General features: G+C 37.5%; 2 protein-coding genes across 3 annotated transcripts; one reads left to right on the top strand and one right to left on the bottom strand.

The window, feature by feature from the left end:
- Positions 1–4,984: 4,984 nt before the first annotated feature.
- Positions 4,985–65,709, bottom strand: LOC127803759 (protein trichome birefringence-like 14). Of its 2 annotated transcripts, none has more exons than XM_052340222.1 (5): positions 65,324–65,709; positions 50,401–50,696; positions 36,822–37,001; positions 30,299–30,494; positions 4,985–6,301 (listed from the first exon to the last, which is right to left on the bottom strand). In XM_052340222.1, exons 2-5 carry the CDS (start codon positions 50,585–50,587, stop codon positions 5,470–5,472), a joined length of 1,395 nt encoding a protein of 464 aa, XP_052196182.1. In that variant the 5' UTR covers positions 50,588–50,696; positions 65,324–65,709; the 3' UTR covers positions 4,985–5,469. The 2 variants fall into 2 exon arrangements, with proteins under 2 accessions (XP_052196182.1, XP_052196183.1); XM_052340223.1 differs by having other exon boundaries at positions 36,822–36,986.
- Positions 65,710–83,916: 18,207 nt separating this feature from the next.
- Positions 83,917–114,899, top strand: LOC127804038 (probable methyltransferase PMT26). Its single transcript, XM_052340746.1, has 9 exons — positions 83,917–84,214; positions 85,887–87,076; positions 87,151–87,300; positions 111,799–112,069; positions 112,372–112,482; positions 112,578–112,752; positions 113,106–113,378; positions 113,720–113,914; positions 114,009–114,899. The coding sequence occupies exons 2-9, from the start codon at positions 85,922–85,924 to the stop codon at positions 114,235–114,237; spliced, it is 2,559 nt and encodes an 852-aa protein (XP_052196706.1). The 5' UTR covers positions 83,917–84,214; positions 85,887–85,921; the 3' UTR covers positions 114,238–114,899.
- Positions 114,900–121,896: the final 6,997 nt, after the last annotated feature.

Below are 121,896 nucleotides of genomic sequence, written 5' to 3'. Positions count from 1 at the left end.
ATTGAATACATATTCAACCCCATGTCTAGCATCATCCCAATTAACATCTTCAATCCCATATCCAGCATCATCCCGATTAACATCTTTAACACCATCTCTAGCATCCCAATCAACATTTTTATAACCATTTCCAACCACAGCATCATCGCAATTAACCTCATATTTCGATGATATTGGACTATCGCTGCCCACCCGTGTCATCGGATAATTCCTGCAAGCTTTATTCTCTGCAACCTCTTCCTTATTTCTAACACCAAAATTAGGTTGTGTCTGTGGTTGTAATTTTTCCACAAAATCAACACACAATGTGCTTCTGGACTCTACTCGAGAGCATTCAACTAGAAAGCACTCAACATCTATATCATCATGAATCTCCAATGAAAGTGTGGATAGATCCAACTAGTTAAACTTGTACTTCAACACAACTGACTTCTCAGTTGGACTAACATTGAACTTGCTATATAGGGAACTTACCAGTTGGTTAAATGTGCAATCTAGCTCCACACATATTATTGACCCACATTTATCCGTCACTTATTTATATTCTTTCAAATCAGCATCATATTGCCACTGACCTCCATACATCATAGGTACAAGATAAGTCTTGAAGCTGCCATTCCTATAATATAAATTGAAACGAGTTATAAATTAAATAAAAATATATTGATTTTGTAAGTATAAAAATATATCAGTTGTTTAAGGTATGTTGGTTTCTTAATGTTGATTGTGTAAGGTCATATCGGTTAATATATATTGGTTTACATAAGACCTCAACTGATTACATGTTACCGATATATCAGTTGAGAAATGATGTCAGTACATACACATCATTTCGAAACCTATATATCGGTTGATATATATCCTTACATGATCGATATAGAAACTGATATAATCATTTTTCATTATATTTCTGTGTTTGAACCTATACCGGTTGAAATATATCATGACGTAAATTGTCGATATCTCAATAGATATATGTCTAAACTAGCAAAATGCATACTTTTCACTTAATCGAGCTTTTGAATGAAGAACGAGAGCCGACTTCATTTACAAACCCATTACTTTTTCATTCAAAAAATAGTAGAAAAGAGGATAAACTATCCTGAACTCACCCAAACTATTTAGATTCGTTGAGAAAATTTCTTCAAAGGTAGGAAAATAAATAAATACCTAGATGGTGAGAAGACGATTGATGTGCGAAAGCAACAACACTTAGGGAAGAACAATAATGGGTTTGAAAAAGACAATTTATGAAGAAGCAACAACACTTTGGCGAGTGAGAATGTTCGTAAAAGAAGAAGAAAAGAAGACATGATCCTATTACTAATTTAAAGCGAGGCCATTTTTGTCCAATCAATTTTTCAAAGTCCTAGTTTTGCAAAGATTTTCAAAGTGTCCTATTTTTCCAAAGTTTAGTACCGAGAGTCCTATTTTTCCAAATAACCCTTTGTATATTATAAGAATTATTTGTGTTTACTTATACACTCCTTCATATACCATAACATTAATTAAATTTTAATTAAATAAAATTTAATTAATTAAACATCAAAATCTATCGTGGACTATCGGTTGTAATGATAATGACTACTTCTTTTCTCTTCTCTCTCATCTCTTTTTTTCTCTCTCCCCTTCTAGATCTCACCTCATATCTAAAACTTAACTTGTAGCAATAATGGATGCAAGAGAAATATGAAAAATAAAGAAAAAAATAAAGAATAAGTAGAAAAAGTAGCAACTTCAAAGAAGAAAAAATGGACAAATCCATAATTTAATTCCTATACCTTAACTTTTTTTTTTTTTCGTGTGTAACAAGTTAAACTTTTTGTTGTTTCAATTACCCCTAAACTATTAATTTTTTAGTCCTTCCATCCTTTGCAACTCATTTCCAAGAAATCCTCATTGTTGACCACCACCTCCACCACAACTTCTTCCTTTAGTGGGTGGCGATGATTGGGATGTAAAGGATAAAAAAGAAAATGAGTTAGGATGAAAGGGGTTTGCAGGGGGTGAACTATTGGCAGAGATAGTGGTTGGTAACGAGGTTGGGTAGGTGGTGTTGTAGGACAAGAAATAGCATGTGATGAGGCACAGGAAATGGTCGACAACAAGTACAGAGGATGGAGGAGAATGTGTGTTTGTTGCCAGCCACCTCCCTTGCCTCGTCACATATTGCTTCTTGTCCTATCATACTACCCACCCATCCTCATTACCAACCACCATCTTTGTCAATATATCTCTTACCCCTTGCAAACCCTTTTCGTCTTAACATATTTTCTTCTCCATCATCTATATCCCAATCATTGCTGGCCATTAAATGAAGAAGTTGCGGCCACGATGGTGGTTGACAACGAGGGTTTCTTGGAGATGGGTTGCAGAGGATGGAGGGATAATTTGGGCATTTCATTGTGCATCTATTGCACGCTCTAAATCAATTCTAGTGAGATGTGCTAACTTGAAAATGCATGATCTAATAGTGTAATTGAAATAACGAATAGTTTGGGTTGCCATACAAAAAAAGGTCAAAGTACAAGAGTTAAATTATGGATTTGATCAAGAAGAAATCATAGATGCTTGCTAGAGCCCATCACTGATTATGGGAGTTTTTTTATTTCTTTATTTTTTTTATTTTGGTTAATTTAACTAAATTAATATTTAGTTAGTTTAATTTTACTTAATTATGACTAGATAATGCCATTTATTAAGAGTGTCCAACCAAAAAAAAAAAACTATGAGGATAATTAGAGACATTATTAAACCACAAAATGATAAATCACAAAGGGATATAGGTTTATTGTATTCTTATTTTTATTTTCTAATAGAAAAGGTTAGACTAAATGTCCAGATATACATGTGCACAAAGAAGTGTGCTTGCAGCTCTAAAATTTGTCTCATCAGTGATGTTAGGCTTGAACAAAGCTATCAACAAAGAAACAAATTAACAGTCATACCACATGCATCTAGATGTCTTACAAGAAACTCTATAACATCTGATGTATCTTTGTATATTTTTTATAAAGGTAAAGTTTTTCATCATTCATTGACTCTCTAATTTGTTATATGAATAAGTCTCTGAATTTCCTATTTAAGAGTCTTATTTATAAGATGTTAAGAAAATGTGACAAGATTATCTAATAACATGATTTTTTAAATGTTCTTAATCCTTAGATTAGTTGGATTGGGCTCTAATTAATCCATCATGAACTAGCACAATTACTATCTTGATTAGTATGAGATATTAATGGTTAATGGTGGTGAGTCATATACCATATAACATGTGATATTTATAATAAACTAGTGAGTGGTTGTTAGGAAACAATGCATTGAATGTGACATCGACGACTGATCACATGGTATTATGGATAATGATTTTGTCATCAAGTTATAATTGTATAACTGATTCTTTAACTTGAACTGACATAGTTATCTTATGTATTGGTGTGTGACATTTGCTAATATGTCGAACCATCCACTTACGAGGTGAAAATATTCATTTATGTGGTCTCATATTACTAGTGTATACACTTTCGTGTTCCTTTTCTCAAGGCTATGGAGTTATTCTGCATGAGGGCTAGTCATCACATGAAACACAATCATTAGCATTAAAAGCAATTATATTCAAAGTATTTTTAGTACAAGCTCAAGTTAAACTCTTGGGTTTATTTTGGTACTTGTAAAGGCTGCATTCTTCTTGAATATTGTTTTAGCTACATCTTTAAAAAAGCTTCTGGAAGTTAGGTTTTCAAGTCTGTACTTGGTTCAAGGTTCTACAAGGCTAGAATGGTCTTAGTTTCGTTAAAACCAACACATGTGATGTGTTTATTAGTATGGTTTTTTTTTTTTTGAAGATTGGCTTGATTTTAATTTCAGGAGAGAGATGTAAGGGATGAGATGAAAAAAGAAAAATAAAAAAAATCACAAATTTCTAGTATCGCATGTAATTTTTTTGAATACCACAATACTAATATTTCAGAACAGTGAAAAAATAAAAATTTCTAATATTGTTTAGACTACTTTTTAATACTATAGGACCATCTTTCATTTTTTTACTTTCACACCTTTTTGTTTAGGTACCACAACACCTATTTTCTAGAATCGCGAAAAAATATTGTTGTGAAATTGTTTTAAAAATCATTATAAAATTTTAAAATCAATATGAGACCATAAAATATAAATTCTAAAAGTGAATATGAGATCAAACAATATTTAAAAATCAACCAATTTATAATATTAAATTAATGATAAAATTTATTATAAATTGTTTAATGTTATTACTTCCCTAATTATAATATTATGAACTATAATAATATTGTTATAATATATGCTATTAAAAATAATATCTTATACATTATCGCGTAATGCTTAAATGTTAAAAAATTATGATGTTATAACATGTAATGATGTTTTAAAAAAAAATTAGTTGTAGCGTATTAAATGTAAAACAAAAATATAATTACTGCAAAATTCTTTGGGTCATAGTGCAATTTTAAAAAAGTTAAAAGGGCATTGTATGCAATAAAAAAAACATAACTAGGCTGTTGCAGCAACCAGCTAGCGAAGCGCTGCCTGCCGCCTGTTACACCCCTACAAGTGGAAGCTTTCTATTGCTTCGAAGAAGCTTCACAAATTGCAGTATAGTGGGCTATTATGACAAGTAAATATTTAAATTTGATATTTTACACTGATATTTTATATCTTTATATTGGTATGATATATGGTACACAATACCAATATAAAATTTTACCATAAAAATCAAATTTGAATATCCAAATAACATTTCTAATTATTATATATACTAAATCAAAATAGTCAAAAATGGTGCCTCATGTTCAAAACTCAGCAACACGGATTCGTTGCACTCTCCAGGCTTTTATGCACTCGTGAAATCTACAACGTCAGTACAACTTTAGCCGAGAGAAGTAAAGACAATAGCTAAACAATGAAAAGCAAGAAAATGTTGGAGAGAGCAAAGTTGTACAATTCAGTGTGAGATAAATTGAATTCTTCTTATTGAGCTCAGGAAAAAGGTATATGAATCACTTACAAGAGATAATGTTAGGACACTCAAAAGTACATTTTAAGCCTGCGTTGGCTCCCTGTACCTTATGCTGAAATTTGTGGCCACGCTACGCACCAGTAAAATGACCCAACTTTGCATTGACATTAGCCATTCCCGAGTTGCATGCAGCCGGCCCCATTTACCAGGAGGCTCTGAGGAACTGCGGCATGGGTTCCGCTTCTGTATTGATTCAACAATAGTACAAAAAACTATTGTTGGCACCAAATGCAGCTTCTACTCATCAAAGAAGGAGTGGTCTAGTTACGTGAAAAATTATCACAATCAGTAGGCCAACTTCGACAATAAAGAATTGTGGTTTTTTTCGTTTGCTAAGCGTCGGCAACTTCTTGTTGAATGACATGATGGATCCTATACTTTGCGCAAAAAGGAGTCCGTCAGCAAGTTGCCGGACCCTATACTTGCGCACAAAGAAGCTCGTTCCATGTGTCGGGAATGCCGGGTAAGCACCAATGCAAGCAATCCTGGGCACCGGCTGCTGCTGTCTTGCTATAGCGGGATATGTGACCCTCATCCCTCAGTTGAGAAATGGCAGTTATATCCAAAAGCTTAACTTTAGTACCCTTGACAGCAGATTCAATAACAGGGTCGCTTGATTCATCTTGTGTGACTTCTTTACTCGCTCTTGCAAATGGAACGGTAATGTCACAGCTACCTCCAGTGTTCCACTCCCCATTAAAGAAATGCCTTGGAGAGATTGTCCTGAAGAAAGCTTTAAGTCGTGGATGCAAATTCATTTGTGAATCAATCCATCTGGCAATACTATGAACTGTAAAATTCTTTGCATTACCAATTTGTATCAGCTTTCTATCTACAACCGGCTTTCCATTAACATGCATCACCCACCGGTTTCCAGTGACCTTCCCTCTGTTCCAATGGTGTCCTGTATTAAGAACTAAAACATCAAACTGAGGCAGGAATCGACTCAAAAATTCAGGTGGGCGGTCCAAATGCATGGCAAAATCAGTGGTTGGAACTGTAATGTTTATAGGCTTTATGTCACAAAGGCTCGCTGACCAGTAATATAAAATAGTTGTATTGGTTTGGGGAAACCAGAAAGCCCAGCCATCAGGCCGTAAAGCTCCATGAGGTATTACAAGCCCATATTTCCATCCAATACTCTTAACTTCTGGTCGCTCTTCACCGCCAGTGACCATACACATGAGAGACTGGAACTGCTGCCTGCCCAAGGAATCTCCTACAAAAGCTATTGTTTTATCCTGCATTCTGAATTATAGAGAAATTTAGGGCAGTAAAGAAAAGCAAACTCAGCAAATCTAAGGAAAAAAACTATACTTTTCGCACAGATCATATTGATGAATTAATAAATTGATATCCGCAAATAAACAAGAACTCACTGAATAATATCAGTTAGCACGAATAACAACAAATTTAAAGTTTGAAGAAACCATACTAGTTTGCTGAAGCTATACTATGATGGAAAATTAGTGGATGGAAGAAGAATTAAAGAGCATAAGCCAATGGTTGCATAAAAATGGATGTAGGCAGACTTTCAAGAAATAAAATAATACAGAGAGAGAGAGAGAGAGAGAGAGTTCTTGCACTATTCTTTAATCAAGAAAGACCTTTTTCACACTCAAAACTTAAAAGACAGCATGCAGACACTACAAAACCCAAAAGAGACGAGATACCTTCTATATATAATACATCCACAGGATCCAGAAACCATAAAATATCAAAGATCCTTAAATTATGTAATTTTAGGACTTATAAATGGCTGAAGGAAATCGAAACCAGCTTGAAAAGTATACTTGAAATAGCACAGGCACAGAAAATCTTAAAACCAACAATTTATCAAAATAAGTTCCTAGAAACCAACTTCCTAAACTCCTACCAATTAACAACAAAAATATACCAAATGCTCAAAATGCTTGTTTTCCAACATATAAAAAAATTTGAATTGCTGAGATCATCAAGTTGACTACTGAACTTCTTGTCAGAGATGATAAAGAGTGATTGCAGATTTTAAGGGGCTGTCAAACAGGTTATTTTTTCTGAATTATTTCCTAATGCATAATTAGAAGGTTAGGTGTACAGATTTGGTAGGTTCTGTAAATCAATTAGAGATCGTCTCCATTAGAGGAAATTCCTAAATTGAGAATTTCCTATGATAGATTAGCTAAGTTTCTGTATATATTCAATTCTGGACAGAATGGATAAAATAATTAAGCCTTCTCTCTAATTCCTAACACTTGTACAGAAAAATGAAGTTCTTTTTGGTGGAAGATTTTCTGTTTTTTTCAAAAAGTATGTTTCAAAGGAAAATTTTCAGGTTTCAATTGCTACAATTGCAGGTAATACACCTGTAGAAATCACCAAATTGGTTCTGTTACCATATATAAAATCAAAAAAATTGTGGTTTCATTCCACAACCATCCAAATGAAATATCCATAACAACCAACATAGAGAAAATATTCATAACAAGCACCACAAAGATTGAAGTGAAGTTACCATTAGAAAATAAAACACCAATGAGTTCATGCAAATTTAAATAACAAAGTTTGTGATGGTTAAACTAACAAGGATGGTTCCAAATAGTTCAACCATCGTAAGTCACACCCTTGTGCATCAACAATTCAGAAAATTACCGATGCTTTTGTCAAAGACGATTGTATTTCCTTTCAATCATTTTATTCCATATCTCTCACACACAACAACAAACATTGCATCATCAATCTCTTGCCAATATGCAAGCGTAAAACTGGGTGCACCATTCGGGTCATTTAACTCATATAGAATTTCTAAAAAAGCATTTTTCATTTTTCTCCACCATCAAATTCGAACACCATTTCTTCCCATCTAAATATCAGTTATTGAAAAAGCAAAAAGAATATGTCATGACCCCAAGGGCATTAGTTGTAATTGTTTCTTGTATGTATTTTCCCTTGGGCTGTGTAGTGTGTACTTGAGTTGTTAGTTCGGTAATAACTGCACGGATGTAAACAGTCTATAAATAAGCTGTTGAATAAAGATTAAGTAGCGAATGATTGAATGAATAACAATTCTGTTTTCTCCCACAATTCTTATCTCCCTCTCTGTTCGGCTGAACCCTCCCCCTTTTTTCTGAATTTCTCCTTCTTTCTGTTCTGTTTCCCCCTCCATTCTGTTCTTCTTTCCTCAATTTCCTTCAAAATTCCATTCTAAACCCTAGGAAAACCTAGGGTTGTGACAGAATATAATAGCATACCAAAACTGTATCCCACCACATGCAGTTGGCTACATGATTTCTAGCTTCTCATTCATTTCTATCAATAATCTTATTTTTTTACAAAGCCTATATAATTAATACCAAACCTCAATGTCTTCCACCAACTCTTTCTTGGTCGTCCTTTACTTGCACTAAATACTTGTTCCATTCCACCCACTTTCCTAACAAGAGCCTCTATGCAGCGAAAGATTGAATGAATAACAATTATGTTTTCTCCCTCAATTCTTATCTCCCTCTCTGTTCGTCTGAACCCTCCCCCTTTCTTCTTAATTTCTCCCTCTTTCTGTTCTGTTTCCCCCTCCATTCTGATCTTCCTTCCTCAATTTCCTTCAAAATTCCATTCTAAACCCTAGGAAAACCTAGAGCTTTGACAGAATATAATAGCATACCAAGACTGTATTCCACCACATGCAGTTGGCTACATGATTTCTAGCTTCCCATTCATTTCTATCAATAATCTTATTTTTTATAAGGCCCATATAATTAATATCAAACCTCAGTATCTCCCACCAACTCTTTCTTGGTCTTCTTTTACTTGTGCTAAATACCTGTTCCGTTCCATCCACTTTCCTAACAAGAGCCTCTATTAATTTTCTCATATGACTAAATCATCTTAATCATATGTCACACATTTTATCTTCAATAGGAGCCTCTCTTAAGTCCAACCTAATTACAAATAACCTCATTTCTAATTTAATCCTTTTTTGTATGGCCAAACATCCATATAGTATCCTTGTCCTGGTTACACTCATATTTTTGCATATGTTGGTGCTTTATGGACTAGTATTCTATGCCATACAACAAAGCTAATCTTATAGCAATCAAGATTTTCTTTTAACTTTAATGTGATCTTACTATTACAATAAAGCACTCGATGCAGTTTTCCATTTTAACCATTTTTCCTTAATTCTATTGTCAAGACCTAGTCTTGAACCTAGGGTTTTTAGGATAGAAATGAGAGAGAAGAATGGAAGAAAGAAACAGAGAGAAATGAGAAACTAGATTCAGTACTTGATTGATTGATTCCCCAAACAGATTGGTTAGCCATAATAGCTAATCAATCAACAGTTATAATTCAGTTACAGGTTGTAACTAATCCTTTACATAAATAATCTGTTACAACTGATATACAAAATAAACTACTACACCCTACTGAAACCCTACGAACTCGACATTTTCATGTCCTTGAAAATTTTCTTGTCCTAAAGAAAAACAAAAAACCTAAGCAGCACGGGAGAATTGATTGAGCAAATCTGGCAAATATTTCTAAGTATTATTGTCCAGGTGTAGATGAGACCATTGAACCAATACTTGTGTAAGAGCTAGATTGCTCTTGTAAATCACTCTTATCCAAAATGACAGAAGGTTCCACCTTGAATTTCCAGCTGTAAGTAAGCAATGCATTTCTCTGACCACCTTCTATTGGTGAGTGTGAAAAAAAATATCACTCACTCTCCACTCCTCATCCCTTTGTTATGACCCTGGGGGTTATTTTGTAATTTCTCCCTCTAATAGACTGTTGGAGGAGTTAATAGGTTAGAGGGCGAGAGAGACTGTTGTAACAACAGGAGAAGACAATTAGGAGGTTAGAAGAATCATTGTATAGCTAGAGGTCTTATTAATAAGAAGATCAACGGCACCTAGGGGTTTTTATTGATTGATTGAATGAATAAACCTCTCTCTCTCTCTTGATCTTTCTGTTCTCTCTCTTCTTTTCTCATTCTTTCCCTCTCGTTCTACTATCGGCATTACGGAATTGCCAGCCCTAATTCAAGGGCTTGACAAATGTGGTATCAGAGCAGTACGATTAGGCTGAGAGGTTCGGAATTCAGGGCGCAATGGATGAAGGCACACGTCTGAAGTAGTGGGAGATCAAGTTAGAATCATTGGAGTTGGGCACAACCCATACCTAGGAGACCCTACATCAAACGCGAGAAGAATTGACTGAATGGAGGGAAACCATGCAAGCAGCTATGGAGAAGCAGCAAGAAGCAACAAATCGATGCCAAGAATGGATAGAGTTGCAAGGGTGGAGGATTGACAGCTTCCTAAGCATGCTGTCTTCGCTACCCCAATTCCGATTACCACTGGAATATCCACCCAGACAGACTTCTGAATCGATCTTGCCACACTAGGGCATTCTTGATGAAGTAGATCAAGGTGCGATGCAAGAAGTTATGGGAAGGAATCACCAACAAGGGACTCAGAACCATGTTCCCATGCCAAGATTGGAGATTCCAATGTTCGAGGGGAAGAAACCATAGTGGTGGGTGAGAAGGTGTTGACGATTCTTTTAATTTTACCGAATTTCAGAGGAGCAAAAGATAAATTTGGCGGCGGCTTATTTGAATGAAGAAGCAGATTCTTGGCATCAAGGATGGATTCAAGATGAAGGAATGCAGGGAAGTTGGGCTGAATTTGCTGAAGGGTTATGTGAACATTTCGGGGAGAAAAACATGACCGGTGTAGTAGAAGAATTCAACAAGTTAAAACAAGAAGGGGCAGTGATTGAATACCAAGCCCAATTTGAAGAATTGAGATCTATGGTGAGTACAGTACAGCCCGGACTTACAAAGCAGTACTTGGTATCGGTCTTCATTAGCGGATTAAGGGAAGAATTGCGACCAATGGCAAAGATGATGACTCCAACATCCGTCAAACAGGCAGCAGAAAAAGAAAGACTTAAGAGTTGGCCTTGGAAGCCATCTTCAAGAAACATAAGGTTCCCTATAAACTCAGTATTTTAGCAGGTTAGTATGGAGGGGGAAACGCAAGGCCACTGCTAACATGGCATAATCAACATAATTCTAAGGCACCAATAAATAATAATGGAAGTAAGGGAAATTTGATAGAGTAGCGAAGGCAGCTTGGGTTGTGCTTCAAATGCGGAGAAAAATATGGTTCGGGTCATCAGTGCAAAAGGCAGTTGATGAATATGGAAGGAGTTGATGGAGAACAGATGGAAGAAGAAACAGAAGAAGAGGAAAGAGATGACGAAGAAGTGCTGGGGCAAGAAGAAGGGGAAAGGCTAAGAGAGGAAGGAGGGGAGACTTCGTTCCATGCACTGAAAGGAAGCCCTATGGGGCAGATTATAAAAGTAAAAGGATAGGCGAGAAAACGAAGACTAATGGTGCTTATTGATAGTGGAAGCACTCGCAACTTCCTTAGTAAAGCCACAGGGACGAGCCACTAGTGTCCCATGACAGCCACAACCCCTTTGTCGGTAACGGTAGCCAATGGAAATAGAATGTACAATCATTATAAATGTCTAGGATTTACATGGATCATGCAAGGGCAAGACTTTGTGGCCGATTTGAGAATTTTAGAATTGGGTAGATGTGATATAGTCCTTGGCGTAGACTAGATGAGGACTATAAGTCCACCGACTTTTGACTTCAACAAGCTAGAAGTCACTGTGGTAATCGATGGAAAGAAGTCGACCTTGTTGGGCAACTTGGAGCAGGGAGAGTGCAAGCTGATTGAAGGAAAACGGCTGCAAAAAAATGATGTTGAAGAAGGGAGGGCAGATAGCCCGACTCTATTCTATACAAGCAAAAGAAATGGAAAGTGACAGTCAAGTGAAGGCAAAATTTCAGCTCACCAATACTAGCATCGATTCCCAACTCGCAAATAATGTATGCTTTTCAAAGAATTTGCATTCACTCTTGGTAGAATTTAAGGATCCATTTGCGGAACCCACCTCTTTACCACCCCAAAGACCATTGGACCACCCAATTCCTTAAACCAAACTCAAAACCTGTCAATGCTCGAGCCTATCCATACCCTCCTGTGCAGAAAATTGAAATTGAGAAGCAAGTTAAAAACAATGCTAGACTTGGCCATTATTCAGCCCAGCCAAAGTCCCTATGCTTCCCCAGTCCTCTTTGTTAAAAAAATGGGGATGAACTTAGAGGTTTTGCATAGATTATAGAGAGCTTAATTCCAACACTATCAAAAATAAGTTTCCTATACCTTTGATAAGTTTTCTATACCTTTGATTGATGACCTATTGGATGAGTTATATGGTACAAAAATCTTTTCTAAACTAGACCTTAGGTCTGGTTACCATCAAGGCATCAAATTAGGATGACACCATTTGACATTCATAAAACAACATTTAGAACCCACCAAGGGCTATATGAATTCATTGTTATGCCTTTTGGTTTGACTAATACCCCTGCCACATTCCAAGCTTTGATGAACCAGATTTTCCTACCCTATTTGAGAAAGTTCATCCTTGTTTTCTTTGACGATATTGTTGTTTACAACCCCACTATTGAACACCACCTCATGCATCTCTGCACTACATTTGAGATCCTTAAATCTCATCAATTGTATGTTAAGCTCTCGAAATGTACCTTTGCTGCGAATGAGGTGGAATATTTGGGACATATTATTTGTGGAGAAGGGGTATGAACGGATCCAAAGAAAGTGGAAGTAATGTTGGAGTGGCCTAGACCTAAAGATGTAAAGGATCTGAGGAGTTTCTTGAGATTGACCGGGTATTACAAAAAATTTGTGCAGCACTATGGTATTATCAGGATACCTCTCACTAAGTTGCTGAAGAAGGAGGAGTTTTAGTGGAATCCGAAGGCAGAAGCAGCATTCTTAGTCCTTAAGAAATCCATGTCTACAACCCCAGTATTAGCTCTTTTAGATTTTTCTAAGCCATTTACAATTGAGAAGGATGCGTGTGACACTGGTGTGGGAGTTGTATTGGTACAGGAAGGGCGACCATTGGCTTTTATAAGTCAAGCTTTGTCTCCAAGACACTTGAGATTAAGTGTGTATGACAAGGAGTTGTTGGTAGTGCTCGAAGCAGTTGACAAATGGCGACATTATTTGGAGAGCCAACCATTTGTGATCCGTACAGACCATGAGAGTTTACAGTTTCTATGCTATCAAGTCTTGAATCTGAGACTTAGGCAATTCTGGAAGAGCTGGGGATTTTAAGAAAAGAGAAAGGGAGGGAGAATTTGAATTAGAGAGAGAGAAGAGAGGGAAAGATCCGAATGTGTTCATTGATAGATCCCATCCTCATTTACACTGCCTTTTATAGGCTAACCCTCCTAGTTGTTATTGTAATTGATTGCCTACAAGTGGCATAGGCGGCACCGCCAATCACATGCTTTCTGTTATTACAGCTATAGTTATGCATCTATAGGTTTATTACACTTATGCCATTAGGCTTGTGACAATCTCTGCCCCTTAAAATCTTCCTTGTCCCCAAGGAAGGTGAGTAATTGAGCAGCTCGCGAGAATTGATTCAACAGTTGGGGTAGGTATTCCCAAGTGGCATTCTCAGGGTGCCGATTGGACCACTGGGCCAACACTTGGATGAGGGGCAAGTTGATGGACTACCTGTCTGTCGATGATAGCTAGTGGTTCCATTGCTCCGTCGGCCTCTTCAGCGGCAGGAGGCGGATCTGAGCTTACAGTAGCATTAGGCTCGATGTACTTCTTCAGGAGAGACATAAAATACGGGATGACATTCCACATTGGGAGGTAACTGCAGCTTGTAGGCGACTTGACCCACCCGTTCCAAGATTCGAAATGGTCCGAAGTATTTAGGATTGAGCTTGGTGGGGGTGGTAGCAGAGAAGGAGGGTTGTAGGAAGTGTCTGACCTTTAGAAAGACCTGATCGCCTACTTCAAAATTTCGATCACTTCGTTTGCGGTCCACGACCTGCTTCATCCTATTGTTAGCGGTAGCCAACTCTTGTTTGAGTAGTGAAATCATCTCCTGTCTGTCTTGCAAATACTTTGTTGTGTTAGATCGCGCCCTGTTGATACTAATCATGGCAAGCATTGTAGGTGTCTGGTATCCGAATAGAGCTTCCAAAGGAGTCTTCTTGTTGGTGTTGTGGTAAGTTGTATTGTACCACCACTGAGCTAAGGATAGCCACTTACCCCAACTCTTAGGCCGAGCAAAACACATACATCACAAGTAAGATTCCAAACACTGGTTGACTCTTTCGGTTTGCCCATCTGACTCAGGATGGTATGCTGATGACATATGTAGACTCATCCCTAGGTTCTTGAACAATTCTTGCCAGAAGTGACTGGTAAATATTTTGTCTCGATCCGAGACAATGGATTTAGGTAATCCATGCAGTTTAGCCACTGTATCAATGAAAACTCGGGCAATTTCTTGGGTTGTGAATGGATGTGTGAGGCCAATGAAGTGAGCAAATTTGCTCAGCCTATGAACCACCACTAGGATTGCATTTCGGCCTTCTGACTTGTGTAGGCCCTTGATAAAATCCATAGATATCTCATCCCACGCTTGATCCGGTATAGCCAGTGGCTGTAACAATCCTGGATAAGCCACTTGTTCATGTTTGCAGCGTTGGCATGTCATGCAAGCTGCCACAAACTCCATAACTTCTTTTTTGAGGCCTAGCCAAAAGAACATTTGTCGAACCCAGTAGTAAGTAGCTCGAACCCCTGAGTGCCCACCTAATGGAGAACTATGTAGTGCCTCTAAGATTTTGGATTTAAGTTCCTTGTCATCCCCCACGACTAATCTGCCCTTAAACCTGATTAGGCCATTAGACATAGAATACCCTTGTTCATTGGTATGTCGGACTGCCAACTGAGTTTGGAGGGACTTAATCCATTCGGACTTTTCATAGCTTTCAGTAACTTCCTTGACCCAATCAGGCACCACTACAGTAATGGCCTTACATTCCCCTTCTTCCGTTCTTCGTGACGAAGCATCTGCCACAATGTTCTCCTTCCCCTTTTTATACTGTATCACATAATTCAGGCCCAACAATTTTGATATTCCCTTCTGTTGCAAGTGTGTATGCAACTTCTGTTGTAGAAGGTGTCTTAAGCTGTCATGGTCGATCTGTATTATGAAGGGGGCTCCTTCCAGATAATGTCTCCATTTGTCGATAGCTATGATCATGGCTAGCAATTCTTTTTCATACACACTCAGCCCCCGGTGCCGAGCAGCCAGTGCTTGGTTGATGTAGGCTAAGGGTCTTCCTTCTTGTGTCAGCACTACCCCTACCCCAATGTCGCATGCATCGGTCTCCACCACAAAGGCCTTAGAGAAATCTGGTAATGCCAAAACCGAGGCTTGTGTCATTGCCTTCTTAAGGGTGTTGAAAGCATCTTCAACCTAAGAATTCCATCCAAAATTGTCCTTCTTGAGTAACTCAATCAATGGCTTACTGATCACTCCATAATTCTGTATAAACCTTCTATAATACCCTGTTAACCCAAGAAATCCCCTTAGGTCCCTTATAGACGAAGGCTTAGGCCATTCCAACATTGCCGCAACTTTACTGGGGTATATACAGACTCCTTGGCCGAAATGATATGCCCTAGATAATCCACCTCATTCTTTGCAAAGGAACACTTGGAGAGTTTAACAAACAGTTGGTTAAATTTCAGGATTTCAAATGTGGTTTTAAGGTGGGATAGGTGTTGTTTGAGGTTAGAGCTGTAAACTAAAATGTCATCAAAGAATACTAGGATAAATTTCCGCAAATATGGGACAAATAAGTGGTTCATAAGGGCCTGAAAAGTGGTTGGGGCATTGGTGAGTCCAAATGGCATCACCTGAAATTCATAGAGGCCTTGGTGTGTTCTAAAGGCTATTTTATGGATGTCGGCAAGGTTCATCCTGATTTGATAATACCCTGCCCTCAAATCTAATTTAGTAAAGATGGCAGCCCCATTTAATTCATCGAGTAGATCTTCAATCAAGGGAATGGGAAATTTGTTTTTCACAGTAAGGTCATTTAGCTGTCTAGTCTATGCAAAAGCACCAGGTACCGTCTTTCTTTTTGAGGAGAAGTACAGGAGATGCGAAAGGGCTTTGACTAGGTTGGATAATGGAAGCATGGAGCATGCTTCTGACCTGTTTTTCAATTTCAGCCTTCTAATAAGGGGGGTAACGGTAGGCTCGGGAGTTTACGGGCTCGGAGTTGGGTTTCAAAGGTATAGTAAACAGGCGGTTTGGGGGCAGGGTGTGTGGTTCCACAAATAATTCCTTGAATTCCATAAGCAATGGGCATAATACAATAGGAAAGGTTACCTTTGCAAAGAGGTAAGTGGCGGTAGGGCCCTCCTAATCATCCTTTTCCTTGGCTTGAATGGAGAACAACTGGGATATCTGCCCTTTCCCTTTCATTAACAGCTTCGATAACTTTTTTCCTGTAATCACCTTGCATTCCCTTGCCTCGAGGTACCCTTTCAAAGCCAGCTTCCTTCCCTTCAAATCCAGTGTGACTTCCAATTTGTTGAAGTCCAAAATCAGCGGGTTGACTGTCCTCATCCAATCCACCCCAAGGACGATGTCATAGCCTCCTAACTCCAAAATTCTCAGATCCGTAGAGAACTCTTCCCCTTGCATCAGCCATTTAAACCCCACACTCCTATAGTTGATGTACATTTTACTGCCGTTGGCTACAGTTACAGATAAGGGAGCAGTATTCACGAGTGTGCAACCTAATTCAATGGCAGTTGCTTCATTGAGGAAGCTGTGGGTGTTGCCAGTATCAATCAACACCATTATCCTTCTCTTGCCCACTCTTCCTTCAACCATAATGATTTGCCCCGCATGTCCCCCTTTAAGTGCGTGAAACGAAATTTCATCAGCAGGATCACATTGGGGGGTCTCCTCCTCTGTTTCCTCAAGGTCTGCTTGCTCTCTCTCTAGTATTTTCTCCTCACCTCCTTCCATATTCAGTAGTTGCCTTCTACATTGGTGGCCAGGACTATAAGGGTCTCCACATTTGAAACATAGTCGCATCTGCCTCCTCTGCTCCATAATGGGGTTTCTGATAACCAAGGCTTGCTAATTTCCTCTCGGTGGACCTGTACTCCTTGTGGCTCCTATATCCCTAGTGTGTCCACTAGGAGGTAAACTGATTAGTGGACTCGTACCAGAGGAGGCCCTATTCCTTTTGTAAATTGCTTCTAGCATCAATTCTTGTAATCTAGCTTTTTCTATCGCCTGTCTAACTGTGATTGGCATTATCATCTTCACCATTGATCTCAACTCATCCTTAAGCCTACTAATAAAGCTGGATACAAAATATTGCTCAGTAAGTGTCTGCTGAGCGTTCCACATTAAGGCTCCTAGCTCTTCGAACTTTTCCAGATACTTTGTTACAGCCCCCTCTTGTCGAAGTTTATTGAATTCTTCTATTACATTTGCCATATTCTTTTCTCCAAATCGCCTACACAATTCTTTAGCAAATTCGATCCATCTCACCCCAAGTCCTTTGTACCTGGACCATCCTTGAAACTAGGAATCAGCCGTATCATTAAGATAGGCTGTGGCCAGTGTAATTCGCTATGGCTCAATCACATTATAGTATTGGAAAAAACGTTCACACCGGTGGATCCACCACCTTGGCCTTGTTCCATCAAACAATGGTATCTCCAACCTTGGCATTGGCTTGTGAGTTCCAGATTGTAAATGAAAATCTCTTACCCGAGGATCCATCTCAATTCCTTGCACTCCTTCCGACTCCGCTTCTCCTGGAGGTCTCAGAAGTATTTCAGATCCAATCGAATTTGGTCTAGCTCCCGATCATGGAGGAAATTCCGATGGCAAACGGAATTGTGGTAAGGACGATAGCATATTAAACATGCTATTGATCCTTTGACCGAACTGATCCATCATTTCTCTATGCCTCTCCAACTCTCGTTGCATATCCTCGCGAGAAGTCGCCAATTCCTCTCGCACTCCTTCTCGCATTGCAGCCACATCTTCCCTACTCTGGGTGATAGCTTCGTGTGTCTGCCACATTCCGAACTCCAGCGCTTCCATTCTCATTTCCAATTGTTTGAGTCTCGTTCCTTCCGCCATCTTCTGCTTCGCAATTCCTTCCACAAACACTGTTGAGGCCGCTAGCTCTGATACCAATTGTCAAGTCTCGAATCTGAGACTTGGGCAATTCTGGAAGAGCCGAGGATTTTAAGAAAAAAGAAAGGGAGGAGAATTTGAATTAGAGAAAAAGAGAAGAGAGGGAAAGAAATTAGAGACGGAAATATCCGAATGTATTCATTGATAGATCCCATCCTCATTTACACTGTCTTTTATAGGCTAACCCTCCCGGTTGTTATTGTAACTGATTGCCTACAAGTGGCATAGGCAGCACCACCAATCACATGCTTTCTGTTATTATAGCTATAGCTATGCATCTATAGGTTTATTACACTTATGCCATTAGGCTTCTGACATAGGCCACCAAAAGGTTGCATACCCAGCTGCAGAGGAAAGAGGTTTCTAAACTCATGGGGTTGGACTACACTATTCAATACCGTAGAGGAAAAGAAAGCATAGTGGCTGATGCACTATCTCGACGTAGTGAAACTGTAGCCTGCCAAGCTATCGCAGTGGTGGTACCTGAGTGGATGGGGGAGTTAGAAGCTAGCTACGGTCAGTCGGAATGGCTTTAGGGTATCCTAGCACAGCTGGCAATCCAACCTATTGCAATGGCAAATTATACATGGTCCAATGGCCTGATCAAGTATAAGGGTAAGTTGGTAGTAGGTGATGACAGTGCATTAAAGAATAGAATAATGCGAGCCCTTCATTGTTCGCCAGTGGGGGGTCATTCAAGGATAAGAGCTACTTACCAAAAGGTCAAACAATTATTCTTTTGACCTAAACAAAATGCAGATGTAGTGAAATTTGTGATGTCCTGTGTAGTGTGCCAGCAATGTAAACATGAACATGTGGCGTACCCAGGGTTATTGCAGCCTTTGGCAATACCTCAGCAAGCATGGGAAGGGCTTTCTATGGACTTTGTGGAGGGTCTACCTTGATCGAAAGGCAAGGATGTAATTATGGTGATGGTGGATCGTTTGACAAAATTTGGCCATTTCATTAGTCCATCTCATCCATTTACTGCACAAGAGGTGGCAAGAACATTCTAGGATAGGGTAGCCAGCATCCACGGGGTTCCTAAGACTATTGTCTCGGATCGAGACAAGGTATTTACAAGTTCATTCTGGTAGGAATTGTTCCGGAAGTGGGGAGTAGGCTCATGTTTGTCCTCTGCATACCACCCTCAAACTGATGGCCAAACGGAAAAGGTCAATTAGTGCTTGGAGGCATATCTAAGTTGTATGTGCTTCACTAATCCTAAGAGCTGGAATCGGTGGCTATCATTGGCACAATGGTGGTATAATACCAGCTATCACAGTGCCATTCGGAGGAGTCCTTTCGAAGCCATGTTTGGGCATAAACCCACGTTGTTGCACAAATGAGCCACTGCCCAAGAAATTCAAGATGCCCCAAGTCACACCCTATGCCGACAAGGATGATCCTTCTGATCACATTTAAAACTACGAGCCATTGATCCTATGGGAAGTGGCACGTGTAAGTGGATTTCACTAACCTCAACAAGGCATGTCCCAAAGATTCTTACCCACTGCCTCAGATTGATCGGTTAGTGGATAAAACATCAGGATATCAACCACTAAGGTTGCATTCTCTTTATTGTTTTCAAGTCATTTTTAATTTTCAATTTTCTAAAATAATGAAAATGCGTTCTCTTTTCTGTTTTTAAAAATGTATTTTTGAAAACAAAAAAAAAATTGTAAACAAAACTCAAAACAACAAAAAGTTGTTTTGAGTGTTTTCATCCAAAACAAACTCAAAACTCAAAATATATTTATTTATTTATTTATTCATATTTTATTATTGTAATGAAAAAAAATATTATAAAATTCATTAACTTTAAAATGTATATATTTTTTTAATAATATATTAACATTAAATATTTATAATTTACTTAATAATCAAATTTATTGAATAAAATATCATTAAAAAAATATTTTCAAAATTTCAAAGGGAACACATTTTCTAATTTTTTATTTTGAAAAATAGTTTTTCAAAATGACAAAGAGAACGCGTTTTCAATTTTCTAAAAACAGAGTACCAAAACATAAAACTAAAAATGAATTCAAAACTCAAAACTGAAAATTAAAAAGCAAAGAGAACGCACCCTAAGCTTCTTGGACGCATTCTCATGATATCATCAGATAATGATGCACCTGCCAGATTAGGAAAAAAACATCGTTTATTATAGAGAAGGGAACATATTACTACAAGCTTATGCCCATCGGGCTCAAGAACGTCGGGGCTACTTATCAGCGCATGGTGAATAGTCTTTAAAAAGTCGTTGGGTAACACTATAGAAGCGTATATTGATGACATGATTATGAAAAGTCAGGACAAGGAATCGCATGTGAAAATTAATGTAGGTGCTCGAAGTTTTCAGGCAAAACAGAATGCGATTGAACCCAACGGAGAGTGCCTTTTGGATACAATCTAGTAAATTCTTGGGGGATATGATCACACAAATGGGCATCGAAGCAAACCTCGAAAAAATTCAAACGATACTGGATATGGAGCCCCAGACATCAGTTAAGGAGGTATAGCGGTTAACAGGCTGGGTGGCAGCTCTAAATCGGTTCTTCTGCAACTCAGCAGACAGGAGCCTCCCGTTTTTCCAGACACTTAGGGCTGGAAAAAAATTTGAATGGACAGAACAATGTCAAAAGTCGTTTGAGGCACTAAAGGAGTATCTGAAAGAGGTTCCCCTATTGACATGTCCGAAAACTGGGGACACATTATATCTGTACTTAGGCGTAAATGACAGGGTAGTAAGTGCGATATTGATCAGAAAAGTGGGACAGGTGGACCGGCCAGTATACTATGTCAGCAAGGTTTTACAAGATGCAGAGGCACGTTACCCCTTTTCACTAAAAAGGTGGCGCTAGCCCTTCAGAATGCTTTTAAAAAGTTGAGGCCGTACTTTCAGGCTCATTCTGTCATTGTATTGACAAATCAACTATTGCGAACATCTTACAGAAGCTTAAATGTTCCGGTCGTCTCACCAAATGGTCCATTGAACTGAGCGAGTACAATATACAGTTTCAACCACGACAAGCCATAAAGGGATAAGCATTGGCAGACTTTATTGTAGAGTGTACACCCTCTAGTGAGATGGAAGGAGATAAGAAGGCGGAATGGCTCCTGTTCGTGGACGAGGCATTTAGTTCACAAGGAAATGGGGTTGGGATAGTACTCATGTCGCCCAAGGGAGAAACACTAGAATACTCTCTACGATTTGCTTTCCCAAGCTCCAACAATATGGCAGAATATGAGGCATTGATCCCTAGGTTGAGATTAGCGCGAGGATTGGAAGTAACACAATTCATAGCCCACAATGATTCACAGTTAATTGTTCAGTAGTTTCATGGGCAATACAAGACAAGAGAGCCGGTAATAGCACAATACTTGCCAAAAGTAAAGGACATGGCTTAGATATTTCAAAATTTTCAATTGATACAAATAAATCGATCACTCAATGGGCAATTGATGTTTTGTCTAAGCTAGCATCGACTAGAGAGACTATCGGTCGAATAGTATTTGTTGAGATGCTTCAATGACCCAATATTTAAGAAAATGAAATGACATGTGTCGATACAGGAGGTGATTAGCAAACACCCCTCTATCAATATCTAACTAGCGGTGAACTACCCAATAATCCAGTAGAAGTGAGAAGACTAAGGATACGGGCTGCAAGGTTTACCATTATTGGTGGGGTATTGTACAAGCGGGCCTTCACTATGCTTCTTCTCAAATGTTTAGGCCCTTAGGAAGCCGAATATACTCCAGTAGAAATCCATAGTGGGGTTTGTGGTGAGCATCTGGGAGCAAGAGCTCTGGCAACTAAGGTTTTATAGACAGATTTCTTTTGGCCCACGTTACGGCTAGATGCGTTAAAGAAAGTTAAATCATGTGACAAGTGTCAGCGACACGCTCTAATCCAATTCGCACCGATATCCAGTTACAGCTTGTATTCCAACCCATACCATTTGCTCAGTGGGGTTTAAACATTTTGGGCCCATTCCCTCAAGCGTCGGGACAAAGGAAATTCTTATTAGTGGCAACTAATTATTTCACCAAGTGGATTGAGGCCGAGGCATTGGCCACCATTACATCCAGAAAAGTTGAAGCAATGATATGGAAAGATATTGTGTGTCAATTCGAAGTTCCAAGAGTTATCGTCACAGACCATGGGAAGCAGTTCGATTGTGACTCATTCAGGAATTTTTGTAACAGCTTGGAGATTCAACTACAATTCGCTTCAGTGGCATATCCTCGGGCCAATGGACAAGTGAATGTCAGCAACCGTACTATATTACATAGCCTAAAAACCCGTCTTGAAGGAGCCAAAGGAACATGGACTGATGAGTTACCATCGATTTTGTGAGCTTACCAAACAACCGGTCGAATCGCTCGGATCGCTACCAGTGAAATTTCGCTACTAGTGAAAGTCCGTTCAATAAACTACCAAACAACTGGTCGGATCGCTCGGATCGCTACCGGTGAAATTTCGCTACTAGTGAAAGTCCGTTCAATAAACTAGATTAACGGTAACTCATCAGTCCATGTTCCTTTGGCTCCTTCAAGACAGGTTTTTAGGCTATGTAATATACTATGGTTGCTAACATTTGCCTGTCCATTGGCCTGAGGATATGCCACTTAAGCGAATAGTAGTTGAATCCCCAAGCTGTTACAAAAATTCCTGAATGAGTCACAATCGAACTGCTTCCCATGGTCTGTGACGATAACTCTTGGAACTCCGAATTGACACATGATATATTTCTATACCATTGCTTCAACTTTCCTGGCTGTAATGGTGGTCAATGCCTCTGCCTCAAACCACTTGGTGAAATAATCAGTTGCTACTAATAAGAATTTCTTTCGTCCCGACGCTTGAGGGAATGGGCCCAAAATGTCTAAACCCCACTAAGCAAATGGTATGGGCTGGAATACAAGATGTAATTGGATATCGGTGTCAATTGGATTGGAGCGTGCCGCTGACACTTGTCACGTCATTTAACTTTCTTTAACGCATCCAGCCGTAACGTGGGCCAAAAGAAATCTGCCTGTAAAACCTTAGTTGCTAGGGCTCTTGCTCCTAGATGCTCACCACAAACCCCACTATGGATTTCTACTAGAGTATATTTGGCTTCCTGAGGGCCTAAACATTTGAGAAGAAACATAGTGAAGGCCCGCTTGTACAATACCCCACCAATAATGGTAAACCTTGCAGCCCGCATCCTTAGTCTTCTCGCTTCTACTAAATCATTGGGTAGTTCACCGCTAATCAGGTATTGATAGAGGGGCATTCGCCAATCACCTCCTGTATCGACACATGTCACTTCATTTTCTTCAATGCTAGGTCGTTGAAGCACCTTAACAAATACTGTCTAACCGGTAGTCTCTCTAGTCGATGATAGCTTAGACAAACCATCAACATGTCCATTGAGTGATCGGTTTATTTGTACAAACTAAAAATTTTGAAAAATCTGAGCCATGTCCTTTACTTTTCGCAAGTGTTGTGCCATTACCGGCTTTCTACTCTTGTACTGCCCATGAAACTACTAAACAATCATCTAGGAATCACTGTGGGCTATGAATTGTGTTATTTCAAGTCCCCGCGCCAATCTCATCCCAGGGATCAATGCCTCATATTCCGCCACATTGTTGGAGCTTGGGAAAGCAAATCGTAGAGAGTATTCTAGTATTTCTCCCTCAGGCGACATAAGTACTATCCCAGCCCCATTTCCCTGTGAACTAAATGCCCTATCCACGAACAGAAGCCATTTCGCCTGCTTATCTCCTTCCATCTCACTAGAGGGTGTACACTCTATAATAAAGTTTGTCAATGCTTGTCCCTTTATGGGTTGTCGTGGTTGAAACTGTATATCGTACTCGCTCAGTTCAATGGACCATTTGGTGAGGCGACCGAAACATTCGAGCTTCTGTAAGACTCTTTGCAATAGTTGATTCGTCAATACAATGACAAAATGAGCCTGAAAGTACGGCCTCAACTTTCTAGAAGCATTTTGTAGGGCCAGCACCACATTTTCAGTGAAGGGGTAACGTGCCTCTGGACCTTGTAAAACCTTGCTGACATAGTATACTGGCCGGTCCACCTATCCCACTTTTCTGATCAATACCGCACTTACTACCCTGTCGTTTATGCCTAGGTACAGATATAGTGTCCCCAATTTTCGGACGTGTCAATAGGGGAACCTCTTTTAGATACTCTTTTAGTGCCTCAAACAACTTTTGACATTGTTCTATCCATTCAATTTTTTTTCTGGCCCTAAGTGGAAAAACGAGAGGCTCCTCTCAGTTGACTTGGAGAGGAGCCGATTTAGAGCTACCACCCAACCTGTTAACCGTTGTACCCCCTTAACTGATGTCGGGGGCTCCATATCCAATATCGCTTGAATTTTTTCAAAGTTCACTTCAATGCTCCTTTGTGTGATCATATACCCCAAGAATTTATCAAACTGTACCCCAAAGGCACACCTCGTTAGGTTCAACCGCATTCTGTATCGCCTAAAAACTTCGAGCACATGCTTAGTTTTTTCATATGCGATTCGTTGTCCTGACTTTTCACAATCATGTCATCAACATACGCTTCCACCATCTTACCCAGCAACTCCTTAAAAGACTTTATTCACCATGTGCTGATAAGTAGCCCTAGCATTCTTGAGCCCGAAGGGTATAACCTTGTAGTAATATGTTCCCTTCTCTGTAATAAACGATATTTTTTCCTGATTTGGCAGGTGCATCATTATCTGATGATATCCTGATAATGCATCCAAGATGCTCAGTAGTTGATATCCCAATTTTTCATCCATTAGCCGATCAATCCAAGGCAGTGGGTAAGAATCTTTGGGACACACCTTGTTGAGATTAGTGAAATCCACACACGCCACTTCCCACTAGGCTTCTTGACCATGACAACATTTGCTAGCCATTTAGGATACAACACTTCTCGAATGAATCCCGCCTTTAGCAATTTATCGATTTCCTCTTTTAGTATTGTCAGCCTATCTAGGGTAATATTCCGCTTTTTCTGCCGAACAGGCTTAAACTGGGGATCTACATTCAAATGGTGACATATCACGTTCAGGCTAATCCCGAGCATGTCATCTGGTGTCCAAGCAAAGATATCCAAGTTTTCTCGAAGACACCTTACAATCTCTTTCCTTTATCGATCCTGGAAGCTGTGAGCCGACATATGCCAACTTCTCGAGATCGATCTCACTCAAGTGTATTGTTTCTAACTTTTCAACAGGCTGAGGTTTATGGGCAGTCGCTTCTGCCAAAGATTTATGTATGGCATGTTAAGCGATAGATAAAGTCTCCTTAGTTCTTTTTCCCTTTGTAGATGACACATAGCAGGTGCATACCTTTTTTTAATCTCCTCGAACCTGTCCTACTCCTTCGAGCGTGAGGAACTTCATCAATAAGTAACAAGAGGACACAACAGCCCTCATATCATTGAGCAAGGGTCAGCCAAAGATTATGTTGTATGCTGCTGAAAGGGCTCTGACCACCATAAAGTTCGTCTGCCGAGTTACGCTTTGGGGATCCAATCCCAACGTGATTGGTAACTAAATAGATACTGCTACTGGGATAGCTTCCCTGGTGAGGCTGTACAGGGGAGAGGACACTTTCTTTAACCGATCGTGGGATATATGCATTTGCTCAAAGCAATTCCCGTAGCTGAGGTTAAAAAAGCTGCCGCTATCCACCAAGATTCTACCGATAGGGTGTTTTGCAATAACCGCAAGGATTACCATCGGATCGTCATGTGGAAGTATTATATCTCCTCTATTAGCAGGAGTGAATGTAATTGGCTCCTTATCATCTCTAACCTCCATCAGTGAATTAACCTGATAAGTCTGACAGGCATATGCCTTCCACGAGGCTAAAGTGTCTCCAACCAGAGTTTCACTACCCGAAATAACAAGGATGGCTTGGTGGGTTGGTTCATTATCTAGAAGGGGGTCTTGTATGTGATCCCTTCCCCTCTCTTGTTGTCTTTGGTTTTGTCTTTCTTGCCCCTCACACCTATCCTCCCTTCATCGGGGCTCCCTACCTTCTCCTCCATTCCATACATATCTTTGCATATGCCCTTTCCAGATGAGCATTTCAATCTGATTTTTCAATTCTTTGCACTAATCCGTAAAATGCCCACGGGTCCTATGGTACCTGCAATATTCTTCTTGATTTCTTCCCCTGGGTCTATCAACTCTACGAGGTAGCTTGAGGAGACTTGCCCCCTCTATTGCAACAAGCATGGCTAACCGGGGCTACAGAAGCCTGGCGTAGTGATTAAACTGAGGTCTAGATGCATCTACTCTCCTAGCCCTCTCCTGTCGCCAAATAAGTCTTCTTCCCCTTCGCGTTCCTTTCTCTTTCGCTCCTTGTCATCATTTCCCCTCATGATCTCAGTGTGGAGGATGTGCCTGTTTGCTCAAACGAACAAGTCAACCAGGGATATTAGGGGATCTAGAGATAGCGACTCCTGAAGTGAGGTCAGTCGTGTCCCCTGGAGCATGGCAAACACTGCTGCCTCGACCGAAAAATCGTGAACTTCGATGGTGGCATTCCGAAATCTGTCCACATACTGACGCAGAGTTTCTTTATTTCCCTGCCAAATACTGAGTGAGTATGTAGCGTCATTCTTCCTCCGACTGTTAATTACAAAGGCCTTAATGAATTCTATTCTAAGCTATCCAAATGAAGAGATAGAGACCTCAGGTAAACTGTTGAACCATGTTCGGACCTTGCTTTTGAGTCTCGTGCGTTTTACTCTTGGTGCTTTGCTTCCCAAGTGAGTGTTGGGACAAGAGGTGGCCGAGTAGGTGTGAGTGGGAGACACCCACTCAATTATTAAGGGGAGTCTTGACCTTCATGTCTTCCTTCTTCATGCCTTGATTCCTAGATAGGTTAGAAGAGAAAAGAGGAGAAGGGTCCGCCCTTACTCACTCGGTGAGTCATATGACCAAGTGAGTCATACCCCTTCGGGGAGAAGGGTTCCCCTCACTCAGTCATATGACCGAGTGGGTCTTCACCCACTTGGTCTTGAGTGGTTCCTTTGCTTTTTCACCTTGGTTCAAACATATCTGCCCCAATGCTTGGATCTGCTCTTTAACCGAAAACAGATGCAATTTTCAGGGCATATCACTAGCAATAGTAGCCAGTTTAGATTTGGAATTACATCAAATGAATGTAAAAACGACATTTTTAAATGGCGAACTGGAAGAGGAAATTTATATGGAACAATCCATAGGTTTCATGGAAAAGGGTCAAGAGCACAAAGTGTGCATACTCATGAGACCCATTTGTGGGGTAAAACAATCTTCCAAATAGTGGTACTTAAGGTTTCATCAATCAATTATCTCATGTGATTTTCAAATGATTGATAAAGACCACTGTGTGTATGTCAAAAGATCTAACGATAAGTTCGTGATCTTATCTCTTTATGTTGATGACATACATTTGGCTGAGAATGATAAAGAGTATCTTTTGAGTATCAAAGAGTGGTTGTCCTCCAATTTTGAGATGGACTTAGACAAAGCAGCATATATTCTTGGTGTTAAGATCAAGAGAGATCGTTCAAAAAAATTGCTAGCTCTTTCTAAAGAGCCATATATTTGAAAGATTCTTGAGCGATTTCATATGTAAGACTGCAAGCCTGTAAATACTCCAATTGCTAAGGGCAAATACTTAACAAGAAGGATTTGTCCTAAAACTCCACAAGAAAGGGAACATATGGCTAGAGTTCCTTATTCTAATGTCGTGGGTAGTCTTATGTATGCTATAACGTGCACAAGACCGGATATCTACTATGCAGTTGACATGGTGAGTAGATATCAGTCAAACCCAGGCCAACCCCATTAGAAAGTCGTAAAAAGGATAATGAGGTACCTAAAAGGTACAACGGATTATTCCCTCGACACTACCCTCACAAGCATGTGCGCGAACACACATAGACAACTATATTTGCACCCCCGCTCACTTGAGCACTTTATACTAAGCTCACGACACCTCAATGCACTCACACAACACTTAAACACTCTACAACACAACTTACAGCGAGCAAGCAAGCGCACACACTTTGGATGCCAAAACCAAAAGTCACTAGCCAAGAGTTCCCCTTGTATAGACATCAAAGGGAAGCACAAAAAAAATGATTAATGTGTTGAAACCTCTGACTTTCCAGCCCCTTACATCGTTATTTTCCTCTAGGAACCCGAGACCTCCTGCTGTGTTTCTTCAGCCTTTTCAAGAAGTGCTCAGTGTGTTGGAGCATATCACCAACATTTCAGTGTTTTCCAGCCTCTTTATCAGACCCTTCTAGCACTTGTCTCCTCCTTAGGCATGCCACAGGCATGCACACACTTAGCACACTCCTTAATCCAACTAGAATTAGGCAGCTCAACCGCCCACCAACTGGACTGGTTAGGTGTTCATACTTTTGCTGAGTTTGATGCCCTTGTTCATGCATTCTCACTGCATGCTTGGTAGGCCATGCTTGACTCTTTGATAGGGAATACATCCCTTTTTAAATTCTGCCAATGGCCTTGTATTTTAGGTCAAATTCCAACCCTAGCAAGTCTCTAGGCATGTTTTTAAAAAAGACAGGGGGGCCCTAAGTATCCAAAATGCCAAGAAGACCTTTAGGACAGTTTTTTAGGAAATGTTATTTATATTGATATAGAATTTGTAGATAATACTGTCGGATAAGATTGCACAAGGACCAGGTGAGTGGATACTCTGTGATATATTGAAAAATTATTACCGTGCATTTATTGTGAAATCTTTTAACATGATACTATATGTTCAATTTTTATTTGATATATATGACAAGATAAATTATGCAAACAAATTGAACAGAGAGATTAAAAAGTTGTTATATTGAGAAACATAAAAGATATTTATTTTATGGTGTTAGCATGTGGTTATTTGATATGATGGGACCATTGTTGGAAGGCAAGGGGATAGCTAGGGGCACTGTGTGAGCTAGTGATGACTCGACCCAGCTAGAATCTGGCTACCTATGCAACACAAAAGAGATTTTAGTTTCTCAATGGGACAGGAAAAGGCCAGGTGCACTTCTGGTGACCCCACCAAGAACTTGCAAGATAGAACCAAGGCATTATGTGGCCCCCTTGTAGATTTTAGATTCATGGGTTACACAGAAATGCCATTTGAAAAGATGATATTGTTGATGATCAATTATTGTCCTCAAACGTAATGATTATTCGTGTTCTATACACAGGAATGAATATATGCCTTCAATCTGTAAGCTTTTAATTTGTCAGGACATTGTACAAACTCATTCATAACCAACCCCAAACAGTTAATTTTAAAACCAGCTGGGGACAAGTTATCACAAAACTAAATGGCAGTTGTACCAAACCCAACCTATACAACCAGAGCAGGTATGAGAATATACTACCATTAATGTTGGAATAATCCCCAGCTCCGAAACACTCAATTACACTCAAAATCACAACCGAAACACTCCCTGAATCACTCACTCGAAGCACATACAAGATTCTCGGTAAATCAGAGAACAAATCAACAACCAACAATCAAGAACTGCTGAGAGTTTTCCCTACCAAACTACAAAGATATACCCTCTAAGTATTTCGGTAGAAACCAGCGCATACTCCTCCCTTTCTCTCTTCCCAAGACAAAATAAAAGCATACCCCTAAAGCTAACACCTGACCTCTATTTATACATCATAGAGGCGGTAACAGAATGCTATTAAAAACAATCTATCGGCAGTTACAACTAACTGACCAATTAACTAACTAGCTAACTAACCATTCTAGAAACAAGCCTTCTAGAATAAAACAGGTGATATACAAAACTTTAACAGCAGAAAGACAAAACCGACTCCCTCAAGATATACAAGCTAATCTAATACAAGTGATTTACAACAATTAACATTAAGGAAATATGAAATTATATCGAGAATCCTCCAAAACTTACCGAGAGCTTCTGGAAAAACAAACAACACTCATTTTCAGTAGGCATAATAGTGGGAATGAACTTTTTATTTTGGAAAACAAATAGTGTTGGATAATGAAGTGGGAAAGACAGTAAGGGGATGAAAGCATACTTACCTTTCCAAGAATTCTGAAGCCTCAAATTCTGGCATATTACAATTTACAGGCTGCCAACGATATCCCTCATAAGAAAAATCTGTTCGCTGGGTCAATCTACATGACCACATGTCTGATAACCACTGTTTACACCCAAAACCAGAATATAATGGTCTTCGGCTGTCTGCAACCCATCTGCCCTTGGCATAGTTACAAACTGCTCACCAGGCAAAAGTTTTACAAATGTCAAGAGACTGAAGTATTTAAGAAGCAATTAAAAATAGTGATAATTTTACAGTTTGTAAATGTAATTAAGTGCAAGATATGGAAAGAAAAAAATGCTTAAACTTCCTTTCCTCATCAATGTTATATTGACATTTTATTTGATCTCACAAACATCCATGGCATCCCATCAGTAAATCCATTTTTTAGATGACATTGATGTCAGTCCTGGGCGTTATGGGGACATTACTGTAATTCAGTCCTTTTCCGTTTCTGTTGATTGTTAGTGATGTGGGGCCTAGCCATTATAGCAGTTAGGCAGATGGAAAGAACACTCCAGATCCATGTATGGATGGCTATAAATAAGCCATATTGAAGGATGGGGATAATCATGAATGAGATTTGGTCTTTTCCGTCTCAATTCCGTTTCCTCTCTTCCCTCTTTTCTCTTCTTTTCCCTCCCTAATTCAAATCTTCCCTCTTAACCCCTTGCCAGATCCCTCGGATCTGACAATTGGTATCAGAGCTAGGCAAGCCTAGGCCTGGAAATTGAGGTTCAATCATGATGGTTTAGCTAACTGAATCTCAGAGACACCTGATTCGTATTTGGAAGTGAAGGATGGCGAAAGAACACGGACTAAGCAGTGGGAGACCAGGTAGTAGGTGATGGAGGTAGTGATCCGATAGAACCATGAGCAAGTGGAGGATCGGTTGGACACCATGGAGATGGGAATCAAACAGACTCAGGAAGAAGTCATCCGCATCAGAACCGAAAATGCAGCAACTCAGGAGGCACTAATGACATTAGAGCGGACGGTGACCAGCCTCATGGAGGAATTCCCAGGCCTCAATTGAGTGCCACTTTAAGTCTGCTCTCCAGGCAGCAGAACATGAGCCTGCCATTGGATTTTCCCCCGAGATCTGCCACTGAGAGCTACTGATCCTCTGGAATCTGAGGAATGAGTAGAACCGGAAGGGGAGATGGCGACAAGGGAAATTGGAGAAGGATCTGTAAACCTCCCGATACCAAGGATGGAGATACCGGCATTTGAAGGTGTTAAACCTCAATGGTGGATCCGAGTGTTAGAAGGACAGAAAGTGAACATAGTGGCCGCATATTTAGATGATATAGCAAACGAGTGATCCAAGGATGGAGCAGGAGCATAACAGTATGAGTTGGCAAGAATTTGTGACTGGTTTGTGAAGTAGATTTGGAGAAGGATCCAAGACAGATGTTATAGAGGAATTTAATAAAATGAGGCAAAAGGGGACTGTAGAGGAATACTAGATTATATTTGAGGAGCTGAGCTCATTACTCTCGCTCTCGAATCCTACATTGGATGAATCCTACTTTGTGTCGAGTTTTATCAATGGATTGGATGATCAGCTCAAGCTAATGGTTAATATGTTACAACCGACTACAGTTAAACAAGCTGCAGAACAAGCTCATCTACAGGAGATGGTCCTGGAGGCCTTTGCCAAGAAGAATCAGTTGATACCTAGAGGGTACAAAGAGGCAACTCCACCGGGAACAGGAGTTCCACCGAGGAGTAGTAGTTTGGTGGGGCCGAAAGGGAGTTTGATTCCTAAGAATTCCCATAGCTTGGTTTCGGTGAAGTACATGTCAATGGAGTAAAAGCGGCATCTAGGCCTATGCTTTTGGTGTGGGGATAAGTACACCCCCAACCATTAATGCAAGAGGAAGCCACTGCTGTTGGAAGGACAGGAAGAGGAAGGTGAAGAAGAGGTCAAAGAAGTGGTGAAGGAGGCCACAGGAGGAGGCTCAACTAAAGATGGGGAGATATCCATGCACACCTTGCAAGGATGTCCTCCAGGGAGGATAATTAAGGTGAAAGGATTTTTTTTTTTTGGGTGTGGGAGGGGGGGGAGAAAAAGATAATGATCTTAATCGATAGCAAAAGCACTCATAACTTCCTAGATGAGGATACAGCCTTAGACTTACAGTACAACACTCAAGAAACTCCTCCCCTATCGATGGTAATTGCGAATGGTAGCAAGATGATCAACAGATATATGTGCCAGGGATTTAAATGGAAGATGCATGGCTAGGAGTTTATTGCAAACCTTTGGATCCTCAAGTTAGGAGGCTGCACATTGTTTTGGGAGTCAATAGGATGAAGACAGTTAGTCCTTTGGTGTTTAATTTCAACAATTTGGAGGTCACTTTTGAGATCAAAGGGAAGAAGGTTACATTAGCAGGATGGATGGAGGAAGGGGAGTGCAAGGCAATGTCGGGCGAGAGGATGCAGAGGCTATTGGATCACGGAGGGTACTCCATCGCCCACTTATACTCTATATATGCCATGGAGATTGAAAAGGATATGAGGAAGGAAGGAGAACAAGCAGTCCTAACAACTACAAGTGGGAATCAACCTGGCCCTATTTCCATCTCACAAAGGCTCACAGAGGTAACCACTTGTGATCCCTTACATTCACTATTGATAGAGTTTGAGGAACTATTTGTTGAACCCACTACCCTGCCCCCACATCGTTTTCTAGACCACTCAATACACTTGAAACCAAATGTGGAACCTGTCAACATCCGAGCATATAGATACTCACCCTTACACAAGGCTGCAATAGAAAAATTAATGAAGGAAATGCTATCTAAGGCAACCATCCAACCAAGCCAAAGTCCATTTGCCCTTCTTGTTCTCTTAGTAAAAAAAAGGATGGTACATGACGGTTTTGCATAAACTACCGTCAACTAAATTCTATCTAGGGATGGCAATTGCAACCGAAACCATGGGAAACCGAACCGGTCAACGCGGTTAAAAACCGTTTGACTAGGTAATGGTTTGGTTTGGGGAAAAACCGAACATTGTGTCAATGGGTATGGTTTGGTTATGGTTTTTACTAAATCCAAACCAAAACTCGAACCGAATGTATGGATAACCGAACCAAACCAAACCAAACCGAATATATATATATAATATATATATTAAATATAAGAGTGGCGACTGGGAAACCTAGCCCACTTGCCTGCAAACCCACCCCAGCCCAGCCCACTTGCAAACCCTTCTCTTCTCCTTCCTCTCTCGACCTCGCTCTCACTCTCTCTCAACCTCGCTGCCTCTCGCTCTCTACCTCTCTCTTGCAGTCTTGCTCTCACTCACCCTCGTTGGCTCTCTCTTGCTCTCGCTAGGGCTCGACCCCTCTTGCTCGCGCTCGCTCTCTGCCTCTCTTGCTCACGCTCGCCCTCGCTTTCTGCCTCTCTCACTCTCGCTCGCCCTCACTACCTCTTCGCTCTCACCCTCCCTCTCCTCTCACTCCCTGCCTCTCTCTTGCTCTCGCTAGGGCTCGGCCCCTCTTGCTCTCTCTCGCCCTCGCTCTCTTCCTCTCTTGCTCTCGCTTACCCTCCGGCCCTCACTGCCTCTCAGCTCTAGCCCTCTTGCTCGCCCTTTCCCTATCAACTCTCGCCCTCTCCCCCATGCTCGCTCGACGGCTCGACCAGTCGACCTCGCCCTTGCTCACTGCCTCTGTTTCAAGAGTTTGTCTTTGTTTGTTGGTATGGATCAAACTAAAAAAACCATAGTTAAAACCGAAACCGAATGGTTTGGTTATGGTTTTTAATTTTTAAAACCAAATGGGTAATGGTTTGGTTTTGGTTTTAGTAGTTTAAGTTTGGTTTGGTCATAGTTTTGGCAAAAACCGAAACCAAACTGAACCATTGCCAACTCTAATTCTATCACCATCAAGAACAAATTTCCCATTCCCATTATTGAAGACCTCTTGGATGAATTGAAGGGAGCCACTATCTTCTCTAAATTGGACCTAACCTATGGCTACCACCAAATTCAAAGAAACCCCTTGGACAAGCGAGAGGATTCACTCGAACCATCACCGCCATGATCCTCCAAGACAAAAGGAGAGAAATTAGAGAAGGACAAGTGAGAGGAAGTTGAGAGACGCCTCCATTGCATTGCATGACCCATAAAGAAGAAGAGATCTATAGATGTTGCACCTGCACCTCAATCTCTGGCGAGCCAAAGGACACCAAAAAAGTCACATTTTCATATTTCAGAACTTGTTGGATGACTTCTTTCGGGGCATCCACTACACTATTGCATGGCTAAGCTCAACCCCCAACACAATGAATGAACTTGAGAGGCCAGTGCGATGCTGAGCTCGCACGAGCAGGCGGCCAAAACCGCATGGACAGCGAGGGAGCACAAGAAATCGCCTTGGACCTAGAGAGAGAACAGCAGTATAAAAAAATTTTCTATACGTGTGTTATTATCTCTTGCAGCTAATTTGGATTGGGAATTACACCAATTAGACATAAAAAATGCATTTCTCAATAGAGACCTAGAATAAGACATATATATGAGAATTCCTCCTGGTTTTGATGTGGAAAGAAAAGTTTGCACGTTAAAGTGCTTTTGATGTGAAAAGAAAAGTTTACAGGTTAAAGAAGTCCTTATATGGATTGAACAATCCCCTAGGGCATGGTCTAAAAGATTTAGCACAACTTTAAACCAACTAAGGTATCAACCGGGGCAGTCTAATCACACTTTATTTACTAAACAGGCTGTTAATGGGCTGAAAACTATCCTAATAGTTTATGTGGATGATATTATTATTACTGGTGACAATCTGTAGGAAATAAAGGCACTAAAAGGTCACTTACAGCAAGTGTTTAAAGTCAAAGACCTAGGACAAGTAAGGTATTTCCTAGAGATGGAAGTAGCAAGGAGTAAGGAGGATATCTTTATTTCCCAAAAAAAGTATAAATTGGATCTACTAAAGGAGATGGGTAAGCTTGGATGTAAGCCAGCCAGCACACGATTGGAACCCAACTAGAAGGCTAAAGAGGATGGGACAGAAATAGCAGTGGATAAGGGCAGATACCAAAGGTTAGTGAAAAAGCTAATTTACTTATCTCTTACACGACCCGATATAACATATGTAATAAGTGTAGTGAATCAATTTATGCATTCACCCACTAGCAAACATCTTAATACTACTTATCATATCCTAAGATACCTTAAAGGGACTCTTGGAAAGGGAATGTTATTCAGGAAAAATGAAGACCGAGGGATACAAGGATTTGTGGATGCTGATTGGGCTGGAACCTTAGAAGATAGTGAATCCACTTCCAAATATTGTACCAATGTATGGGGGTACCTTGTGACATGGAGAAGCAAGAAACAAAGTGACGACTAGAAGCAATGCTGAGGCAAAATACCAAGCAATAGCTCAAGGTAAATGTCAAGTGATATGGCTCGAGAAGTTTATGGAAGATCTGCAGGTACCAATCACTACTATTACAAGGCAATATTGTGACAACAAATCGGCGATCAGTATAGCGAAAAATCCGATCCAACATGACCAGATGAAACATGTGAGAATTGATAGACATTTTATTAAGCAGGAAATTGAAGATGGTGGGATCAGTCTTATCTATATCCCTACAGGTTTACAAGAAGTCGCTATCCTTACTAAGGCAATGAACAAACAAGGGTTTAAGCTAATTAGAGGCAATCTGGGAATGAGAGATATTTATTCACCAACTTGAGAGGGAGTGTTAAGGAAGAAATTCTGATGGAAAAGAATTCTGAAATTTAAGGGATGATAAGAACAGATTGTTTGAATGAGATATAAAGAGATAAAGAAGAAAAGGATGAAATCAAAAGAAGATAAGGATGAAATCAAAAGAAGATAAAGTTACGGCTATTCCTTAAAGACAGGAGAAGAACTAACTTTCAAAGTCTAATCCTATCTTATCTGTTGTTGTATTGTAAATTTAAACTTGTATTTTGAATTCCTAGTTTTTAGGAGATAGCTGATATAAGTTTTTCTTGTATTTAAATGCATCATACCATCTAATGAAGGTGTGACAGAGTTGGTTCTGTTCACCCCTTGATATAGAGTGTTTCTTCCTAAAACATCTAAGTTTGTTCAAAGTGAAATGCACATTATTTAACCAAGAAAAAGGAAAAAAAAAAAAAATAGAAATGCACATTACTTCATCAAATACAGATTCAATAGAACATCCTGAACATCTAAAACCAAAATTTACAAAACATATACAGCAAAAGAAAACACGCCTTGATACCTTAGCCAGTTCTTATTGATGGAATGGAAATAGATTGATTTAAACAGATAACCTGTACTGGTCTAACCCAATTGAAAACATAATCTACTCACAAACATGCGAGAGGAAACTTGGATTGACTTAATTTAAATCTAAAATAGATGTAGCTATATATAATTTAAGGTTGTCAAGGAGAAATTTTAAAGCATTAAGGGACAACTAGCATGCATTATCCTTATTATTATATAAGCACAAAAGTCTTACCCTTCATCTCAGAAAAGGAGTTCAAAATTGTGCCATTGTCCTTGCTTTCAAGAGCAAAACTGTCTGTGACATTTATTAATTCAGTGCCAAAACCTTGCTCTGTTATGGCATTTATTGTTCCTTCCGCTGCTTGTGAATGTGAAGTTTCTTCCAAAGTTTCCCCCTCTGGGTACAAAGAGGCTAAGGGATCATCAAATCATTCATCAGAGAATTTAGAACAAAAAGGATTACTAATTAAACAAGAATAGATATGGTGGGGGGGGAGAGGAGGGAAAAGGATCATCAATTTCTGTAACTTGAGCACCAAGACATATTGCCATAAACTTGATAGGACAAAAAACAGCCGATTCCAAAAGTAGTACATTCTTTTGGTGAAAACAAAAATAAGTGCTAGTTTTATGTAGTAGATGGATTAAAATGAAGCAAATGGTGTTATTACAAGAAGTAAGACACAATAATTAGAAGCAAGATAGAATTGCCAGAGATGATAAACAAACAAAGACCAACAAGAGTAAATAAGGGTGCAAGGATTCAAGTGGAAGCAGGTACAAAAACCCAATGATATTGAAAAAGAAAACAGTCAAAGGTAGCAAGATACAGTAGAAATTTTTTAATTGAAAAATGTAGGAGCCATCATGCCATTATTCATTAGGAAGAAAAAAAATAAAAAAATTAAAATAAAGAAATAAATAGCCTTTTTTTATTTGTGCACTATAAAATTACATCACTAATATCTAAATCTAAGTTGTGGAGTTGATTATTGAATTATAAAAGAAATTGAAAACCACAATGTACAGACAATAGCTACAGCCCCAATAGTGGTCATTTTTGGCAAGAACAATTTCCCTGTTCAAAAGGTAGCCATCAATGCACAACCTTTAACACTTTATCAGTATCAACATGCAGAAGTTTCAAAACTCAAAATCTAGTAAGTATGGTGTTATGTACTTGCGATATTAGGTGTACGTACATAGTAGTTGTGCAAGTGGAGAGTAGTAGGAGTGGCAATAGCAAATAAAATAGAAATCGGTTAGTGCTTATCTATAGTTGGCGGGAACCTATGTAGTATGTATGCGGGGGAGAGGTTATACATTGTAGCCTACCCCACCTTGAGAAGCATCTGGACTATGAATGAACATTTTTGAACTTCCCCCCAATTCTCTCTCTCTCTCTCTAAAATTCAATCTTCTCTCTCACTTTCCCTCAAGAATTCTCTCAATTTCCCTGTAATCACCATCAATGCAGAAGAAGATCTGGATTGGCAATTGCTAGATCCCTTAAGATTTGACAATTTTGGTATAAGAGCACATCTTGGGTCGCGGTGATCGGAAGTAAGTAGCGATGGCGGAAGGGACTAGGATGAAGAATTTGGAGGCTCAAGTGCAGCAGTGTGGCTCCACGGTGAATGATCTCCAGAGTCGAGTGGATCAATTGGAATTGGGGTCCAATCGGAATCACGAAGCCATCTTGGCTGTTGATCGGAAGCTGGAGATAACAATCACCCAAATCTGCGAGGATCTGGGAATCCAAATAAGCAACAGTTGCAAAGCTTCGTAGTGATGTTTGCAAGGTAAGATCAGATGATCCTCTCACTTGATTCTCCCCCAAGGGAGAGGACGGATCCTATCTTACTGGGACAGGGGCGAGTGGATCCAATCGCACGAGAATAGGGGTTAAATCAGAGGCCATCAAGAGCCTCTGAAGGAGACGAGGAGAGTGGAAAATTGGGATGGAGACAACGGCCGGAGGCGCTGGTGGGGCAGAACCAACATGGTATGCCCATGCCATGGTTGGAAATACCATTGTTCGATGGCCTCAACCCTCGCTAGTGGATCAGGAGATGCAAGAGGATGTTTGAATGGTACGGGGTGGCCGATAGGCAGAAGGTGACAATAGCGGCTATATATCTCAATGATGCAGGGGACGCTTGGTTCCAAGGATGGTCCAAGGTCCAAGAAGAGTGTAGATGGGAGGATTTTGCTAAAGAACTCTATGAGAGATTTGGGGATCGAGGCTTATCTGACGTGGTAGAAGAATTCAACAAGCTCAAGCAGATAGGCTCAATGATGGAGTACCAATTGCAGCTTCAAGAGGTCAAGGCTCTTATGCTCAATCACAACCCATATTTGACAAAGGCTTATTTCGTTTCAAGATTCATAAGTGGCTTGAACAAGGAGTTGAGGCCAATGGTGAAGATACTCCAGCCTAAGACCCTCAAACATGCTACTGATAGTGCTAGACTCCCCGAACTAATTGTCGAGGCACTGATGAAGAAGCAAAGGATTGTAGCCAAGGGGGTCTCACAAGGGAGTTTGGCCCAAGGAAGGAATTATGGTAAGGAGATAGGGAGAGGATCTCCAAGGGTAAAGAATTTAGCACTACCGACCCCGACTACCCAACCTGGGAAGACTATAGAACAGAGGAGGCAGGCTGGCCTTTGTTTCAAGTGCGAGGAAAAATATTTCTCCGGTCACCAGTGTAGAAAGCAACTCTTGTTGGAAGGAGAAAAAAAGGAGATGGCAAAGGAGGAGGAAGTACCCCAACCACAAGGAGAAGAGGAGGGAAACGGGTAGATACCCCTGGATGCCTTGAAAGGCTTAACTAATTGCAAAATCATTAAGGTTGAGAGGAATCTGGAGAACAAGCAACTGATGATTCTCATTGACAGTGGGAGTACCCACAATTTCTTGGATGAGGGGACAGCCAAGAGATTGAAATGCCCCTTGATCCCAACACAGCCATTGACAGTGATCGTGGCGAATGGCAACAAGGTCATAAGCAAATCAACATGTGTTGGATTTTGTTGGGAGATGCAGGGAGAAGGGTTTGAAGCTGATTTGAGGCTCATAAAATTAGGAAGGTGTGATGTGGTGTTAGGTGTGGATTGGATGGAACACGTCGACCTGATTTGCTTCAATTTTAACAGAATGGAGGTGAAGTTTGAGAAGGAAGGAAAGCAGATGACACTGATAGGAAGCAGGGAGTGGGGAGTTTTTAAGATGATAACAAGGAGAAGGCTGCAGAAGATGTTCGAGCAGAAAATGAATCAGGTAGCTCAGTTATTCTCAATCCAAGCCACTGAAAGAAGGGTGAGGAGTTGGAGGCAGAAGGAGAATTCATGTTAATGGTTAGCACTCTTCCACAAGCTAACCTGAAGGTACATCAAACTAACCTCCTTAATATACTACTTATTGAGTTTGAAAATCTATTTGTAGAGCTTGAATCCCTACCCCCAACCCAGCCTATTGACCACACAATCAACCTCAAACCTCACGCAAACCCTACTAATATCCATGCCTATCGATACCATCCTAACCAAAAGACAAAGATAGAAAATTTGGTTAAGGAGATGCTTCAGAAATCAATCATAAGACCCCACCATAGCCCCGTTGCATCCCCTATGTTGTTAGTTAAAAACAAGGATGGTACATGGCTATTTTGCATTAACTATCGCCAATTGAATGAAATTACCATCAAGGACGAATTTCCAATCCCACTTATTGAAGATTTGTTAGATGAATTGAAACATACCACTATCTTCACTAAGTTAGACCTAAAATCCGGCTATCATCAAATCCAGATGAATCCCCTTGACATACCTAAAACTGTTTTTCGTACCCACCATGGCCACTACGAATTTCTTGTGTTACTGTTTTGCCCAAAGTAATAGGATGCTGGAAAGATGAGAGAAATCAAAAAGAAATAAGAGATGTCTTGGCGGCAATTAGTTATTAGGATTTAAATGTAACTAATTGTTATGTCTAAGGGTAGTTTTGACTTTTGTAAGTTAGTTATATATCCTTAGGTAGTTCCACCCCTCTAGTCTATAAATAGAAGGGTGCGGAGGTCAGTCTCATTCATTCAATCAATTGTATCTTTCATTCCTTGTGTTCGAATTCAGTGAGAGGCGAGAAAGAGAGCTGTGAGTTTATAGTTCTTGTTGTCTTCGATTAGAGTATTGTATTCGAGAGGCAAGGTGAGGTGAAAGAGGGGTATTTCTTGTACTGGTTTCTCATACGGTTCTAGTGGATTGATTGCTTCTTGGATTGCTGGATGTAATGCCATGTAAATGGCATGAACCAGGGTATATCGTGTGTGCTGCAATCTGGTTTAATTTTCTTTACTTTTCAATTTCGTCTTTATTGCTTACTTTCTGTTTTTGAACGTTGTTTGAATTCGGTGAGTTTTTGAGTGATTCTTGAGAGATTATAGTTCTCAGTTTAACATCCTGTCATGCCATTTGGCCTAACAAACACTCCAGCCACCTTTCAATCACTCATGAACCAGATCTTTGAACTTCACCTCAGACTTTATACTTGTGTTATTTGATGATATTTTGATATATAGCCCCACCTTTGACCTTCTTTTAAAACACTTAAGGGCTACATTCTAGATTCTCAAACTCATTAGGTTGTATATCAAGAGGTCAAAATGTGCCTTTGCACAAAGTCAGGCAAAGTATTTGGGGTATATGATCTCTAGACAGGGAGAGAGTACAAACCCAAGCAAAGTGAAAGCCATGACCAATTGGCCAAGGCCTACATCCCTTAAGGCCTTAAGAGGGTTTTTGGGATTGACCGGCTATTATAGAAGATTTGTGAAAGGGTATGGGGGAATCAGCAAACCGTTAACAAATTTGCTAAAGGATAGCTTTGTATGGAGTCAGGAAGCAGAGAATGCTTTTGAATTGTTGAAGAAGTCAATGAGTGAAGCCCCAGTGCTGAGTTTACCTAATTTCGGCAAAACTTTTTTGGTTGAGACAGATGCAAGTGGGACAGGTATATGGGCCATTCTCATGCAGGAGGGAAGACCCCGAGCTTTTATAAGCCAAGCCTTAGCTCCCAGGCAAGCAGGCCTCTAACATATACAAGGAGGAGGAGCTGTTGGCAATCATATTTGCAATAGATAAGTGGAGACATTAGTTGGAGGGAAGGAGGTTTATTATTAAAACGAACCATGAGAGTTTGAAGCATTTGCTACAGCAAAAACTCCACACCCACTTGCAAAAGAAGGGAATGACCAAGTTAATGGGTTTAGACTATATCATTCGATATAGGAAAGGAAAGGAGAACATTGCAACGGATGCTCTATCCAGATGCATGGAGGAAGGGATGGCAACCTCTATCACTGTCGTGATACCCAATTGGTGCTAGTAAGTGGCAAGGAGTTATGAAGGGGATGAGCAGGTCAAGGCCCTCCTAGAGCAATTGATTATAAACCCAAGGAGTAAACAAGGGTATACTTATGAGAATGGGGTGATAAGATTTAAGGGAAGGCTGGTAATTGGGAGCAGTGAGGATTTGAAGAAGAAGATACTACAGGCCCTACATGAGTCACCTATGGGGGGACACTAGAGTACAAAACACTTACCACAAAGTTAAGCAATTGTTTTGTTGGCCTAAGCTCAAGGAGGAAGTAATGCAGTTTGTATTAGCATGTGATATGTGCAAGAGATGCAAACATGAGACTATAGCCTACCTAGGGTTACTACAACCACTTGCTATTCCAAGCCAGGCATGGGAGAGTATGTCAATGGATTTTATAGAAAGGCTACCAAAATCTAAAGGGAGAGACTGCATATTTGTTGTGGTGGATAGGTTTACAAAGTTTGCCCACTTCCTAAGCCTCACTCATCCTTACACTACATAAGTAGTGGCTTGGGTCTTACTAGATCAAGTGGTGAAGATGCATTGTGTTCCCAAGACTATCATATCAAACAGGGATAAAGTATTTACCAATCTCCTATAGCAGACTTTGTTGAAATCCTTAGGAGCTAAATTGAACTATCCACTGCCTACCATCCTCAAACAGATGGGCAAACAAAAAAGGCCAACCAGTGCCCGGAGACCTATCTTTGGTGCTTGTGTTTTGTGAACCCTAGAGGCAGGCACAAATGGCTCTTTGTGGCACAATGGTGGTATAATTCCAAACGTAATAGTGGCATCAGGATGTCCCCTTTCGAGGCCCTCTTTGGTTACAAGCCACCCCTATTGCCAACCCTTCCGGGACCTACAAGTGTAGTAGCAGTGGATGAGCACTTACAACAGAGGCAGCAGGTCCTACAACAACTTAAGAAGGACCTGGCCATGACTCAGAATCGTATGAAGCAATTGGCTGACCATGAGAGGGAATCTAGTGTAGGGGAAGAAGTGCATTTGAAGTTGAAAGGGACTCACCTCAAGTCACTAGCCACGGGCCCTATCTCCAAATTCAGCCCCAGGTATTTTGGTCCCTTTCCTATTGTAGCCAAGATTGGGAGTGCAGCCTATAGGCTTCAACTACCGGAGAGTACCCAAATACACCTAGTCTTCCATGTATCCTAGTTGAAGAAGGCAGTAAGGGGACAACAAGTGAATCCCCACCTACCTTTGGAAGTGTTGGAGACTAATGAGGGCCCTGAACCAGCTGCTATTGTGGATAGGCGAGTGATTTATTGTCAAGGGGCACCAATTATGCAAGTACTAGTGAAGTGGTCCAACAGACATAGGGACGACAACACGTGGGAGTACCTCCTAGACCTGCTCAATCAGTTCCCTCAAGCAGCCAGCCTACTAACCATTTCTTTAGGACAAGAAATGTCTCATGATGAGGGTATTGTTATGTACTTGCGATATTAGGTGTACTTACGTAATTGTAGTTGTGCAAGTGGAGAGTAGTTGAAGTGGCAATAGCAAATAAAACAGAAATCGATTAGTGCTTATCTGTAGTTGGTGGGAACCTATGTACGTGAGGGAGAGGTCATAAATTGTAGCCTACCCCACCTTGAGAAGCATATGGATTATGAATGAACATTTTTGAATTTCTCTCCAATTCTCTCGTTCTCTCTCTCTCTCTCTCTTTCTGTAATTCTATCTTCTCCCTCACTTTCCTTCGGGAATTCTCTCGATTTACCTATAATCACAATCAATTCGAAAGAAGATCCGGATTGACAATTGCCAGATCCCTTGGGATCTGACATATGGATACTGTCAGAATGCTGTCATATCATGCCAAATGCCTATGTAGACAGTTGACAAGTTGGCACTTCCAAGAACATGTTGCACACCATCCAAACATATCCAATTATTTTGAATTCTTTTTATTGTAAACTTTATGGATGCTTAGGGGCACTCGATTCCATTGCAGAATTTTGCATTTTTAATGGTAAATAAAATTAGAATCACATTATAAGTTCAAAAGTAATTAGAAATAATTATGAAGTAAAAACAATGTAATTGATTCTCTATCCCTTTAGATATCTAGGGCCCCCTCTAGGTGCCTGTTTTAAGTCCAAAGCTATTTGGGATGAGGTTGTCAAAAAGTTAGAGAGAAAGCTTACCCCTCATGTAAAAGACAATTCTAGTCTAAGGTAGGTAGGGTAGGCTAATGCTTATCACAAGTATTTTGGCTACCATTCCCAATTATACTTTGTCCTCTTCGCAGTCCCTACATTTCCAATCAGCTATAGAGAGACTTACTATGAGAGGGTATAGGACATGAATTCAAACATCATTTAGAGCAAGATTTGTAAAACTTTGTTGAGCAGTTTTCTCCTTTATATATATATATATATATATTTTTTTTTTTTTTTTTGGGGGGGGGGGGGGGGGGGGGTGTTGGTTGTGGACTTGGTATGTTCAATAGACCATTACCTGAAAAGTGGTTGTCAAAATGTATAATCAAACCTCATAGAAAGTGGACAATCCTGGTGGTTGTTAAATTTGGGTGTAGTTGGCAAGGCTCACTGGTGCACTAGAACTTTGCACTATCCCCATTCACTGTGAGACGGGAAAGTTATTGTCTTAGTACGAAAACGTCATCCAGAATATTTCAAGGAAAAGTGGCTCTAAAGTCAAATTTTGACTAAAATAGTTAGAGCATTCATATAACCCTTAGAAAAGAAGTGTTCCCCAACCTTTTTGTGCAGGCCAATGATAAAATAGCTCCAGTGTGGTCTCCTCAGTTTAAGCATAATCAACAAAACTCGGAAATTGATTCTATGACTACTTTTTCTGGGATGCTCCAGGGCTAGGTAATTACTACAAAGGGGAGGATGGTTGAAGATACCACCTGACAAAGAGAGGGACCTTCACCATCGGTCTTTTTTAGTTGTTCTCAACGATAATGGAGAAATTGGTTTCCCTTGGATGGCAGATGGGAAACAAGACTGCCACCCAGGGTGGCCATTTTTATGTAGACAGCTTCCCTCAGTTTCATCCTCGATATTGAAAATCTATGGAAGAAATATGCTCCAGGCTTCCAGCTTATAGATGCTACACTACATGTGCAAGCAGGACATAGTGAATCTTCTTCTCTTGTACCATCATTTGGCAAGATAGATATGGTGTCTTATTTTTTTGTTGTTTAAGGTTACTCAGTTAATGTTTAAGGTTACTCTCCTGGACACAGAGCTTAGGCAAAGTATGGGAAGTGTATGGGATATCAATCTGCTGTGTGATATGGAGCATTAGGAGAGAGAGATGAGAAGAAACCTCTCCTCTTCTTAAGGAACGCTATTCATTTTCCTATTTTGTTATTGAAAAAGGATTCATCTTTTGGTCAATCCTCTTCTGCGTTATTTGTTGATGAATCCTCTTCTGAGGCATATAGATCTTTCTACATAAATATTACAATTAAATAATTTGGAAGTAAATTCAACCTGTGATAAAAAAATTGTATGAACAAGAAGTACCTATATTTTAAATATAAATAAGATCACAACTAAAAAAATTCACAAAGATAACTACAACAGTATAATTTGTAAACAAATGCTACAATATTTCATTGTTTGGAAGGTAATTAGTGAAACATGGTTAATTTTTTTCCCTGGGATAATTATAGAAACCTACCTAAGGTTTGTTGAATATACACTTTTAATTAAACTTCATGTTAACTTCACAGAAACATACTTGAACTATTTTTAACCTTAAAAAACCTACCTAAGATCTATATATTCATGAAGGAAAATTCCACAAAAATAGTCAATACACTTCCCAAATAGTTAATGAGAGAGTTGATAAAGTTGCAAGTCTTAAAAAATCATTTGAGGGATTTTCTTCCAAAAAAGTCAGCTACAAGGGATAGTTTTAAATACCTAAAACCCCTCAAATATTTTTGTCCTTGCAACTTCACCAACACTTTTATCTACCCTTAAAAAATGTATTTGACTATTTTTGTGAAATTTTTCTCTAGAAATATTTAGATCTTAGGTAAGTTTTTGTTAAGTTAAAAACGGTCCAGGTATGTTTCTATAAGATTAACATGAAGTTGAATGCAAAGTGCAAATGACAGCAAATCTTAGATATGTTTATGTAATTTCCCTTTTTTTTCTTCATTACACATCAAGAAAAAAATTCAATATAACAAAATGAATACTACAAACTTGAAGTCAAAATTCTACTTGATAAAGAACAGTTTTGGAACAGAGCTTACAAATCCTAGATAGCAATGATAGGATGAAGCAAAAAAAAAAAAGAGATGAAATTTGACAATAACATTTATAAAAGGCTACTACTTGTAATAATCAATGAATAAATAATGCCCAATTTCTCTTTCTATTTTACATCTCCCCTCTACATTTTGTCACTTTCTAACACATCCAAAAAAATTCTCAAATCATTCTTCTAATAAACTTTTATATTTATCATATTGTTGAAACAAGTCATTGTTTTGGTACCTTTTGCAAAGTGAATATACACAGAACTCGAGATGGTAAAAACTAAAGCCATGCCATTTAAGTGAGGACACGGGGACTGTTTTAATGGTAGACACATGGTGGTAAAAATTTAAACAAATTGAAAATATGGTCCTAGTCTTGAAAAGATTAAAAGTTCGGTACATAATTGAAAATATGGTAAAAGGTAGGTCTTCTTGGTAATTAACCCTTAATTTTATAAATTGTCATGCTAAAGTGTCCATGTTGTGTCATGCCAATGTTCCATGTCCTAAACCGTACTTCTTAGCTCAATATGATTCAAGGAACTCTAGTATTGCCATACATAAGAGTTTAGGGTCAATACCCTTGAGGTTTGGCCAAAATACAGAAAGTGCCCCTAAGGAAAGAGAAATTATAGCAACTACCCTTATTGTGCAAACCATGTTTCAATCCTCGTCATTAACTTACTGCCATTAAATTTTTCTAAATACCCAAAATACTCCCTCTCTCTTGTGGTTTGATGATGGCCAAATCAGCCATCATTGAACAAGATGTGGACATCCCATCAAAGGTTCGACAATGGCCAAAGTTCAACCATTGTTGAACCATGGGGTTTCACCGTTCAACAAGGGAAGGAAAGGTGGGAAGAGAGAGGGCTAACAGTGGCAAACACGGAGAACAAATGCAGGTCATCTATATCTCTTTCTATTTCTCCCTCTCCCCCCCCCCCCCCCCCCCCTCCTACACACACACACACACATATTTACATATATCTTCTTTCTCTCCCTCCCTCTGGTTCAACAAAGGGTTCAAACATAGTACCCAAGCCCCCCACACCTCCTCTTGTTGTCTCCCTTTGTTAAACCCTAGCAAATGGGTTATAGAGATTGGGTCTCTGCAACCCCATCACTAGCATTGCTCTTCAACCCCATGTCAAGTACCTAGGGCCCAACCTAGGGTTTAAGAGATAAATGGAAAGAATTTGGGGAGATAGATCAGAAGAAATGGGAAGGAATTCGAGAAAAACATAAAAAGTAAGAGACGTTAGGAAGAACCAAGAGAAAGAGCGGGAAATTAAGAGATTGAAATCAGATTTCATTCAATAATATTCTTCTATGTCTTGAAGTAGACTGCATTAGCCTTATATACTGATTCGGGTAGCTAAGATTTGGCGCCAATAGGGCTGCCAAATATTCAAATCAAGTACAACTAAAGGCAGTTGTCTTTTAGGTACAAACCACTACAAATATACAACTAAAAAGAAATTCATTTATTATTTCATTCAGTGTTCTAAAAGGCGCTAGGCGCTAGTCGGGCGCCAGGCTGGGGCCTAGCGCCTAGGCGGCGCTTAAGAAAACTGCTATTTTTTTTATTTTTTAAACTTTGTGATATAATTTGATGTTATTTTTAACTAAATCAAAGTTGAAAAATATTAATAATGCAACATAAACCAATAATATATAGAATTAAGCATGAGAAATAAATTATTGTAATTAATAAATAACATTTTAATTAGTCATACAATCAATACTATAAGCAAACAGCTAAGTGGATTTTTTGGAAATATTATAGAATATATATAATTAATAATAAAACTAAATATAAATCTATTATTATATATAAATATTAAATAGAAAAGAAAAATAAAATAAAATAAAAACAAAAAACAAAAACGGAGCAAATGCCCCAATAACCACACAGAGAGACGGGGAGACGGGAGAGAGAGAGAGAGGTTACGACAGATGGAGCTTGCCGCAGCGGAGATGGAGCTCGACGGCGAGGACGGGGGCGGCGACGATGACGCTGAGGACGACGAGGACGCGACAGATAAGAGGCGGTGACGATGAAGCTTAGCGGCGAGGATCGAGCTGGACGCAGCGACAGCGGTGAGCTACTGGCGGGCCGATGAAGCTTGGCGGTGTTAAGGCGACAGCGTTGAGGCGGCGACAGCGTTCAGGTGAGAAGAGAGAAATAGGGAGATGTTGAGAGGTTCGATTTAATGATTTAGCAAAAAAAACCCTAAAAATGGCTGAGCCAACGAGTTGGGCGCCAAGGCGCGCAGGCCGACTAGGCGCCGCCTGGGCCGCCTAGGCACCCAAGCCGGCCGATTACTCGGGCCGGCGCCTAGGAGGCCCGACTAGGGCAATTTCGGGGCGGCCAACGGCCGCCTAGGCCGATTTTTAGAACACTGATTTAATTATTATTATGTCTTTGGGTTATAACACCCCAACAATAGAGTTCATATTTTTTTATTTTTTATTTAATTAAAAATAATTATAAATTAAAAATATATTTTGAAAATATATATTTATTTATATTTGAAGTTTAGAAAATATATTTTTGTAATAAATTATATTTTTTTAATTAGAAAATATATTTTGAAAAATGGAAATAGAGAGATGAGAGAGAAAGTGAGAGGAGAGAGAAAAGAAGGGAAAATGGTCAATTTACCTGATTTTTAACAGTAAGGGTGGTCTCTGTCATTTCCAAATCAGAGGGGTACTTTCTGTAATTAGGGGAATCTCAAGGATGGTAAAATGTAATTCACTCCAAAAGTTTAATACATTAAATCTGAAGGAGGTTAAAGAAAACGAGGAAAGTTCTCCAGTTATTAATAGAATGAGGAGTATGTTGTGTTTCCTAGATATATGTCAACTATTATTGTTAATAACAAATCCTTCCCAGTCCAGCTTTGGATGCAGCTACAAAGATTTCTCTATATCCATATACGGACTCACAGTTGCCTTAATCTTCTCTCATAGGTGGGTGTGGGGATAAAAGAATTGATAAGACTCTCCATTTGCTCGTTATTCCCAACAGCAATGTCCTTTGCTTCTTCACTCGTCCCTTCATCTAAAGGAGAACAACTAGTGCTGTACTAATACATAGAAAGGTTAGGATCTAAACATGATCTGGTCAAGGTCCAACAGACTGTCCTTGCAACGAGTTCTAATTATGTTTCAACAAATTTAATAGGGATAAACCACTTTCCAACTTGATTAACTAGTTTTGCAACCAAGCAAGAACTACAAAATGTTCAGTGATGAAGAATTGAGGGAGATTTTCCTAAGGGTACAGAAGTTGAGATCTTCATTGTATCCACAGTCAACAAAGTGTTTCATTCAATAATATCATTTCCCTTTCCTCTTTTTCTTGGGGCTTAAGATGATCCATAAATTTTCTTTTCTTCCCACAGCAAGACCCAATGTATGGAATGAGGTAATTTGTGATCATATACATATATATGTATATATATATAACACTACTGCAGCTAGAGGATCAATAGCTCTAGAAGAGCTTGGCCTAGGAGCAGGAAAACCATTTGCAACTTGAGCCTTCTATTTTATCAGATTGATCATTTCTAATGGAAATCAGAACTTTGCAATTTTCAGCTTTGAGCAAGTTCAGTTGACATCCAGCTTCAACCGCAGACTTGCTATCAGCTTATCTACCAGTTTATATAAAAATAGGTATTATGTGAATTGTTGAAACTATAGTCCCCTGAGCATAGGTCTAACTAATCCTGGTATGTACGTCAAAAATCTAATCATCTACAAGTTTTTGTCAGACTTGAACAGAAACAATCAACAGAGGATTTTGTCATGAAGATTGGAGATTGGAAAAAATATATATATATCTTTTCATTTTCCTTCCTTTCTTCTTCTTTTTTTCTTTGATATGAAAAATCTTCCTCATCTTACAGCTTTGATAAGATTGAAGTTGACAACCATGATTCAAACCATAAAGGAAATGGCTATATTACAAATACTTTTATGCTTTGGTAAATAAAAGCCATTACAATGGTATGAGTTGTCATATTTTCAAATAGCTACAGTAGTGTTATCTCAATAAGCTAACTCCTGAAGAACTAAAATAAGAAGCCAGAAAAGAAATATACTCAGGTAGATGGATGCACATATAAACATGAATGAGTAGTTTACTAACCTGGAGAAGGCCATACAAGCTGATCTTCTGCAGATAGTGCTGATAGTGGGTTCTTCTCCCATGACCAGAGGAAAATGGTGGTAACCATAAGACCAACCAAAGTAAAAGAATAGAACCTCGCCCTAAATCTATTTAAATTTCCTCCCTTCATCTCCGAAGAGAACTCCGTCTTAGATCTGACTGGCATGCCTTTGCTATAATGAGAGGCAAGGATTTCAAAGTTCTTCAAGTGGAAGCAGAATGTGTCCACGAACAATTTGTTATTGCTTTTAGCTTCAATTTAATGCAAGCTTCAGCTGCAGACATTGAGAAAGGAAAACAAATATCAGTTGAGTTAACGATAGTTCATGCATGCAATATTTTTACTCCTACTTAGACAGAATTCCATTTCCCTTAAGAGAGGTGATGCCCGCCAAACAGGGAATGTTTTCATTTCTTCTGATTGCCAAGGTTTATGCAAACCAGAGTTGCAAGTTGTTGCATAGAATACTCGAGTACTACCAGAAATTTTTCTTGTTGAGGAATACTCGGGGCAGGGTTCATATATGCAATGAATTCTTAGATAACTTGTAAACAAATTGCTAAGATTGATGTAGAGATCAGGTATTACGAGAATACCTACCAATTGGGGGCTTATTTAGGGTTAGAAGGCTAGGCAAAATTGTAGAAAAAAGCTAGAGTTGAGATATGTAATAGGTTTGAGGAATTCAGGGACAAAAGAAGGCTGGAAAGATGAATTTCAAGGGCTGAAAGTAGGTGTGGAGGCAAGGTCATGAAAATAATAATATGAAACTGAAGATTAGGGAAGAGAAGGAGAAAGAGCTTGTAGGTATCACACCTAGGATTCCCTACGCATCACACATGGGGTTAGAATTGCATCACACAATTCAAAGAAAACATAACATGCTTGGAGAAAACTGTAGATAATCACTCCATTCACTACTAAAAAGAGATTATAGAAGTACTTATAGAGCTCTAGCAATGCTATTCCTACTTGGATTAGGGAAATCCTATTCCCATTCCGAGAAGTAAACAAAAACGGAAGTTACTAATAATAAAACTACAGAAGGGACATAAGTAAAACTACACAGATAATTAGTATTACGAAAAGACCTAGAAGACATGTAGAATGACAAAAAAAACCCTAATGCATGAAACAACGAAACTTAGTCTAACAAAGCTCCGCAGGGGGGCGGGGGGCGGGGGGCGGGGATCCTTCATCCAGAACATCACAAATCAATGCTGAGGACTTAGACCCAGTTTTAGGACACCTCTTCTATGCCTTCAGAGGCTGCTGCCAACATGCTCTATTAGATATCAACAATGTCCATCAGTCAGAACTATTCTAGGTAGCAACATCACCTAGATGAGACAAACACAATAAGAAATAGAGATTCACATCATTGCTGTTAAAATCTCGATTTTATGTATACGATTTTACAATTTTACGCTTTGAAAACCCCCAAATGATTCAAATCCCATGTAAAATCTAATTTGAGGTAAAATCCTATAAAATCTCAATTTTACGTGTATGATTTTACGATTTTACGATTCAAAGACCCCCAAACGATTTTACGATTTAGAGACCTCCATTGATTTAAATTGCAATTTAGAGGATGTTTCCAACGTCTGAATGTCACATAGCATCTGACATTGAAACTTATGCAACAAATTGCTATATTTTGCCTCTGAATTGAAACTCGATTTAACATTAATTGTATAAGTAAATCAAGACAAACAGGTAATTAATTAATGGACCACCCAACCTTGAATCGAGTTTTTACTTGATTTAATCAATATTAAATCAAGTAAAAATTGTAACTTAAATATAATGGAAGACATTGGAAGCATCCTCTAAAAAATTTTAAGCTATATTTTACCTTTAAATTGCCTATGTTTTGCCTCTAAATTGCCTATACCAACCTACTAGTTTTTGAGTTATGTTTTGGAAACATCATCTTTTGTGCTATAATAAGGAATAATCAGGTTATTAAATGATATTAATTTATTTTCTATCAAATTATATTATTGTAAATATATATTTACAAAAATTAAAGGGTATTTTTAATTATCTCTAAAATCTTACAATTTTACGATTCGATTTTACGATCCGATTTTATAGACCCTTTTTCGATCCCACTAAAAATCCCGATTTTAATTACCTTGATTCACATAGCAACATGCATTACATGCTCAGTTATATACAGTTCTAGCATCCATCAATTTTCCTTCACACCCATAACTTTTCACTGAAAGAACATCATTGATGAGGAAACTAAAGCCTAATTCGTTGATTTTTCTTAACATATATTTCGATCTACAATTTTTCTCCTCTTATATGGGATATGTCAATTAGTTGCTTGAATACCAGCTGCCATGTGATAATTTCCAATTTATGTAAAAAGAAAAGGTATTGTCCACTTTGGTCAAAGTAGGGAAATTTACTTTTCCAATATAGACAAAGTTGTTGTGCACTACACATCTAGGAATGCCCATGTCGGACAATTGCAATTTCTCAAAAGTGTTTGTGCTTTGGTCCATGGTATGTCGCACTTCCACATAATGATCCAAAGACTGCTTAAGTTTCTATAAACAGTATCCTAAAGCTCCAACTAATGTTTGATTCACAAAGTTTGATGAAGTTTTGTAATAAGATTTAAACAGTTCATGGTTTACCATTTCTTCAAAAAGAAAGCACCCAACAGATGTGAAAAATAAATAATTAGAACACAGCAGTAATGGTGGTTCTTGTATTCCAGTTGATTACCCAAGATAATGATGCATCATTTCTATAGTTGTAATGGAAGCCCTAGGGCACAAGAAGAAGAAGAACAAAAACACGAGAGAGAATAAATCTCGCACACAAAATTGTCACGCACAAAGGCCATGGCGTGACACCGGCTATTTTCTGTTTAACGTTCTTGTGTTTTCTGTTATGCTTTTATGTTTTCATTTACTGCTTTTATGTTTTCATTTAATTAAAGCTGTCGTACTAGTTGGGTGAGGGCAGCTGTACACTGTGGGGTGTCCTAAGGGAATATCCTACGTGTAAAGGGAGCCTAGGAAAAGACAAAATAGTTAGTTATGAGAGGTGTAATCTGCTGAGGCAGCACCTGGGGCCAGAGGATGTTTATAAATCCCCTAGTACCCGCCTGAGATGGATATGAAAAATCAGAGAAGAATATCATTCTCCCTTTTGGTTCTCTATCTCTCTATCTCTCTCTCTTCCCTTCTTAAATTTCTCTTTCTCGTTGCTGAGTCTCTCCCTAAGAACCCCCTTCTACCCTTCTCAGTCGTTCCGAATTAGAAGGTTGCTTCATTGTCACCACCAAGGCATGACAAAAATTTACTGAAATGATAGAATGAAACTTTACTTACAAAAGAGAGGCTGTGAGCTGCTTATATATGCAGCTCATCGCACAACAAAAGAGGCACCACCTCACACCCAAACTTATCAATTACAATTAATCAACAAACTACTACACAATCAAAAACAAAGCGTAACAGCAACAACTCTATTATTGTAAAACATTAGATGCTTCCACACTCCCCCTCAAATCAGAATCCGTAGATGATGAGCACTTGATCTTGGGTAGCCCTGCAGCAACTTTAGAACCAGCACACACAGGTGACAATCTTTTACCAAGCTTTCTACACAAAAACAGAAATCGGTCTCTAGTGTCACAACCCAAGGGTCTCTTTTGTAATTTTTTTAAAATTCTTGTAAGTAGCCGTGTAACTCACTGATCTGTTGTGGGGTGAGGACTGTCATACCTCATGTGTAGGCTGTAACCGCCTATGCCTGGCATATAAAAGGCTTATATGCATGAGGATGGGGATTCATTCATGATAATAACATTGAATTCTTTCCCTCTCATTTCTTTCTCTTAATTCTCCCTCCAAATTCTATCTCTCTTTCCCTCCCTTTTCCCTTTCTCTTTATCTCTTAAACATCGGAAATTCAAGTCTCAATCCAGAGACTTGACATCTAGGCAGCCCTTTAGTAAGAATGTCAGCCACCTGATCAGATGTTGGAACATATTTGATTTCTACCTCACCACATTCCACCTTCTCACGAACAAAATGAGAACAAAATGTACATCAATTTCAACATGTTTGGTTCAAGAATGGAAGACCGGATTCTCAACCATGCTCTTGATAACTAGATTATCACTCCACACTATTGGAGTAGTAACACATGGATACCCCAATTATAAAAACAAAGATTTCAACCACATCAACTCTATCACACCTAGGGTAATCGCTCGATACTCAGTCTCTCCAACAGATCTAGTAACAACAGATTGTTTCTTGGACCCCCATACAATGAGATTCCTCCAAGATACCAGTGTTCGAAAAATCGGCCTAGGCGGCCACCTAGGCGCCGCCGAGGCGTTAGGCGAACGCTGGCTGCCCCGATTTTGGCCTAGTCGGCACCCCTAGGCGCCGGTCCGCCTAACCGGCCGTCGGTGGCCCCTAGGCGTCCCAGGCGGCCTACTTCTAAATTTGTAGGGTTTTAAAGAGAGGAGACAAAACAGAGCGGCCTCTCCTCGTCTGCCCCGATTGCTCTCCCCCAACCGCGACCGCCTCTCTCTTCGAAAGCTCATCCTCATCGCCGTTGACGCCTCCGCCGCCGACCATCGTCTCTCTTGGCTGCGATTTTTCGATTTCCCTTGGCCTGGACCAGTCGTTTCTCTCGCTCGCTGAAGCTGTTCTTCCTCCGACCACCAATATCTCTCTCTCTCTCTCGTTGTGCTTCCTGATTTGCAGTAGCCATCTTGCACTCGATTCACTGTTCTTCCCGATTTACAAATAGAAATTCTATTTGCTATATACTATATAGTATATAATATATATAATATATATTATTACAATATTACTGCTATTGCTATATGCCTATATGTATTGCTATATAGTATATATATAATATAATATGCTATTGCTATGTATATATTACTAACAGTAACAGTTATAGATTATATATATGTTATTGCTATATATATACATATATTACTAATAGTTATAGATTATATATATGTTATTGCATTATTGTTGATTTTCTACTTTGATTTACTTGAAAATAATATGACATTACATCAAAAAATTCAAAAAAATAAAAAAAACAACAATTTTTCTAAGCCCCGCCTAGGCGCCCTAGGCGCTAGGCCCCAGCTTGGCGCCCGACTAGCGCCTAGCGCGCTTTACAACACTACAAGATACACACACAAAAATCACTAGTAGATCTTCTAATAACCTTACAGCCAACATGGTTTGCATCTGTATAAACCACTAAAGACAAGTCATCCGGTGAGGGAGAGAAAACCAAACCCATGCCAATAGTTCCTTTAAGGTACCGAAGCAGCCTCTTACAAACTAACCAATGTTGAGATTTTGGGTTAGACAAAAATTGGCTCAACTTGTTCACTGCTATGTCTAGGCGAGTGTAGGTTAGGTATTGTAATGAGCCAATAAGAGTTCTATACAAGGAAGGATTAGAAAAAAGGTCCCCTTCATCAATCAATAAAACCCCAGCAGCCATAGAAGTATCACAAGACTTGCAATCTTGCATAGCAACCTTTTTCAACAAGTCAACAACATACTTGGACTGAGTTAGGTAAATACCACTGCCATCCCTATAAGCCTCAAACCCTAGAAAGTAATTCACAAAACCTAGGGTCTTAAGAGCAAAATGTGTGTCCAGATAATGAATGCAAGACTTAAGGGCTATTGAATCCAACCCAGTAATGAGTATATCATCAACATACACTAAAACAAAGAGTACATAACGGGTTGTCCTCTTGATAAACAAAGAAGCATCAGATATAGCTCTAACAAAACCCCAACTCTGCAATGCAGCCCTCAGCTTTGTATAACAAGCTCGAGGGGCTTGTTTGAGCCCATAAAGTGATTTCTTCAATCAACACACGAGTAGGAGACCGAGAATCAACAAACCCTTCAGGTTGAGCCATAAAAAGAGTCTCAGTCAAGTCTCCATTAAGAAAAGCGTTATTAACATCAACTTGTTGTATGTCCCAACCAAAAGTGACTGCTAAAGAGAATAGAACTCTAATACTTAGAGCCTTGACAACTGGGCTAAAGGTTTTAACATAATCCACCTCCGGAACCCTTGGCCACCAACCTAGCCTTACACTTAAGAACAGACCCATCAACATTATATTTTACCCGAAAAACCCATTTGAAGCCAATTAAATTCATATCCTTTGAAAAAGGAACCAAGTCCCGAGTATTATTCCTTTGCAAGGTTGTGTACTCTTCTTCCATGGCCTTAACCCATTCTGAGCCTAAAAGAGCCTCACAAAATAAACTAGGTTCAAGAGAACTCACTAAGGCATAAAAAGAAAAGGCTACAAGTTGTTTGGACTTTGATCTTGTAAGCATAGGATGAACTGAAGGGGCTAGAACAATCTTGAACTTAGGTAGAGAGGTTTTAGGTGTTGGTGACTGGGTGACCAGAGGTTGTAATTCAGGTGAAGCATTTGTAGACTGAGCTGAAGTGTCATGAAAACTAGTGGAGATAAGACTAAACAAAACGAAGAGACGGAGACTATGCTACTTGAGGACACAATAAAGGAGTAGGAGAAGAAGAAACAAGTTGAAGAAATGCAGTGGAATACACATTGAAAGCTGATGAAGATGGCACTGATTTAGGTAGAGAAGAAGATGAAGTGGAAAACCAAGCAGGAAAAGAAAATTCACTAGGATTGAATTGCACATGTCTAGACACATACAATCTCCCCTGATGGATGCAAGCACTTATAGTCAACTTGAGTGTGACTATACCCAAGAAAAATACACTTAATAAAATGGAAATCAAATTTGTGCTTGTTATAGGGACGAAGATAGGGAAAACAAGCACAACCAAAAGGTTGCAACAAAAGATAGTTAGGTGACTTTTAATAGAGCAATTCAAAGGGAGTGTTAAACTTGATAGATGAAGCAGGTAGCAAATTTATTATATGAACATCTGTTTGAAAAGCTTCTACCCAAAATTTTAAAGGCATTTGGGCATGAGCTAACAAGGTTAGGCCTATTTTAGCTATATGTCTATGCTTTCTCTCAGCTACACCATTTTGTTGATGGGTGTGTGGGTAGGTAAACCGAAGCTAAATGCCATTAGCAAGAAGGTAAGGTAAGAAGGCTTTAAACTGCCCCCCATTATCAATTTGTAAGGGTCTAAGTTTAGTTTGATATTGAAGTTCAACAAACTTGTGAAAGATAATAAAGATTGACATGGCATCAGACTTAAGTTTTAAGGAATAAATCCAAGTGTACCTAGTGCATGCATCCACAAAAATTATGGAGTATCTAAACCCTTAATAGACATAATAGGAGCAGGTCCCCATAGGTCTGAATAGACCAATTCCAAATGCTTAGTAGCAATAATTTCACAACTAGTAAAAGGAAGTTGGCTCATTTTGCCAATCTTACAAGAATCACAAAAAGATAAATCTGAAAGAGAACAAGAGATATCAATTTTATTCAACACAGATTTCAGTACATTAAATGATGGATGTCCCAATCTAGCATGCCACTGCTAGCAAACATTAGTGTTTTGAGCAACATTTACAAAACTTGACAGCTCATGACAAAATGAGTTTTGTCTATTTCATGAATTGTGTCTTTTACATGTATTCAAAGAAGGAAAAGTAGAATTAACAAGTGAAGGCTATAGGGATCGGGCAGAGGTGCTGTTGACAGCGAGACAAGATGTTGGAACCAGCCGATATAGCACATTCTTAAGGTGTCCCCGATGTAGCACCAGCCCGGAAACCTTGTCCTTAATCAAACAAGCATCCGAATGAATCTCAGCCACAACATTGTGATCACGAGTAAGTTGTGAAACACTGACTAAATTTTTCTTCATACTTAGAATATGAAGAACATTAGGTAATGAAAGAATTGAAGTAGGTTTAAGTTGTGTGTGTAAATAACCAGTACCTATATGAGTAATAGGCAGTTTCTTACCATTGCCTATGGCCACTTTATCTCCACCATTATAAGGAGTATGCAAGGATAACTTGTTTAAGTTTGAAGAAATGTGATTGGTTACCCTTCGACGTCAGAGAGTTTGATCGAGAAACCAACGACCAAAGTGCCTAGCCAACAAACCAAGATGGATCTGAAAGAGAAGACTGAGCAGCAAAATTATCAAAAGATACGGGTTTGGAAAAGCTGTCATAGTGAGAACCTTGTATAGAACCTATCTCACTCATGTAGGGGCTCCATTAGAATCACTAGAGGAGGCCATATAAGCTCTGTAATCTAACTGATTTCCACCATTATTCCCACCATTAGGTCTGCCAAACCCTTGGCTAGGCACTTGCTGAAACTTTCTATTAAAACAATGATAGCACTTGTCTACAAAAGCTTAAAATTCAAATGTTAAACATGACATTACTCGAGTAACACCCATCTATTACTTGAGTAACACGAATCGCGAATCCTAAAATTAGAAAAATAAAGTCATTTGACCACCATAAATGCTGACATAGAGGTCTGTAAAAGTCTCTAAACCTGCAATTAATGCTTCAAAGAACCTACAAATTTTACTTAATACCAAAATGAGCATATCATTTCTTTTGATTTATTGTCTGACTGATTTATCGTTGCAAAAGGGGATATAGCTGTTACTGTTTTCAGATGCTAAGGTCTTACAAATTCAAATTCAAATGAAGGCTTATATATATGTATATATATCCACATCAATTGCACAAAAAAGATGAGAAAAAGAAAAATAGACCAAGAAACAAGTTAAAAAAGAACAAGAGTCTAAGTGAAAATCATCTTTCACATTCATAGATAACAAGTTCTTCAATCTTATTCATTTTCTGTATTTGTGATAAATCCTAGAATGTTCTTCTATTTGTGTTGAGTTTATTTTTTGAAGACCCTAGTATTGAGAGAGTTTTTTTTTTCTCCATCTGTATTTCATTCTACCTAATTCCAATTTAATATCACACTTATTAAATCAAATAGATCTTCAAGTCCCACTATTGTGTACTGTGCTCAAATACTTGTCGCGCACATAGGCCATGGCGCGACACCGGCTATTTTCTGTTTTATCATTTTGCATTTGTGTTATGTTTTATGTTTTTATTTACTGGAAGCTGTAGTTCTAGTGGTTGAAGGCAGCTGTCCGCTGAGGGGTGTCCTAGGGAATATCCTACGTGTAAAGGGAGCCTAGGAAAAGACAAAATAGTTAGTTACAGGAGGTGTAATCTGCTGAGACAGCACCTGGGGCCAGAGGATGTATATATATCCACTGTACCCGCCTGTCATGGTATGAAATCAGAGAAGAATCTCATTTCCTTTCAATTCTCTCTTTCTTTCTCTCTCTCCTTCGGGAATCTCTCTCTCTCTCTCTTGTTGCTGAATCTCTCCCTAAGAACCCTTTCTTCCCTTCTCATTCATACAGAATTAGAAGGTTGCACAATTGTCATTGCCAAGTCGTGACAATACTCAATCATGAACCGAATTTATTTTAAACACAATTTTTGCTACCTTTCATTAGAAAATAATTCTCAAAATTAATTACCATGAAATTATTTTTCCAAACCATTCAAATATCAAAATTTTGAATAATTACATTGATAACTTGAAATTTTTGAATAATCATCAATGAAGCTCACTTTGATGATTGTTCATTCAAAAATTAACTCTCTAACATTTCATAAAATTTTGATAACACCCCAACTTTAAAAATTTAAAATTATTTTTCAATCACACCTTCAAACAAATTGTAGAAGTTTTGATAAATTATATTAGTAACCTCTTTCTGATTGTTAATTTTTAATAAATTGTTTTTCAATCATAGATTTGACTCTCATAGCCCACACACACCACACCCTAACATTGTTGGATCTAAACCTTCATCATCATTACCATCAAAATTCATGAGATCATCCACACATACAACGGCACCTCAGAATCATTGGATGATACAACCATTGGATTCCTCATAAATATTTATTTTTCACTAATCACTTTTAGCTCCAACTAATGAAATCTCATTTTCACATATACTCTCACCAATTAATGTGTACTTCAACAGGTTTGGTAAAAATTAGTGCAAATAGGACATTACACAAATAAGGCCGAATAGATTAATATATCCTGAACTTTATGTTCAATTTTCAATTTTATCCAGTTTTGATCTTTGTTTCAATTTGGTCATTGAACTTTCACTTTTGTTTCAATTTTATCCTCGATCCAACCAGCGTGTGTCCCAACTTATGTAGCAGCTAATGCGGTGTGCTGATAATGGACACGTAAGCAAAACAATAGTGTTTCTGGGTCCTATCATGGATCTGCTGATCCAGATCCACTTATGGATCTATAAATGGATCGAGTCAAATTGGTCCAGATCCGACCCTGTGGGTCAACCCAACAACATAATGGGTCAACCCCACATTTTTCCCCAAAATCACCTAGGGTTTGCTTCATCCATGCGCTGCTGCCACTATCTTCCTCCTTTGTCACCTCCAATCGCCTCTTTCTACCTCTCTTTATCTAATCGTTGTTGGCCACTCCGTCTTCCTCACCATTATTGCCGGTGGCTCTAGCCATCAACTTGCTCCCATTAACGACAGCCACAGAGGCTGTCGATCAGAACAAGAAGGAGGGGAGAAGACCAGAGGTCGAACAATTCAACCAATCAAGAGGACGATGCAATGGCCATGGTCACGACGACGCAATGGCCACGATCACCAAAATGTCACCCACTGCCACAGTCGGATTTGCGACTTCCACGTCACCCCATGTTTGCCGGCGACGCCATCTCTATCGATTTCCTTCAGTCTTCATCATCTCCATGGTGAACCCACAAGGAGAAAGCAGCCCCGTCTATAGTGTGCGAGTCCCACCGCTAGCCGGTCACAAAAACCATGATTGTAACCCATGACAGAGAAAACAGTAAAGCCCATGAGTATGGTCGATTTCTAGCCTCAAGTCAGCAACGCCGACATCAACCCACGCTCATCGGTGACACAAATGGTGGCGATGTACGCGGCCACTGGTGACAGCTTTGGCCATGGCTGGTTAGACGACGCCATTTTGCTGACATGTTCATTATTAGACACGTCAGCACGTCACATCAGCCGTCATGTAAGGTGAGGCACATGCTTGCTAGGACGAGGATAAAATTGAAAGAAAAGTGAAAGTTCGATAACCAAATTGAAGCAAAGATCAAAACTGGATAAATTTGAAAATTGACCCTAAGTTCGAGATATATTAGTTTATTCGGCCCACAAATAATTCAATTCAAGTTTGAGAAGCCATATACCAATTGGAAAAAAGAAACACCCCACTATGAGAGATATGTTGTTTGACGAATTTAAGATAATGTGAATGCTTTTAAATATGTATACAATCTTCTAAACTTTATTAGTATATTTCATTTTATTTATTTATGTTTTGTTAACACTTTTAAAAACTTTATGTTATCCTAACATTATAAAAGAGATGCTCTTAGGGGCTTGAAAGAGAATATTAAATAAGAAAAAAACTTGAGAAGACAACATCATAACATATGATTCATATTTTATTTCATGTGAGAAAATATTTGACAAAACAATCAAGTTGGTTATCGCCTCAAGTATTCTAAGTATTAAACGAATATTGGAACAACCCAAAGTTTAAGTCTAAGTTCGAAAAGACCAAGAAAAATAAACATTTAGAAGTTGGAGGCATTATGCACATACATGGCTCCATATCTGTTTGAACACAAGAGCAAACTGGTAAGTACATGACGTTTTCTCTTATTTTCATTTCACTTAATCACCTTTCTAAATAACTATAAATGTATGACCATTTTTATTTTATCTTCCATTTGTAGTCTATGAAATTTGGTCACCAACCCACACAATCCGAATTATACCTCACCACGCACAAAAGAAAGAATAATTCAAGATTTGTTGATAGGAGGTTCGAAAAAACTTATATATGTTATTTGTGTATTATAAATCTTATTATGCTTAAGTGTCTATTGATAATACAAATTCACTACAAAAAATCGCACTTTTGCGGTGGCTTTTTGTCATTTTGCAGCGGTTTTAACCGCCCAAAATGATTTTGCGACGGTTTTCAAAACCACCGCAAATACAAGCATTGGGAAACATTTTGCGGCGGTTTTCATCAACTGCTGGAGTAATTGCCACAGAGTTATATTTTTTGGGCCCTAAGTGATTGTTTACCTTAGAAGTTTTTAGGACATGAAATCTTTCTCACCAATCTAAGAATAAGATATGCAACCCTACAACTGAGATGCTGATGCTAGATGTAACCTTTTCACTTATTTTAGGCAAGCTAAATCAAATATTACCAAATCTGGTTTATTTTATATGCATGAAATGAAGTATTGGAAAATACAAAAATAAAATATAATGTAGAAGAAAGCAAAATGTCCACAGACAAAACAGTTTTTAATATTAACTATATAATCCACCTGTATCACAACCCCACATCCTGACCATACTTCTAATTTCCCTGACTAATATAATTGTTTCCCTTGTGAAATAACAGTGTGTGAAATAACAGAATGATTGGCAGAGTCCTTAGCTATGAACTGCAGAAGTACTTGGAATTCCCAACTATAGAGTTGACTACTCATAACAAAATTCAGCTTCTCATATTAGAGTTAGACTTTAAACTTGTATGTGTTGAGCCAAATTGCTCCAATCAACCTATTGTGTATTTTGATATTTAACAAAACATAATCTTAGTAAAACTATTTTTGGTATATTTAAATCCCCTAATGGATTTTTTATGTATCTTATGGTGGAAAACATATTTTAAGTATTATAGTATTTTGTGTATCAAAATAAACCAAGAAATGCTATTTCTCTAAATCTGGAAGATTAGCACATTATAAGAGGACATGTAAGAAAATGTTTTCTTTTTGAAAAACTATCTCCCGGTATTTTGATAACTAACATTCATTGTTGTTAAAATGATTTTTAATGAATTTTTCAAGAAATTGAAGATATATATTTTGGAGGTAATAAAATCGCTAAATCCTAAATTTGTACTAAATCCAAAATTTTATTTTCTTATTGTTATTGATTTTGATTTTTATATATTTTTATTAAATCCAAATGGGGAGTATTTTCTTATTTGCATTTATGTATTAAAATAAATGGAGGGTAAAATATAAATTAAAGAAAATGTGGACATTTACTTTAATATCTTGTAATGTATATATGCTATGGATTATATCTTCAAACAATTGTTATTTGTATAAGATTTATTTCCTGTAAAATTGGCCTCAGAAGTTAACTCTTGGTTCAATGAAGTTGACTCCCCTAAAGCTGAAGTTGACTCTTGCAAAGCTAGAGTCGACCCAGTCGAGAGCAAGTTATGCAAAGTCAACCTGGCTGCATTAGTGTATTTCAAAGAGTCGACTCTTGTATAACTAGAGTCAACTCCTGTTTCAGTAAAGTTGACTCCTTGAGTCCAACGGTCAGATTTTTCTAACCGTTACAGAGTCGTTGAAAGCCAAATCTATAAAAAGAGAAGGAGAAATCTAGAGATGGCTAATGCACTATCAAGATCTATCATTCTAAAGCACACCCAAGCACTCAAGAAAAGCAATCCTAGGCTCAAGCTTAAAGTCAAATCTTTGGAGCCCAAGGCAAAGGAGATATTCTCTCCAAGTGTGGTAAAAATTGTATCATTATATCTGTTCATTTGCCTTGTATATTTGTTCTTGTATTCATATCCATATTAGTCCAAGTTTGTTGGACATAGGATTGTTTATTTATATTAATTGTGGATCGTGAGTGACCTCCTAGAGCCTAAGTAATCTAGATGTATTATTGTAATAGTTTCTGGGGTGAGCTAAGGAAAAAACCTTGGTGTGGTGTAAAAGTTTCCTAGGTGAACTTATTGGAAAACCTAGGTGTGGTTATAGTGAAACCTCAAGTGTCTGGTTGACCTTGAGAGAGTGGACATAGGTGTTGGAGACACCAAACCACTACATATCTTGTGTTAATATTGAAGTTGTTTGTGTATTTATATTGCTATCACTCCCAAACAAAATATATATATATAACAAGTATTTCTTTGTATAAGAAAAGCTCATGAGTTTGGAAAGGGAAGAATTCGGTTTAATAAGTTTTTATCACTCAATTCACACCCCCTCTCTTGAGTGGCCATTGTGTGTCAAGGGACCAACAGTGTGAACTTTTAAAAAAAAATATGATCTTTCCATATCTAACTAGATAATTCACACACATAAATGCATTTTAGGTTCAATACTCCAAATATTTTCAGCCACTTCCTAAGTTTTTTTTTTTTTTTTTCACTTCTTGATGTTCATAAATGTTCTAGAAACAATTCTATCTCTATTAAAACTGAAATATTACAGAAAATGTTCTCTTGATCATTGGATTCGGCAGAATGTGAGGTTAATTTGTAATGTACCGAATCTCAATTTACAAACTCACGATAACATTTGCTCAACTGAAACTAAGTTAATTTGTTCCGAAATCAAAGTTAGAGTATATATCATTTGCTCAAATTGAAACTAACTTTAGAAGAACCAAAAATCAATTTCTATAACCTCAAACAAAAACACAATCATTGTTGCATATAATTGAAAGGATTATCAAAATATGTTGCAAGAAAGATACAAGCAAGTCCATCATGTCTGAAATAAAATAAAATAAACAATTAATACAAAAATCATTAATGATTGTGCAGAAAATAAGTAAAAAAAAACAAAAAAAAAGTGAGATACAAGCAAGTCCATCACGTCTCTGAAGTGTATACTCTGTGAGTCTACATGTGCAGCTTAATAACAAGGCATTCACGGTCGTAGTGAATCATAAATTCAGAAAAAGAAAGAAAAACATATAAAAAAAATCGGATATAAAAAATATAAAATCAGTTGTTGAGATAGAGAGACCTAGCCAACAGCGATGGAGCAGGAGGCCGTGGCGGCGTTGAGGAGGCGGCGACGGCGTTGAGGAGGCGATGCAATGGGCTGGAGGCCGCGGCTGCAATGAGGCGGCGGAGGCGACGACCAATATACGATGGGAGATGGAGACGGCGAGCGTAGAGGCAGCGATCGAGGAGGCGGTGGCGGCGGCGTTGAGGAGGCGGATGCAATAGGCTGGAGGCCGCGGCTGCGTTGAGGCGGCGGAGGCGACGACCAGTAGGCGATGGAGCTGGAGGCGGCGGGCGTACAGGCAGCGGCGTTGAGGAGGCGGCGGCGGCGTTGAGGCGGCGGAGGCGATGGCTGGAGACGGTTGGAAGAATGGGAGGGGGAGATTTTGCAATGGGAGAAATTAGGGATTTGGTACCCGCTGGTGGTTTTTTTTTAATATTTAATTATTAAATAAAAATAATTTATTAATAATTATTTAATTAATAAAAATAAAATAATTTAAAATTATGATAACTAATAAATTAATTTAAATTATTACATCAAATTAATATTTATTTTAAAATATAATTATATTATAAATCTAATAATGATAATAAGTTAGTTTAATATGTTGTATTCTTTTTAATATGTTTATAATTTTTTAATATATATATTGTATTATTAATAAATAACTAAGGCTTCATTATAATAGTTTAATAATTATATTTGTTCATTTACAGATAAATATAATTATATTAGGAATTGTGTATATATGTAAGTGTTAGTTAAATTTTAATAATATTTTTTATTATTTTATAGTTAAAATTAAAAATTTTAATTAATAACAACGTAAATGTAATTTATTAAAGATGACTTATTTAACATATCGTTAAAATTTATCTTATAACGATGAAATTTTTATTTAGTCGTTAATAATACTATATTAACCCCAAAATCAAAGTTGTCGTTAATGTCTCTATTTTTTGTAGTACTATTTAATCAGCAAACCACAAATATTTAATTCAACTTAAATATTCAAATATGTAACATATTAAAGTTCAATCAAAATGAACTTATATTTCTAAATAAAATTTTAAAAGTTTAATATTCAAGTAGTTCAAATATTTAAACAATACATCAACTTTGTTAGTATACTTTGAAGAAATCGTTGCAAAATATCCTCTTTTTTTTAAGGATTTAACCATGTAACCATAATGATTGGAAGTTAACTTTTAGACATGACACTGAGTGGCATCATCACATGTAAAAATAGGTTGTCCATTTGGAAGGTAGTGATTATGCATTCCTCTTGTTGTGTTATTGAGTCATTTGTTAAGTTTTGATATGATTAGTGTTATGGGGTGCCATAAGGAAAACAATCCCAAAAATTCATGGAAGTATTATAAGTAGGCCTAGATGACCCCGAAGAGTCTCTCAGGCCAACGTCCCTAAAGCCTTTGAAGAGTTTTCGAAAAGGTTAAGCCTTGGCAGTACTAAGCCCGAAGACTCACTTAAGAGTCTTCCTAGCCCAAGCCACTCGATGGCTCCAGATAGTCTTTTGACACATCCGAATGATACTCATCAGGGTACTTTTACCCCAAAAATACCTTCAGGCCTTCCGACCTCGCTAGATACATCTTCTCTGAAAAGTTGGAAGACTCTCATATGCATACCACGTATTACTTGGGGCCCACCACCAAGTGTCTATAAATAGCCATCTATTCCATAGCAAACAGACCTTTTTGGATCTTTCATAGCTAACTTTATCTCTCTAAGATCTCAATTTGAAATACTAAAAACCCTAAAACATACTCAACCTCTCGAGAGACTCCCACAGAGAACATACAACATGCATACATTTGCATACATCTTCATTTCTATTTCAAGATATCACTGTCTGACTTAGGCATCGGAGGCCCCGAATAGGGAAGATCCCCGCGTGTCTTATAACTATTTATGTATTGCAAACCCTACCAATACCACATCCCCAAAATCCCTCTGGACTATTTCAAAAACTAGTCCCCTGAAGACTCTCCGGGGGTGAGATCCCCAAAGACCCACCTAGAAACCCCCGAAGCCTCAGCTCTCCTAAATAATGGATCAAGCATTCACTTGTTGATCTTTCGGTGGCATTTTGGACCTTATCGTTCTCCCAAGAACTTTGCATTAGTTGTTCCCTAAGACAAATAAATGTAATTGTTGTATTTATGCAACAACAATGAGAAAATTAGAAGATGGTTGTTAATGATGATGAACAAAATAGTGTATTACAAATATAAAATGATAAAAGAAATAATCAAGTAAGGTTTGTAATCAATCAAGTATATCAATTATTTAATTGAGTACAAAATGCGTGTTACTCGAGTAATATATCAATTAAGTATATCGAGCCAATGACTTCATTCTCTTAAACGAGTATAAAGTCATTAATAATCGAGTAATTATATATATACTCCATCTCATAATCGAGTATAATTCTTCTTTACTCAGTAATGAACTTATTTAAAGTAAGCAGGTAAGCTAAATCAATTAGGCTTATCTTTTAATCGAGTAAAATTTATTTGTAATCAAGTAAGTTAATTATACCTAAGAGATAATCAATTACAAGTTGTAATGCATTTGAATAAGTATAAATTTATACTAGACTAAATATATTTTTGTATTCAAGTAGAATTGCAAGTTTCTAGTAGAGCAAAATTAATTGAGTATTTAAAAATTGTAACCAAGTAAGCATCCAAATGTACTAAAGTAAACCAATTTTGTAATCAAGTACTTATTCTCCAATAACTTGTTAAGTCTCTCAAACTTTAATGTAATCGAGTATTTAAATTTGTAATCGATTAAATGTTATATCATACTCAACTAATTTTAGCTTTCCAATCGAGTAAGTTTTACAAATTTCTGTCTCAAAATTTTAATTAAGTACAATCATTTTGTAATTAAGTAAAATTGGAAAATAGTTTAATACAATCTTTACATACTCAAATATTTATAAAACTTAGTTGACTAAATGGCTATTTGTAATCGAGTAATATATGGTAGTTTTTTGAATTTGTAGCCTTTACGAAGCATGCGCACAGTTTCTACTTTTCATAATTCAATCAGATCATTAAATGCTTATGACTATTTTTTAGATAATTTGTACATTAAAATTGATTTTCTAACTAATTTGTGAAATATTGTAGAGACAAAAAAAGACAATTACATACAACAACATTCTTTATTCAAGAAAATTTCAACAGATGCATTAAAGAGAGAAATACTTGATGTTTTGCATTTGATATAATTTTGATGATGAAAAACAATTATATTTTGATGATGAAATAAAGTTATGAGATTTCAGCGTTAAAGAATTTTATGATTTAAATATTCTTTTTTCATGTTATCATTTATCGATTCAGTTTTTATAAGAAGAATAGTCGACTATGTGTTTATGTTCTGTTGACTATGTCTGTGGATAGTCGACTATATGATTTAGTGCTGTCGACTATGTCTGAAAATAGTCGACTATGCTGGTTTGATCTGTCGACTATTTGAGACTTCTGTCGACTATTTTTGCATCTGTCGACTATCATGTAAGGATAGTCGACTATGACTTTTCATCTGTCGACTATTTTTGTTCATAAAATTCAAAATCCTTTTCATATTTTTACTTCTGTCGACTATGTTTATGTGTCTGTCGACTATGAAAAATTTGTGTTATAAGATAGTCGACTATGCATTATTGTCTGTTGACTATGTCTTGTTTTACTTGTAAAAATAGTCAACTATGCATTTTCTTCTGTCGACTATATCTTTTGCAGAAAGCTTCCAACGACTAATTTTTCAAACTCCAACGGTCACAAACGGCTACATTTCTCTTCAATCTTTTGGGAAGCCTATAAATACAACTCAAAGATGATTAAGATAAGACTAATGGATGGAAAGGAAATTATTTGAGCTTACATCGTATACACATTTGTATTTATATTGACTGTGCTTTAATTTTCTCTCTTCAAGGCTTTGATTTTAACTTGTATTATTTCATTCAAGCCTTGTATCATTCTTGAGAGACATTGTAACTAAGAGATTTATCTCTTAGATCATCTCTTTGTTATACTTATTGTATTTCCTAGCTTGTATAGCTAAAGGGCCTACTTGGTTTAAGTAGGAGGTTGTATTTCATAGCTTGTGTAGCTAGAGGGCCTACTTGTGTAAGTATGAGGTTTTAGTGAATTGGTTCAAAATCTTTAGTGGGAGCTAAGGTAATGGATTAGGCTTGGTTTAAACCGAACCACTATAAAATTTTTGTGTCATTTATTCTTCTTGATTATCTTTGTCATTTCATATGTTCTATGTTTTAAATCACTAAAACCTCAATTGGGTCAAAAAAATTTCAAGTTCTATCAAGATTTTTAAAATATCCAATTCACTCCCTCTTGGTGTGTGCCATAGCACCTCTCGGTCCAACAATACTATATAAAGGGTTAGAGTCTAGAGAAACATAAAAAGAATGAAAAACTAACCTACCCGAGATCTTAAAGCTTCAAAGCGTGCTTTATCGTTTGTGATCCTTAAAAAGAAGAAGAATAAAAAAAATAGAGAGATTGTGCTTACCACTCTCATTTTTCTATCTCTTTGTGCACTCTAAAGAAGAGTTTATTTTGTTGTATTACTTAATACCTTCTCTTATATTATTTATTCACACTTTATTGTTGTAAGCACCCTCGCCTGAATATCCCAAGTGCTCGGTCTATCCGAACGGAAGCGCCTACGGAAGGGAAAAATAATGAAACACGAGACAAAGACCACCTTGGCATGCATACTTAAAAATGAGAGCAACGGAAGCGAAGTTAAACACATGCATGCACTACGGGTAACCCCGCTAACACAGCGGTCACAAGATAAGTAAAAGAATACAAACTCCTGTGCCGACACACACGAGACTCGAGAAATGACCTTGCACAGTCCAAACAATAAGAGAATAGACCCTACACAACCATCAGAGTTGATAGAGATTGACGGGACTGCCTGTACACCATACCGACTTGGCTGCTAGACGCTGACTCCCTTGCTCAGACCCACGCTGGCACTACCTGGAATGATGGAAAACAAGGTGAGTCGAGAGACTCAGCAAGCGTAAGGAAAAGAAAGGCTGAAGGCTGAATATAACCAGAAAACTCTCCATAAAGTAAACCCCCAGGTACACACAAGTCATGAGATGCTACAATACAATAGTAGAGCATAATAAAGGCACATACCGGTCCTTGAGGCCCACATAAGACACATGGAACTCAAGTCCCATACTAACCTGCCGCTGCCCTGAAAGGCAACAAATATCTCCACAAACATGCGTGGGCAATCCCGGGTCGGTACTCCCGTCACCCGTATCTGTCGGTACTCCCGACAACCGAGCCATAGGCTCCCTCGGAATGGTACTCCCGTCCGATAACTAATAACTACCAGTAGCTATGCAATGCACATAAAAATGCAATGGCGTAGTGAGCATCAATGTGATACAAGGCGCCCATACATCCAGGCATCAGGCCATGCTCCACCCACATAATAAACCACACGCCATGCATATGCCGCGCTGGATGCAACCTAACCAAGCTAGAATGTCCGTGTCCAAGCATACTCAATAAGTGAATATCCCAACATGCATCTCATACCCATGTGCATACCAAATCATGAACAGTAATACAATGCATCTACTCATGCAGTAAATCACATACCGGCAGAGCTAGTCAGCAATGCCCGGCACCGGTCAACGGCCAGTGACTAGGGGTGTCCACCCGACGGTCCACATCAGGGCCGTACCATAGTCTACCCCAACGTCACCAACAACCGACCCCTGCCCCACTGCTCGATAGCTCTAACCAAACCATAAATAAATCTGAGAAAAACTGTAAGTAAATCCAATAAAATCGTAAATAAATCCTCACGTCTAGGAACCTAGTATCCAAACTGGTTCAGCATCAATCCCGAAAGGAGTGGGGGCGGTACAAACCCCCGTAGGCACACAACAAATAAAACTCTAGATGTCTCGGATTTAATTTAACTTAAAACACTGAATAATAACTCAACAAATAAGGCGAGGTGTCGAATTAGAGTAAGGGAGAAGATAAAATACAGGAAATCAAGGGGTCTTTCACGGGAATTGAAGAACACGAGGAGGAGGTGAGGAGCTTGCCTTTACACGGTCATTTTTGACCATTCTTGCACTCCCGCTGCGAAGTAAAACGTTTAATAACTATTAATAAAACCCGTGGCTCACACTAATTAAATTTAATCGTGTAATTTAAATAATTTAACCATCTAAAATCTCATGTAGGCACACCATAAATAAAACCCCAACGAGTCTTATATTTGATTTAAATTATATCACATCAATAACATCCTCAATATACCTATAATTAATTAATTAATATATAATATTAACAACTCACCAATATGCTTAGCTTATAAACATAGGAACATCTATATATATATATATTTGCTTAACAGCATAAACACATATCTTCACCAATAGGCTTACACGGCCAGGTATTCCTTAACTTTTCTTTTGTCCTAATTTCATTGCATTCACCCATGATTCACACTCACAGACTGATTACACATATATACATATAGATATATAAATTGGCACACGGCGCACTCACTGCAACACAAACCCTCACAATCAAATTAACATACACGCTCACCACTTGCACACAGTGCACTCGTGTAGATATATATATATATATATACTTACGCAACAAATTATTACACATAACATAGCATAATCATCCACAATTACTAGAATCAAACTTTTAAATAAATTCTAACCGAACAAAATTATTAATACATAATTATTTACTCACCGAGTAATTAATCCGTAATTAAATTTGACTTATTCCACAACTTCTACCGATTTTTCTCAAGATTTTCAGCCTCTACGCGACATCTTCTTCTTCCCCCGAGCTCTATGCTTCGCTCCCAATTTAATCTAAATTTTTAGTTTCAATTGAAGCAATTTATGGCAGCAAAATTGGTAGAAAAAACTTGGCCAATTTGGCCTTAAAAAGCGTGCAAACAGTGGGCGTGAGAAAGGTAGCTGCTGGGCGCACCAGCGCGCGCCACGTGGCCGCAGCTGGCTGCCCACCGCCTTGCCCAAAACGACACCGTTTTGGACAAGGTTTGGCTGAAAAATCAGCCCAAAACCCCCCCAGCGCGCGCGGGGTTTCGATCCCGCGTCGCCTGCCAGGCCACGCGCACGCGCAACCGCCCCCTCTACTTGCATCCTTCAACCATCTAATGCCTTTAATTAAATTTAAAGTGACTTTCAGTCACTTTCCAACTTTTACACCAACACCCACAGTTTTCCATTAATTACACACGCGCCCCCTCTTAATAATTTCCCTTACACCCGAATTTCCTTACATTGACACTTACACCCCAAAATTTCAGAAATTGCACTAATTTAATTTATTTTTCCACTTTCATAAATACTCCCAATTAAATAAGTATTTTCCCAAAATAACATAAATAAACCTTTTCTTAAATTTCTAAATTCCCAAATAAATTAATATTTCTTTTTAACCCACAAATATTCAATAATCACCACAAATAAAAATCAAATCAATATTTCTCTTAAACCCATAACTACAATAAATAATAATGATTAACTACTTTCAAATAATTTAATCAATTACATTAAATTTCTTATTTTCCTCAAAACGGCACAAACGTTAATTTTTCCTTAATTCCTCCAATTTTTCGTAATGACCTCACACTCTAAATTAATAATCTTTATTTATTTTTCCAATTTCCGGGATATTACAATTGTGAAGTTATAAAAGTTAAGTATGATCCTTGTAAAAGGCATTGGTTGTGACTAATACAGTTTTAAAAGCCATCTATTGTAAATGTTTGTAACTGAATTTGTTGTAAAAGCTATGTAAATAAGTTTGGTTGACTAAATCATTGGTAAGGAGTTAAGGTAGTGGAGTAGGCAGGTAGCCGAACTATTCTAAAATCTTGATGCGCTGCAATCTTTTAATTTCTCCTCACTTTCAATTTTAACCTGTTTGAGAATTTTTTAAAGGATAAAGCCTTAATTAACATCCTCTTAAATTAACTGTGGTTTATAGCTCTTGTAGCTAGTTATTAATGAGATATCCTTAAAGCTAGAGGTTATAGACTTATAAGTGGAAAAAAAAAGAGTTACGTGTATGGAATAAGATTACAAGCCTATATTGCTATCCCTACTCATCATTTCAATCACATATTGTCATTTCCATCGTCATTGTTAATGAACCAAATTCAACAAGTTATGAACAAGGATGTGATACAATTACTATTTTAATTTTTTTCAGATTTTTTCTTATTTTGTCTTCTCTCATAGCTCAAATGTCCCGCGTGTCCTTTGCTCACGGATGCAGGTGCTCTTGATATATATTGCTTATTTATGCATACATACGTACATATTTATGTGCATCTTATTATTTGGATATGCACTTAATTATTTATTCATTCATCTATTTATTTATTTATTTTTTTATTTAGTGTGTGTGTATATATATATTGAATATTACAATAGACTTATTAAATATGAGAGATTTCTAATATGACTCAATATTCACATCATCAGAAAACTTGAACAAAGAAAAACGAGATATATTATTAAGAGAGTCACTATTAGCAAACTATCATTTTTAGCGTCTCTCGCAATAGTATAACCTTGGCAAGTCTTTTACTACTAGAAAATGGGTCGGGCAAGTTCGCTCATGTTGGATCCAACTTAGTAAAGCTTGATACAATGGTTGTTTGAACACAATATGCATAACATATGAAAAGGAAAAGTAAATGTTATTTTCTCTTTCTCTCCCAAAAACAATAATTCTACTCTCGACTTAGGCATTTAAGTGGTGACTTTGTCAATGTCTTCCACACATGACCACACTCTTTGACCAATGATTCAACACACTGTTATTGTTGTACAATATTTTTTAATTAATGAGAAAATGCATTTGATGAAAAATCAAAATTAGAGTGAAAAATCAAAGGTGTTATTTTCATATTTCGAAACATGCACAAAAGGTTTTGGTTCAAAAATTCAAAAGTTTAAAAAATTTAAAATTTGTGTATCATGTTTCGAAACTTGTTATCTAAGTTTGAAAACCTTAGTAAAACATATTTCTATACATGTTTTGAAACTCTCTTGATAAGGTTTCAAAATATTTTCTAAGTATGCATGTCATATTTCAAATCTTTAATGGTATGTTTCGAAATACCTATGTAATGCATATGTTTCAAAATAAGGCTTTGGTTTATATTTTGAAACATACATGCTAGGTTTCAAAATCTTTGTCATTTCTATCAACAAGAGCAATTAAGAAAATTGAGATACAATTTATACATATATATATATTCTTTTAAAAGATTCTTAGATTTTTAAAATCCATCTTCTTAGAAAGCAAATTCAAATTTAAATTTGAAATATTTAAAATAATCTTAGTGGACAAAGATTCTGTCTAGCACTAAGTGTTATCTCAAGTGCAAGTCCAGCTATAAAAGTTTGATGTTTTGAAACATGGAGTATATATTTCGAAACCTTAGTGTAAATTTATGATGTATCAAAACCCATGAGCTTTGTTTCGGAACATGGATTTAAATCATGTCTCTAACGGCTAGAAACGGTCAAATTTTTATGCCTTGATATAAATAATAGGTGTTTGAGATGAAGAGATATATCAGATATACACATATACAAAAGCACAAGTGGTGATTAAAAGAAGTTGGTGAGCTCTCAAAGAAGATTTATATACATTCTTGTTGTGTGTTGAATATGTAAAGGAAAAGCAAGTGGAAACAATAAATCGTATCTTCTCTAGCTGTCCTCACCTCAAGCTAATATAAGAGGATTGTACAGCCACTGGTAAGGCATTCATTGTTACCAATTCATTGGGTTGTAAGTGTAAACTTCATTTACCTTATCATTTATTGTAAGGTTTGAGTTGAGCCTCAAAACTCATTGTGTACAAATGTTTAAAGATGAACCGTGGTAAAACTTTTATGGTGTGTTCACTAGTGAAAGTGATTGTGATTGAAAAAATCCTTAAAGTGGGAAGGCTTGAAGGTAGTAGACTAGGCGGGGTGCCGAACCACTATAAATCTCATGTGCCCTCAATTTATTCTTTTGTTTGCTTATTACTCATTGCTCAAACCTTTAAACGAATCATTATCAAAGTTTAAAACGAATTTTCTTAAAGCATAAGCATATATATAAAGATATATCTAAAAACATATCTTTGATCTCAAGCACCTTTGGTATACTCTTTCTTAAGCAAATTTCTTTTGTTAAAATTATTATTTCGAAATACAAGCTAAAAGATTTCAAAACAAACAAAATAAAAAAGTACATTTCAAAACATATATTTTATATTTCGAAACTTATAAAAACAAAGAAAGGTATATTTCAAAACATACAAAAACAGAAAGGTATATTTTGAAACATATATTGTATCTTTCGAAACATTCTAAAACAGAAACAATTATTTCGAAACATAGAGATTATATATCAAAACTTAGTTCTCTTTAATTAATCAGTGTTAGAACAAAAGAAAGATTTATGCGTATCCTAATTCACCCCCTTCTTGGGATATTTTTGTCATCATTGGAACTAACAACTACGGGCAAGAAGAAGAAAATTATAGCAAAGAATAGGAGAAAAGATAGGTGGGGAAATAATTTGGTTAAATCGTTATCCCTTTATTGATAGCAAGACTGAGCTTAATATACTCTCATCTGTTTGAGAGCTACAAACCAAGGAGAACCTCTCATAAAATAGGAAACAAGCAGCATGAAAATAGTAAGACATAACAATTGGGAGCAACCTAATGCTGCTCCAATTTTTGACTAAGTTATCAATAAAAAACATAAACTAAACCAACATAAAACATCAACCAAACCATGCATGCTTGCACGTTGAGGGAAAATATAATGCCCAACTTTTTCAAATACACAACGACATAAAATATAAGCTAACATCACCACGAGTGTTATGGAAACCCTTGCCAACGGAAGCATTGGATTGAACCTGAAAGCTTAACCAAAACTAGATAAAGGGTTTCCACTAGATTTTCTTTACAAGTACAAGAAACATAAAAGACTTTCAATACTCCAAAAGACACAACTTATCACTGTAGTACAACTGTAGAGCAACTTTATACTTATTACAAACTTGAGTACCCTAAATGCTATTTATAATACATCATTTGGGTCACATAATAAATTAAAATCCCAAAGCTAGCGAAGCTCCATCTCCTTGCCCACGCTTTGAACTGAAACCTGAAACACTCTATACTTCCAATATGCTTGGAACGTGGAACGTTCCAGGGGCATCAACCTAAGTTAGATATACATCTAAGTGAGTGAAACAGAAAAAGGAAATGTATGTGCGTGCAAATGCAATAATGCTATTATGAAATCCACCATGTGGTAGTAATGCCAGGGTATTGCAATCACCCTCGCAATCATCATAGTCACCCCTTGGCTCACCGTAAGAGCATGAGATCTTTCATGATGGCCCAACAACTAGCCACAATCACCAACACGAGTGTGATGTATGACAAAGCAGAATGAATATGCATAACCAAGGGAAAACATATCATGTAAGACACAAAGGCATGATATGCAAGTCAACACCCAAACCCAATGAAGCTAAAATGACCTGGATGTAGCAAAAGTATGCAAGAAACACTCACCTTGCTGGTTTGGCTTGTCGGTGCACTATTCCCAGCATTCGGGAATGGTTTTCTGCAAATATCACAAGTTTCGTAAACCAACTCAACATATTTTATATAGGGTTGTAGGTAACTAAAAAAGGGTTAACTCTGCAAAGTTGTAGGCCAAGAGGGGGGTCTCAGGCGCCCTCACACGCGACCAGCAGCAACTCAATTTTATGGGCTTTTCTCCTTTATTTTAACTCCGATTTAACCCTTGTTTGTTCCTTCACCTCCTTATTTCTTCCCTCTATAAGATTATAAAATAAAACGGAACTTACCTCGTTGTTTTCCAATGACTCGGGCCCAGATTCCAATGACACGCAGATTTCCTGATGAAACTCATATCTCATTTGTTTTTTGGGCAGAGTTTTCCTCATTCTTTGGCAAAGTTTCCTCTCTTAAAATCTCCTTCTTTTTCTCTCGTTTGCTGCCCCAAAATCATTCCCCCAAAGCCTTATATTTATAGGCAATTTCAACGAATCCAATTGCGCCACGTGTCGCGTTGGGATAAGAACTCATCATGAGATTTTTCATATTAAGCCATGTATTCATGGAGATTTGTGCATTCACATGGAGATTTGTGCTCCATCATTACACCATTTATCATTAAGCCACGTATGCATAGAGATTTGTGCATTCTCATGAGATTTGTGTCAATCATTACTCCTATAATCATTACACCCCTAATTATAAGATTTCAACCAATCCAATTGTGACACCTAGGGGGGACACTTGGCCATTCATGATTAGCCCATGGCTGAAATTTTGTTACTTTTGTGGTTATTACAGTTTGGTCCCTCAAAGTTTCCATAAATTGTATTTTTACCCCTTGTAACTTTGAGAATCTCACTTTTGGCCTTCAAAATGCTATTCTTTCATTTCCAATAATTCTTACAATGCTCCTTCACTTTTGGGTACCATTCTTGACTCCGAAATGATCTCCAATTATTTTTGAGAAATTACACTTTTGCCCAAAATTTCCTAAAATGCACTACATTTTGCTTGAAATTCATCCGTTCCTTCTTGAATCCTGAATCCATCTTATATTCTTTAAAAAAAAAAATTACTCCTATAAAAATCCCGGGTGTTACAGAAAATGTGTGGCCCCACCACCTATGTTGAATGAAACCGTAACACACATTTTTCTTAAGTATTTCTACAAACAAAAAAGAAAGATATGGGTTTGGATCAAGCTGTAAGGCAAGGAAAACTCTTTATGTGATTAATTGATAGGACTAATCACAATCCCAAAATTGTTGATTCAATCTCAATTAATATGCTTTCAAGTTCTAAAATGGAGATATCATCAAACACATGTTATCTCAAAGATAGATAAGCCAAATCACATTCCTTATCTCAAGCTAAACATTAATCAATAAGGGATCCTAGTAGGCCCCCACGGGCATGGCGCAACGGTAAAGTATAAGTAAGATAATAGAAATAGAGGTTCGAATTCTTGTGGTATCTTTGAATGCAGAATTATTGCTGGAAGACAATAGTAAGACTATAAGACAAGTTACCCATGTAGAGGCAGGGTCATAGTGTGCCCTGTCGCCCTTTCGGGGGCACCGTTCGCACGATATAAATGTAGGATCCACGGGAAGAATAGTTGTTTCTGGAAAGTCCATTCCAAGTGTGTATAGGTTGTGACCACATCTAAATTTACTTAGATGGCGAACTAGGGGGAGAGCCTACTCTTCCCAAAATTATTTGGACAAACCTTGGACACTTGGGTTATAAAAAAATAAGGGATTCTAGTAGACTATGAACTCTCAATCACACAAAAACTTGCCCACGTGACATATCTTGGTACTTTCACCTTTTTAAGATTAAGTTAATCATTATATGTAGTCTTGAGATATTTGGTACTATCCTATGTTTATGCACTTAGTCATCCAACATGCATTTAGGATTATTTTTGGACAGTCATAATAGTGTGTTTTATAAGCATTTGAAGTGCACCATTCAGAAATCTTACTTTAATAAATGCCTAACCAACAAGTCATAGTCCCGCAACTTGTCTAACTGATAAAATTATTATCATTATATGTTGATAAATTATATATAATTATTAAAAATATATTATATTATGGAAGCTAGAGGTGGTGAGGGCGGCAATGGAGAAGCTAGAGGTGGGAGCGGTGATGGCAATGAGGCTGGAGGCAAAGAGAAAGAGATAGAGGGAGGTAGCGACTGCGACAGAGGAGTTGGAGGTGGGAGGCGACAACGACAATGGGGCTGAAAAAGGCGCAATAGAGGTGACGAGAATGAGATGGATGGAAGCGATGACCACGATGGAGGGGATGGCCGTGACATAAGAGCGGAGGCAAGATGTGGCGATGATGATGACGAAAGAGAAGTTGGAGCAAGGTAGCGAATAAGATGGAGGTTAAGGGATGAAGGAGATGGATAAGGTTGAAAATATGATAATTGTTGGAGGATAAAATTGTAAAATACTTGATCAACTAAATAAGTTATGTATAATGTTTTGAGAAAAGTTGGGGGAAAACTTTTCTAAAACGTTGTCAAATAGCGTTTAAGTTCGATAGGGTTTAAACTTTTTAATTTTTAACAAACGTATAACTAAATAAATTATACAACGTTTAAGATTCACTGATAGCTTATAAGCAATCAAACACCTTTTAAATATTACAAATTTTACTAATCTTCTTTACATCATTAATAACATTATTATTTCTTTTAGATTTTAAAATAGAATCTAAACATACTTGTTATGTCCAAGAAAGTGAGCCTAACCCCAAGATAAGCCAAAGAGAAAAAAAAAACAAAAGAGGAAGCCCATAAATCCTTCCCCATAAAATTGTCCCTTGGAGATTCTCCTAGAGGCCTTTCTCGGGTATCTCCAAGAAACTCTCCTAATAGCTTTTCTTAAGTACTCACGAAAGACCCTTCTGGATATCCTAAAGAGACCTTCCTAGAAACCTCTCTCAGATCTAAGAATATGTCAAATCCACATTCAATTTCTCTACTTTGAAAATCCAAAACAGATGATCCGAAAGACATGGATGCTCTTCGATTTGTTAACTTCGACTTCTATAAATAAGAGTTTATTCATTTGATTGAGGTAAAATAAAAACTTTTTTCAAACTAAGATCTTCTTATTTCCTTATACTTTTCTAGAGATTAACTTAAGTATTGAAGGTCCTGCACGGAGACATCCTGTGCCCTTAACTACTTTCTTTTTCATAAGTCTCTCAAAGACTAGAAACTCAAAACAAATACTCTCCTGTAGTTTTAAATTTATTATTGTACTTAAACAATAATAATACTTTTCATAAGTATATTGTGAATGCTACTAGCGAAATAAATATATATTAATATGAAATGATAGGAGAGATATGATTAATTGATGGTCACACACCTTGGAATGTTAAATGAACTGGGTTGGTTGAATAAAAATAAAAATCTTTATATATATAAAAGTAAGATAGTCATTGCATATAGTTGACTCACATAGTTTTCCGCTTAAACTTTGCTAATATGTTTTTTTCTTTCTCAAGCTATTACTCTGCCTATATCCTTTTTTCGTTTCATATTTACACCAGCCAAACTTTGTCATTGAAGCCTTTCCTTTTGACTGCTTTTTCGTTAACCAACAATTCAATTAATTGAATACAACAGGTTCCAATGCATAAAAAAAAGAATTTGCATACATATTTTGGACTCTTTATGTATAGGCTAGAAAAAACACTTTTACTTATCATCAGAAATTCTTTCTTCATTGAATCGATTTCTCTACAAACTGTAACTGAAACCCAGTATTTGCCATAGCTCAAATTCTGCATATGCTAAGGTATGTTGACAACACTCGTGTGAATTAAACATAGTTGACTCACATAGTTTCCTGCCTAAACTATGCTAATATATATTTTTTTCCGAGCTATTACTCTACCTACATTCTCTTTCCGTTTCACATTTACACTAGCCAAACCGTGTCATTGAAGCCTTTCATTTTGACTGCTTTTTCGTTAACCAACAATTCAATTTATTGAATACAATAGGTTCCAATGCATCAAAAAATGAATTTGCATGCATATTTAGGACTCTTTATACTAGCCCAAAAAAACACTTATGCATATAATCAAAAATTCTTTCTTCATTGATCAAATTTCTCTGCAAACTATAACTGAAAACTAGTATTTGTCATGGCTCAGATTTTGCATTTGCTGAGATATGTTGACAACACTTACGCGAATTAGGCGTTCAAGATACAAGTCGTCCAAAAATGAGAAGTTTACAGTTATCATAACCAAAATGATGCGTCACTTTAGTGTTGTTTGACAGATATGTAAGTTTGGAAAACACTATTTTTTGTTGTTACCATGCACTTTTGTCGTCTTTGCCATATGTGCCACTTAGTTGTTGTTGTATTTATGATTTTTTTATTTTTTCCATCCACGTTTTTTTTTCTTTGTTGTATGTGCAAGTTTTGTAATGTCGGATTGCATCGATTGATGTGTGATACAAAGATGACATTCAAATTATATTTATCCTACGTAAATTTATTAGGAATAAAATAATTTGTAAAACATGTAATTGCTCACATTTTAATTTGTTGTTTCTCTTTCCTCACTAATTATAATGATTTTTTTCTTCTTTATACTGATTGCCATTATGATTGACGTCTCCAAAGTGGGTGTGAGTGTACTAATTGATGCTACAGAATTTCATAAAATTATGATTTGTTTAATTAGTACATGCTTAATAGTTTATTTATGCATGCTTGGAATAATATATATTGCATTAGAACATTACCAAAATATAAACAATATGTCATTTATCATGCGAATTGTTGTTCATCAATATATAATCTGTGCAATGTGTCATTTATCATGTTGTGTATGGGACGTGAATGCATGCAATGATCAAGAAAAACTTGATGCGTTACTTTGCAGATAAAATTGAAGAGCACAAGTTGTATGTAATGAAAAATTTCGTAGTTGATCATAATACTATGACATTCAAGACTATCACACATAAGTATGTGTTGAGTTTCATGAGAACTACTCAAGTGGCTGAGGTTGAAGATCAATCATTTCTTATTGAGATATATAAGTTCAAGCCTTTCTTCAAACTTTTGGCCAGTTCACAGTCTAAGGAAACTTATCTATTATGTGCATTTTTGACTCTTTTCTCAATTAATATTTTTCTACCTCTTTTTTTAGTCAATGTTTTTACTGCACTATTTTGTTTCATTTCCCAGTTAATTTCAGTCAATTTTTGTATGCACTATTCATCATTGTTTGCTTGCATCTATTTTTTATGAGATGCACTATTCTACAATTCTAATACGTTTTCATTTTGTCCATGTTGATCTCGAATTTAAAGATGTGATTGGCGAAGTCGTCGAGAAAGACAAAACTATAACTCAGTCATCTTCCGAATCCACTACAAAGTGTATTGATATTGTTCTTGAAGATTTGGAGTATGATCTTTTATTTTTTTTTTATCTGTCTTTAATATTTGTTTTTTTTTATCTTTTTTTGTTGCAAAATGTATCTTTATATAACCTATGTTGGGTATTTTATTTATATTATGTTTTGTTAGATATGTGGTCATTTTTTTTTTGAAGAAAAAACAGAATACTATGTACTCTTTGGGGTGACCATGTTGATCTGGTCAACAATTATCTTGAATCTACGTCAAACGAACTTGTGATTATGCTTATGCAATTGTGCTGTATGAAAAGTTACAATGGTATTGATTAAATGATTGTGATAGATTAACTTTGTCCTATTGTACAAGTTAATTGCCTCCAACGGGATTTTAGGTGGTTGAAATAATGAACATGCAACTGTGGAAATACCGGATGATATTTTGATACATTGGTTTAGTAGTATGATTGAATCGATTGTTGAGATCACTTACTTGTCGTTTTCAAACAACGTTGGTAATACATCCTACTTGCAAGGTAGGGCCATTCTTGCACCAACATCGGATGCCGTTGAATCTGTCAACGGTTTCTATTAGTGATTGTGAAGGAATGACATATTTCAGTTCAAATACGATTTGTAGGTCAAATACAAATGTTGATTTGTTGGAAGATCTTCATTCCACATAATTTTTAAACAGTATCAAATGTTCTGGTGTCTCTAACCACAAGTTGAGAATAAAGGTAGGTATTTTGGTTATGTTGTTGAGGAACATTGATTATACTGCCGGACTTTGCAATAGGACTAGGCTAATTATTACAAGACTTGAAAGTTATGCCTTGGAGGCTACAATATTGTCTGGTACTAATGCAGGGCATAAAGTGTTCATTATGAGAATATCGTTGATTCCGTTCGATACAAGGTTGCCATTCAAATTTCAACGAAGACAGTTTGCTCTAATTGTTTCGTACGCCATGACTATCAATAAGAGTCAAGGCCAGTCTTTGACCCATGTAAATTTTTTTTTTTTTTAAGAATCCTGTGTTTAGTTATGGGTAACTGTACGTTGCAATATCAAGAGTTACAAATCGCAATGAGTGTTAATATGTAATAAAGATGGAAAACAAACAATTTCAACCACAAATGTTGTATACAAAAAGTCTTCCAAAATTTACTTTAATCACATTGAAATAAAATTGTTGTTTCTTGACTAATTTATGTAATATATTAAATTTGTTATAATATCTATTTTATTTTTAAATTATTATTTTATACATATTTTTGTTGAATATTAAACCCTCGCACGGGTCGTGAACTAGTATTAATATGAAAAACACTATTTTGGCACCAAAAAAAAAAAACTACTTTTGCATTCCTATTTTTGTAAAAAAAACTTTATAAATACAAAATAACTCACCAAATGCCCTTTTTATTTTTTGTTTTAAATAAGTGACACACAAATAAAAACTAAAAAAAAAAAAGACTAATGTAATTTCTTTGCAATGCGATTTGCCCGGATCCTCTCTCTCTCTCTGGACATTCAAACACTTCGCCGATTTCCTCTCTCTGATTTCCTCTATCTCTCTCTCTCTCCTCTGTGCATTCTGGGAAGTGGGAGCCAAATGCTGCACAATAATGAGCAAACAGGAACTTATGCAGATCATATTCTGCATATATGGAATTGAGCTTGAAATGGTCTGTTTCGTGCTCCCAATCTTTCTTTCCACAGGGCTTCCGATAGTTAGATAATGGTTTCTAGCTCTCATCTTTTGCGGCTAAATCAATAAGAGGTATTTCGTTATGTCCATCTCCATACCTTCTTTCTGCCATAGAATTTTCAAGTGGGTTTCTGGATCGAAGCTTTGAGTTTCGACCGATGCATATTTTGCATTTTCGTCACTTGCAATTCTATTGAATCTGTTAATTATTATACCATTCCCTGATTTAGATCTGATGCTTTCCCACGATTCTTTGTTCTTCTTGTTTTTTTGAATTCTCTATGCATTTCCAAGCTAACAGACAAATTGGATTGTGCGTGTGTTTTGTTTTTGGGTTGGCTTTTACCTGTTTTGATAACTTGTTTTGTTTTTGGGCTTAAACAAGACCATGCAAGTTTTCTCGGTTTTTCTTTGGTTGTGGTGATTTCATTTGCATTGGGATATTGGTTTAATGAGATCAGCTTGGTTTGGCCCTGTTCTTTTATTTCTTTAGGCTTGGAACACTTCCATTTGTATTTTTAAAATATTCTTGAGTTCTAATTTATGAATTCTATAATTCCTGCACGTTTACAGCTTCAAACTTTGTATTTAGTGTACGTGACAAGAAGTTAAGCGTGGACAATGTATGGTAATTGTTATTGTAACTATCATTATTATTATCATTAACATTTTTCTTTCTTGTGACAATGGTGATGTATATCTGACTCAAAATCAAGATGGAAATGCATCTATGGGTTTCGAAGGATAAAGCATTGAGCCATAAAAGATCCCTCTTACACACATGCGTGCAATGAGCTACCATTATCATTTGTACGTGTGAAAGCTATGAACTGCACACACTGTTGTGCAGAAGGATCAACTTGAGTACTATATAAGTAACAAGTAACAGCCACGAGAACATACCCAAAAGAGTTAGCTCATGAATCGACAATTGAACTTGTTGGCCCTACTTATACAACCAAGTTATTTCTATGTAACCTCTAGCATTAAGATTAAATATTATCCTTCCTAGATTGTACATACTTGGAATTTGAGCTAGATTGTTTATCCCCACTTTGCAGGAGGCCTTGTTTCTAATTCTGTTGCTTTTAATGGAATAAGATTATATAGTTAATTGGGATTTCATCCTCATGATCTTCTCCCTTTATTGAATCAAAGGTTATATACGTTCCTAGGACTTTGTCCTTGGTATTTGTGCCTTTTATAAAATAAAGGCCAAATTCATGCTCAAGGCTAACTTTTCTGCTAATTTATTAACCTCACATGTTGTTTGACTCTCTTGCTTTTGGGTTTTGGGTTCTGTTGGAATCGAATTGTAACTGATGGGGATATGTTTCCTATTTTGATTCTAACGAGCAGATTCAGATTTAGATTAGGATTTATATGTTTTCTTGTTATTTTGATTTGTTTCCATTTTTAGATGATTATAGATATTATAGGATTTGGATTAAAATCATATTAGAGTTTAGATTCCTAATCATACTATAGTTAGGTTTAGTTTTGGCCTATAAATAGGGCTTGTTGTGTACTCTTTTATTGAGTTCTTGATTATTGAATACATTGGTATTAATTTCGTCTCTTGGCTATTCTCTCTCTTCTCTTCTTTTCTCTTGGCTTTACTTCTTCTTCTCAAGCTTCTTCTTCTTCTTCTTAGTCTCATCTCTTTCTTCCCCACTTTCTGCAATTCTTCATTGCTGTCCCACATCAGTAACCTTATGGAAAGATCCATGGCTGTTTACTGCAGGTCTGAATGCCTGAGGACTATTGGCATTAATAAACATGGCATTAGGTAAATACTCCAGAATTGATGGAAAAAAATCTTCAAGTTATTGTTCAACAGTGACTATTTTTGCATTTGTGGCCCTTGGCCTAGTTGGTGTATGGATGATGACATCGTCTTCGGTAGTTCCTGTTCAAAATATAGATATGTCCTCTCAGGATAACAAAAATGAGGTGTATGAACAAGCAAGTGTGAGCAATAATAGCAGCCCGAGAAATGAGAATAGCGAGAACAATAAGAGCAACCAAAGCAGTGAGAATAGTGAGAGCAATCCTTGGCAGTTTGAGGATAGCCATGGTAATTTAGCTGAAGATGCCGTGAAAGCAGACAACTTAAGTGCAGGTCAGAAGGGAAACAATAATTCTGATGAAAACCCTGACACTTCTGAAAAAGCCAGTGAGAATGCCACAGAGAGAAACCAAGAAGAGAAACCTGGAAATAAGCCAGTGAAGGTGAGTGCAGAGGAAGAGACTAAGTCAGAAGGTGTTAATAGAACAGAAACTGAAAATGGAGAAGGAAAAGTTGAAGATACGGAATCTAACATGGGGTACAAAGATTTTAAATCTGGTGAGACAGGAACAGACAGTAGCCATGATAACTCCCATGGACAAGGGGACTCTGAAGAGGTGTTAAACAACAAGAAATCTGATCCAGACGAGGGTGAGAAGGACTCAGATGAGAATCAGGATGAGAAAAAAGATGGTGATAAAGCATATAGCCAGACAAAAGAGGTTGAGCAAAATGAAAATAAGGAGCCAGTTCAAAGCTCTGAAAAGACAAAGACGGACAGTCAGGCCAAAGATCTGGCTCAGAGTGAGGTATTTCCTTCTGGGGCTGAGTCAGAACTTTTTAATGAAACTACAACTCAGAATGTGGCCTGGTCAACCCAGGCAGCAGAGTCAAGGAATGAAAAGGAAGCACAGAAGTCTCCTGAACCAAATCAAGAAACAGGCTACAATTGGAAAATCTGCAATGTCACTGCTGGGCCAGATTACATCCCATGCCTTGATAATTTACTAGCGATTAGGAACCTTCCAACTACCAAGCACTATGAACACAGGGAGAGGCACTGTCCAGAGGATCCTCCCACTTGCCTTGTTTTGCTCCCTGAAGGGTACCAACTTCCAATCAAGTGGCCTACTAGCAGGAAAAAGGTTTTACTTATTTGATTCTCAGTGTTCATATCCTCTTTCATACTTCTGTAGATATTAAATATTTGCTTGTGCAGGTATGGTACCACAATGTTCCCCATACCAAACTTGTCGAAATGAAAGGGCACCAGAATTGGGTCAAAATTAATGGTGATTACCTTACCTTTCCCGGTGGTGGGACCCAATTTAAGCATGGTGCTCTTCATTATATTGATTTTATACAAGAAGTAAGTACTTTTGAACCTTGTTATCTGATTGCATCAACTCATCTCTCTCTCTCTCTCTCTCTCACACACACACACACACACACACACACACACATAAATATAATTTTCTTTTGATTTTGCATGTTTGATGTCATTCCAAGTTTTACACTAGAGCTTACTTTTTGCCATAGCATTGTTTCTTGTTGGTTACATTGCCTGTTTACTCTATTTCATTTTTGTTGCTTGGAGAGGAAACCTGAATAACTCCTTTTCCATGTAATTGGAGTTATATGTGAACATATTATATTCCTGAATTTATTTTGTTTATTTATTGAGAATTTAGCCGTGTAAGTCAAATTAGAAAATTAACTCTTGAAAGATCCACAAACTGTTCCTTCCAAATGGTGCCACATGGCAATCATTAATATAGCAAAAGTCATGGATTAGCACTCTTCCCCTTGAGGCTTAAATGCAGCTCGGACACCCTTGGCTTGGCTAAAGACTCATCTCCTGGAGGTTGGTGCATTCCACTCGGCTGATCTCATATTAATTCTATCCTGCCCAATCAGGGGCAAACCACACAGTCAAGCTGCTAGACTTGAGACCCTACTTCCATTTGAAGCACACTCCCCTTTAAGTCTAACCCTCGCAGGACATTTCCCCTAGATCTAGGATACATTAGGATCTGGGGAATCTCTCCTCATGGGACCTTGAGGGCTTGTGACTTGAGAGCTAGAAACTAAGGCATTCTTTTGCGTGCTTGGCCCTCTTAGGGCTCTCACTCTTCAACAAATAGGAGAGAAAGAGAAAGAAAGTTGCAAGGTGGACCCCCTGTTTAGGATGGCCACCTAATTATGTGTCTTCTGTAAAAAAAAAAGAAAAAAAAGCATGCTTCTTTGGAGATGATGGCTGTTGACAACCCTTTTTCTTTGAACAACTAGTCAACCTGTCATTTAGTTGAGCCCTGGAGAGTAAGCTGCCTGGCCTTTAGGAAGGATCAGTCCCCGAGACCTTCTTAGACCAGCCTTCTATACAAGGCATTGTTGTATGTCTAGGGCCCTTTAGTCTCTTTGGAGGATACTCCTGTTGACTTTCCATTTCCTCTTTCTTTCTCCTATCTCTCTTCATTGCTTAAGCTCCACCATTTCCTCACTTTTTGATGATATTTAATCTCTTTTTTTCTGCACTGAACCATGCTAGGGATAGTAGTGTTTGTTATGCATGACAGCTATTCATCACTTTTGTCCACTTCAACTTCACTAGGGATAGTAGTGTTTGCTGAACATGCCACTCAGGAAAGTTGATACCCTACCTCTTAGACATAGCCACAGTTTCCCAAGCCTTCCATTGGTGGATCCCTTTTACACTTATGCGATTGACCAATTTATGCTTAAGGGAATTGCCAAGTCCCTCGTGGGCAAGACATGCACTTGGTATATGCTCCAAAATCTATATCCTCTTGGCAAGATATGGTATAAAAATTTTATGCCAGGTTCTTATGAAGACAAGCACCTTACTAATTTGCATCTCCTTATAGACTTAGAGGTGGTAAAATCCCCTTTCTTACATCAGGCTATTATAAGAAAAGCTGGTGGACATTCAAGAGAACCTACTTCTATTTATTAATAAAAAAGGACTGATTTTAGAGGAGCACTTCATTGAGATCTACATTAAAGGGATGCAATTCAAATATAAATCCACGTCATTAATCATAATTTCAACATTTTCTCTAGCTTACTAGAGGCCGCTTGAAACTTAAGTGAGAACGTAAGGCCAATGCCTTGCCCCTTTTCTTCCACTTTCAGGCTGCAAGCTTGTCATCTAGGAAGCATTTTGCTCATTGTGAACTCATAGTAATGTGGGTAGGGAAGTCCTCGTTGCAGCAATGGTGATAGGGCAAAAGAAATATTATCAATAAAACCCTTCTCCCTATATTGCCTTGCTCGTTGCATGGGTCGCAGATGATTAAGTCATGTTGTTCGAACTGAAGAAAGCACAAAGCTTATGAGGTTAGTCTTACTCTAATAAGTGTGCATACCATTGAATTGTGAAGCATCTCACCAAAGACTTCTTGTCATGTAAATTTTTTTTCAAAAGAAATGCTGCCACTCTTGAATTACGGAGATGTTAAAAAGGATCCCCAGTTACACCACAGGCACAGAGGCAGTGAAAAGATTGTCATTATGTTGTCTCATCATGACGAGCTTGTAGAAATTCCTATTTCCATGTAGTCTAAACCTTATTTGGAACAAATCCCTTAACTTCTAGCATTGCCTTTCTGCTACCCTCTAAAGTTCTATTAAATTCTTGCTTTGCTTTCTTTAGTAAACTTGGTTTTCTTGTAATAAGGCCATAAGGATATCCTCTGAGCAGTTGAGCGAAATGGTGAAGAGTGCTGAATGTAAAAGGCTCAATTTAGCAATTCCCAAAGGAAATCACCTCCTCATCTCCTTCATGGAAGCTAACAAGTTTATAATCTTTCCTCATAATAGGCCACGTACGACCCAGTGTTGATTGGGAGATTTGAATTCCACAGTGAATTCTTAGATAGAGGTGTCTTTCTCAATATTTTTCATTTTATAGCTCTTGGCCTTATTTTAATCAAAATTTGATCTAGTTAGGGACCCTATTACCACAATAAGGCCCAATAGTCAAAGTTAATAAACCTTGAGATGTGATATCTCTTAAATTTATACGAATAAATGAAGGGGAAAAAACTGAAACTTCAAGAGTTGACTGTAGGGAGAGTTGATGTGCATGAAGGGAGAGTTGACCATCAATTGACTTTTGATCAACTTAGGGAAGTAGATAGATCAAAACTCAAGTGAGCAGTTGAATTAAAAGTCAAATTTGGGAGACTAAATGAAGATATAATTTATTGAATTTTTGGATGTTATTAGGCTTAATGAGGGGCTTCTAATGACATAAGAATTAATTTTGGTTGAGATTTGTGGAGGTTGAATTAGAGGCTAATCAAAGTGATTAAGAGTAAATAAAGATGGTTAAGGAACCTCCAGCTTTCTCCAACAATATGAAATGAGGAAGAGACTTCTAGAATAGGAATTAAAAAAAAAATCAATCATTTGACACTACTAGAGTGTGCTTATAATGACTACTACCACTCTGGTCTCCGGTATAGGAATGACTTTGTACGAAGCTTTTTATAAAGGAAGTGTCACTCACCATTATGTTGGGTAGATATAGAGCATAGCAAGTTGCTCGAACCAAAGTTGGCATGAAAAAGAAAGTGTGAGTTTTGAAGTTAAGATAAAAGGACCTAAAGTAGGCAAAAAGCTTACACAAATAATCATTGAAGAAGTTTGGAATTTGAGGTGGGTGATCACTTATTCCTAAATATTGTACCTTGACAAGGAGTTCATAGATTTGAAAAATGGAGGAAGTTGAACACTGCTGGTTCCCGAAGGAAGAAATAAGGAAACTTTGGCTAGCATCTCAAAGAGAGTTGTTAGTCAAACTATCCTTTAGAAGCCAATCATATCTTCAGTTTTTTGGAAATTTCTAATTCAATGTTTAGGAAACTTCCTATTTGTGTATAGTCATCAGCCTTTGTAATCTTTCTTATGTTGTACATTCCTCATCACTATAAGAGGACTTGTATTTTGTATGTATGAAGTAATGAAGAATATAATCCAATCAAACGATTGTGTGCCTTCATTGCCATGGTATTGTTTTTAGTTTGATTCTAGTTTATTAGCCATTAATCTCCTCTACCATATCAGAAATTTCAGAAACCACTCCTCCTATGACAACATGAGATGTTGTTCTGTTTGATCCACCTACAGGAAACACCTTAACCAGTGAATTACCAGGAATGCATCATTCCTATCGTCTTGACGGTAGAAACTATCTACATTAGTCTCAACTTGTGCGAAGGTTCTTGAAAGGTTGAGGGAATATAGCTCATTTGACTGAGCCAGCCCCCAAGACCTCGGATTTAGGTTTTCTTGCATGGGATATTGAGGATTCAATGATCATGTCTTGGCTTTGGAGTTCAATGCAGCCTTAGGTAAGCAAGAATTATATGTTCTTATCTTCTGCTAAAAAGAGATTTGGGACACTGTGAAATGTACTTATTTTAAGGTGCAAGATGCTTCTGTAATATTTGAAATTAAAACAAAGATAAGTAGTGCGAGGCAGGGGTCTTTGACAATCACTAAGTATTATAATAAGATCAATGGATATTGGCTTAAATTAGATCACTATCAGGATATTAAGATGGTGTGCAGTGAAGATGCAACTACCCTTACTTCTATATTTGAGGGGGACAAAATCGTTGAGTTTTTGGCTAGTCTTGATGCTGAGTATGATCAAGTGAGAGTGCAGGTTCTTGGAAGAGAAAAACTTCCATCACTTAATGAAGTGTTTTCTATAATCCGTAGTGAGGAATATAGGAGGATAACCATGTTCAATGAGGCTAATCCTGAGAGATCAACAATGTTAACTAACAAGATGGATGGCTCTTGGTTCAAGTCTTAACAGGGAAGGAATGATCCACATCCTAGACCACAAAGCCGAGAGGGTTTGTGGTGTTCATTTTGCAAGAAATCTAAGCATACCAGGGAATCATGTTTCAAGTTACATGGAAAAGAGGCAGTTTTGAATAAGATGGGTGGTTTTAGGAATCTACAATCCAGAAATCAAGCATAGGCTTATAATATAAACGGGGAGGAAACCATCATCAAGAAGGCGGATCTAATTACAACTTCTGAGTTAAGCCAACAGAATGTTGATGAAATCAATAAGCTAAAAAGCTTTCTGAAAACCATTCAAGATGGCACCTGCTCACTGGCATAAGCAGGTACTTTGGTTTTCATTCTGAATCTTTTACTGCCTTGCATGCTATTAGGAATGATTTATGGATCCTAGACTCAAAAGCTACTGACCATATGTCTTATAACCTAAATGTGTTTGAATCCTATAAACCAAATGAGTGTTTCCAAGAAAATAGCAGTAGCCAATGGTAATACAATTCCTATAATAGGTCAAGGCAATGTTATTCTCAATTCCTCATTACCTGTACAATAGGTTTTTCATGTTCCTAATCTTTCTACCAATTTAATCTCTGTTCATCAGCTCACCAAAGACCTTAATTGCCGTGTTATTTTCTCTCTTCATACATGTGAGTTTCATGCATTGAACACATGGATGATGATTGGTGCTGCTGAGGAACGGAATGGGTTGTACTACTTGAAGAAAAGCAATGTTTTCACTAAAGGGGATCAACCTATCCTTGCCTATTCATCACAACCTACTCTTATGACCAAGATATGGCTTCAACATTATCGTTTAGGACATCCTCCTTTTAGTTTGTTGCGGTCTATGTTTCCTACTTTATTTAGGAGTTTAAGTGTCACTGATCTTCATTATGATGTGTGTGAATTTTCTAAGCATCATAGAGTTTCTTATCCCATCAGTAATAAATTGTCTTCTATTCCATTTTCTTTGACACATTCTAATGTTTGGGGGCTATCTAGAATTCCTAATTGTTCTGGGGCTAGATGGTTCATATCTTTCATTGATGATTGTACAAGAATGACTTGGGTATATCTCTTAAAGGATAAGGTTGCTATTAACACTGTTTTGCCTATATTCCATAAAATGATTTCTACCCAATTCGGACCACACATTAAAAGATTTCGTACTGATAATGCAAGAGATTATTTTAATCACTACCTGCATCTATTTTTCCAGTAGGAAGGGATTGTCCATGAGTCATCTTATGTGGATATTCCTCAACAAAATGGGGTGGCCGACAGGAAAATGCGGCATCTACTTAATGTTACTAAGGCTCTTCTCCATCATCATTCTGTTCCTAAACTTTTTTGGGGAGAAGCAGTCTTAACTACTTCATAACTGATCAATCGGGTTCCTTTTAAGCTCTTAAATCATCAAAGTCTATTCCAATGTTTGTCCTCCTATTTCCCTGATGTTGGTTTTCATACCTCCCTTCCTTTAAAAGTCTTTGGTTGTGTGTCTTTTTGTAGAGGAACCCTAGGTATAGATCGGAGACATAACACGAGAGAGAGAGTTAAAAAATACCTTGAGCAGAACTTTTATTCAGGAATCACAAAAATGAAAGTTACATATACAAAATGACTGTGAGCTACTTATATAGACGTCTCGCTTAACGGAAAGAAGAATACCGCCTATACTAGAAAGCATCATTAATCAGAACATAACAACAGCTGCCAAATACATCAATTAAACATAAACATAACAACAACAACAAATTGTTATAACAAACTAACAACAAATTGTTATAACAAACTATTAGATGCTTCCACACTCCCCTTCAAATCAGACTCCTAAGAATTCAAGAAATTTGTGGATGAAACTATAGCAGTTGTAGCAGTCTTTAAATCAGCACACACAGGTGACACTTTTAGACTAAGTCTCTTACACAAAAACTCAAATTGGTCTCTAGGTAGTCCTTTAGTAAGAATATTTGCCACTTGATCAGAAGTTGGAACATATCTGATTTCTACTTCACCACATTCAACTTTCTCTTGGACATCGATTTCAACATGCTTTGTCCTAGAGTGAAACACTGGATTTTCTGCCATGCTCTTACCACCCAAGTTATCACTCCATACGATTGGAGTGGACACACAAGGATATCCCAACTCAACAAATAAGGATTTCAACCACATAAGTTCAGTCACACCAATAGCAATTGCCCGATATTCAGCCTCTCCATCAGATCTAGCAACAACAGACTATTTATTGGAACCCCACACAATAAGATTTTGGCTAAAATATACACAAAAACCACTAGTAGAATGCTTAGTGACCTTGTAGCCAGCATGATCTGCATCTGTGTAAGTCACTAAAGACAAGTTATTCAATGAAGGAGTAAAGACCAAACCCATACCAATAGTGCCTTTAAGATACTGAAATAACCTCTTACATGCTGACCAGTGTTGAGACTTAGGACTAGACAAGAATTGAGTCAACTTGTTCATTGTAAATGCTATATCTGGACTTGTATAAGTGAGATATTGCAGTGAACCAATTAAAGTTCTATACAAAGATGGATTAGGAAAAGGATCCCCACCATCAGTTAACGAAACTCCAGCAGCCATAGGTGTGCTGCATGGCTTACAATTTTGCATGGCTATCTTTTTCAACAAATCAACCACATACTTAGATTGAGTAAGATAAAGACCATTGCCATCCCTATAGGCTTCAAACCCTTGAAAATAATTCACAGAACCTAGGGTCTTGAGAGTGAATTATGTGTCCAAATCATGAATGCAAGAACGAAGAGCTACTGAATCCGATCCAGTGAGCAGTATGTTATCAACATAGACTAGAAGAAAGAGTGCATAAGTAGCTGTCCTTTTAATAAACAAGGATGCATCTGATATAGACCTGGCAAAATCCCAAGATTGTAAGGCAGCTCTCAGTTTTGAATACCAAGCTTCAGGGCCTGCTTTAGTCCATAGAGTGACTTATTCAACCGACACACATGAGCAGGAGATTGATTATCTACAAAGCCTTTAGGTTGAGCCATATAAACAGTTTCAGTCAAGTCTCCATTAAGAAATGCATTGTTAACATCCACTTGTTATATATCCCAACCAAAATTTACTACTAATGAGAATAATACTTTGATAGTGGGGGACTTAACCACTGGACTAAAGGTCTCTGCATAGTCCACACCAGGTGTTTGATGAAAGCCTTTGGCCACCAATCTGGCCTTATATTTTAGAATTGATCCATTGGCATTGTATTTCACTCGGAACACCCACTTACAACCAACTAAGTTCATATCCTTTGAAAAGGGAACCAAATCCCAAGTATGATTCCTTTGCAAGGCTGAATACTCTTCTTCCATGGCCTTAACCCATTGTGAGTCTAAAAGAGCCTCACGAATGAAACCAAGTTCAATGTTACTCACTAAGGCATGAGGTGAAGAGGTACAAGTTGTTTGGCTTTAGACCTGGTGAACATAGGATGAATTGAAGGGGCTGGAACAATTTTGTTTTTGGACAAAGGAGAAATAATGGTTGGTGATTGAGTGGGTAAATGCTGTAACGTAGATGAAGTAGAAGGAGTTGTGGCCTGAGAACTAGTAGTTATAGATGGAGTGCTAGTCTTATTTGAGGCCAGAAGGGACTGTGCTACTTGAGGACATTTTAAAGAAATAGGAGAAGTAACAATAGGTTGAAGAAAATCAGTAGAATACCCCAAAGATGATGATGACACAACTTTAGGAGTAGAAGAAGGACTAGGAAACAGAGTAAGAAAAGGAAACTCATTAGCATTAAATTTTACATTCCGAGACACATACACTCTCCCTAATGGATGCAAGCATCTATTGCCAGCTTGAGTATATCCAATAAAGATACATTTTGTGGAATGAAAGTTAAACTTGTGCTTGTTGTAGAGACGAAGATAAAGGAAGCAAGCACAACCAAAAGGTTGCAACAACTGATAGTTAGGTGGCTTTTGATAGAGTGATTCAAAAGGTGTGTTGTACTTAATAGGTGAAGCAGGAAACCAATTTATCAAGTGAACAGATGTATGAAAGGCTTCCACCCAAAATTTTAAAGGCATTTGGGCATGAGATAACAAGGTTAGACCCATTTTGGCTATGTGTCTATACTTTCTTTCTGCCACCCCATTTTGTTGATGTGTGTGTGGACATGTAAATCTTAGTTGAATACCATTGGATTGAAGAAAAGGTAAGAATGCTTTAAACTCCCCCCCCTGTCAGTTTGTAAGGTTCGAAGCTTGGTTTGATACTGAATTTCAACAAATTTATGAAAAATAGTGAAAGCTGAGAGGGCATCAGATTTGAGTTTTAAAGGGTAAAGCCAAGTGTATCGAGTGAATGCATCTACATAGATTATGTAGTATCGAAACCCTTCAATTGACACAATAGGTGCAGGTCCCCAAAGGCCTAAATAAACCAATTCTAATGGTTTTGTAGTTGTAATTTCCCAGCTAGAAAAAGGAAGTTGACTTAACTTTCTGACCTTACATGAGTCACAAAATGATAAATCGGAGAGTGAACAAGACACACCAATTTTATTCAATACAATCTTTAGAAAATTCAAAGAGGGATGTCCCAATCAAACATGCCATTGCTGGCAGTCATTAGTGCTTTGAGCAACATTTGCAATAGTTGATAGCTTAGGACTAAATGAGTTTTGTCTATTACATGCAACATTTTGTGTATTGCATGTATTCGAAGAAAGAAAAACAAAATCAACAGATAAAGGCTCTAGGGATAGGGCAAAATTTTTGTTGACAGCAGACCAAGATGCTAGGAACAACCGATAGAGCCTATCCTTAAGATGTCCCCTGAACAGTACCAGTCTGGTGGTTTTGTCTTTAATCAAACACACATTCGAGTGAAACTCAACCATAACATTATGATCATGAGTTAGTTGAGAAACGCTACGTAAGTTTTTCTTCATGTTTGGAACATGAAGAACATTAGGAATTGAAAGGATTGAAGTAGGTTTAAGGTTAGTATACAAATGGCTAGTACTGATGTGAGTAATAGGGAGTTGCTTACCGTTGCCTATGACAACTTTGTCTCCAACATTGTAAGGTGTATGTGAGGATAAGTTGTTCAAGTTTGATGTAATGTGATTTGTTGCTTCGGAATCAACAAACCAAGAAGGATATGGAAATGAAGACTGATAAACAAAATTATCAGAAGTAGAAGATCTAGGGTTATTTCCATCGTGAGAACCTAGCAGAGAACCTGTCTCACTCATTTAGGCTCCATTAGAATCACTAAAGGAGGCCATATAAGCTCTGTTATTATACTGATTCCCATCATTTGCTCGAGTAAGACCTTGATTAGGTACTTGTTGCTAAAAATTCTTATCAAATCAATGATAACACTTATCGACAAAATGTCCTGGTTTGCCACACAATTGATAGTAAACTCTTCTATTTGATGCTCTTCCTCGATCTCTCCCTCTATGTCACGACCCTTGGGTATTATAGGGGCAAAGTTGTAATTGAGTTACAATTATAGTTAGGGGGTATTTTTGTAATCTGGTTACAACACGTGAGTGTTGTTATTCTATTATACTAGAATATATTGTTAGTTAGATGCTAGCTAATGCCTATAAAAGGCTACTTATAGTAGGTGGGGAGGCATGTTGATGATAAATGAAATTGAATTCTATTCTCTCTTAATTTTCTCTCGGTTCTTCCTCTCTCTCCCTAATTCTGCTCTATCTCCCCCTTCCAATTCTTTTCTGTTTCTTCCCCGAATTCCTTCCAATTCCTTCCTAGACCCTAGGGTCATGACAAATTGGTATCAGAGCCTCATTCCTTAGCGGTTTTCTTTGTTGATTAATTTCCGATGAATGTCAACAGATGCTGTCCGATGTAGTTGATTCTTGGAATTTGATTCCGACACACAGAAGAGTGACTCTCGGCTAAGAGTGTTGGTAACTCTGTTCGAAATTGAAGACGAGCGGTTCCAAAAGCAATTTCTGGCAATCTTAGCTGCATGTTAAGAGTAAGACAACTAGATGCAGAATCGATTAAGCGATGCTTTCAGGAGATTCGAACGAATTCAAGAGCTCCGACAATTTCTGTAGGCCTCGGTGTTGTTAGGCGAGTGCGATCAGTGAATCCAACCTGATCCTAGAGGGTGATAAAGGCGAATTAGTGAAGCTAATACAGAGGCGACTTGTAGAGACTAGAGGGACAGGCCAATGATTTTGGCAGTGAATTCCGACAAGCTAGGCGAACTTGGAAGGCGAAGCTAGAGGTGATGTTTGGCTGCGAATTATAGTAATTCTTGCCCGAAGTGGAAGCAGAGAGCGATCAGTACAAGAGGCTGACAACTCGCGGCTAAGACTCCAATCTTGTCTGGACAAGCAAGCTAGGAGGATTCACGATTGGAGCTTGTGGACAGTGATTGGGTGAAGCGGACGGTGATTAGTGTTGGTATCAGGACTCAGTGGAATTGAAGACGACACAACCAGGAGAGTGCTGGCGGTGATGCCGAGTTGAATTTAAAGTCAAATCAGAGTGGCGCAACAGGTATTGGTCGAAAACGGAGCGACTATGAAGGTGGAAGCGTGAATCGCTTCATATTAGGTTGCCGACTTGAAGGTGGAACATCAGGGTGATTTGCTGCTGTTTTTCGAGTTGCTATAGTGATCAAGAAGGCGAGGCAAGTGTAGGAGACTTTCGCAACAGATGAGCCAGAAGGCGGAATTGGATCCGTTGCCTAGCTGTTCAGTTTGTTGGAGAATTGAAGATAACTGAACCATTTCAATTTCGGCTAGCAGTGAAGGCACGAAGTGGACGTAGGTCCAAACGATCCTAAACCCATAGCGTTCGCGAGCAAGTCAGGAGGTTGTTTATCCATTGCGTTAGTCAGCTTTAATTGACAATTTAGTTGCAGATCAAAGTGGCGCAGCGGATTCAACAGATTCCGTGTGAGAAGTGGATTCTTCCAGCTTATCCAGCTCGTTGATTGTTGGTGCTTGAGGCTGTGAGCAAAGGGAAACAAAGGTTAATTTTGGCTTTGAATTTTGGGTTAACTTGTGTGAAGAAGAGCATTATGTATATAGTTTCTTGGTCTTCAAAGTATGTTGATTGTGAAAAATCGGCTAAGGGGAGTACTGGAGTAGTGCACGTAGGAGACCATGGGAGCCTCAATTGCAGCAAAAGAATGCTTCCTTTTCAGTTGGAATGGAGCCTTAATGGCAGCCAAAGAAGGTTGCATTTTCAGTTGGCAGCAATAAGGATAAGGAGCAATGTGGCCAGAAGAATCAAACATGGGGAAAGAAGTTTGAGAATGAGTCTAGCCAAAGGGACAAAGGAACAAGTAGTGGGATTCATGAAGAGTGCGTGGAATTTGGCCGTATGTTCTGCAAGAAATTGCAGGAGTTTGCGATGATATTGATCAAGAAGTATCATTACACCTTCCCCGCTGAATACTTCGTTGATTATTGAGGAAGTTTTAACAAGGAGGAATTCCTTAAAGTGGAGCAACCGAAGGAGGATAGCCTTGCTGAAAGTAAATCCTTGGTGCACTCCAACTACCAGCAAGTAAAAGTATTTCCACTTGAGGAGGCCCCTACTGAAGATATGGAAGGGTCTAAACATATTACTCCCTTGGTCTTGGCTATAGAGAGGGCTGAGGAGTACATGGAAGAAGAGATTGGGGAGGAGCAAGTGGAGGATGGAACTCAATCAGTTGGCAGCCTCTCAAGCACTGCCATTTGTGCTGAGACTCCTGATGCCATGCCATTAATCTCCTGAAACAACAAAATAAGGAGTCTAAAGAGAAGGAACAAAGGATTGCACCAGACACCTTGCTTGGAACATCTCACATGTATGCCATTGGCATGAGCACACAAGACAAAGCAAAGGTAACATTGCAGCCAGAAGAGTTGGAGGTAATGTATAGATTTTTACGTGTAGAGAGGTTTGAAATTCTGTCCATAATTGAAAAGGATGGGGTTGTAGGACTGACGACACATTTGGAACCATTTTTAACGGCAATAAGGAAGAGTTGGATGGCTGAAATTGGTGTTGTAGCAAGTCATAATGATGTTATTGTTGAGGAAAAAGAAAAGAGGAAGCGAGAGACAAGGGAAATGATAGATAAGAACAAGAAAAGATGATGAAGAAACCTGTGGGTGAAGATGGGCATTGGATAAAGAAGCAACGGTTAGGTGGTAATAAGTTTCCTGGGGACAAGAAACATTTCAAGGAGGGGGAATTGTCACGACCCTTGGGTATTATACGGGCAAAGCTATAATTGAGTTACAGTTATAGTTAGGGGGTATTTTTGTAATCTGGTTACAATAAATGGGTGTTGTTATTCTGTTATTCTAGAATATATTGTTAGTTAGATGCTAGCTGATGCCTATAAAAGGCTACTTGTAGTAGGTGGGGAGGCATGTTGATGATAAATGAAATTGAATTCTATTCTCTCTTAATTTTCTCTTGGTTCTCCCTCTCTCTCCCTTCTTTCTCCCTAATTCTGCTCTATCTCCCCCTTCCAATTCTTCTCTGTTTCTTCCCCGAATTCCTTCCTAGGCCCTAGCTAAACCCTAGGGTCATGACACTCTATTCATATAATTGTTTCCTCTTACTGAATTACCTCCTCTATTATTGTCAGCAAAACCAGTACTGTTCTGTGAATTAGATGATGCAACATTTGCATGCATAATTGAATTCAAAAAGAGAAAACACTCAATGATGAATTCTTAACCAACAATCACTGCTCATGCATTAGAAGTAAATACTGAACTTTCTCTAAATCAATTTCATCCATTTGATATGTAATTAGGCTCACAACAGTTTCATAATCATGATCTAGTCCATTCAAAATTGCAGGCAGTAAATCTTTATCAGTTAATGGCTCTCCTATAGCAGCTAGAGAATGATCGATTGTCTTGATTTTAAGAATGTAATCATTTATCGAGAGGTCATCCTTCTTGATTGATCTTAATTTCTGCTTCAACTAAAATGACTTAGCTATTGTTTGGCGAGCATAAAGGTTTTCCAAAGCTGGCCATACCTCGGCAGATGATTCATAGTGAATCACTTGCGCTAAAACTTCTTTGCCAATTGTTGAGAAGAGCTATTCCAACAACAGCTGATCAGATCGGATCCAGCTTAGGTATTCTAGATTGATAACTGCATCTTTGCCATCTGGATCAAGCAGGCTTTTTGGAGAGGAGCTATTTTGTTAAGGAACGAGACTAGATCAAATGTTCGTATTGTAGTGAGAATTTGAGCCTTCCAGAAAATATAGTTACTGGAATCAAGCTTTATCAAAATAAAGCTAAAGGCTTTAGCCACTGCTGCGAAATCAGCTTGAGAGGTAGAAGACAAAGAAGACGAGGATCGAGGAGAAGGAGAGGAGGATTGATTTGAGGCCATTAGAGAAGAGCGAATGGCTCTGATACCATATAGAGGAACCCTAGGTATAGATTAGAGACATAACACGAGAGAGAGAGAGAGAGAAAAAATACCTCGAGCATAACTTTTATTCAGGAATCACAAAAATGAAAGTTACATATACAAAATGACCGTGAGCTATTTATATAGACATTTTGCTTAACGGAAAGACGAATACTGCCTATACTAGAAAGCATCATTAATCAGAACATAACAACAACTGCCAAATACATTAATTAAACATAAACATAATAGCAACAACAAACTGTTATAACAAACTTATAACAAACTATTAGATGCTTCCACATTTTTGTCCATATTTCTAAGCATCACAGGGATAAGCTTGACCCTCGAGCACTTAAGCATCTTTCTTGGTTATTCTTCTACTTAAAAAAGGCTACAAATGTTATCATCCTCTCACTAAAATTCTATGTGTCCAAGGATGTTACATTTGTTGAAACTCAATCATTCTTTGGGTCCTCTAGTCCTAGTCACTAGGGGGAGAATGTTACTAGTGGTGACCAAGGTGGTGGTCTTCCTGTCTCTAGGATGTTACACCTAGAGACCTAAACAGTAGCTGTCCCTTAATCTGTTTCTTCCTTGGGTGAACAGGGCATACCAGAACCACAAGAAGCACAACCATTATCAATGTTGCCATCCTCGGTCAGGTTTAAAGGTTCCCCTTGTGTCTTCAAGAGAAGAACACAACCTATTATGGATCCTCAACTTGGACCAACATCCATTCCAAGTTCAGGTACTGAAATCACTCATCCCTCTAGTTCTTCTAATTCTGTTCCTAATGACTTGGATCTACCTATTGCTATTAGAAAAGGAATTAAGAGTTGTACACAATATCTATTAGCTAGCTATCTCTCTTATCATCGTTTGTCCCCAAAGCATAAAAGTTTCTTGACGTTTCTAGATACCATTGTTAGGCTTTAAAGGATCAGAATTGGATACAAGCAATGCAGGAGGAGATGAGAGCCTTGGAAAAGAATCAAAGTTGGGAAATGGTGTCTAGACCAAAGGGAATTAAACTTGTGGGTTGTAGGTGGGTCTTTAACCTAAAGTATAATGTAGATCACACTTTAGAAAGGTATAAGGCTCGGCTAGTTATTAAAGGGTATACCAAACCTGTGGCATGGATTACCTAGAGACCTTTGCACCTGTGGCAAAGATGACAATAGTAGGGATCCTCTTAGCCCTAACAGCATATTATGGATGACAATTGCAACAATTTGATGTCAAGAATGCTTTTTTGCATGGAGACTTAGAAGAAGAAGTATTTATGGTGCCACCACTAAGATTTGACAAAAGGAATTTTAGGAAAGATATGCAAACTAAAGAAGGCACTTTATGGGCTTAAACGGTCATCGAGGGCATGATTTGATAGGTTCTCTAAGGTTATGAAACGGATGGAATATCATCAAAGTAGGGGAGATCATACTCTTTTCATTAAACATTCAATGGAGGGAAGGATGATAGCTTTGTCGGTCTATGTAGATGACATTATTGTGACTGGAAATGATTTTGAAGAGCAGAAACAGCTTAAGGAGAGTCTTTCCAGAACATTTGAAATTAAAGACCATGGTGCATTGAAGTATTTTTTGGGAATAGAGATGGCTTATTCTAAAGAAGGGATTTTTCTATCATAGAGGAAGTATATATTGGGTTCGTTAAAGGAAACAAGATTGCTGGGAGGTAAAGGAGCAGGTACCCCCGTAGAACCTAACATCAAGTTGGGGGAAAATTCTAATTGTCAGCTAGTGGACAAAGGAAGATATCAAAGATTGGTGGGATGACTAATCTATTTGTCTCACACTCGACCATATATTGCATTTGTTGTTAGCCTGGTGAGTTAATTCATGCATAGTCCAACAGAAGAACATATGCAGGCTGTAAGGAGAATCCTATGTTATCTGAAAACTACACCTGGTAAAGGGATTTTGTTCAAATCAAGAAATGACTTGGACATTATAGGATATACAGATGCAGATTATGCAGGGTCTTTAACTGATAGATGCTCCACAACAGGTTATTGTGTGTTCCTAGGGGCGAATTTGGTTAACTAGAGAAGTAAGAAGCTGAGTATAGTGGCTAGATCTAATGCTGAGGCCGAATTCAAGGCCAAGGTTCTAGGGCTGTGTGAATTGCTGTGGCTGAAAATTATTTTGGAAGACCTAAAGATTGCTAGTAGTGGACCAATCAAGCTGTGTTGTGATAACAAATCAGTTATAAGTATTGCACATAACCTTGTGCAACACGATAGAACCAAGTATGTGGAGATAGACAAACATTTCATAAAGGAGAAGTTGGAAGTTGGCCTGATTTGTGCACCCTATGTTCCGTCGAGAAAACAACTAGTTGATCTTTTGACAAAGGGGCTTCCCATTAGAAGGTTTGAAGAGTTGGTATGCAAGCTGGGAATGGTGGATATCCATTCACCAGCTTGAGGGGGAGTGTTGGTTCTCGAAAGAAGAAATAAGGAAACTTTGGCTAGCATCTCAAAGAGAGTTGTTAGTCAAACTATCCTTAGTTTAGAAGCCAATCATATCTTCAGTTTTTTTTGGAAATTTCTAAATCAGTCTTTAGGAAACTTTTCTATTCCTATTTGTGTATAGTCAAATCTTTCCTATTGTTTAGCCTTTGTAATCTTTTCTATTTTGTACATTCCTCATCCCTATTAGAGGGCTTGTATTTTGTACGTATGAAGTAACGAAAAATACATTCAGTTTTCACAAACCCATGCTACATAAGGTCCTATCAAATTCTCGAGGGAGCGAGAGGGTGGCCTATTGACGCAGCGTGTAGCGCGAGTGTGAAGAAAACACACCAAAATAAACCCTTGAAAGAGCAAACTTCAATGGCCGAAGCTTGGCTTTCAAGAAGACGCAAAAACAAGATTGTTTTGCTAAGAAAACCCAAATAGGTTGCTGAAATTTGATTAAGAAAAACTTGATTACAAACTCTAGATCCTAGGTATATTTATAGTATTTGGCTAATCCAAATCCATCTAATATTTGGAAAACAAAATCCAACTAGAATCCTAATAGAAATAAATCCTAATCCAACATGAAGTAGAATCTTAAATCAAGTAGAAACATGAAATTGAATCATAAATCAAGTAGAATTCTAAAAACTTAAGAAGTATTAAAATAACATGAAGTAGAATCCTAAACCAAGTAGAATTCTAAAATTTAAGAAGTATTAAAATATTGTTCCGGCGTGGTCGGGTCGGCTTTGGGCCGGGTCTTGATTGGTGACCGCATCATTCACCTCCACTTGAGAAGAATTCATCCTCAAATTATGATCTGGGTATGATAACTCAACGTCCGACAAATACAAAGAAATATCAGCAACATTGAATGTTTTGGAAATACCCATATGATTTGGCAAATCCACAACATAAGCATTATCATTGATCTTCTTTGTAATCTTGTAAGGACCATACTTCTTTGGCTCGAGCTTGTTCTGTTGTCTTGTAGGAATCTATTTCTTCTTCAAGAATATCATGACTTCATCTCCAACTGCAAATACCTTGTGCTTCCTATGCTTGTCAGCTGCTGCCTTGTACTTCTTATTCGCCTCGTGCAACTTTTGCTTGACATCTTCCTGAACTGCTTGAACGTGTTCGGCTAAGTCACTAGCTGCAACACTGAAACCTGGTACCTTTGGTAATTTTACGAAATCCAATGCATGATTAGGAACTTTCATGTATACGATAGAGAATGATGATCTTCCTGTTGAGCTATGCATGGCGTTGTTGTAGGCAAATTCCGCTTGAGCTATGACTAGGTCCCATTGTCTTGGCTTGTCTTTGCAAACACTGCGAATCAGATTTCCTAAGGTACGATTCACCATCTCTGTTTGTCCAGCAGTCTGGGGATGTGTTGTGCTATTGAAATTCAAAGATGAATCGAACATTCTCCACAAGGTAATCCAGAAGTGACTCAAAAACCTTGTATCACGATCCGAAGTAATAGTTTTAGGGACTCCATGTAGTCTAACAATCTCCTTGAAAAACAGTTTGGCTGTAGCTACTGCATCTGCCGTCTTCTTGCATGGGAGAAAGTGCGCCATCTTGGAAAACCTGTCAACCACTACAAAAACAGAATCCATATCTCGTTGGGTTCGCGGTAGACCCAACACGAAGTCCATAGACAAATCTTCCCAAATAGCATTGGGAACAGGCAATGGCATGTAGAGACCGACGTTAGAAGAGTGCCCCTTAGCTGTTTGACATATATAACACCTCGCCACAATAATAGAAACATCTCTCCTTGCTCTTGGCCAATAATACCTTCCCATAATAGCTTCAATAGTCTTGTCTCTGCCAAGATGCCCTGCTAAGCCACCACTATGCAAATCCCGAATAATTTTCTCATGAAGAGATGTGCAAGGGATGCACAACTGATTTTCCTTCATGAGAAACCCATCATGCACATAGAAATCTCCTGATGGTTGCTGAGACATGCATTGTTCCCACACATGTTTGAAATCCTCGTCTGTCGCATATAATTCTTTCAAGCACTCAAACCCAACAATCTCAACACTAAAGGTCTTGATCAAATCCACACGCCTACTCAAAGCATCTGCCACTCGATTATGCTGTCCCGACTTATGTACAATTTTATATGGAAATTTATCAATAAAAGCAGACCATCTAGCATGCATATCACTCCTCAATTGCCTTTGGCTACTCAAGTACTTAAGAGCTTGGTGATCCGTGTAAAGAACAAATTCTTTGGCAATCAAGTAATGTTCCCATATCTTAAGAGCCCTCACTACTGCATAAAACTCCTTTTCATAAGTAGACCACTTTCTTCTGGCTTCACACAACTTCTCACTGAAAAATGCAATTGGTCTCTTCTCTTGGGACAACACAGCACATATACCCACTCCATTCGCATCACACTCAACCTCAAACAATTTTTCAAAGCTTGGCAAAGCTAAGACAGGAGCGGTACATAATTTATCTTTTATCAAGGTAAAACTTTGCTCTTGTTCTTCACCCCAATGGAACTTTCCTTTCTTTAAACACTCAGTAATTGGAGCCACAATACTACTAAAGTGTTTGATAAACCGCCTATAGAAAGTTGCTAACCCATGGAAACTTCGCACATCACTGACATTTTTAGGAGTTGGCCACTCTCTAATAGCTCGCACTTTTTCCTCATCTACCTTTACGCCCTCTTTACTTATAACAAAGCCCAAGAACAACAAGCTCTCACTCATAAAAGTACACTTCTTCAAATTAGCATAAAGTTTGTTTTCCCTCAACACACTCAACACCTCTCGAATATGCCCCTCATGCTCATTAATAGACTTACTGTATATCAAAATATCATCAAAATACACCACAACGAATTTACCAATGAAAGGGCGTAATACTTGGTTCATTAGTCTCATGAAAGTGCTTGGTGCATTGGTTAGTCCAAAGAGCGGTTAGTCCAAAGAGCATGACTAACCACTCAAACAACCCATCTCTCGTCTTGAAAGCTGTCTTCCACTCATCTCCGGGTCGAATTCTGATTTGATGATAACCACTTCTAAGATCAATTTTGGTAAAAATCACAGCCCCATCAAGTTGATCAAGCATGTCGTCGAGCCTAGGAATTGGAAATTTGTACCCAATAGTAATTTTGTTGATGGCTCTATTGTCAACACACATCCTCCAACTCCCATCTTTCTTTGGTGTCAATAATGCTGGCACTGCACATGGACTCATGCTAGTCTGAATGTGTCATTTTCTCAACAATTCCTCTACCTGCTCATGCAAAATCTCATTCTCCCTAGGACTCATCCTGTAGTGTGGTAGGTTAGGCAAGCTAGCACCAGGAACCAAGTCAATGTGGTGTTGAATATCTCTCATAGGAGGTAGCTCATTAGGCAACTCCTCAGGAACCACATCATGAAATTCCTCCAACAATCCCTGCACCTCCACTGGAATTTGATTCACCTTCAATAGCTCACTCACACTCTCTCCCTTGATAATCAATAAGTGAACCTCTTGAGTATCCTTACACTCCCTCACAAACTCAGTGTGTTTATGTGTAATGGTAAGAAAATTTTGCCCCTCCACTTTAGAAGCTTTGGTTTGATTCTTTTCCACTATAGGTAACAAAGTATAACGCATACCTTTTTTCTCAAGCTGATATGTGTTCTTCCTACCCGAGTGCCTAGCATCCACATCAAATTGCCAAGGCCTCCCAAATAAAATATGGCAAGCATCCATATCAACAATATCACAATAGACTTCGTCGGAGTACTTACCAATAGAGAAAGGCACCCTGTAACGTTCATCCACATGTATGCCACCAACTTCTTTGATCCATCCAATCATGTAAGGGCTTGGATGTTTTTCAGGAGTTAACTGCATCTTTGCCACCACGTCTCTTCCTATGATGTTCTCCTGACTTCCACTATCAATAATCAACTCAAAGATTTTTCCTTTCACCGTACACCTCGTGCGAAAAAGCTTATGCCGTTGAGTAGTATCTTCATTCTTTTGAGATAGCATTAACTTCCTCACTACACAGGTATATTGCCCATGTCCATAATCTTCTTCGTCATCCTCCCCATCAGGCCCGCAATATACTTCCTCTTCAGCAACATCTTCCTCTTTCTTTTCTACAATGTTAACTGTTTTCCTCCTTGGACAATCACTAGATCGATGCCCAACCTCATTGCACTTGAAACATTTTAAAAGAATAGGCTTTGCATAAGGATTAGGGGATTTTGGAAGATTAGAAGTAGTACCTCGAATGTTTCCCCCCGTTGTAGCCTTATTAGGGTTGACTGTATGGGGTGGATTGGAGGGTTGCGCTCCTTGAACCGACTTGCCTTTATCAAAAGCTGGTTGTTTAGTTTCATTCCCATTATACCGACGATAGTTGTCATTACGAGATCTCTCACTCAACATTAACTCAGCCTTTAAAGTTAAGTTTCTTGCTTCTTGCACACTCAGAACCATCTGAACCCCAATTTTATCACGAATAGCAAGCTTCAATCCATTCAAGTAACGAGCTGCTTGTTGATTGTCACTTTCTGACAATTGGTTTCTCTCCGCTAATCGTAAAAACTCAAAGGTATATTCATTCACACTCTTCATTCCCTGTGCACATCTTTGATAAGCTTCAAACATATATTGTTCATAGTCAGGGGGCAAAAACCTACCTCTTAATAGTTGCTTCATTCGTCTCCATGTCTGAACTGGCTGTCGGCCTTCCCTCAATCTCGTTTCTCTTAATCGCTCCCACCAAACAGATGCACCGCCCTTCAACCTGTAAGCCACTAACTTTACTTGTCGTTCATTTGGGATCTCCATGTATTCGAAAAAACGGTCAACCTCAGTGATCCAATCCAGGAACCCTTCAATATCAAGATCTCCACTAAAGGTGGGAATATCAACTTTTAGTTTATACTCATCGTTGCCCCAGTGGTTGTGCTGATGCACATTCCTCCTAACCCCTCTACCACCGGGGTTAGCTATTGCTCGACCAAAATCATCCTCTTCATCGCTATCTTCAATCACTGGTCTTATAGGATTAACAAGGACATGATTAATGGGTGGTCTTCCCGCTCCGGCTTGATTCACCCCATTATTCAGGTTCCTGTCATCATCAACTCGTAGTAAGGTGCCCAATTGGTTGCTATGTTGCTCCAATCGTTGCTGGATAGTACGAGTTACTTCCCGCTGTTCTTCTATTGCTCTCCAAACTGCGGACAACCCCTGATCACCGTCACGAGGCTGGTTGCTACCGTTACCTTCAAGATTGGCCATCTGATTGGTTGATTAACCGCTCTGATACCACTTGACGCAGCGTGTAGCGCGAGTGTGAAGAAAACATACCAAAATAAACCCTTGAAAGAGCAAACTTCAATGGCCGAAGCTTGGCTTTCAAGAAGACGCAAAAACAAGACTGTTTTGCTAAGAAAACCCAAATAGGTTGCTGAAATTTGATTAAGAAAAACTTGATTACAAACTCTAGATTCTAGGCATATTTATAGTATTTGGCTAATCCAAATCCATCTAATATTTGGAATTCAAAATCCAACTAGAATTCTAATAGAAATAAATCCTAATCCAACATGAAGTAGAATCTTAAATCAAGTAGAAACATGAAATTGAATCCTAAATCAAGTAGAATTCTAAAAACTTAAGAAGTATTAAAATAACATGAAGTAGAATCCTAAACCAAGTAGAATTCTAAAACTTAAGAAGTATTAAAATATTGTTCCGGCGTGGTCGGGTCGGCTTTGGGCCGGGTCTTGATTGGTGACCGCATCACCTATTGCATGGCATTGCCACCAAAATTGGCCCAGGTACATCTAGTGTTTCATATATCAGAGCTTTGAAAGTACAAACTCAACTCTACCCATGTGTTGGAGGCTAGAACAGTGCTGTCTAAAGTGATTTGATTTACAAAGAGCGACCAGTTAAATGCTGGATTAAAAAGAACAAAGGCTACAAAACCGCAATATCCCATTAGTGAAGGTGCTATGGAGAAATCATCAAGTGGAGGAAGCTACATGGGAACCTAAGGCTAAGATGAAAGCCAAATACTCACACCTATTTGTATAAGAAGTTAATGTAATGTTTGAGGGATAAATGAATATATGGTTTTGGGAGACATGATTGAAGTTTCCTTTGATAACTAGTTTGACAAATTTTGAGGGAAAGATTTTGTTTTAATTATCTTTACTTCATTTTTTTTTTGGGGTGGGATGTGACATCACGTTAATTAGTGTGAATAGAGGAGAGAGGAGAGAGAAAGAAGTGAAGGGAGGATCAGGAGTTGATTAGAGTGTCAACTGTAGGGAGAGTTGATGTGTAGGACTGAAGAGTTGGTCATCGTTCAACTTTTGATACTTATGGAAGCAGGAAAATCAGAAGTCAGGTAAGTGGCTAACTTAAGAGTCTGATTTGATAGTCTAAATGAAGATATCTCGTGCTGCATTTTGGATATGTTATTATGCTTAATGAAAGGGTTCTAGTGACTTAAGAGTTATTAATTTTGGTTGAGAGTTTTGGATATTGGATAGAGGCTAGTCAAAGTGATTAAGAGTAAATAGAGAGGGTTAAGGAACCTTCAGCTTTCTGCAGCAATCTGGAAGGAGGAAAAGACTTCTAGAATAGTGATGAAGTGTCCTATAGTTGCTGGGGTAGGTGATGAGATGCAACCCAAAGAAATTATCACCATAAGAATGACATGTGGCCCCAAAAAGGGAAGAGTTGCAGCACTAGCTTTAGCTGAAGCAGTCAGTGAGTGTGCCATCAAACAAGGGATAGGTGGCTGCCACACATTCAGCTCCTTCAGCAGCTAAGAGTTGCCTATAAATAGGCCATGCTTTATTCATTTCATAGCACAAGGAGTTAGATTGAGAAGCTCTCCCATAAACTAGAGTGAGAAAGTGCTGAAAGAAAAAGAGGAAGAGAGGAAGAGGAAAAGCTGAGGCCTGAGGATGTTCTGGAGAAATTCAAGAAAAACTTGGAGAAGTTGAAACTTGACTAAACCTTGGTTATTGTTCATTTCTATTGGCATGATGAATGAAATGATTTTGTGGCAGTTTGCTATGTATTAAACCACGATTATGTGCATGATAGATTTGAGCATGGTGCATTATGTGAGTCAAAAGCATGCATGAAATTTGAATGTTCATCGCCATGCAAGTGTGTCTGACCCTTTCCTGGTTGTGAGGAATATGTTGAAGGTCAAGGGTGAGTTCAGGGCCCTTAGGCCATGTCAGTGATGTTACTAGGTGTGTGGAATGATGGCCATGAACCAAAGATGCACCAGTTAGAAATGAATTGAGAACCTGAGGCTGCCTTCATAAAATGTGTGATTGATGAGTATTGTGTGTGATTGCATTGCCATGTCATACCTTATTGACATAATACATCTCACGTGTTAGTTCACAAAATATGCTAACGTAAACTAGCTTTAAAATTGTGACAGGTAGCTAGCTCTATGTACATTATGCAAATGAAAACAAACTGTAGATATCATTCTCAGACGATGATTAGAAATCAGGACCTATGTGATATCATTATCTTCTAGTCTATGTTAAAAGCAACTCATTTAGGCACATCAGGTTAGGAATATTTTGGTCATCTAACTAGGTAAGTATTCTGTCTGGTATATATCATCTACATTAAGGAAGTTGAGCATTTGTCTAGTTTCCAAGAAAATTTGGTACTCGAGGACCAATTGTGAAATGGATTTTTCGTTAGTCCACCATGTGAATACCAAGAGCCAACTTAAGTGAGCAAAATTTATCTTACTGTATTAATTTTAAGGAAATACATGGGAAATATAATAATATATCTAGACAAATAGGTAACAATAGAAGTTTTAGCTACAAGAGAAACATGTTTTCCACAAATACATCATATGGATAAATAACTTTTTTTTTTTGTTGCTAATTTGTATTAATTAATGTTTCATTCTGAGTGTATTGAAAATTTATCCATTGTTTGATCACCCTCCTTTTACGGTTCTTGCAAAGCTGATGAATGCCAGTAATGTTATTCTCATGAACTCAGCTTACCATAATCTCACATGCTTTCATTAATCTGGATAAGTCTTGTTCCTGCAGTCTATGCCTGATATTGCTTGGGGAAAACGAACTCGTGTAATACTGGATGTTGGGTGTGGGGTTGCTAGCTTTGGTGGCTTTCTTTTTGAAAGAGATGTTCTCACTATGTCATTTGCCCCAAAAGATGAACATGAAGCCCAAGTTCAGTTTGCACTTGAAAGGGGGATCCCTGCTATATCTGCTGTTATGGGCACTAAGAGACTTCCATTCCCAGGCAGAGTCTTTGATGTTGTCCACTGTGCACGGTGTAGGGTCCCCTGGCATATTGAAGGTACTCTAATGACTGTTTTGACAGTGGAACTTAGACAGGCTAATCCAAAGATAAGAGCTGCAATATTATTGTTTTGAAGGAGTAATTGCTTCATTCTATCATTTATTTCCTGGTCCATTCCCTATAGTGGTTGGTTTGTTTGTTTTTTCTTTTTTCTTTTTGTCAGTTTTGTTTCTTGACTGTGTTTTAAACAATGCTTTCCATGGTAATTGACTTATGGTCTGGCCCCCTATGATCAGATCATTTGTTTAAGTTTAATGTGTCTACTTTGTTTGAAGATTTATTTGGTGCTACAACTGCAGGCGGAAAACTTCTATTGGAGCTGAATCGTCTTCTGCGACCTGGTGGTTTCTTCATCTGGTCTGCAACGCCTGTTTATCCAAGGCTTCCTGAAGATCCTGAGATTTGGGAAGGTAGATGATCTTTTTTATACTAGTTTATTTTTCTTTTGTGAATCAGTTGGTTTGTTCTAACAATTATATGTACATGCATTTGGAATTGATGGCAGCCATGAATAAACTAACAAAGTCAATGTGCTGGAAACTTGTGCAAAGAACGAAGGATAGTCTGAATCGAGCGGGAATAGCGATATTTCAGAAACCTACCTCAAATGAATGCTATGAGAACAGATCCAAAAACGAGCCTCCTCTTTGCCAACAATCTGATGACCCGAATGCAGCCTGGTACCTATTTCTTTAGTTGAAAAATAAGTTGCTTCTTGTATTGCTTGGCTTGTTTTCCTGGGAAATATACTTGCTACACTTCTATAGGTGATAGGGATGCACAATTTTTGGATGATATTGGTTCATGTCTTTCTGTTGCCTTGCCTCTTACTGTGTGGCAGCCATGTTTATGTCTTTTGGGTTCATGTAACATGGAAACTATACTCCATCTGGAAAACAAAAAGTAGGTTTTTGTGCAGTCCTTCCTGGATGTATCTATAGTTGGATCCAGGGTCACTTAAGTTCACTACAAATTGTGATTTAACTGCTGCTCTTCCTGCCCTAAGGATCTTCTGATTTGTTGATGTATATAGGAATGTTCCACTACAAACATGTATGCACGAGGTGCCTGTTAATGCTTCTGAGCGTGGGTCTCAATGGCCAGAACAGTGGCCAGCAAGAGTGGACAAGCCACCTTATTGGTTGTTGAGTTCCCAGGTTGGAGTTTATGGCAAGGCAGCACCTGAGGATTTCACTGCAGATTATGAACACTGGAAACACGTGGTGACCAACTCATATCTTAAAAGGATGGGTATAAACTGGTCTAATGTAAGGAATGCCATGGACATGAAAGCCGTCTATGGAGGGTAAGCAAAGTAACTCAAGTCATGGATGGCAAGAAGCCAATATGATGGTTGATTGCTTGGTTTACCTTGTAAATTTCTAACTCTGACAAATACTATGAAACTGATTACATTTTTGTATCAAGAGCTTGGTTCATGTTTGCGAAATTTTCCATTTTGTGATGAAAATTCCCTGTATATTGTTTTAAGTTCATTCTTTTATGCCAATTTGGTGTTAAAGGCAATTCCTTATGTTTTCTGCCAATATTGGCATAATCTACATTAAATTTTGGTGTTATTACCACTGTGGAATTTTTTGGATTCATGTTATCCAGCCTTGTTTGATCAATTTGTTTTGGTTGCAGATTTGCTGCTGCCCTTAGAGATTTGAAAGTGTGGGTCATGAATGTGGTCCTAATAGACTCTCCGGATACGCTGCCCATAATTTATGAGCGAGGTCTATTTGGGATTTATCATGATTGGTGCGAATCATTTAGCACCTATCCTAGGTCTTATGATCTACTCCATGCAGATCATCTCTTCTCAAAGATTAAAAAGAAGTGCGTTTCACCAATTCCAGTTCTTTGAAACAGAGTCATCATTTTCGAGCCAATGACTCAGTTTATGATTTCTTGATTGTTCATGTGTACACAGGTGCAATTTAGTGGCTGTGGTTGCTGAGGTTGATCGGATTTTAAGACCTGAAGGAAAGCTTATCGTTCGAGATGAAATAGATACCATCAGTGAGCTTCAAAGCCTGCTGAAGTCGATGCATTGGGTGGTCCGCTTCACTTACTCTAAGGACAAGAAAGGATTACTAGTCGTCCAAAAGACCATGTGGCGCCCCACAGAGGTAGAGACAATCACTTACGCCATAGCTTAAGCTCATTTTCCAGCTGCCCATTTGTCCTCTCGAGGCCTCGGTGACACTCTTTTTCCTGTTAGTCTTAGGTTAACTTGCAATTTTCCTTGCTTAGCTCGTGCATAGTTTCTTCTAGAGCTATGAATGCATGAGTTAATGCATTCTTCTTGAAGTGTAAATCCCACTGGTTGAAAATGCTGACATGCTACATAAGTTAAAACATCCTTGATGCTAGATGTTCCTGGAATGGCATTGTGAAATTGGTTACCTAAGAGGAAAACTAGAGCCATTTTGCCTTTACTCAAAACTCTTAATTGGTTTTATGAGCTTTCCATCCATGGACCATTTGGCTGTCAAAAGCTGCCGGCCTATAACACAATATCAAGTTTTAGTCCCACTATGAGTCAACCACAATGAGTTTTAGGTTGCCTTTACTTGTAAGTTTTTCACTGGTTTTCAGCTATTGAATGCAACCCTCGTTCATTAAGACTCGAGGCTGGCTGTAACACATAAATATATAGTAACAGTAGCTCGTATTTGTATGACTTGTTATAGGTCTTGTATGCCATGCTTTGCTATAGGGCACACCAAAGGGCTTATACATCCCTATGTGATGGTGTGAATGGCTGACAATTCTATAGAATTTGTAATTGAAAATGGAACTCAACTAGAGAAGTTTCTCATTACTGCTGTGTTCTCTCTCATTTTTTCTTTATACTTGCATTGCTGCACAGAAGGAAAAAAAACAAAAGTAATAGACTTCCCTCCATAGATGGGATGAAAAATATTAAAAATTAAATGACAATTATACCTTCATAATATATATAAAAATTAAAGTAGATTATTGTAGCTTTTGTTCTTGATAGAAATGGAGGGGATGAAAAATATTAAAAACTAAATGATAGTTATACCTTCATAATAAATATATACAAATTAAATGAGATTATTGTAGCTTACATAAAGGTTGCACTTGTTTTAGTATAAAATATTTTATATTGAAAAATAAATCTCATATGAAATCATAAGAAATTAATTTTCATCTCATTTTTTGGTGTTTGGCTTTCCTTCTAGTATTTTTTGAATATTTTATTTAAGAGTAAATTTCACAAGCCATCTATAAGATTTGCTTAAATTGCATTGATCACCCTTATTTAAAAAAAATGGCACAAACCTTCCCTCAGATTAACAAATTTGACAAAATAACCATTTTGCTCTTATATTAAAATTATTACACATTTTCTTTTCCTCTTTAATCTATCCTCACTTCTTTGTCCTCTGTCTTTCATTCACGGAGACCATCAACCATTATTTCTTATCTTTTTTTTTTTTACGAAAGCCTCCAATCTTTCTCTTTTTTTTCTAAAACATGGTCTCAATTCTTTTTCTTTTTGATATGCGAAAAAGTTTGATCTCCAAACCATAACCCTTGATTAGGTTCTAGATCTAGAACCTTGTTGCTATAGTTGCCTTTGGAGAGTTTCCAATAGGAAGATTTGGAACTTTTTCTAGTGATCTAGAGAATGACATGAATTATAATAAAAAATGGTGGCAATAACTCTTTTTTTTTCTCTCTCTCTTTTGGAAGTGAGAACCTAGAAATATGTGTTTGAAGTTTCAAACTAATTTGGGCTCGATTTTTTTGAACCTAGAAGTTTTGAGTGTCTCTCTAACTCTTCGAATGTAGGAACCCCAAAGCTTTGTCTCTCTCTCCAAAAGTAAAAACCCAAAAATTTGGGTTTGAAGGTTTAAACCCAAAAACTTTTAACTTTTTATCAAAATAAAATAACTGACAAAACTTTTTCTCCAATTCAAATACTAAAATCTAAGTAAAATATTTTATTGAAACATATTTGACTTTAAAACCAATATGAAAGTTTGTAAAAAGAACCAAATGCTTGTAAGTGATTATGTATAATTATAATAAAAAATGAAATTATGGAAAACCTTTTGCTTGTTTATATTTATTTTCATGAGATGCCAAATTTCTTGTACCATATTCCTAGTCTTAATACATAAAGACTATTTGCCTTTATTCTTTCTTTGTTTTTTTTTAATCAAAATTGAGATAGTGTAACTATATTACAATTGTCAATTTAATTTTCATAAAGTGCTTGAATAGTTTTTTATTTGAATAGAATCAAATTCAAGTAGATACTATACATAAATAAGTGAGAAATAGAACATATAAATTAGGGGGAACAAATAATTCTAGAGGAATTATTTGTCTCCTTAATCTTTTACACAAGAAAAGAAATTTTTCACACCTCTTTCTCGTGTCAAAATAATAACTGCTCTCAGTCATGTTTGTCAAATATTTGTATTCTTGGTTTCAATGTTTTTACTTTTGTCTAGATGTATTAAAATTCTCGTCTAGTTTATTAAATATTTACATATAATATATAAGGAGTGGACCAAAAAGAAAAAGATAAAGAGTAAAGTTGTATTATTATAAGTGTAGAATAGATTTACATGATATCAAATTTACAAAAATATATATTACTTTATCCAAAAAAATGAATGATTTTTTTTCAAAAATATTATTAAAAAATAGAATAGAATTTTTTTAAAAATAAAAAAAAGAAATCCATTTTGTCATTAATAGGATTTTTTTATTATCTTTAAAATTATTAAGAACTCAACGGAACCTTTCTCATCGAATCAAACAATAAAAAAAGAAGAAAAAGGGAATCACATTGAGTTCTTATGCTTTCATAGCTACAACTCAAATTCATTTGATTCCTCCAAATATAATTATAATACATATTATTCAAAGATGAATCTTTTTAATAGTATTAGCTTTTTAATCACTTCCCTCATTTCTTCAAGCGGTCATTTAGAGAGATAAACAATCATAAATAATTTTGCGATAGATTTCTTTGAATGGGCTAAGAGAATTCTTAGAATTATTATTCTATTATTCTCTTTTATTTTCTTAATTGAAGAAATAATTAGAAAATAAAACAACAAGTACAAAGTGAGTAATAACCCACATTAGAGATTGATATAATTCAATTCAAAATTTTGTACATTTGGATTTGATTATGTCATATCTATAGTTCAACTTAAATTTGTCGTTGAATAAACTGAACGGCTGATATTGACTTTAAAAATGAAACAATATATATAGCTAGTCTATGAGCAACCACTTAACGCAATGCAAAAATTAGATAGGTTTGATCTATAGTCATTGGGGGTCTTTTAAAAAGATCTACTAAATTCATCGAGTTGTTCTAAAGAATCAAAACAACCACCCTATCAACTTTCTATAAAATATTTGTTTAGTTGAAGACTTCCAAACATATAATAAGCTAAACTCATGTTGAGACTTTTACCATACATTCACAAAAGGTTGGTAGAACTTGAATAGAGTAAACTTGGTGCAAACAACTATACAATGTGGAATTCCAAATCAAAAGAGTAAGTATACATTGAGCATAATAATTTCTTAAGATTCACTTGAAAGTTCTTATCTCGTATCACTAAATTGGTGACTACTGGAATATTAAAGTATAGAAAAAAGTGGCATTAAATACCAAATAGAATCCTTAATTACACTAGGGAAAGTTAGTTATATGAATTTTAATTTTTAACTATTTTATTTTATTAATCATATCTTATGCAATATCATTATATCTTATTTTATATTTAAGGAATTTTTTACTAAGTTTTTTTTTCTCTTTCTTTACTTATTTTCGCTATCAGTTTTTTTTTTTTTCCTTGCTACTATAAGAACCCAAGTTTGAATAAGAACCTCATTAATTTTGGATTCATATTCAAACCTAAATCAGATTGGTTCTTCAAACTCGGGTTTAATCCTTCTATCTTTTGTTATTCTCTTTAAAGGTTGGGTTTGAAGAAATCAAACTCAAATTCGGTTTGAAGATCTTCAAATCTAGATTTGTAGGTTTGAAGATCTCTAACCCATATTTGGGTTCAAAGAAAGTCAAAACAAATCAAGATTTAGATTTGAAGGTTTAATCTATTCTCTCTCTCTTTGCGAACCTTTGAAGAATCTAGGGTTGCGTTCTCTTTGCTATTTTTAAGTCATTTTTAGTTTTAAAGTTTTTAAAATAATGAAAACGCGTTCTCTTTACTGTTTTTAAAAATATATTTTTTAAAATAAAAAAATTATAAAGAAAACTTAGAACAACAAAAAGTTGTTTTAAGTGTTTTCATCCAAAACAAACTCTAAACTCAAAACACATTTATTTATTTATTTATTCATATTTTATTATTGTAATGGAAAAAATATTACAAAATTCATTAACTCTAAAATGTATATATTTTTTAATAATATATTAACATTAAATATTTCTAATTTACTGAATAATCAAATTTATTGAATAAAATATCATTAAAAAATTATTTTCAAAATTTCAAAGAGAACGTGTTTTCTAATTTTTTGTTTTGAGAAATAGTTTTTTAAAATAATAAAGAGAATGCGTTTTCAATTTTCTAAAAACAGACTACAAAAATAGAAAACTAAAAATGAATTCAAAACTCAAAACTGAAAATTGAAAAATAAAGAGAACGCAACCTAGTTTTTTTTGGATTCTTCTTATAGATTCGATAGAAACCAGAATAAAAAAAACATATGAATTCTTTGAACTTGTCAGTGATGGTCATTGGCGAGGCCATCACTTACCACTTAAAGTTGTTTATTTTTTAGTTTCCTATAATAATAGTAAGGGAAGGATATTTTAGAAATTTAGAAAATATTAACAGGTGTTTATTAATGATAAAAGCTAAGTGATCCAAATTTATAAAATTCAAGGGATGTCCAAGTTATTTTTCAAAATACAAGGGTAGGTTGTGTAAAATAGACTAACCTTAGGGATGGTACGTAAAACTTACTTTTTTTTAAATTTGAAAAAGAAGAGTTTGAATGCTTATATTTAGTGACAAATATATTTAATTGTCTTGAAATCATCCAATTTTAGTCTAAGACTATTCAAGGTAAATAGTAAGTTTTTCCCTCCCTAAATCATTTAATTTGTTAAATGCTTAAAAGAATAGTTTTAAAAGTTATGGTTTCAAACTTTTTAACCTAAGTATAAAAGGAAGTGTAAGGGATCATTAGGGTTTCACATTTGACACTTCATTTTTCACACACAAAACTCTAATCATCGCCTATCTTCCTTTTTATTCTCTACTGATTACTAGCCACAACTCGACTATCTCTGTTATTCGACCACCCTTATCATCACCTTCTCGTTCCCTGTCTACTTTCCTTAATCTTTTTTTTCATTTCCCTCACCATTTCTTGCTTTCATTAGCTCTCATTTTTTCACTCGATAAACAATGGCAACTAATACTATCGTTGCCTTTGACACCATCATGACCCGTCACTGTCATCCATCGCCAAAGTTGATCACTTCTTTGCAAGGTCTTGGTATTGGTTCACATAAACCTTGAAATGATTTGCCTTTACTATGATTGGTTCATGGTTTGGTGGCTTACCACACTCTATTCTCTTTTCAACTTCTTCACCATAACTGCCACTTGCTATCACCTTTTCAGTATTATTGACTAACCGCCATTACTATTAATGGGTGCCAATCATCACCTCTATCCATTTCTAGCTCTCTATTATTTTCTCTACCCTCAAATCTCTCTCTCTCCCCCCCCTACTACCCTTACTTTGTGATATTTAAACCACCATGAACATTGTCATTGTCGCCTCAGGCCACCACCAAACCCTATACCTAAGTCATTTTGGGTATAATTTTCTTTTCTTTTGGGTGTATTTAGAGGCAAATTAAAGGTAGGGACCAAGACCAAAATATTTTGAAATTATTTTGTTCTAATTTCATATTATAATTTATTTAAAAGTATTACTAGGGGAAAAATAAGAGTGAAATAATTGGTCTCAAAAGCCACCAATAGTGATAAATATTCTTCATCTTAAATATCTAATTAAAGGTTATTACACCTCAAATGATTATACTATAAATGCAGAGATACTACAACGAAAGAGGTTAATGTTGCAGATGCAAAGTGCTCGATTAAATGACATGGGAGATAACTTCGAAATCATCAAAGAAATGGAGCTATTAGACACACTTCATGCAACCTTCTTAGTCCTTGGTTATGTATTGACATTGTGAGAGTTCTAGCTACCAAATGGTCTAGGAGGACAAGATAGGCCATGCGTTATGATGGTTCTATAAAAATGTGGCCACTAGGTCTTTGATTGCATGTAAATTTATTATTGTACATATGTTATACATGGTTGATATGTTCCAGGGAACATGCACTAACTAGAACAATATATTCTGGCATGGTTGGTGACGTCATCAAATCCACACCATTTGGACAAAGAAATTTGACTTCAAGTAAGGTAGACTTCTACCAAAGTTAAAATTAAATCAAGATAGGATTTATCAAAAGTAATCAGATGAGTATAAATCCTAAACGTGCAAGGTAGCCTCACCTAAAATCAAACAAGAAAAAACTCCCACCATCATGAGAAAATCACAATAAGCCTCATCCAAAGCAATTAACCCTTGCCTTTAGAGAGCCTATGGACACATATCCAATCATGGATAGTCGAGAGGTGCCATTTGAGTTCCACGAGTATCACGTGTCATATTCTCAATGTCATCTCTTTAATCCTACTATCACTATTTATCCTCACCTTAAATTTTGGGTGATAAGGAAGAATCAACTCAATCTTTGTGACAAGGGGTAACATTTATAAGTTGAGGTTACAAATTAGTCAAAATTTAGGCTCTGATACCACTTTGTCACAACCTAAAAAATGGGGTCCATAACCATTTTTACCCTAGTGATAAGGTAACCTTAACTATTAGTGTAACAAGCATATCCATAAATAACAAAATTGTCAATAAGAACCTGTATACTCAAACCTTGTACAGAGTCAAAATATCAAGTCAGGCTTATATACATGCAAGGGTGACTAACTCTACCTAGATAAGTCCACATATTGAAAGACATGCATCCCATGTGACAAAAATAGTCATAACTTCCTATACAGACCGAGTCTAGAAGACTTATCCATGCATAGTATAGTTATAGAAATGATGTAGTCAATGAGGTTAGGCCAAAACTATACCAAAGATAGCAATTTGTTAATTCCAACTTGAAATGTAGTTAAATTAATAGTACGAATGCTGGAAGGCTCACAAGTAATACTAGTATGCTACCACTAGAAAAAGATACAAAACATGTTAGGATCATGTGAAAGATACATATATACATGTGTTTCCATATGAGCATATGAATTCCTTGTAAACATATGAATATAATGTATGCTTATTGATATTTTACTCTTAAGATTTAAAAGAGTTTTGATAATGACACAAAGTTAAGAAAATCAATCTTGAAACCTAAAGAAATAAGCTTGAGTGTTTAATCTCAAAATAAATATCATTTTGATAATCTCTACTTACTTTCACATAAAACAAAGTTATCTCTTATATAAATCAAATGTTTGTCTTCATGATTTTCTAGTAAATAGAGTTTTCAATCTGTTGACTGTACTTAGTGCATCTGTCGACTATCACTGCTCTTAAATTTGCTTATGTCGATAAAAGCTTTGTCTCTGTCGACTAGCAGTAGTGTATTTCATGCTTGTCGGGCTATGTCTTTGATTTGTCGACTAAGAAATTGTTCTTATCGACCAAAATGTGTTGTATGTCGACTATCATCATTTCTTTA

Source organism: Diospyros lotus, chromosome 6, assembly GCF_014633365.1.
Source record: "Diospyros lotus cultivar Yz01 chromosome 6, ASM1463336v1, whole genome shotgun sequence".
Classification (NCBI taxonomy): Eukaryota; Viridiplantae; Streptophyta; class Magnoliopsida; order Ericales; family Ebenaceae; genus Diospyros; species Diospyros lotus.
Note: the sequence above shows the minus strand (reverse complement) of the source record. Positions and strands in the feature narration are given on the sequence as shown.

What these genes read in the sequence shown, in the direction of transcription:
- LOC127804038 (XM_052340746.1), top strand. Translation starts at nt 85,922, where the DNA reads ATGGCATTAGGTAAATACTCCAGAATTGATGGAAAAAAATCTTCAAGT. An exon ending in GGCCTACTAGCAGGAAAAAG is followed by an intron (nt 87,077 to 87,150) that starts GTTTTACTTATT and finishes TTGCTTGTGCAG; the next exon opens with GTATGGTACCACAATGTTCC. An exon ending in GGTCCCCTGGCATATTGAAG is followed by an intron (nt 112,070 to 112,371) that starts GTACTCTAATGA and finishes CTACAACTGCAG; the next exon opens with GCGGAAAACTTCTATTGGAG.
- LOC127803759 (XM_052340222.1), bottom strand. Translation starts at nt 50,587, where the DNA reads ATGCCAGTCAGATCTAAGACGGAGTTCTCTTCGGAGATGAAGGGAGGA. An exon ending in CTCCTTTTCTGAGATGAAGG is followed by an intron (nt 30,495 to 36,821) that starts GTAAGACTTTTG and finishes CCTGGTGAGCAG; the next exon opens with TTTGTAACTATGCCAAGGGC. An exon ending in GCTTCAGAATTCTTGGAAAG is followed by an intron (nt 6,302 to 30,298) that starts GTAAGTATGCTT and finishes TCTATAATTCAG; the next exon opens with AATGCAGGATAAAACAATAG.